Genomic DNA, 144,179 nt, shown 5'->3' on the forward strand with positions numbered 1-144,179 from the left:
ACCATGGAAGTAGCCAACGGGGAAAAGAGGCTGGGCACATTTGGCACTGTTGAAAATATGGGACTCAAATGTCACTTTTATCTCACTTTTGGCTTGTCACAGAGCTCATGTGTGACCTAACAGAAGAGCGCAAACTCAACATTTAGTAATTCTGAATTATTCTCCTCTGCCTTCAACATTTCACACCGGTTTTGTAAGATCCATCACAATACCTGGAGATTCAAAAATAAAAATTATTTGAGCATGAATCAGTGCTGTGGGCTGTGTGTATGAGGAAGCCTCAGACACATAACAGGTTTTTTCATACTCTTGGCATTCTGGGAAGGCAAGTCTACCAGTTCTACTAGGCTTTTCTTAAAGGTCATTTCTTGTCCTTTAAGGACAGGTCAAATGATATTTGAAAAGCATCTTAATGCATCACTAAAGGATATAAATGAAAGTACGTTTCAATTCAGTCTCCCAAAAATAAAGATAAATCTGAATCTCTAGTCATGAACATTGAACACCTCAGTTTATCTGCTCTGAGTGCCAAACTGGTGCTGAAATGAGAGATCCCATTGATAAGACTCAGGGTCCAATCCAGGAAGGGTTTCCAGTTAAATCAGTGGGAGTTAGAAGCACTAAAATCATATGTAACCAGACTCTGATGATTAGTGCTCATTTATCACAGAAAATAATAATAGAAATTCTGAGACAGGGACTGCTGGCTCTAGGCACAATGATTTATGTTGGTGATTTTGTACATGGACCCATCACAAAATGCCCAAAGTTCTCACAAGATGCAGCCACAAAACTAAGAGTAAAATCTGCCTCCATATCCCTTCTGTCTAAATATTTCTTTCCTTTTCTGTTGAAAAAATTATTAGAGGTCGACAAAAGAAATTACAAATGGATCAGCTTCTACACTGGTTTATGTATGCAAGTACCTCACTACTTCCAGAAATTTGTTTAGCATCCTGAGTGATGGAACTTGCCAGTAACTAGGACAGGGAGCTCATAGGCCAATCCCAACTAGCTAGAATAGCAAAAAGTAATAAAAATTAAATGTCTTTTTACACAGATGATTTAGCTTCTGCATTTGGAAGCAGGAGTAGGATAAATCATGACATGTTTTCACCCAAAACGTTTATTAAAGATGATGTGGGCATAGCACACAGATAAACCACATCCTGAAGCAGGGTTAAACTAGGTTTCACATTATAAAGCTGAAGTGCTATTTATCTGGAGTGCTTAGAGGTACCTTCTGTGTTTGTATATGCAGTTTTAGATTGACAAATGACAAAGCCTGTATTTATAAGGGTGTCATTTACTTCACTTTTTATTAAAATTACCAGCTACAAAATAGAAATTTTGCACATGGTACCCCTACATAAGCAACTATAAGAAAATTACATTAGTCCTGAAATGAAACCATCACATTGTGCACCTGGGACATGGTAAGGAGTCAGAAGCAATGGAAAATATATGGAGATTGGATAAGGTACATCACAGTGGTAGATTAACCTATAACTTCAAAGAAATCAGTGCACATGTTGATCAGAGACTTATTTTCTGCAACTATGAAAAAAGTTCCAGTTTACTTTCATTTAAAAATACTATAGCCACTACTGCTACAGAAAGGAACTGTGTCACTTCTGAAAGTGTCACAGTGCCTGGAAACAGAGAAATGCACTAAGAACACGAAGAGAAACAAGACAGTGACACCTTTTTGATAGTGGTGGTGCCACAAAACACCACGGACCAAATTCTTAGCTGGTGAAAGGTGTCATAACTTCTCCATGAATCAAAAAATTGAGTGCTCGCCAAGAATCTGGACCATAAACAAAAATCCTGACACTGTATTCTGTCTTTCCCTTCAAGGTAAAAAAAAGAGAAGGAGAAGGGGTAATGGTCCTGTCTAAGTCAAGATGAAAGAGGAAAGTTGTCCTCTTCATGCAACATTCCTTGTGCAGTCTGCACTGCACCCTGAGTGGCTGGGAGGCAAAAAAAAAAAAGCCTTATGGGCCCTGAATTTAGGCTTTCCAAGATCAGGACAACTGGTATAGCCAGAAGCACACTCCATCAGGAAATGATGGAGTGATTTGTGGGTATTGAAGAGCAACATCCAGGGGCCAAGTTGTGATTATCAACATGGGTTTTGCTTGAAGGCCAGTGGATCACTCTGATAGCACATCACTTCCAGGACACTGTTAAAGACACATGTCAAGGGCTGCAGGTGACCTTGCTCTTAACTACTGCTCTGACAGTGTGACCTCCTTGGTTATCATGACCTGGTGAAGCTTTGCACACCATCATGCTGGAGACTGGAAGTAGGAATTTCCTGCAATGTTGGATCCTAGTACAATGTAGGCAGTGAAAACAGGGAAGCTTTGTTTTTAAAAACAGCTTTCAGGAGGACAGAAAACTTTACAGCAGGAAAGATTCATACTGGTTAGTGCTACCTCAAATATAGAATAAGGAACAAACAGCAAAACATTAACACTGGGTAGATGATGATTACAAGGTGAAAGACATGGCTATTTCCATTAGCTTGCTGCAACAACTTCATCAAAAGAAATACATTTCTATCTTTATAAAATTGATCTTTTTTATGGAATAAAAACAGATGAAAAGTATAGTCTAATTCTTAACACAAAGATAAAGTGCAGAATTTAATTTTGAAACTTAAGATTGACCAAAAACATTCAAACTGTTAATTTCCTAAAATCACAGGAAGATCTTCTCTGGTCACCACTACTTAATTTCAGAGTAAAATTACAAATTATACACTGATAACATAAAATTGAGTCATCTCAAATCTGTAGGAAAATACAAACAATGACAAACAAGTAATTTTGCTATATTATTAATATAAAGTCACCATGCATAAAAAATAGATATCTTCTGGGTAAATATATATTTTTTTTCTCTGTTAAAATTTTAAAGTGCATCTAAAAGCTTCTAAATAAATCTTTACACTTTAAAAATACATGAAGGTGAACAGCAGTTCAGAAATGATAGGCAATTCCTGCTAACAAAGAAGTTCTAAATGTTATTCCAATATTTTCAGCTCTCCTAAAGTGGTGATATTTTGGGTGGGCAACACTGGCAAACACTGACTGGACCAAATGACTGTGTTTCATAGAATCACAAAATCCTGTGGGTTGGAAGGGACCTTAAATGGTCATCTGTTCAACCTTCTCCCAGCAGGGATAATATTGGTTACCTAGGGCTTTGTGTAGGAGGTTCCTCCAAACCTCCCACTGTGATGACTGCACTGAGCCTCATTGTACTGCCTGCCTGTGCTCACAGCAGAAAACCTGAGCAATCCACCTAGTTAGGTGGCCTTGAGGAGCTCATTTCACATAAGTTCACAATTTCCAATCTTATCATGTTAATTACCAAACTATAATATTGACAGAGTAGATAAGAGAACTAACTAGCGTCAATTCATTCGTAATAGCAACTTCAGAGGAATTTTGCCTGCATGTGTAAGTGACCAGTTTGAGCTACACTGTGCACAGGCACCCAGCAAATAGCTGCCTTTCCTGGGACATAGACACCATTTTCAGAAGTGCTCCCTTCTTGAGGAAACACTTCCCAAAACAGCAGCAGTGGTGCTGGAAGCACCAGCCTGCCCCCCAGCCCCCGTCAGCAAACACTCTCCTGTGAAGGGGTGTTCTGCCTGCAAAGTTCTAAACACCAACCTGTAAAACGACAGTTTCCAAACTACACATCAAGCTTTTTACTACCTTTCACAAAACAGCACCAGAATGCTGCTCCCACTCTTTCTCCACAAATATCACACATGAGCAGCACCTGATGCTGAGGAGCTACAGCTACAAGTCCTTAGCAAGAAGCTCGATTTCATCCAGCAGGAAGTCCATGTCCTCCCGGCTAACTTGCGGGCTGATGACCACCTGGCGGAAGAAGTTGACTTTGCCCCGGTGAGGCTGGTACCCAAGCATCATGCTGCCCTTCTTCATCATCCTCTCCTTAATTATAGGAGCAACCTGAAAGTAGAGACGAAAAAAAAAAAAAAAAAAAAGAAAAAAAAAAAAAAAAGGTTTGATGTCACACTCAGAAGTATAGCAAGTTTGGGCTGGAAGTGTATTGTGTGACTTGAAAGGTTTTTCTGAACTGTCTGGGTTTTGCACTCCTTGCCTGTCTGCCCCACTGCCTGCCCCCAAGGAAAGCCAAGCTCAGACCTGCAGGTTTAAAGCACTGAGACCCTTGTGTTCTGTAGTTCCTGAAAGAACTGGAGAAAAACCTAAATCCCACTGCTTGAGGCATTCATCAGTAACATGGGAAAGGCTGGGTTAAGGTCCCTAGTCTTCCTGCTTTAGATCAAAGGTTTGAACTCAGGACAAACATCAGCTGCAGCTGGTTAAAGGCAGGGTTTGTCTCCTTGTGCTCACTAGGCTAAGCGTGACTTTTTGCCCTTGATGACCCTTCTCCACCACATCTGCAAAGCAGCTGTCCCTAGAGGACATTCTGCACTGAACCCCTGTGAGAATCAAGTTGCAAAAAAGTTAGTGTGATGCAATATTAAAGGACAAGGCCTGATCCTGGTGTTTAAGATTTCATCTCGTAGATTTAAAACATGAGCAGCCTTTGGCTACACCAGTCTTGTGCTGCATTGCATGAAACCCCATAACTGTCTTACTGCTGAAAAAAGCCATGAGTGAGACTGGCAGAGTCAGGTCCTTATAGCAGAGGACTTGATCTCATCCCAGCAGAGCTGTTAACTTTGGTCAATTAATCTTATGCATAGCTTAAAGCATGTGAACAGTTCTGCATTGTTATGCTTGAAATAGGTCATAAGCTTAAATGCATTGCTGGACTATTCCTTAGAAGGCAGAACTAAGTGTTTTGACAGGAGTATTAGTTAAAAGGTCTTGCATTTTAACATATTAGTAATAACACCAAGGTATTTCAGAAGAGTGTGTTCCTCTCCTTCTCTTTGTGATGGTTTGACTTTGAACTAAGAAAATAAGTGTGTGACCTAACCTTAGTTTCTGCATTATTTTCAGCTTTAAAATTTTTTCTGCCTGATTTGCAAAAGGAAAATGATGATGCCAAACTTCATTTACACATGACATATTTCAGTAGCCTTTTTTGCTTAGATAGAAACAGACCAGGTTCTCAACGCTAACAGCCTAGCTTTACTGTGTTTCTTTAGTGGCCAAGTCCCCTGAGAACGGGTCACAGCAGCAGAGGAGCAGCTGCCATGCCTCAGAACAACATCCCAACAGCACAGACATGAACTGTAACTAGTTACTTCCAAATGTATTCACCTAGTTTGCTTGTGGGAGTAACATGCAAATTAATAACAAATTAAATTTATTTCTTGAAAAATAAAATAAAATCCTCTTCACTTCAGACCAAACATTCCAAACCGCACCCATACCATCTGTGTCCTGACATTACCTTGACACTATGACATTGTGCCCCAGAGGTGTTGTCCTGGGCACCAGGTACATACAGAAAAGAAAAAATTCCTCCATCTCTGTCCTTGACAGAGCCCCCAGGTGACTTCTACTTATGGAATAAAGACACTACAAGCGCAAGGGGAGAAGAAAATTCTTCTTAATACACTTTCTCAGTCTCTTTAAGATTCAAATCCCTATGGCAGCTTTTAGCCTTTATTGATGTTCCATCACAGTTATTTCATCTTTTGTATCACACTATTGATTCTCTTCATCCCAACACCTGGCGCTCCGTAATCCATCATCCCAAAATGCACAGCAGCACAAACAGAGGCCATGAAAGCAAAAACATTTACAGCTTCAGTAATTTGAGGACTGTAAATATACTGCATTTCAGTAGCTCTTCTCTCATGGAAAGGGAAGGTAAAAAACCCTCACTTTCATGATCTCATTTATTATCTCATTCATCCTCCATGCTAATGAAGCTGTCCTCTTAATCTGAAGTGTGTTCATCCTTTTTTGAAAGCAAAACAAACTCTTCCTACACAAATAAAACAAAATAAAATACTGATTTATAAGTTTTTGACAGGTTTAGTTTTGGAAAAACTTTCCATCACGTATTTTGCATGTTCTTTTTGCTAAAGTGGTGCAGTCAGTGTAACAAAGCTGCCAAGGATCCTATCCATAGAAAACAGTAAGGAACAGAATCTATGTTCAAATGCTTAAGCACATGTCTCACAAAAGAACCATTAAATAATACCTGCATGCTGAGGCTTGGACTTGAGTGGCACAGGGTATGAGAGGAAGGCAGCTACCACTCTGCAGCAGAAAAATTAGACCTATAAGAAACTAATTGCCTAGTGGGGAGTTCAATGAGTTTAATTCTCACTGAAGTCAATGAGAAATGAGGATGCTCAAATACCAGAAAGAGCTGCACAGCCCCACTCAGGATAGGCTCCTTGGAAAGCAATTTAGTGAGAGCGAGATTGCTTCACCAGTCCAATTATTTTCCTATGGAACTTAGTTCAAATTGTAAATCTAATTCTTTATGTGGCCCATCCGTGGAGCAGTCTCAGAATTTTAAGTGTAATATAACCTAAATCTGAAGGTCTCTTCTCTCCTTTTCTCTCTTCACCTCTTCCTTCCCACTGCTAGGCTCCCCTGCCAATCCACCCTGGAGACTATTGTTTCACACCCTCACTACAGCAGCTTAAAAGCTATCAGGTTCTTCCTCCACCTAGGAATGTGGGGAGGAGATGCCATGTGTGCAAGGCCATTCTACACCAGAGTTTTCTAAATTGCTCTGTGTAGCCAGAGCACAGGGAGTTTTTCCTAAGGATTGATGGGTGCATCACAGTCTGCCTGCGCAGAACTACACAGGAAGCTGTAACAGCTCATACTTCCCTAACTACTGATAGCAGAGCTTTTTAAAATAGACCAAAGATTGCAGAGTAGTTTAGCTCCCTCTCTACCTACTTGAGTGACAGGGTAATCTCTTTTCCCACTCCCAGCCACACTACCAACAATAAAAAGTTTTAGCCCTAAACTTTAAGCTGTTTCTATCACGAGTCCAGACCACAGCTGATCCTCATACATATTTACATGAAGATGCCAATGCTTCTTCCCAGCACATGTACACACAGAGCAGTAGGATAAGTAGCTGGGATCAGCTTAGACACTACAGCTGAAGTATCTAGTGCACCAGGGGGATCAGAAGAGCAACATATCTCCTTCTCTATATCTCAAGTATCCTTGAGAAAAGTGATTCTCCAGTCACACCACAGGGCAACTATTCCCTTTAAACCACTGTGTCCTACAAACTGACTCATCAATGACATTTAATCCAAATTTTTCCAATGCTTTAAGAACCTTCATCAGGCTCAGGTTACAACAGCATAACACATTTCAGCGACCACCATTACAGACTGACTCAACAAAAGGATTGAGCACATTCTTACCAGGAGAATCCCATATCCAGTGTCTCCGAGAGTTAGTTCCCAAATTTGGACAATAAAAATCAATTCAGAGGACTTGATGAAACCCATATTTGAGTAAGTTTCTTCTTCCAAATAAATAGCAAGGCCTCCAGAACCATTTTCCCCTTGGTCAAGCTATGCAAGCCTTGTTCATAGGCCAAGAACAACCTTCTAGCATATGGGTTTGTTGTGCAAAGGGAAACCTTCAGAGTAGCTCTGTTAAATAGGTAATGTTCTCACTCCATCAGTCACGGCACAGTATTATACTTTGGAATTCATTCACTATTAGCTGCCTTTAGGTAAACATTACGGACATTTTTCAGAAGAACTAGTTTGTAATTTTTATTCTAATAACAAAACAAAAAAGAAAAACTGCAATAAGAAAACAAAGTGCTTAATTTGTTCAAAGCACATAATCTCACTGACTCCAAAAATACATGCCCTGCTATCACTAGTTTGTAGCTCAAGTTGTACACTTAGTGCAAAACAGTAGATACCTTCAGATGCAAAAGAACAGAGCAGAGAAATCTGGCTCCTTGTTCATACAAGGTAAATGCACTGAGCCCCAAGCCCCAACTGCACTGGTGCTGCTGGATATGGATAGCCAAATAAGTTGTCCTAAAGAGAAGCAGAATTTCCCAAAAAAAAAATACACTGTGTTGTTCTTTTTTGCTGAAATGAAGGAATCGGCACCTGGTATTAATTAACCCCTTACTTTTCAGTGCTAATGCTGTCCCTGACAATTGCAATTAACAGATATGCTGAAAGTGCAAGAAAGCTCAGGCTGGACAGCTTCAGACTGGCTTGCTGATAATGGAGGACCATGTCAACCTTGATTATAAATTTCTTTCTCTAGTACCCTCCTTTAGTCTGTGAGTGATCTGATTTTAGACATAACTGAATATTTTCACACTGTCTCATCACAGAAGATATTCCCTGACCTTTGTAACCTGGATGCCACCTGTACTGCCTTCATTCTCACAGACTCCAGCTGGATTTCTGTAGTCATGCCTGATGTTACATATCACAACAGTTTTTCCAAACGGTAGGCGAGAGGCTATAAGCTTTAAAAGCAACATTATGTTATTTTTTTATTTAAACACGGAGGCAAAAGGAGTGAGTTGCAAAATTGCTAACAATGCTGGGTAAAAATATTCTGCTAAGCAATGAGTTTATGAAAATATATTGCTTCATGGGGGAAAAATATGTGAATTTGAAAAATAGCCTAAGATAGCATCAGCCAGAAAAATAAAGAAACCAGAAAAGACTAAACTTTTTCTAAACTTTGGAAACAAACATATTTTGAGTATTTGTTTCAAATTACTGTTTTCAATTAAAACTTAAATTCAATTGGAAATTGACCCATTTTTATTAAAGCCTGTAGAAAAGGACTGAGAAAATTGACACTATGCAAATTGCTTCATTTTAGCTTGCCTGAAAACAACTTTCTGGTCAAGTAAAACCAAACATTTCTTCCAGTTTCTCAATTCAACGGCCAAACAAAAAAAAATTCATTATTGTACAACCGTAAGTATGTGGTACCAAAAGTGTTTAAATAAAACATCTGTAGAATTTTTGTCCCTCAGAAAAGACAGAAAGTATGAGAGAACTCATGAGAGTGTGCATTCTGTTGGCAAAACCTATCTGGACATCCAATGTGAACAGCTTTGAGAACTGTGGATGAGTCTAAATGTGCTAACCCAGCAAGTACTACAAAGACAGAACACTTACAAAGATTAGTGTTAATATTGGCAACTGCTATAAGAAACATTTTCCCAAATCTTTTGAACAGTTCCCAGGCGGCTGAGCATCTTTGCAACATAAAGCCGAAGAGTTACTCTAGTTTCTGGCAGCAGTAACTCCCAGTCACAGGACCCCATTCTACTTCTCCTGATACTAATTTCCAAATTGCCATGGACTTCAGTGGAAGCAGAATGCAATTATCTAAGTTTCCTGCTTAAGCCTCTGCTTCAGGTGGCAGTTTGCAAACAGCCTTCAGCTTTTACTACAGAAAGCCACATTCACAGTCAATCAATAACCTTTCTAGGGATCCATAAAAGCAGGCTAGACAGCACTGGAAGAACAGGAGAATATTTGCAGCTCAAACTATTTCTCTTCCACAAATACAGCCTTGATTAAATTTTCCAAGGTACAGAATACCACATCAGAAACTGGCTGAAGATTTGGAGCTAAAAGACAAAAAAAGCTGCTCTTTTAACAAAATGGAAAGATCACATTCTCACGATTTCAGAGATATGGGAAACACATTTTGTGTCCTTGTCTAAATTGTTCCTTGCAATGGAAGACAAGTTTATACAGAACAGTCCCTCTCATCTGACCACAAAAATCTATTTTGCTTCCCCCAGAAGGGGCAGATTTTCATTTGGAAGTTCATGATTTTTACTTAAAAGGCAACTACTGACTGTTCAAAGTCTGACAAGTTATTCTTCCTGCTAGAAATAAGCAGTTTGAATCCATGCATATTCATGACAAAACAACTATTGTACAGCAATTGCCGCCAAAAAATAAATAAATAAATAAATAAATAAGTCAATAAACCCCCAATTTATGAAGTATTTGGACACAAACTTGAATTTTTTACATAATGATCTATTAACTTCAGGGATTTTTCACAATACAGTTTCTTATCTTGCTTAAATGATAGAACAATGGTTTGAAGTACTGGATACAGACTCTACAAATAGGATTGGTCGGAAACCCTGCCAGAGGCTATTTGGACAAATTACTACATCTCTTGTGGGTAACATGCTTCTTTTTTCCCTTTATAACCCTTCAGAACAGTGAAGTCTTTATGTGTTCATACATTGGTGAGGGTTGGTCTCTTGTCTCAAGTAACAAGCAATGGGACAAGAGGAAATGGCCTCGAGTTTTACCAGAGGATGTTTGGATAGGATATATTGGAAATTTTTTCACTGAAAGGGTTGTCAGGCACTGGAGGAGTCTGCCCAGGGAAGTGATTGAATCACTGTCCCTGAGTACATTTAAAAGCTGTGTAGATGGTTTAGTGATGGACTTGGCAGCGCTGGGTTAATGGTTGGACTCAATGACCTAAAAGGTCTTTTCCAACCTAAATGAGTCCATGATTCTATGATTCTATCTACTGCAATTGGCCAACCCACGACACCCTGGTACAAGTAGGGAGAGCATCCACAAGGTATGATATATGCATTTTATAACTTTTGCGTTAAGTAGGTCTCACAAACACCTGCCACAACATGCCTGCTGCATTTCCCCATGTGGCTGCAGAAGATAAGCTTGATTTTAATTAGCCACTATCAAGTAAGAACAGTAGCTGACATTTTAATATCCATCACTGGATGCAATACAAATGAACAAAACACTTTCCTTGGGTTGCTGTAATCACAAAACTAGCTAAATACTATAAATATTTGGAAGTAATAGTGCTTTCATCATATTTTAACACCAAGAAAGTATATTCCCCACTGTTAAATATCTTTTCTTGCCTTTTGCTGCAACATTGGTTGCTGGCTTTAAAACAGGCTTTTCCCCTCTTGGTGATAATTAAAAACAAACTCAGACCATTTGTCAGCTGTCACAGCAACCAGGACAATCGAAATACCAAATATTTGCACACCCAATCACAGCTTTGTTCCTGTAGCCAAGGCTCTCTGTAAAACCCAAACATGTTTTTCTTTTGTCTAGAATTTGTTCTGGGCCCACATCCCTAAACCACTAATAAATTACTGCCTTACACTATTGCGCCAGTGTTCCCCTTGTGCCACACCACGCAACAAAAGCAGAAATAAGTGCATTTGTCAAAATAGCAGTAACCACTTCCACGTTCTTTGGGCAACTAACTTATCAAAGAAGAACAGATGCTGCTGTATTTTTGTCTCAGTACCAACATTCTCTGTGCACCTTCAACTCACACACAGGGCTGCACAATACCATATATGGCACATCATCTTCCCATCCACTGCTTTTTGCCAGAGGACATGTTATGAATCCCAGAAATCCCTGAAAATCTCCTGAATAATAGGAGATGGTGGGCTGGCTTCAGATTTTAAGTGTCTTCAATGACTTCTTTAGGCTGGTCATTTATGCAAGAGAAAATAGCCTTTAGACAAAGGCTTTCACACTAATGGTATTGGCCTCTGGAAAGGAGCAGCCACAAAAAACCAGCTCCCAGAACAGAATCAGCACTTGAACAAGTTTGTGTGTGTTTTTACTTACAGCTAAAAAGCACATTGGTGAACAACACGGGTTTACAGGTGCACAGTCTCATGTCTGCACATGTGGTTTTCCAAGACAATTCACATGGAATTCTTAGTATTTTTCTGGTATTTCTGTGTTGCTTTACCAAAATCTTATTAACAAGTCATGTAGAAAGTGCAGGCATTAAGAAAACTCCAGAGGCTAGCACACAACACTATGATTCCAGTGTTCTGACCTGTTCAAAAGAGTTGAGCACTACTGGTTTTATAAAAGTAATTATTTTAAAAGCTTTCACAGCATACACAGGGCTCTTATCCGCACCATTTTATTAAGTTCCCATTTTAGTGACTAGGATTTCCAGTCTTTCAACCCTGCTAAAGCTCCCCTTCTCTATCCAGGATGGAAGAGTAGCATGTCATCTTAAAAGCAAGAATAACAAAAAAATGTTATCCTTTTTGGTTTTCATGCAATGGGCTGAGATTCCATTCTACTCCCTTGAGGGAATAAAGAAATCACAGTGCAATGTGAATGTCTGGGGCTGGGAGGAACAGTTTACAACAGGAGATGGTTTCATTATGTGATGACACAAGTTCAAAAACTCAACATGCTTCTAGTGTAGAAAAAGCAATGTCACTTCAGAAATTTGGAATTACTCCCCACTGTTAAGATCTTATTTACTATCTGCACAAGTCAGCTTCTGGTGTAAGATATCAGCACCTTCTGTATTTGCATTACACTAAGAACTACAGAGCAATGCATGTTCTTTAACCAGATAAAAAGAAAAACGGGTATTTCAACAAAACTAGGTAACTTTCATGCCTTCAAGTCATCATGCTGGCTCTCTCAGAGGCTGCGTACAATTATTTGGGGATCATGAGGGGATGGTGTCTACTATGAGCCAAAATGTTAACACAAAAGCAAGGCCATTGTCTAATTTGATCACTCAATTTAAAAAAAGTAAACTATCCCATTTGCCCCTCCACACAGTGAAATACAAGACAAATAATTGTCAGTAATCAAAATGGGTTTTCTACCTGAGACCCCTTCATATGGCTATGAAACAAAGGCAGTCGAGTCCTATCAAAGTCAACACAACATTTTTCCTGAGTATATCTTGCCCCCAGAGAATGTTCATTCCAGCTCAGCCTTGCTCCTCTCCTCATTCCCAGTGAGCTGTTTTATCTTTTTTTTTAATGTCCAACCTAAATCAAACATATGTTACAAACCTCTGTGGTTAATGCATGGACAACGAGGAAACTGAAAGAACAGAGTAGGATCTCTAGGGCGTCAAAATGTGCAATTCTATTGCAGTTCCGAAAGGGTGAAAAATGAAAGGAAAATAATGATTTGCACCTATGAGTATTTGCAAACTAAAGAGTCAAAATATAGGTAATGATGATTAATAATAGTCTGAGGTAAGTAAATTACACTGCAGTCTATCCCTAGACAATTTAAGGTCAGTTGAAGGGGAACAGCAGACTGGGCACAAAATTTAGAATCCATTTTGCAAGGATTTGTAACCTCAAAGGAATACACAAAATAAAAAATCTGCTTAGCTTGGGTTTAAACCATTAGAGATGCAGATATGGCTCAGTATTCAGGGGCACATATGAAAATTTCTAATCCTGTACACCAAATTGCTCTGAGGACCTTATTCTTTCACCAGTCTGATCAGATATTCCCTACAGACCATGGTTAATGCCACAATTTCCCTTAGTGCCACATCTACCTATAAATCACACACAATTAGAAAGAAAATAAAAGTAGGGTAAAGTACTTGCATGTTTTTGTAAGGGTTCTGCACCAGAACCCTTTTACAGAGAAGGAGAGAGAGCAAGAACAATGTTCTGAGCTTTGAAAGCAATTATGATCTGCTATACAAAACTCATCCACTAAAGTCTGAGAGATTTCACTTCCTTTATTGAAAAAGTTCTGCAGAATTCAATAACTATGAATATTCTTCCTACAAAAATTTATAATTTTTCTGATTGTTTAGTGTGTCTGGAAAAGATTCTCTAGATTAATCAACATCCACCTACAGAACTCTGCCACTGAAGTCACAGGGAGTTTTATGGTTAATTCATCTGTGGTAGAGTTAAAATAGCCCATGCTTCCTTATAAATACTATCTGTTAAATTATCTATTGTTAAATTATCTATTTAATTTGAAAGGAAGGTCTAAATATCTGCTCAATATGAATCTCAAGGATTTGCTACTGCTTTTAGAGGAATGCTTCTCAGATACAATACATTTTTTCAGACTTGTAGATATTTCTGACCATATTGACCCCTTTGGAGAGTAACAAGAAATCCTTCCCTTGTAGGCATGAAAAAGAAATATATTCCATTTCATTCCTCTTGAAACTCTTACAGCTAGAAAGGAATCTGTGCTTAAATATCTGAAGCACAAAATGAAATCCAAAGTCCTAGAAAGAACTTTGTATCTCACTACACATGAAGGAGCAGGATTTCCTCCCACTCATCTCCAAAAACTTTTTTGACACCACTCACAACATCACACAAGTATAATGACTGCTTAATTGCACAGATGATGCAAGCTATACACTTTTACTGAGGCAATAATGATAATTGATTTTTTCTGAATATTTCTGAAATTTTGTATCAAGCAACAGCAAGGAAGGGAAGTTTTATGTGAAGGAAGGACAATTTAGAGCCCAGACCTTTTTTCCTCCTGGAAATACAATACAGTATTTACCTTCAGTTCCTGAAAGAAGTGTTAGTGCTGCTCCCACCTCCTTCTACTGAAGTTGGTGATAGGAAACAGAAGAGTGCTAACGTAATAAGCAGATACTAATTTAAGTGGACACAAGCTTAAGATTTATTGACCTGAGAGCAAGAGGTCAATATGTATTCAGAGAACAATAAATCTTTATACTTCATTCTAACAGATGTTAATCCAATGTATTATTAAATCCATCCCATTAAAGCTAATTAGACTGTGTGTCCTCATGAGCCTTGTTGCCAATAGTCATTACTATTGCCTGGGTCATTATTACTATGCTTTCATAATTAAATCATGTAATATTCAATAAAATTAAATATACGGGGATAAAAATATTTATTTTTCTCTATCATGACTATATTGTCGTGGATTTTATTAGGTTCTTCTCCATGCTGCTATAGACCTTACATTCTTCTGTCAAGACCAGCACAGCTAAGGAATCAAAAGTTCTGTTTAACCCACACCATTTTTTAAACTTTTTCATTTGCCTTAAAAACCTGATGCTCTTAAAGCCACATCCATCTACTTGTCATGCTCTAGGCAGGTAAGAAGGAGAGACACAAAGCAGTAAGTAGCTGCTGTTAGGGAAAAGAAAAAGAGAAAACGAAAAAGAGCCTTACTCCTAAGTAAAAATGAAAAATTCCTTCTATTTTGGAGTTTTACAGTGCTTTCCATCCTCACATTTCAATGTACTTCTTAGATAAGAAGTAATACTATTATCTCCACCTTAATCTCTGAAAGGAACTGAGTCACACAGAAAGGAAATAATGACCGAGATCTTAATCAACACTCTATACCAAAGCTAGACATCACTCAGGTACATTAGTGAGCAGGACAGGGTATTTTCAGTGCAAACTGGCCCTGCAAATACTCTTGCAGATTACAAACAAATTCATCCCATTTGGGTCAAAGAGGTTTCCTTTCTGGAGGAACCTCAGCTGAACAGCAGCAGCAGGATGCAATGCAGAGTACCCCCTTGCAGTGCAGATGCCAGCTCCTCCAGTGGGTAGCATTCCACAGCCCTCACCCAGGGCTGCTGACTGCTGTGAGCTTCACTCTTAGTGAAGGTTTAGTGAGGGATCACATAAAATCAAATCCTGGTCACTCCATCTTCTTTACACCACACTCATCATGAACACAGACTACCATTTCCCAAGTTCCAGCTCTGTATATTGACTTAGACTGATCTTTGACAATATTTCTGCTTCAGGAGCCATGCTGTTTACAGACTGTAGTTGGTTATTTTTTTAAGACATTCTCACATAAAGGGAGCAGCAGCTTGAGAGGAAGTGTTAGGTACATTGAACTGTACAACATGTTACCCAGAGACACAGCCTTCAGCACTGAGGATAAAATGTGGAAGTAGGATTCCCTTCCCATCATTTTGGCAGTCTAAAGGTTAGACATCTAGCCTATGCTAGCTATCTAGGCTTTGCCTTTATTTAAGGGAGAAAAAGAGGCACTGCTAGAGCATGATTCATCTCATCCTAGAAAACAGACCTTAAGAAAGACTGGCTCAGTTTGAAAAATCTCTCCTCCTACATGGGCTTCAGCAGAAGACTTCTGCTTAAGTTTTAGTTGGCTAACGCAAGGTAAGATGAAGTCCATGCAGACAGTTTATCTTGAATCAAAGCTTTCTAAAACCTGTGTTCCTCTGCTGTTTCTAACTGGTGGATTGTCCCAAAAGCTGCACTGGAAGAAATACAGAGGGAGGATATCCAAAGAACAAGAAGATTCAAGTGTGGAAAATGCATTATGTGATGCTTAGGTGAAGAACCAAAGGTGTGGACAGAGAGAGGTCAGGAGGATGGGGGAAGGTGAGGAAAACCCCATGAAGCATTACAGGCTTGGGGCAGAGTGGCTGGAAAATGGCTCAGTGGAAAAGGACTTGAGACTGCTGGTTGACAGTCAGCTGAATATGAGCCAGTGTGTGTCCAAGTGGCCAAGAATGCAAATGGTATCTGGGCCTGCATCAAAAACAGTGTGGCCAGCTGGACCAGAGCAGTGATTGTCCCCCTATGCTCAGCAGGGGTGAAGGCACACGTCAAGTCCTGTGTCCTGTTTTGGGCCCCTCGCTACAAGAAAGATATTGAGGTGTGGAGAGAGCCCAGTGAAGGCAATAGAGCTGGGGAAGGGTCTGGAAAGTCCGATGAGGAGTAGCTGGGGTTGTCTAGTGTGAAGAAAAGGAGGCTCAGAGAGCACTTTCTCACTCTACAGAAGTACCTGAAAGAAGGGCGTAGCCAGGGCACGGGCAGCCTCTTCTCCCAGGCAACCACTGGGAACACAAGAAGAAACGGCCTCAAGCTGCACAAGGGGAGGTTCAGGTTGGACTTCAGGGGGAATTACTTTACAGAAAGAGTTATTAAACACTGGAATGGATTGCCCAGGGAAGTGATGGGTTGACCAGCTACTAGAAAAACTGGAATATGTGTATATTTCAAGACTTCAGTCCTTACCAACCAAAGAGAATATGATTGTTTGTAGATTCCATGTCTGTATGACATGATTTTAGATGTGTTCATGGGGATGCCAGTAAAGATACTGCTTTCTGTGCTGATCTCTGTAGCCAGCTTTGTGTATACCATGTATTTTGTCTGTGTGTGTGTGTGTGCATGCGTACATGTGTGCACATGTGCACCTCCTGGAATTTGTGTACTCACTAGACTTTAGAACAGGGAATCACAGTGGTCTCACACCTATTGGGCTGGAAAAGGAGGAATGTTGCTAGGTCCCAAGCCCAGCCACCTTCTGACATTGTACTGAATTGCTGCTGCTCTGAAGTCTTCTCTGTGGTTGATAACCCAAGCCAACCCTTCTATGATTCTGTGTTTTTTACTGAAATGGTAGGGATCTGTGCTTTGAATAATTTTCTAAGTATAAGAAATCATTTACATTTTATCCCAGGAGCATCCCACTGGACCCACAAAATGTACACTGATCATTAGAAAACTCTGGGGTGGAGCTTCATCTGGCATGAACTTGAAGTGGAACTTCAGACTAGGATTAAATCCACACATGTTTTTACTTCATTATTTATCATACGTTAATTCCCCAAGATCAAAAACTTAAACTGCACAGAATGAGGCAATGTGAGGTTTGCCTTTCTGAGGCTGTTTGAGCAAGAGCCATCTTTAACTAAGAACAGTTGTGAGTGTACGTGCAAACACCATCCTAAGGGTGTGCCTCAGCTCTCTTGACGCTATTTCCCTTCTACGTTTGGAGCCAGTTTTTATAAATTTAGCACATACAAATTCCTTTGGTGCACTGCTGCCAAGCTGGCAATGTGTACATGCAAAGATCAATTTCTCCTGTAAGCACAGATTATTTGCATGCATGTTACATATATGTATACATGCAGCTGTGTAGGACCAATTTAGAATGAAATTCAGGGTTCAGTGGACACCTCCAAAAAACACAAAGACAAAGAACAAGCCAAAGGAAAAGCTCCATCCTGTACCTGGCACAGCTCTCCAACAGGCTACAGAGCAAATGACTCTCAGATCTAGCTTGGCTGTAGGCTACTGCCCTCCTACAAGCTTCAAACTGTTGTTATTTTACTTCACTCAGATGATTCTCATTATAACTGGGATGAGTGCTGAGTTAAAAAGTCAGTGTATGAATCATTTCATCAAGTCAGTTGTCTGGAATTTTGCTTTTCCATGCATTTCCTCGTTGCTACACAGATCACCAGTGTAAAACATGTTGTAGCTGCATCAAATTTCCTTTTGCTCTTTTAACCCTACAGTTGCCTGTGAGCAGATAAGTATTTGCAGCTATCCAGTTTCCTAACCACTGATGATCTGTGCCTTCACTGCCTGCCTCACAGAAGTCACAAAGAGTTACAAATATTTACACTGAGGTGAAATCCAAGGGAGATCTCTTTATCCAGCATCTGGGATAAAGCCTCTACACTGAGTGCCCATGTTCTGGGAAAAAAAAGAAAAGAAAAAAAAAAAAAAAAAAAAAAGAGAGAGACAACCCAGATGTTCAGTTTAAGCCTAATTTAAGCTATGCCATTGCTCCATGCACCATCAGATCTCATCCATCTTTCCATACATGGAGGTGGCTCCAGAGCACTGCATCTTTTTTCCATAGCCATCACCCATGGCACCTCCTCCCACACTGGAGCAGAATTAGGGTTGTTTCCACTAGCTTTTAACCTTGCCAGAGGAAGGATGTATGCATGTGAGTGGCTTTGAGCACTAGTCACAAGAAAGGCTTCTGCTTTCTTACAGACTTACACAGAGAAAAATAAAGAACTTTTCCCTGCTATTAACATTAACTGTTCATGTAACACGCTCCTTCTTTCAGCTGTTTATTTGAACTATATTTACTTGGCCTATAATAGCTATAGTACAGTCCAGTGTGTTTTACATCATCATCTGACAGTGCTGTGTTTTGTACATTTCCTCTTGCTATCTAAAGAGTGATATTTTCTACCAACGATATTTTCTGCCTAGAGTGATATTTTCTACCTACAGTCACTCTGCACAGTACTGTACTAGAGATCCCCTCATCCCAGATCTGTCTAGGTACACATATCAGCCTCCATTCCTGAATATTATACCTTGCTTTTCAGTAAAAGAATATTTTTGACTGATTTCTTCAGTGGAATGCATTTTTTCCAGTTACAGAATCCAAAACACATCTCACAATCTTTCCCCTTGAAGTCAGTAGTAATCTAAAAGAGCAGGCTTTATAATTTCAGGGTGGGCAGTGCAGAAATGGTTTTTCCTTGGTGTTCTTTTTTTTTAATCTTATAAAAAACTGTAATCATGTTTCCAGAGTAATGCTCCCCCTGCTTTTTCATTACTGCCCTGTATTACAAGTAATCAATCTGTACATTCAGAGACTTAAGTTTCAGTCCATCCAATTATTTAGAGAACTAGTATATTTGAATTCCTATATTGTGGAAACAACACTAACCCCAGCTTGAAGTTATGGAATGTTTGATTAATGTTTTAAAATCAGACAGAGAGAAGCATTTCCTACACTTTTATCCAACAACTGATTAAAAAAAAAATCAGTTAGAACAGGAGATATGAATTTAGCAGCACCTCTACCTTAATCTCTAAGATGACTCAACTAAATAGATTAATCATTAATGGACAGTGAGAAAAGTTTAAAAGTTTGGCAGGAAAAACTGTCAGTCTTGTGCTTTCATTTTCCAATGCCAGCTGTGATTTTGGGAAGAAGAGCAAAGAGAACTTGGGCTGCTTTTGATCACCATCTAGTGCATGAATTAAAGAACTGCACGGGTTTAAGGGCTGACTTACTGATTTAAAGCTAAGCAGCAGCAGGATTAACAATTCTTTTCATCATTTATAGAAGACCTCAAATGGACTTAGTGAACTTGAAAAAGCAGGAATTTCCAGATGCCCCTAGCTACCTGATGAAAGTCAGATGTTTCATGAAAATACTGTTTTCTAGCAGTCTTGACTATGACAGTCTAGTGATATAAAGTAAGCAAGACCTGCATAGCAAAATGGTGTCTCTTTTAGTCCAACTTACCTAGTGAGGTGGAGCAACATGGTTTCAAGCAAGGAGTCCTTTCACCAAGTCTCTTCCATGTGTTTAAATGCTACATTAATTTCATTGCTTTCTGATTTTTTTTCAAGTCAGAAACACTATTTGCAAAATTCTTCACTTACAAAAATTAATTGTCTGCGTTGTCATAACTAAAACCCACATTCTGATTTTGCTTCAACATTTACCCATGCAATGGGGACTTCAAGGCTGGTAAATCAGTAGGATAACTGGACAGAGGAAGACTATCAGTACCACTGGGGATAAAAGCCTCTGGCAGCTTTGGGTGCTGACCATTGTGGATGACTCAGGACAACACAGACCATATGTTCCAACAGTACTGGCCAACCAAAGCCAATTCTTGGATAACAGACTTGCTTTTCAGAAATCATACTGTGGCTCCACCCAGAGAAACTCAGTATCTCCACCCTCAGAAACTTACTTTAAAAGACCAAAACAAAACAAAAAATATGTCTTTATTAAAACAGGCTTATACCTTCGATATTAAATATTAATACTGTGAATTTCCATCAAAGATTAGTAGGAGTTTCAGGAGACACTGGGAAGAAGACTTTGCCTGTAGACAGCAGAACAGCCTTCTTTTTAAGGGAAAAAATGCTTCCTTCCTCCCATTTTCTTATGAGGCCAGGTGAAGGAGCAGTCAAAGATGCTTCAACACAACAACTTAACAGTAGCCTATAGTCACTGTTATACAGTATCTACCTATGCTAATAACGTCATACAGCAACAAGCCAGAAATAATATCTATAAGCATCCCCTCATACCTAAAATTCAGATTATCAGCTGAACTCTCACGGAAAAAAAAATAAAAATAACAATTAAAAAAATACCACCTCCTCAAATATTATTGTGTTCAGACTCCATATAGGACACTCAAATGCCTAGGAAGAACTGTAAAATCCTTACAAGTTTTGTATTTTATTAAACACTGATCTCTCTGGGATAATTGTTCAATTCATCTTATTCGAGCTAACTTGCAAATCAGTATATACTTTAAACAAAGGATTGAAAGGGAGAAGAAAAAAAAAAAGAAAATAAAGAAAAAGCTAGTGCTGCCAGGAAAGTAGGAGATAACTCATGCTTGCTAGTTTATTCTTTAACAGCTCATGCCTTCAAAATAGAGCTTGCAGTACTATTGAGGAAATTATGTTGATTTAAGAAGTGGGAGAAATTTCTTGCCCCCCTCAAAAGCGGGGTTTTCTTCCATGCCTGCACCAAGGAGACATTAACAGCCTGAGCGCTAATTAGCAGCTCCAAGGCATTGCTGTCGTTCTGGTGCCCCCCGATGGTCACCTGGCCCTACTACTACCTGCGGCTGCAAATCCTCTTGGAAAAGCTGCGCTCCAGAGGTGACCCCCAGCTGCATGCGTAGCTCTTCAGCCGGCTGGACCCGAGCGCTGAGCCCTGACACAGCCACGGACACAGAGAATTCCCATCCTGGGGATCCAGAGCAGGGCATCCAGGGCAGGTCCTCACCACCACCCCATACCACTTCCAGCAGAGCACTTCGACAGCTTCAGCAGTGAGTCCTCCAGTCAACACACCTCACAACTATTGTTGGTTGTGAAAAACAACCCGATTCACAAGCACAAACGCTACACAGAATAATTTGTGTTGACCTTTCAAGGTCATCTGGTCCAACAACCCTGCAACAAGCAGGGAAACCCTCAAGTGCATCAAGGTTGTTCAAAGCCCCATCCATCCTGACCCTGAATCTTTCCAGGGGTGAGATATCTGTAGGAATCTACATTATATTAATCAAACTGAGGCATCATTCAAGCATCAAGACACCCAGCACTGGATTCCCAGTGCTGGCCTTTTCTCACCTTCCTTCCCCAGTAGTCACCACATCCTTTTATCGTGCATTGACCCATCACATCCCCAGAATGTAATTCATGCAACAATCAGTTTTGCACACCCTGTCCCAACTCACCAGCAGGGCGGTGCAGACCCAGTATGATACATCTTCATTTCCAACCATACCGTGGTCAAAGAAATTACTCTCTGGTCTATAAATCATCACTCCTCCCTGTGAACTCATCACAACCTGACTATACTCAGTGAAGCCTAAGGAAAAGGATGGACACAATCACAAAGACTGTTTTAAAATAATTAATTTCCAAAAAACTTCAGGTGGAAAAGATAGATGAAAGCTTAGAGCTCTTTAAGAAGAGATTAGATGCCAAAAGCTGCAATCTTTCAATCAAGAAAGAAGACAGCTTTATCTAAAAGCCCATCATGATTTATTGGCAAAGAGAAGATAGCAAAGCAATATTTAACAAGTTGAAAGAGGGAAGCAGATCAGATAGCAATCAATACAAATGTGACATGAAGAAAATTTATCAGAAGGAAAAGAAAACCTTGATTGACAGGACTAAGGAAAGAGGAAGCAGTTTAGTATGTACATTAGGGATGACTGAAGCCCTATCCATAGTTAAATCATTAAAAATGCAGGCAAGGCAGAAATGTTCAATAAGCTTTCTTTTTCTGCTGGGAGGGATTCCTACCACAAATCTGATGAGCTTTCCAAGCCATCAGCAGCCATAAGGATGTTAAAGATCTACTAAAGACAAATTGGCCTGGATGATTAAAAACAGCTCACTGAAGCTGTGGGCTATTTTTGAGGATATTGTGGAAATTTCAGAAAACAAGCAGTAGTGTTAGAAGTGGTAAGGAGATAGACCTAGTGAAATAAGGTTGCTTAAGTCAATGGGAACCTAAAGTTAAAAAAGAAAAGCTCATGCTGGATTTACTTTATGAGTTAAAGGGTAAGAATACATAGAAATTCTAAAATTTATAGAAACAGACTCAAAATGCAGTCTTTGTTTTCAGTTATATTTATATCTCTGCCAAGCACCATTTTTTTGGGTCAGCCCACCTTCATTATTTTGCTGATATTCCAAGTTTCTTCATGATTTATTTGCACTTAGAGCATTAATAGGAAAGCCTTACACAAGCCATTTAAATGAAAAATAGCAGGAACAATTCACACAGGAACAGCACAAAAAAATTAGGACCACACAATAGGAATGCAGCAGAACTGAGCAAGATTTGAATAACTAGCATATCTCCCCATGCAAGAAATACAGAGCATCAATCAAACATTGCTGCTAGTGAGGCTCCACAGAGACCAGGATTAACCTTGATGCTGATCCTCACTGTTGGCTTTCTGAAAGTCAATAAATGACAGCTGATACCATTTGCTAGTGAGAGAACTCACACAGGGAGAAAAACGAGGAAGAGAAACCATTGCACAGACCTGAACTGCTCAAACTCACTCAAAAGGTAAGTTATGCAAGCAGAGACAAAACGAGAGACAGCTCAAAATTGATAACTATCCTAAAAACAGTGACTCTGAAAAGACTGTAGCAGTCAACAATAAAACAAAATTCATATGATCTTCCAGGTCACACATCAGAAGCCAAAAATCCTTCCTGGCAAGCAACTGACTTCTCTGCAATTGTTTTCACTCTACACCAAAGCCAAAATCAGCTTTTAAAAGTTCTGTCAAGAGGCAGACTCCAAAGCTTTGTAATTAGGTCATTTATGTGAATGCTTTAAAACAGTTGAGACTGCTCTTAAACAAAGATTCCCACAGCATAGGACCACTGGTTTATCTGGGATGTCAGTTTGTTTTCCATAGGCCAATGGGAAAAATAACCCAAACCACCCAAGATGTCTTGACAATTCATTTTGTTCTCAAATTAGTAATTTATACACACAAGAGACCTTAAAATTTCAGCATTCATATGTATGTATGTACGCATGTATGTACGTATATATTACAGAGCCTCCCAAAGAAATACAGAAGAAAAAATGTAATATGATCCACGATTTTATAAGCACAAGCATTAGGGAGACAATTTTATCTCCACATACAGTAGTGCAAACACAGATGCTGACAAACACAGGTGCTGGCAAGGAATAACATTGTTCACATGTTTGCTGGGCTTCTTTAGAATAATGAAAATTGGGAAGGATTATGATGACAGCCACAGAAATAACTCCATGTCTAATAAAGACCTAAAGATATTAATCTATTTAGTTTATAAATAGAGGAATAACGATGACTTGATGATTACTTATGACCAAAAGGGTAAAACGCATCAGAGAAGGCTATTTTAGTGTGGATAAGCATTTTTTCACCACCATTTTGTACAGGAAGGCTAATTAGCTATTGAAAGCAGGTGCCAGAGAAAGTGTTAGTTTTACCATTCCTTAATGTATTCCAGTCAAGAACAGATGCCTTTCTAGAATATGTGCTTATACAAAAGTCACTGGTTTACCCGGAGAAGAGTCCCCAAAATACAGAGGTGGACAAAGTAGACAAAGACAGTATCCTAAAACAACCTCTGAACAGTTCTTTGATTGAATATTTGTGAAGGATGTTTGAATTATCATCGTAATTCTTTTTTAGAGATGCTGCATTTGTCCAATTGCCCACATCCTTTGAAACTCCACCGACATGAGAGTTCTCCACTTATGCCTAATATACAAAATACAGTGAAATATTTCCCCAGATAGCATAAGCCAGTGTTGAAATTGTCACCCATGTTTTAAACTACAGTGGAAGTTTACCTTTCCTCTGAGGAAAAATAAAGACTTTTTCTGCTCAGCAGCTGCTCTTTTCTGGCTGGTAAAACAGAAAACATATCTTATTTTCCATCAAACACATAGTAACTCATGTTGTAGCAGTCCATTAATTAAGGGTGAAACAAAGATTTTATCTTCCTTCTGTCCAGCTCACTACAAAATGACCAAAAAAAAATCACTATGCTATTTATCTCATGACCACTATTATTGCACTATGGTCAATTCATTGCTGTGATTTATTAAATATGTCAAACCCAACAGAATGCTGGAAGACACTTGTTTCATTCAGAAACCGCAGCAGGTACCAGCTGGCAGGGCTGGTACCCCCACCAATACCATCAGAAAGATTTGGAACCAGAAGGAACTTTACTAAGTAGTGTATAACTGGGCCATTTAAAAAAACACCTCCAACAGACCACAATACTACTCACTGTTCGCTCATCCACCTGCAACATCTGCTATTCAGGGACCTTTATATCTAAAGCACTCAGAGAAGGTCCTTTACCACATCCTCGCAGAGGAAAAGGCAGCACTTAAGAAGGTGCCAAGAAATGGTGCCTTCTATTCCACATGGCAGTTTAACTAGTGCAAAAGCAAGACAAATCATGCATTAACAATAAAACAACTGCTAACAATGATTTTTTGCTTGGCCAAATAAGCTCCTTATTTGCACTCTCAGTGAGATTCATCCTATGCACAGGGGCAAGAGGAGGAATAGCTATTGCTGTTATCCTACACATACCCTTCAGCACTGAAATAACTCAATTATTAGTGAGTTTAATGAATATATATAACCGTCATAAAGGAATATATATAGCCATCATGTGTCAAGCCAGTGGCTCTGGTGGGCAGTTCCCTAGTGCAACCTAAAATGTTCACTGCAAATGCTCACCTAAAAATCACCTCAGTCATCGACCCCATTTAGTTCAAACTCCCACTTTAAAACAGATCCTCTGAGCTGCATGCCAAAATCCTCCCAGGGCCAGGGAGCCACAGCTTGGGCAGCTGCAGGAAGGCAGCTTTAGGAGCAGCTTACAGGCACAAAGTGAAACAATGCAGTGAGAACTTGATGGTCCCTGAGGAGCACCATGAAACACAGTGAGAGGGGACTGACCTGGGCTGCACGGCTGCCTCGCTGCCCCCACCCCGAGGGCTCCAGGTCAGCCAGCACAGCCTGCACCAACCAGTTCTGCCACAGTCACACAATGCAGCCATGGCACACCATCACTGTAACACTCAGTCAAGAAAAGTTCAAGGGTCTCAATCTTGCCAGGATTCCTGCAGTTTCGTTCCAAGCCTTTTTCTCTGTCAGGGTGCTGCAAAAGTCAACCCTCCTTCTACCACATTTAAATAGGAAAAGAATTTATCCCTTGTGCAAACTACAGAGCAGCAAGTCCAAAAAACCCTTCTGTTACTGCTGTTTTTCTGAGACAAAACTATACATCCTCCCCATACCCACACAGAACCACCTGTGCAGCTTCAGGCTTGCAAATTATTGCCTTCCCATCACCAGGAGACCAGTTAGGATCCTTCAGAGAGCCCCTGCGGCTTCTCATATGAAAGGAGTAAATTCAGAGCTGGCAGACAGATGGATCAGCTTCACAGACCCAGAGAACATATTCAGTGCTCCTGAGGGACCATTCTGCAGACACCCAGGACAGAGATGAGATAGCCATGAGTCAAGTGTACTGGAGATACTCTGAAATGCTAATGTCTCTCAAGGACTGTTTTTCTCATTTGCAGAAAATTAGGAGGTGGAAGGGGCAGGAAAGGGAGCTTATTGTTCCCCTGAATGTCAGATAAAATAATTTAAGTCGGTGTGTTAAAATATGATTACAATTTGTTATTAAGAAATAGATGATAGGGCTTTTATTTAGGTAAAAACTTAGCACAGAAGGAAGCTTCTAGGGACCTCAGCACTCCAGTACTTAGACATTCCCAGAATGCTTCAATTATTAAGTTCCCCTGTGATATATACTGGGTTTCATTTTGATCCACAGGCTATTAAACATGATCTATGATACTTTCAGAAAAGCACTAGTTTGGAGTTCAACCTGTAACTTGAACTTTTTTTTCTTCTATCATTGGTTATTAATGTGCATACAGCAGAGAGAGAGAGCAGAATGAAGGGGTGCACAGATATTCAGGAGCACAGTGCTGCTTCAGGAGAACAAAGTTCATAAGTTCAGACAGAACAAAATGTGTTGAGTGTCGTCAAAATCTGCTTTCTTGCTAAAAGCAGTTCTCTTCACAGAGAGGCACAAAAGGCCATTTAAAATATTAGCCAATATGTTCTAACTCCAAAATGAAGCAAAGGAAGTGTAATTAGTCCCATTTAAGCAGAAGAAAATACATGCTGATTGGGCAAACAAGTGCTATGTAGTCAGGAATCTGAATGCAATTTTTCATTGTCAGGGTGACCAAACACCTGCCCAATTATGGAGTGTCTCATCCTTGGAGATATTCAAAAGTCACCTGGACATTGTCCTGGACAACCAACTCTAGGTGTCCCTGCCTAAGCAGGGAGCTCAAAGACCTGTAATGCTCCCTTCAAACATCAGCTGTTCTGGGATTCCTTTTACAAGTTTTTTTACAATGGAGTTACTTGAGTAACACTATATGTCATTCCCTTTCAGTAATGGGTTTTTTTATATAATCTTATATCATTTTTTATCATTTACCCAGGGGGTAAATACACACCCATATTCATGTGTATGTATAGGAATACACATGCATTTACATTGAAACACTGCATATGAAGAGTTCTAAAGAGTGTCACAGTGTTGCATTACAAAATACTATCCCTTTTCATTTCTATAGCAGTAATGAACATAAATGCAATACTGTTCTGTGGGACAACATGACTCCGGGTAAGTATTTATTTTTTCAATGCTATTGGAAAATGATGAAAGGTACGAACAAGGATGAAACTGAAGTGCTCTTAATGCAAACAAACAAACAAACAGAGAGGATAAACTCTTACATTAATTATAAAATCCCTTCTGTTTTCTATACTCAGAAAATAGTGTAACATTTGCTTTTAAAATGTCATATTTGACATACGTTTCAGATTAGATTTTTCAATTCTGCCCAAACACAGAGAAAACAATTTTCTGAGGCATGTTGCCAACTGCCTTCTTAATTTCTATGAATTGCACCACTTTCACATAGTCCCCCCCAAACATTCACCTTTCTGGAAAAGAAATGGGGTTGTTTTACCCTCTTGGTCTTTCCACACTTTAAGAGATGCTTAACAATGGGTGCAAAGCATCTGCTGCTCTGGGTAACAGGTTGTATCTATTTGAAAGCCATACAAATTAAAAGGTACTGTCTTTGTTCACACAGAAATAGCAAGGAGCTCTTAGGCACTGCTTAAGTGCCCTTTAGTCAATTGAGTCAGTGCAATAAAGCAGAGAAGGCAGTTCCACTGAATCCACTGACGCAGTTCCACTGAATCCCCACCACCTTTGCCAACCTATCAGTTACAAAATAAGACTTTCTAGAAGCTTCCTATTTACAAACAGAGAAGTTCATTATATGTAAAGGTTTTAACAATGCAAATATTTGAAAACAGGTTATTTTCTATATCTGAACTGAAAGCTAGAATGACCCTCAGGTCTAAGGATATAGCATGCAAAAATTTCAAAATACTGGACAGGTGGAACCCATGCCTTCCCCGTAAGAAAGGAGCACACCTACACAAAATATGTACCACCGCCTTAGGTGATTTGCTTTGGTCCTGAAAGAACAGTCCTGTCAACTGTTCCTTTTTAACCTGAAGTACCATATTTAGCCTGTTGCCATATGGCTCCTAGTACCTGAGCCACCTGAGATATCATCATAGAGCATTAGATACCATGATGGAAACACACTTTGCAGTCATCTCCCTGGAAGGATTGGTCCTTTACTTTGAATCTGTGGGTCTCCTATGATTTTACTTCCTAACAATATTTCTCTCCACTTTGTCTATCGCCCTCAGCTTCATTTCATGCCATTATGTGTATTACCACATGGAGAAATTATCAGACCCTCCATTATCCTTAAAAGATTTTCAAGCAAAAAATGACTAGTGTGAAACCTACTTCATCTCTGGAGATCTGAGCAATCTTGCTCTGCAGGTGGCTTGGGGAAGATGAAATCCTTGTTCAGCTTGAATGCAACATATGGAGCTGCAGCAGACTCCCTCCCTCCAGCTTTGATCGTTTCAGTAGGCTGAACACCAGGGATCAATAGACTTCAGTCCCCAGCGTGCCTTGAGCACGCACAGCTCAATGTTAAGTCTCTGACAAAAGTTGCCCTGCACTCTCATCTAGTAAAGCATTCGGCATCAAAATCATTGGGGTTTCTTCTCTCTCTCTTTTTTTTTTTTTTTTTTTTTTCTCTCAAGAACTGAGGTGTAGTTTTAGCAGCTGTGCAACAGTACTTTTAAAATAGTGTTGTTTTGCTGCCAGATGTATTATTTAGCAACACTGATTTGCATCGAGACAGGTACCACTGACCCAACACATAGAAAGATTTCTACATGAATGGGACTGCCTTTAACTGGAGCCCAGCTGATACTACACACTCCTGAAAAGTCAGTCTGGAATAAGGGAAGTAGAAAGTAGAAAGTTAGAACAAAAATATCTATGATTGTCATGTCATGAATTACCACAGTATCACTTGTGACTATTACAGAAAGCACAAGCTGGAAGTAGTTCACACCCTTGCCTTGTCTAATAACAAGAAGTAATGCTGTAACCATCATACTAATATATCTCTGTTCTGGCCCCATGCACACACTTGATATGCCAGGTTTGTTCTTTCATATCCCATGAAAGAGCAAGTGTGAGATCAGGTCACTCTCACACACCATTCCACATGGCTGAAAGTTAGGCAGGTGTACAACCTCAGCAATGTAAAATATACACTAAAGTGCCCCTAACACCTGGGCCGAGTGCTCAGGTGAAATGTCAAGTGCATTGAAACATGCATTGATTCCTGCTTCTCCTAACGAAGATTTTACCAGCCAATTCAGCTCTTGGACTAACATCACTACTCCCGTAAACATGAAAGAATAAATGTAAAAGAGAATTAAAACATAAATTCCAGCTATAAGCAGATACACAGTCAGAAACCAAAATATTCTACTTTGAATTAACAATTGGGTATTCTTATAACCCAACTCTGTGGAGGATACATTTAAACCAAAGTAATGTTAAATACCTTGTTTAATTAACAACTACAGTCACTTTTGTACTGATGAATTAAATAAAACTGCAGAAAAAGACACATATTAAAAGGGAAAGTGCAAATTCCTCATTAACAAGGTACTGAAACACTGCTATAATTTTTCTCTGCTATTATATTATACTGTACTGTTTCTTCTCATTTATCAAAGCTTAGATCTTTCTTCTTAACAATAGCAGTCATTTATATGCAGACAAACTACAAAAATTTTATTCATCTGCTGCTGTCTATTATGCAGTATTAGTAGCAAAGATCAATGTTTATTTTATTATTAAACTTCTGAGCATCACCTGCTGCTGAGGAATGGTTACATTACAACATAAGTCCTGATTATTATCATGTTCCTCATTTTGTAGCTTCAGTGTTTGTTGTGCCTCTCTCCCCTAAGGTCCCTGCCTGCAGCCCTGCCTCCATGGGGCCTCCTGATCTCACCTCTCCTGGAATGCTGCATTTCTGCCTCTCTTGAGCACAATACTGAGAATGCAGCTAGGCTCATTCAGTCAGGAGGAGATGTTGCAGCCCTTCTCTCCAGAAGCCTGTGAAACAGAAATCTAAAACAGCACACAGCATGCTGATGATTTAGTGTTAGGTTGTTTTTACCTGTATTTATAAATAATGCAGCCAACCAAGAATCATGGCACCTTTTAGGTTCCCCTTCTGAATAATGGAAGTCTTTTCCAAGGGTGCTTCTGACTGCAGGTTGCCTAAGGCATGATCTGGAAGCTCCCTTTTTTGTTCTCCATATTAAAGATGGCAGAAAACCAGCCAATTCCTCAAGTAGCTTCCTTGGGTAACTGCCTTAAGTTTTATGGGGTGGATCTGAAGCTCCTGTTGACCTTGATTTCCATGACAAATCAAATTTCTTCAAACAGCCCCTTCAGAGGCTGTTATGCTGAAATGACAATCCACCTGCCCCTGGAAGGTCTAAAAGAAAGATTGCCAATGCAATCTCTTCCACCTATAGATTTTTGTTTCTTGAAGTCCACAACAGATTTGAAGGGTGCTTTAAGAGAAAGCAAAGACATTGAGGGGTGGCACTACTGAAGTCTAAATAGACAATATCCACAGCCTTTCCTTCATCACTTAGCTGGTCACCTTGCTGTGGAAGCCAATGATTTGGCCAATCTAACTCCTTTATATTTCTGTGCAAATCTTACAATTTGTTTTCCTGTCATTTGTTGTGGCCCTCCACCAAAACTCTCCAAACTGAGCTAAATGCTAGAGGCAGTAGGCTACTTGCTATCATAAAAGTTACTTATATAAGAAAAGTTCACAGAAGCCTGTCTCTGTCATTACTCTTCAAACACACACATTAAAGTATTGTTTAATTGTTCCCTTGTTCAAGTGAAAGAAAAACATAAAGTGTGGTACACAGGGATGCCAGCAAATCAAATAACATTTTGCACACAAATCCCAAGTAGAAATACACTTGTAGTGACATATTTGGAGTCTTTCTTACACATAAACCTGATTTCACTGTGTTTAATGCTGTGGTTATAACTTATGTAGTTTTCCTCTTGTTCTTCCAAAATGCAGAGAACAAACTTTGTTAATATAATCAACTGGAGGTCTTGTTTTCCCTTCCCATTCAAGTCTTGTACCATAATCAATAGGTATTTTGAATACATAAATACTGCTGAATCTGGTCCTTGATGCATTTTTTTTTTATTTATACAACAAAGACCACAAGATTCAGGGGTTGCCAAGGCAACACCTCTTCAACCTCCCTACATTTATGCTTTGATATGAAATCTCTCATTACGCAAATGTATCACTACACCATTCAGCATGACACGCTATTTTACAAATATGCCTTCAGACAACAGATATATTCTTCTCTTAAATAGGAGGGAAAGGCTGGAATAAGTTTACCTTTTACTGAGGTGAAGAGAGGAGGGGCAAAATAGCATTCCAAGCAATATAGGCTTTAGTAGGACATTACTACTTTAATATAACTTTGCACCCTGAGCTTTCTATTACAGCCAATTAATTCTGTATTACTTGACCAAAAATCCTCAAAAGGAAAGGAAGCAAACAAAACGAAAAAAAATAACCAACTGCACCACACAAGTAGAATCTGAGACTGAGATGCAAGAGTTTTGAGTTACTGAAACTAACAACTGTGTACAAAAGCTTTACTGAACCACTAGAAATCTGAAACTCCAGCATATGTTTTTTAGAACGATGAAGTCGGCAAAGTTCAGTAAATCAAAAAAGATTTACTAGGAAGCAACTGCTGTTTTTTGAACCTAGACTTTGCGATCTAAAGTGGTACTTAGAAATAAATCACTAGCCTTCTTTATTGAGCAGCATTCATCACATAGTACTCTATCTACAGTTATGCTCCAGGACTCTTTGGCAAAGCCAGGCTCCTGCAGAAGGAGGGATCTGTTAAAGGCAATTACTTCAGTGTTATCTTTTAGTCTGCAAGACAGAAGTCTGAGTTTTGGCAGACTACAAACTGATCCAGAATGAGTAAAATGTGGCTGGCTGGGTGGGTTAGCAGTAGCATGGCAATAGAATAGTTCCAAACATAACCTTCCAAACCCTTCCTTTTGCCCTAGCATCCTCTGGGCTGCCAAGAGGCTTTCCAGAGATGCTATCACTAACAATCAGCTAATTTTACATCATCTGCAGGCATTTCAGTATAAGCTGAGAAAACTGACTTTTCTAAAGAGAAAATTGTTACAAGAAAGAATATACACAGATATTTGTAGGTATGGAGAAAATATGAAAATCGAAACGATATATCCTTATGTGTTTTTACTTCTTCCCTTACTCCCATTTCTGGCTTGTGATTTCCAGTTCAGCTTTTCTCACCGTGACCCTGTGACACACCAACCATTCTCAGCAGTAAACAGAATGAATCCCACGGTGTGTCACCAACGGAAAAGGAGCGAAATTCCCACTGGGGGGCGCAGACTGCACTAGCAAAGCCATTGCTACTTCGTCCCGACAATTATGTCAGTGCCAGGTCAGAGACAGCAGCCCCCAGTCTGCAACGGCAAAATAACACCACTTACAGATACTTCTAGTTGGATCTACCAGCAACTCCTCAGTTACCACAGAGGGCCCGTTTGCATGGTTTCTACAAGAAGAAATTTCTCCTCACTTGTGAAGAATGGCACCGGAAAACACCTGGCACAGCCGGATTGTTTATGGGCTACACTGTCTGCTATTGCCTCAGTGCGCTGCTCAGGGCTCAGGGCATGGACTGTCTTGGACCGTCTAACTGCATCCAAAGCCTTGCCGCACTGTTGACAGAACTAGCTTCACTACACAGCCAACTCCTGCTGTAATCCCAAAAGATCAAAGTGGTGTCAAACTGTGGATGTGCACAGAATTCCCAATTTCACGCATAAGAGAGGAATGTACCATTCATACGGCCCTGTACTTCCCCTATCACCGTGTTGTTTTCTCACTCCCTAAATTGTTCAGGTGATGAACCAAACAACCAGTTAGTGTTCCAAAGCCTTCAGGCTTCTATCACATTTCTGTTTTGAATGTAGGAGACTCTGAAGAGTGCAAATTTCTCACCTGAAGTGGAAGGCTCCAGAATTTAAAACAAACAAACAGCCTACCCAAAAAAAAAAAAAAAAAAGTAAGCTTCTGAGAAACGCATGCTATGTAGGACAACAAGAAGGCTGACATCAGAATCAGGTATCACACTACCATCCAGTCAGCTACCATCCAGTCAGTCCTGACACATTTCCACATGAAGTGGGCCATGGAAACTGGAGAAGAGCCAGTACAGCAGAAAACCTCCAGGGTTATTTTGCATAGGACTATGCAAATTCTTCACAAAGCTGAAGACTTTAGATCTGAACAATTTGCTTATCAACTTTCACCAGCACTAAAACTCATATAACTGGCCTTAGAAGACAATATGTTATTCTGAACAATATTGCTGAACAAGTAGTTGAATAAAATCCATTACTTGCCCCAGGGATTTTTAAGACATATGTTTCCTTAATTATTGTCAGTTATGCAGGTCAACAAAAAGGAAGATTGATTTCTGGATAAACAGAATAACTGTGATGTTAAAATGTGGTGTGAAAAGAGAAATTGTGAATGAAAGCATTTTAATGCTCATTTTAGTGATATTATGGGAATATTCAGAAACTGCAATCAAGAAACTGTCACAGCCCCATCTGTCCATCAATGGCACAATGTAACAACCTCTCCAGCCTCAATGCTCTTATCATTTACACCTTGCTGATCAGGATGCATTCCTTCTTGTCCAGCAATATATTTATATTGATTAATGTAATATAATGACCATGCTGGTTGCATCAGCAACGGCAAAATAAATTGACCTTAGCTGAAAGAGTCAAGTCAGCCTTATTTTTCTGACCCAGTGCTGTCATCTCATCTGCTCACTGATACATGTTGTGCCCCAAACTGGTCCTCAGCACCCAAAAAGCAGGGTTACCAAGACCTATCCCTGTAGAGAATCAGGGAGGTGAAATAACATGTTTTCACTGTGAAACAAGCTCACTTCTGTAGTGTCAAACTACTTCCCAGCAGTGTCTAAAATAACACAACAGTCATCATTTTTTGTTTCCTCTAGGAGAGAAATTCGTGCCATTTCCTAGGGAGCTTCAGTCTGTTTTGTGCTAGATTTCTTTTTCAGACTTTCGTGGGGAAGAATGAAATAGTTTATGTCTTAGGATTTGGGATTTCTTAGTTTATCATCAGAGGAGATCTAAGAATCAAGAAAATGTCACCTTGCCCATGAAAAGAGTGGTTGAGATCTGCAGCAGTGGTCAGTTCTTGGAATAAACTGCATGCAAGCTTCTTTCCCTCCAAGTGCTTTCCCAAAAACACTAGCTGGAAAATCTGTATTTCCAGCATCAATCTACCTACATTGGTACACAAAATAAAGGCAGGTATCTATTCCCTACCCTGACTGGAAGCACCACAGAGTAACATAGCAAAGAACCAGTAAGTTACACTCCATAAGCCACTCAAATATACGTGCTCAAAGCCATTTGTTGTGCTTCATCCCTTTCCTCCTTGGTCCCATCTGTAGCCACATAAATCAAACAGTGAGAGTTAAGCATTGTTCTTTCTATGCCTTCCAGTTGCTCCATCCCAAATCCTCACTTCTCCATGAGTACATGACCTGTTTTACAGCTCTATATACATACACAGATATATATATATACACACACATATTCATATATAAGTCTTCTGCTCTAAGGAGAGAATGGGAAGCCCCAAACAAAAGGAACATGACTTTGTGAAAGTATGATAAATGCCAAGCCCTTGCATCCATACTGTGGCTCTGTACTACAAAAGTGGATCTGTACTACAAAGGTGTACTTTCCAAAATAATACAGGTGGGGTTAAGGAAGATCTTTCTCCTAAAGACATCAGCCTCCAGCAAAAATTGAAAGCAGTTCCTGTAAAATCTGCTGGAATGAGAACAGATGTTACAGGAAGAATGTATATAAACTATGTAAGCTTGATTGCTTGTTTACATAGTATGCTGATAATATACTATGTTTCAGTTTAAATTTCTAGTAGCAAACTCTATGAAATAATAAACACAGAACACCAAAGCTCTTCCAGAGATGAGCAAACAATGAATTAAATTCAATATTCACAGAATAGCTTATTCAGTAAAACATAATATCACAATGTCTAGTGGCCTCTTAATTAAGTCTTAATTATTGATTTTCCACTAGTAAATTCAAAATTTTACTGCTGCTCTTTTTTCAAGATGTTCATGATTTTCTATCAGGATGGCAAAGAGTTACCAAAACACTCATCTGTGAAGGTTTTCCCACAGTGTTTTCCTATTATATTCCTTTGGTCATTTATGTTTAACATCAAAAATATATTCTTAAGCATTTCCTTGCTTGCATTATCATAGATTATCACAGACAATGCAAGCCAAGTTCCAAGGACAGCACTAAGTATATGCAACAAGGAATGAATAATCTGTCTAGACAAGAGATGAACCAACACCTTTCCTCTTCTCTCAGTTCTCCCAGCTGCTAACAGCTTGGATAACAAGCTGAATATTTGTTAATGCTTACACCTCTTCCATAAAAAAAAAAAAATTAGATTTGTCTAAACCAAGAAAAAACTTAAATCTTACCAACATCTATTTAAGGATTAAATCTCTGGTCTACTGAAAGGTTATAATGGTGAGCAAAGCCAAGGGATATTTCACATTCTTATCTGTCATACAGATAAACCAGTAAACCTCAGGCAGCATGTGACACTCACCTGGTGCAGCTTTTGCCAAAATTCAGGTCCATCCTCCATTTTTCTTAAGCTGGGTGGAATGTACCAAAAGCAGACGTTTGCATACTCCGGCTAAACAAGAGAACAAGTGACTCCGTGTAAGATGCAATAGATGGGACAGGGATACATATTACAGCTTTTCAAAGAGTTCTGCTTTATCGTGGGGGTTTTTTTGTGTGTGGGAAGGGTGGAGGGTGTGAGTTTATATCCTTTCCTTTAAAGCTTCCTTTTCCAAGCCATCTTTTGTTTCCTTTTTTTTCTTTATTTTTTAAACTAGAAATAATTTTTCCTATCATCCATTCCTGTTCTTGCTGCTAGGGGCTCCTTCTTAATTTCCTCTTCCTATAGCCATCTTTAACTCTGTTTTACTCAGTAAAAAACTTTGGCAAGAAAAAGTATAAGAGAGGCACAGAAAGGTAACTTACAGAATTCACATTTGAAGCAACTTTAAAGAATACATTTTCTTTTTAGTTCTTCGGAGTTTTCAAATGGGAATTTCCAATTATGCCATTTATGCAAAACACAAAAACTCAATTTTTGTGACAATTTAACACTTGCACACCTTGTCACTTTTCTACTGAGCAATGCCAATCTCCTCTCATATCACAGAGCACACTATACAGCGCTGGAGTTAATGCTGAATTTCTCAATTTCCACATTTTATAAGAATCTCAAGACCCCTTGCAGGGTGTGCACCATATCTTGAATGTATCTTGTCTAATATCTAAGCAGGCCTTTTGAGCAAAGACTGAGACTCCACATGTCTGCTTTTCTCCAGGGAAATAGTGCCTTTAAACTCAGTCGAGTTAGCTGCAAGGCTCCCAGCAGAAGTGGCTGTTCACCATGCATTTTAAAATAAGGCATTTTGTGCTTATGAAGTTTCTGTATCATATATGATTAAGAAAATTTTCCCAGCCGGCCGTCCAGGGTCTCTATATATTTCCTGTTAATTTGGAACTCTTTGTTTGTTTGTTTGTTTAATGGCATAGAGAACAATAATATGAGGAATAAATAACACCTTCTGACCGCATCCCACACAATCTTTAAGTCACTAAGTCAATCTTGACCTCCACTATTTGCAGCACAGCATTCAGATGGCAACTAGATTATAATATGGATTATGATAATTTGGATTGTGAACTCACACACCCCACTCCTCTCCCACATGCTATCCTCATTAGTATTAGCTGAAAGAAAAAAAAACAGTGTTAAAAGGGAGCTTGGTAGCTGAGTTACAACATCTCTTTGCCCCATGGTGGATGTGACTGTTATTATAGTCCCAGGCAACCTCCTGAACAAGGAGAGCCCACCAGCTGAGACATGTTCTTCCATGAAAAGCCACTGAGAGCTGCTCATATCATTTTCCGCTTCACTTCAAAGAATGCATTAAATACAATTTAATCATCAAGAAGAATATCATTGTCAGCAGGAACTGAGCTGCTAACCTGCCATGTGCTGCCACTGAATGGATTAAAGATCAGTTCTTAAAGTCCCATTTCTTTCCCCAAAGAGCTTGCTTTGAGTACACATGTAAACACAGACCCTGAAAAGGCAGCGCCTTCCCCATAAGAACAAGCACTAGCTCAGTGTTACAGGGTTTATTGCAAAACTATCTAAAATCAGATGGCAGGAGCAGACAGATGGCATACATTACCATATTGCCATTGCCTATATTGCCTTCTTGATTATCTCAGTTTCCTTTCACACATCAAATACATCATCGCCCTCTGAAAATACCATTCATCCTAGAAAACTACCCCCAGCCATGCTTCACACTCTATTTCTGCTAATCTTGCCACAGGTCTTTTCCAAGCAGGTAAGCAATTATACCACAGAAGAGTTCAAGATGACTCAAGCACAAGCAGCATTTCCAGGCTTTAGAGCAATTCTCATTACAGGCTTTTTCCTCACTGCATGTATCAGAGGATCATCTTCCTAAGATTCTTGTCTGAAGCCCATCTTCCCTTCAGCGAGGCCTTGCACAGCTGGGCCTCGCTGCCTCATAGCAGCTTTTCTTTGAATTCTCATTGCTTATCCCCTTGCACTCGTGAAAACTTTCTTAGCCCTTTCAACTTCTCAATTCATAGGAAAACTCATAGAACAACTCATAGAACTCAAGAAGCTCAACTTCTTTCTCAGAGTCCAGACTACAAAACTCCCTTCAAACCCACTTTAAATCCAGGTGTCCCACTCCCGCAGGAACTACACAACAGCCTCTGCTCTTACCAAGAGTTTTCACATCTACAGCAGATATGGACTCTCTGCTAAGGTCTACAATAAAAAGAAATGGACAGCTTTCAACAGACTTGCCACTTTGCTAACCCCACCCTGTACTGCTGGCCTAAAATTCTTCAACTGATCAGCAGTTTTCAAAGTTAAAGAGAAAAGTTTACATTGTATTAAATATTTTTCATATTTTTTATTTTGTCTAGCCTAACCTGGAATGCTCACAGTGACACTTATTCCATTTCCCATCCTCCTCTATGTACTCTCTTCTTCCTGATCCCACATACAAGCCTGTCTTTCATACAGGTACATTTCCAACAATTCAAAAGGTTTTATAAAAAATGACAGGTCTTTGCAACATCCTCAGACATCAACCTTATTAAAGAGCTGAGGACAGGTGGAAAAACAGTACTTAAGCTCTATTCCCTTCACTCACTCTACCCCAAGCAAGATCACCAAACAGGAAATAAGCTGACAGGTTTAGTAAAATAAGTGAAACACACAACTTTTGGGTAGTTTTTAGGAAGATGGGAGTCAAAATAGAACTAGGGAAAAAAATATGGACTTTAAAAATAAAAAGTCCATTTTTAGGATGAAACTATTTTTCCATCCAGCACAGTTTCATCCGTAGGTCTGGCAAGCACTGTTTTTTTACGGCCAGCCTCTTCACTCTCACAAAAAAGGGCTCCATCTATGCCCCCTGAGGCAATACAGGACCAGAAGCTAGGAAATTAGGTAGAATGATGGTAGGGAACACAGCCCATGTTATGTGTGTTCAGTCATATCTGTGGATCTCCACTATATAATCTTACTAGATTAGATTCTTTAAATACAAATTGGTTATTGACTAAAAAGAACAAAATCAGACAATGGACACTTCCTAACAATAACAACAGTTCAGTTCTCCTTTCACTTACCTCCAAAAGAAGCTGGAATCCCTCTCTTTTTTTAATTTCCTCCACCAGATACCTGTAATTAAAAAATCAGGGGGTTAAAGCACAGAACAAAACAATATTCATAGCAACAGAAAAAAAAGAAAAAAAAAAGTCTTAAACGTATTTTTTTCCTTTTCTTTTTTCCACACTAAGAAAACAACAGAGTTAAACCTCATTTCTACCTGCTGTGAAAATGCAATAGCTATCAGTTCCTAGGAACAAAGAAGGCCACAGCCAGCCAAGGAGCACTGAGGAGAAGCCAAATTCTGTCCTCAGGCACAGATTTTCAGCAGAGCCACATGGCACAAATTGATCCCATTTGCATCAGGTGGTGAACTTTCCCAATGCAAATTAATACCTCCATCCCTTGTTGTCAAGTGCCAGTGCTGGGCTGCCAGGTTATTTCACGGTCACTCTGACACTTCTTGCATTCTACTATCACCAGGATCTCTTAGCTTAGCCCAAAATTTAAAAATTGGAACATACTTCAAGCTCAGCAATTTTCCCAGTACTGCCCACATTCCACACTGTCCACAGTGCAACTCTCCATTCAGTGGGCCCCTGCTTATGTACAACAATCCCTGGACCTCCTATGTCAGCAGTGTATTAAAAAGGGAATTTCTTTTCTTTCTCAACTGTCACATGTGAAAAACATAGAAGCCTTCAATGGAAAGATGGTTTTGAATCAAAATTTTGGATACAAACAGCTACAATTTACAGAAATTCTTAAAACATGACCACAACCTTGCCATGGCACATATCACACAGGAATTCTCAAGCAAGGAGGACACAGATGGGAATTCTCTCTTTCTTCCCCCCAGCCAAAGCATTACAAAAAAAATTTCAACAAAAAATTTCAAAAAATTTACTGCAAAATTCACACTGCTTTTCCATTCCATCAAAATTTTAGTCTTCCACGTGAAGATACTTCTGTCTAACATTAACAAACTCGACACAGTTAAACTACTGATTGTGTACAAATCTGTTCTTCTCTTGCATTCACTATTTGGCATTTTCCTGTCTGAGGCTGCATTACTGGTCATCACACAAGTAATTCTGTTCAGTGAGAAAGAGAAATATTGTGAAAATAAAACCTCCCTTGGTCCTACCCACACACCTGAAACTTGCCCCCAGCAGGGACACCTCTAGCACAAATGTCTCTGCAACGCCCTCTCCTCAGCAGACGTGCTGCAGGAACAGGCTGGCTGGGGAAGCAATAAACAATACCCTAGATGGCACACATTTTTCCAAACAGCTCCTGGGGAGTTGTCACGCTGTTTATCATTAACAAGTGCTGTGCCTGTGACTCACTACCTCCCAGCACACATCCCAGCAAAGCCACAGCTGTGGTGGAGGGCCAGTGCCCACAACACACAGCTCAGGAGTTGCGCCGTGCGCTGCCGAGGTGTTTCCTCTCATTGGAACGAGTCATGGTCATTTCTGCGGTGACCCTTCAGATCCTCCTGTGTGCATTTGTTTGTTATCTGGCTGTTAATGTCCACACTACTGCTTAGGTTGAAAGAGAGACACGATTGTCTGTAGGGCAATTATCTTATGTCAAACAAGCTTGCTGCTTCTCTTCTGTTTATTAAAAGATACTTGTCTGTGCCATAAAACCAACATTCAGCAACATCAGCAGGCTATTCACAGGACAGTGGCCTTCAAATTTTTTTTTCTTTTAATAAATTCCGAAAATGAAACCTCTGCATAATCACTTGCCTTTTTCTCTCTCTTTTCTTTTTTTTTTTTTTTTTAAGGTCTTGAATTGTTAGAGCAATTTTGCCATGATAATACCTTTCCCTCTTCCCTCCAGTGCCTTTATTTTATATCACCTAGGTAAAAAATCTGACGTAGGCTATCTGATGTCAGTCAGGTTCACAACACTGTTAATCATGTTCTTAACTACACTGCCAATAACCTAAGAAGGCAGCCATTAGAAAATCCATTGCCCATGATTTATCTTGCCAGGATCATTTGATGGCAGTGGAGCAATTTACTTTGTGCATCTTTCCACAGTTGACAGTGAAGTTTTATTATCATGTCACAGTTGTAGTATGTTAGAAGGGCTTGAGTCTTAGTGAAGACCAAAGTACACAGAGAAATGTCATTTGCTATGATTAAGCCTTGCAGAAAATGAGAGGTGGAGATCATCTGCCGTGAATGTAGACATATGCCTGCTAACAGTGGGTGTCAGAGGAAACAGGCAGAAAAATTCCAAAGAAGATGAAGCATAAAATGCAGAGGTGCTTATATAGTAACTATAGTTGTATTCTAAAAGCAGTTTACTTCTATTTTCTTTTTATTGTACTTTATAAAGCAACATCCCTACATCAAAAGTAATTGGGGGGAAGAAAATGCACAAAAAAATTTTGAAGTGATCAGCTGGATGCTCTGCTCTACATATTTAAAAAGCAAGCCTTGCTAAATAGATAGCATAACAATGATCCTGGGATATTTTATACCCTGAAAGCATGATTCATCTCCAGAACAAGAAGATGTTACTGGAATAGTCAATAGGCAAAGCTTGCTGCATCAGAAATACATGCCTGCAATTACCCTAAAACCGTTTCAGCTCTGCTTGGCTACCAGGAAAAAATAAAAAGCAATCTTGCCCCTAAATTCTATAGTCAGTGGACTAATTCCAGAATTAATCCAGATCTGTGTTCAGGAACACTGAAATACTACCCTTGCAATTGAAGTAACATCTAATGCAACAAATGAGGAGAAAGGCTGCATAGCTGAGTAATTGGTAAACATGGTGCAGTGCCCATATCCATGCAAACTCAAGATGGCAATGCCACTACTGTGAAGAATCTATTTCATCAGATAATGTCTAAAAATTAAATTTCTTCCTAATGGAAAAACAAACCAAAAACCAGAAGAGACAAGTCAGTCACTCCTCAGAAGTGTTGGCATCTGAATCCTAATGTTAAACAGAAATATCGATCCCAGAAATGTCATTAATCACTACACAGTCAGTCAAATGACCTTGGCCAGTGACCTTGATAAGACTGAATTCTCCTACTGATAGTGGAAAGGATTACTTACTCTGAACAGACAAAGAATGGTACAATGCTTTGCAAAAAAAACAAGGTACAATTTAACCAGAACATATTAAAAAACACATAACCAGCCAAATAACTGAGTGGCTTTAAAGAAACAAAATAGAGAAAAAAAGTCACAGCTTTTTCAGCTTTTCTAGTTATGGTTCTTTCTTTTTATTCCTTTCAAATCCACTCTGGGTTTAGGTCAGGAGCATTTTTATTTTTACTTTAAGAAACTTCATTAGAGTCAGACTATTCCTTTAATTTTGACTGAAGTAAACATTCAATTCTTTTCTACTTGTTATTTCATATAAAAAGTAAATGTCAATACCAATTATTTGACTTAAGGCATTCTGTAGCTAGTTTGGAGTAGTTTTCATTGCTTTTTCTCTTGTATAAATTCTGAACATACATTTTACTTAAAGTGAACTTCTTTTAATAGTCCATTATCTTATTTCAAAATAGTTTCTTCTAAGAGAAGAAAAAAAAGAAAGAAGCTCTTAGAAGAGCTTCTTCTTAGAAGCTCTTCTAAGAAGACCTCTGTCTGGAAGTCTCTTGCCAGAAACCAAGACATCACCATCACTTTATAAACATTTTCTACCAAGAATTTTGCTGAATTTACTTGTGAAACTCAGTTCTGCAAGACCAAAAACTTAATGAAATTGAAGAGGACGGGTGTGGGGAAGAGCACAAGAAAAAGGTGTTTCAGTCAATAACAGAATGTACTATAAGCATTAAGAACTTAACAAACTCGAGAAAAACCACTCAGTGTGTCAGATCAATATTGCTTTCATAAACCTCTGCCTTTCACAAGGAATAATGTGAACAGGAAAATCTGGCTCTTCCCAGACACAGCTTGGATTCTGGCACTTCTTTTACACCAACACCAGAACACACAGTTGAGGTAAAAGAAAGTGTTTTGGTAACTTTGTCCTGTGTCTAGTTCAGATAACATAAATGTTCCACAATACAGTCTTATTTTGACTTCCATGTTTACCAACATTTATGCTTATTGCTTAAAGCAATAATTACTATTAAATACTGTAGCAAATCTAATAACACTAATTATTGTTGTTATTAGTTCCCCCAGTTATACACAAATGAAACAATAGAGGCAAAATGTAACAATGGAGTCTGCTCCTGGATATCAGCAGTGCCAAATTTTTGGCAAACCAAGCAGACTAGACACACTCAAAACTGTGAGGCAGTACCTTGCCAAAGCCAGTGCCCTGTTTACTCTCTCCTCAAGGCCTGTAGTTCCCAATGCTTTCCACATCAGCCAGAATTTGAATGCATCCGGACGCCTGCTGCACTGGACGGACTTGTCACCAGTGTCATAGCTGACATCATAGAACTTGTCCTGCTGGAACAGGTACGCAGCCTCGGCAGAGTAACACTTCTTCAGGAGGCCCTATGAGGAAACACGATGGAGACTTCCATTGGTGATAAGCATTTTCAAACCTCCTCACAAGCCAAGGCCTTTATTTTCCTGTCTGTATCAAATGCTTATTAAAACAGATCTGGATAGGCAGAATACCTTCCAAAGCTTATGGTGTAGTTTAAGAAACCTGGATAAGACTAAAGTCAGTGAATTCACATTGACAACCAGCAAACTCTTTTTTATGATCATTATCTTTATAATGTCATGGAAGAGTGGCAGGCTGAAGAGGAATTTTGACTCAGATCTCAAGAAATCATGGGAGTGGGTACCACAGAAACAGTTGGCCTAAAACATATATGTATGTGAAAGAGAGAAAAAGGAGACACTCATGACCACTGCTCTAGTCTTTAGATCATAGAATCACAGAATATTTTAAGTTGGAAGGGACCCACAAGGATCGAGTCCAATCCAAGTGAACAGCCCTTACAGAGACTGAATCCACAGTCTTGGCACTGTAAGCACCATGATCAAGAATAACCTCAGAGGAACTTCCTACATGTTCACAAACAGCTCAATCTGTTCCTGCCTTGGTTAGTGGCAGGTAGGGAAGATTTTAGCCCAAATAAATTTTTAGCCCTTGCTGTCAAATAGTCACTGTGGGTTCAGCATAGGCTGACTGAGCAGAAAAACCACAAGGAGATTAGTACAACCCAATATTTTCTCTTTCACATTTCAGACAAATGTAGCATTTAAAAATAAACTTAAGAAAATATACTTTCACATATGCTAATCACGATTTCTAAATAAAATTATTTTTATTCAGCAATCTTCAGCCTACAGCTTCTGAGAAGCAACCCGGGCAGAGATGAGCAACACAAAATAGACAAAGATTAATGAGTGATGTGGCAAGTTCCAGCAGAGAACAAGGCTGAGAAACAGAAAGCACTGAGGCTGTTAGAGGTTTAAAGGTACAGGGGAAGAGAAGAGACATAGGCCTGACCATTGGCTGAAGAATGAAATTTCAAAATATATTCTGTAAGACTATGAAGCAGAGAGGAGGGCTGGCAGAAAGCAAGTTTCAAGAACAGAGATCAGGGTGGCCCTGCAAGGGGCCAGGAGACAGAAAACATGGATTTGTTAGTGGTGAGAAGAGCACAACTCATTTTCCAATTCAATATCACTCTTCAATTTGAACAAAACAGGCATTTCTCATTTCACCCCTTTTCTCAGCATCTGCTGCAAGTCTGATTTTGAAATGGCACAGTATCTGATATCACTCTTAATCAAAGTGTCATATTCCCACCACAGAAGTATGATTCTTGATCTACATTCTAATACCCTACTTATGACTTTGGGACTGGCAATAAAACAGAGTAAAAAGGTCAAGACAATAAAAAAAATAAAATTAATGAACTGGCATACACAGAATAACTCTGCCTCTCTCCTAGGCTTTTTAATTCCCTCCACAAAAGCAAAGCAAACAAAAAACCCCACCTGCACACCTATTTGTAGAGCACAGAAGAAGAACACCACCAAGGTTTCTCCACAATTTCCGTAAGGGTTTGACAATCCCATTGTAATATTTGTTTGGTAAAAGTACAGCAAATTTGGTCGGAACTCCTTAGTCACTGGAGAAGCACATTAAGCCTTGTGAAAAGACAGTTTATATGACAGCTTGGGGAAAAAAAAAGGGCTAGTGTCTTCTCTCCCTTTGCAGAGTGATAACGTGCAGCTGCAGCACAGGGTAGCCACAGCTGGAAAGCCAATAATGGATGCAGTGTTTTGCAGCATATAATATTCCAATACCTACTTTCCAATTTTCTCAAATACAGAAAGGCAAGAAGATGGCATTAGAAACTACACAATAGTCAAACACTGAGGCATTCATACGTTTGAGGGGTTTTTACAGCTTTTTTTTCCTCTGGCTAGTGGCTGCACAACAAGAAACAGGAGTCATTCTGTCAAGACATTGTGCTCTATTTATTTAGACCTTCATACCTTTATTTTCAGGAGAATAACAAGTTTACTAGACATGGTGCTTAAAAAAGAAAAAAAAAAGTAAAGAGGCAGCAACATCCATAAATTTAAGCTAATTGCTTTGTCTCTTACTGACTTCAAATGTTGAATGATGTATCTGCAGTGAGTGTGCAGCAGGGTTGGTCAATATGGCACTATCTTCTGCCTCATCAAAATGCAATACAGCTGCACAATAGAGGATGTTACAGAATAATAGTTCCCTTCATGCCTATTATCTAGCAAATAATAACCATTGTTTGTCACAAGAAACCTAAACGCAGTTGGCAATATTACAAAAGACTGAGAAGTTCACTTAAGATCACAGGATGGTTGCAGAGTTACATATTTTTTTAAAAAAAATACTCTAGAGTTAAAACGCAACAAATAGTTGGATGGCCCTGAGTAAGCTTGTATTGTTGATAATGTAGTTCACTAAAAAAACAAAACAAAACAAAACAAAAAAAACCAACCCCACACAGATGCTGTCCTCATCTCCTGGTGCATCTGACAATATATATCTGACAATATCTGGCGAAGCTGACAATATATGTTGGCTTGATGATCCTTTTCCACCTGCTTATCTTACTAAGATACTGATACTATCAATCTCCAGAGGCAACTACAGTGACATCCTCCTGCATGACACTAGAGCAGAGAGGAAAAGAAACAAAAATCATCCTTTGTGAGAAAGAGAGAAATATTCCAGAAGGAAGGTGGAGGAGAAAGAGAAGGGAAAAGAAAGGGAATGAAAAATAAAATAGTCAATTTTTCTAGTCAAATGATGAAAAAGTAGAAAAAAAAAAAAAAAAAAAAAAAAAAAGAAAGGAAAGAAATATGCTTTAAATATGCCTTCTAACTCAGCATTCTCAGTACCAAGAAGCTCCCAACAGTTTTCCACACAGTAACTGAGCTGCTACATCTGCCCATAAGAATTGCAAAAGTTTTATTAGAACTGGCCCTTTGGACAGCTTTGAGTTTCTGTCTTCAGCATCTTTTATCTTTCTATCCTTTTAATGCAAGTTAAATCTCAGCCTTACAGTCAGTCTGTTAAAGTTTAGGAAGTGGAAATACTATTTTCATAGAGGGCCCAGTCCACCATGAAGTTTCAAAGAGCTTTTGAATTTGATGAAGTCTATGCATAGTTTTTGTGTGTACTAATTAATGGTAAAATGATGAAAAAATATGGATACTGAAAGCAAGAGCTCCAGTTTCATAATTCAATATATTTTTCTCATTGAACAGACTTACCTACAGCAAGTCTTCTGATCTCTTTCCATTTCAATTTCATTAATAAAATATCTTTTTCCCCAAAACAAGCCTCTCCGTGACTTGCCTTTTCTGAGGCAATAAGGACAATCTTTTGAACAGCATACTTGAAAATTGTCAAAAGCAGTGCAGTGTGAAAGGACACTATAGCAATTCATTTCAAGAGGTGAGAAGGAGTTCTCAGTCGTATTAAACCCAAGCAAAAGCAATGAGAATAGAGCATTTCCTGTAGCTGTCCCAGAGGGGAACCAGGGAGGCATATATCTCTATGATATTGCTGATGATGAGGAAGAGATTACATGTGGATGGCTACCATCACCACCTTAATCAATTATATTCTGTACTAAAATGAGATTTCATTAGCTACATTGAGACTTTATTCTTAACTTATAAGTAAAAATTCTGCTTATTACCTAGAACTGATTCTTAATTACCGAAATTAGTGCTTTACCCTCACGAGTCACAGAACTTTGGCACTGGTGATAAACAGTAGTTCTCTGTTTATATGTAGATAATATTCACACAGATATGGAAGACAGCAGGAACGAATTGGAGTAGCTCTGTGGTTTTAAGAGAGTATGTACAACCCAACATCAATTCCTAGCATTTTAAGAACATATAAGACCAAAATTGACTTCACCGATATTTTGAGATTATTGGTCCATCTACCTTTGTGTTCAACTGCAATTCATGACTCAGAAATTTTTTTGAGTAAGACTATCTTGTTGGAGAAGTGATGAAAGTTACTGAGGGCATGGCAGTAAAAAAGGAATAGCTGAGCACTTCTTGAGTCCTTTAAGCACTGAGGAACTACAGTCATTGATCTGAGCTTTTACAAAGGATTAACCAATCTTTCTTTCCCTTGGGTGAAATTGCTTCTCACTTCTAATCAAGTTAAACAAGTATGTCTCTCTTCTATCTCTACCTTCCTTGGAAATATTCCAATTTTGTTTCACTAAGGCTGGAAGATATTCTTTTATCAATGTTTCCTTGCAATCAATCTTTTTTTTTTTTTTTTTAATCTGCACAGGAAAATATTTAATTACAATGTTTCATTCTAACAGGCCAGTTGCAGTGCCTTAAATATATTAACACTGCTAAAACCCATTGAAGTAGTAATACAAAAGAAAAAAAAAGCCACTATTACTTTTGTTAATGGGAAATTACAGTGCTAGCAGTACAACTGAAATGTGATGACATCTTCTAAAGATTATCTTTCATACAAAAAGTATGAAAGAGAAAAAGAGAAACTGACAGGGATTAGTTTGCTCACTTATAATCAGCTGAGCCTAATTCTGAAGCATTCCACAATTTCCAAATGGATCTCAAAGCAAATGGGAAGACGGACTAACAAAGCTTCCTTAATCAGTCTTTCAATGGGAGATCTGGTAATTCATAAATTGGACTTAACATTCATGATTAACATTTTGCTGCTTTGATTTCTTGTAGAATTGAGAACTTCAGAATCCACCTGAGGTTCTTTGAACATTCACTAATAGAGCAATGTGTGCCAGACTCTTCCAGTTCACATCTCAGCATCCAGCTCCCACTGATGCATCCAAACTATGGTGTGAAAGAATTGTGTTCACACATAAACGTGTGCTTCATCTTAGCCATAGGTATTTATGTGCTTTAGGAGAAGTGGAACATGCTCCCAAGTTAGAAACTGATACATGTACTTTTCCTTTCTCTTTCTGGTGCAAAAATAGCACTTTTAATGAGAAACTGGATTTAGCTGCCTGTTCTGGTATGGAATGGATCAAAGTAAAGCAACACTTTTCTGTCATAGTGTCTTAAATATGCATTTGATCTTTTTTTTCTTAAGGATTTATATTCCAGCTAGTTAATAAGAAAGTACTCAAATCTGTATGTGTCTGTTTGCATATAAAGACTTCACTGGCACATACACAGAATGAGTAAGAGCTGATTTTCTAGGAGTTAGACAGAGTAAAACATCCTTCCTTCCCAATGCAGACAAATCTGCAGTCCAGAACATGTCTCACTGTACAACAGGATCTGATGCTGTGATCCATAATACTTCTGTTTTCACCCCTCAAAGACATAAGATTCAGCTTGACAAGTATTTCTAACACAATATTGCCTAGCTGTGGTTTAAAAGTGGAATTGGATCACTCTACCAGACCTTGCACTGCACAGAAGGGAACCACAAAAAGGCTAAAGTTGGAACAGTATTCATAAAGTGATTTGAAAAGCTAGATGAGCTAGAACAATCCTCTACATTTCTTTCCTTTTTCTTCCTGAGAAATTTCCACTATTCAGTCCAAGTAGCCTAATCATTACCTGGGGCAGTCTCTATGTACTGGGCCTAATTAGTTAAAAATACAGCACTGAAATCTTCCTAAGTCTGCAATTAAGACACCATATTAATCTCAGTCAACAGCTTTATTATGTTTGTTTTTCAGCTCAGAATAAAGATAATGTGATGGATGGTAACCCTGAAATCTAATCCTCTACAATCACCCATGGTGTAACCTAAGGAAATGAGGTGGCACACTTCTCCTAGCTGTCCTGCCATATCTCACCCCTGACCTAGAGCAATCAGCTCCAAGAGAGTGCTGATTTGCAACTGTGCTCTTTGGTCCTCATCAGTTCTTACTAACAGGAGTTAGTAACAAATTACATGGATAGGTAACCCCAGCAGCTGAATAGAAAATATCAGTTGTTTTGACAGAGATTTATAAAAGCAATTTATAAACCATGGCCACAAAATAGTGATGCAAACCTTAGGGGCTCAATATCTTTGTGATGCTCAGTCACTCATAACCAATGGAGTATAAGCTAAAACTCACCCATAATGGTGGGCAGTTGGCATAGGTTTTAGCAGGTTTGATTTTTAAATGAAGCTTCTTACTGTTTGGTTTATTTTTTTCCTTTAAAATAAAAGAATGCTACAAAGACACAAGAAGGGATTTTTGCTACATTGCAGATTCATCTTGAGACCAGAGGTCTGTTGTTTTCTTGCTAGGCCTTTAAATTAGTCATGGCTTTTGGGAAGTCTAAATCACCCTGCTGATGAGCAAGAACTGGTAGAGCATGAAGAGAAGGCTCAGCACCTTTACCTGCATGTGCTCTGACTCCCATCCCTCTCCCACTCTGGTGCTCCCTCCCATACAAGGGGATGTGAAGATGAGCTCTGCCTGCTTTGAAAGGACACAGCACTGCTGCAGTCCCGATGGATGACAGCTATTCTGAAAGCTTTGATAAGCTTGGTGTCAGACTGTGCCAGGCCCAGGTGACAAATACTCCATTCCAAATGCAAACCATGTGCAGAAGTTAACAAGCAAGGGCACTAGCTGCAAAATTTGACCACTTGTGAGTACAGTGATTTGGGTCATTTTCCCCTTGCTCTTTTATTCACCCTTTATTAATTGATTAAGTGGCGAAATTCAAAATAATATAATTCAGCCTTTGTACTGCAGTATAGTAAAACTGACTTTCGGCTGTTTTCTAATTATTTCCACTTTCATATTACAGCAATGACAGCCTATTAGAATTAAAAAAAAAAAAAAAAAAAAAAGAGAGAGAGAGAAAATGAAAATTTTATAAAAGGTCAGGAGGGCTTACAGAGTTGTCTTTCACCAGAAGAGCACAGCACTGGATTCCTGCCAACAGCATTTTATGGGGATTCCAGGCAACAGAATCAGCCCTGCAAAAATCATAAATGGAGAAAGGGAGGTGAAAATTGCACCTATAATCATGGGTACTTAAGAATCAAAAAAGAGCACACACAATCCAAGCAGACAAAGCAGATTTCCCATATACCCACCCCCACCACAGGTTCAGAAATCTCTCCAACTACTTTTAAAAATGCAGCATTTCTGGAAGCCAACAGGCCACAAAACTTCCACCTCAATCCCCAGTAAGTGAGCTTACTAGGATTTATATGGACTAAATTGACTTACCTGTGGATACCATGAAGAAGTCTGCGATGCTTCCTTGATATCAAAGCTGAGCCACCCCAAGAAGCCTGTTGGGACATTTATAGAGCCATGAAAATGCTATTTGTATAAAGTTATTTTGATAATACTTCAACTAATACTTTCTAAAGACATCTTATCTCATTTAAAACTTCATTTACTACACAGTTAGTGGGCTAAATTTTGTCTTTAGTTTCATCTCCTGAAAAAAAGATGACAGCCTGGGGGTATGCCTGAAACAGAGGAGGTTGTGGTCTGTGCCACTACATGAGCCACAAATCACAGTGACCCTTCTGTGTGAGCAAGGGCAATGAACTGAAATATCCTTGCATAACCAGACTCATTTGTGATACCAAATAGAGTTGCTTCCTTTTCCCCAGCCTTAAACTATCAGTGACAGCAGAAAGCCCCACACCTTCTTCCTGCTAGTCAATTCCCTCCTGAGAATTTCACAGGGGAAACAGTGGACAGCAAAAATCTCTGGCAAGTGCAAAGGCCAGGCTCAGGTTTTGCACAGATATTCATATATGTCATTCAAGCAAGGTCTGTCAGCTGGCAGTAGCAGTATTTCTGTCACTAGCAACCCAACTGACCTTAAAATGACTTAAGACTCCCTCAGCTCACCTAAGAACTACGTGTGTGCTCTAAGAGCCACTTAGACCTTCTCTGTAGTGAGGAGCTCCTTACTGAAACTGCTTATTTAGTTCCATCTGCTGCAGACACCCAGCTTTGGGTGATAGTCATACTCATCTGGCAGATGAGTCTTTCCAGGGACTATAGAAGGAACCAAGACAACAAGTTTTTATTACATAAGTTTAATTTCTGGACAACTTCAATCAGGAAATGTGATTCTTTTTCATTAATTCTGCAAGGATCATCAGATGCTGTGAACCTTCAACTCCCAAACAGCATTTATCCACAGTGGAAAGGCGAGGAGATAATGTAAACACTAGACATGTCACACAGTGCATTTGACAAGTTACTGCTAAATAAATAAATATATAAAATAACCTTCAATATTCATGCAGGCAGAATGCACTTAAGCAAACTACCTGTGAAGCTAGCAAACCTCTTCAGAGACACACAAAAGACATCAGTCCACAAAACATTTGGACTCAGTTTATTAAAAAAAAATTGTAAAGAAAAAGAAAATCACTGATGTAAAGGTTCCTGACCTAAGCATAGAAAACATTGGTTGTTTAGTTTTTGTTCCTTTTTTCTTTCCTTGAAATGAAAATAAGTGATAGCTGATGTATGAATTTATCATCGGTATTATGAATTCATATATATATATAAAAGATATATGAATTTATCAGCCTGCTTCACAGGCCACACATTAGGAACAAGATCTGTTGTCTCTGGGAGACAGGAAGGCAAAGGCTCACAAGGGAGATGAAAGTTATTAACTTGTCTTAAAAAGTCATTCTCATTAGTGCCACACACATTAATAGATTGCATAATATTTTACATTGTCATGCTCACAACATCCTTGCTGAGACAAGTGCTGCTGCACACACTACAGGTGGGACCTAAGGTAGGAAATTTTTTTGCCTCAAACTTCATGGTAATCCTGCAGAACCATGACTTGCAACTTCTTTTCTCCAGCTAGTCCAAATTTGCCATGCTGTGGGATGACAATCAAACTGAACTTCCTATTCAGAGACAAATTTTACTCCTCTCATTCTATGATTCAATAAAGCAGTCACTAAGTTATTTCCTGATTTTCAGAATTTATAAAAGACCTATTAAAATATAATAAATTTTTACAGAATTTGCATCCAAAATTTCTGTGTTTGAACATTTCTGTGTTTTACATTCTCACACTGTTTGCAAAAATAAAAACAGGACTAGAAAGGCATTTGAGAGGTCATCTCCCATATAGTGCGTCACCCCCAAAGGCAAGATTAGCCATACTCCTCTCATTTCTTTCAATCACATCTTTTCTACAGATTATTAATCAACAGATCAATGACACCTGTAATTAGCATTGAATTGAAAAATAAAATGCGGAAACAGACCAGCAATTGCTGCCCCCCCAGCATTATTTGCCCTACTTCCTGCCTTTTTTAAAAAAACTACTACTGGAGACCTAGATGAGAGAAATGATATTACTCTCCTTGAGCCATCATAATACAAGATGAATCTGTGATCCATGCTTCTTTACCCAATTCAAAGAGCAAGTGCTTAAGGATCCAGGGCTGGAAAGAAACCCAACAAAAAACCCAAACAAACAACCCAACAAAAGTAACAAAAATAACCACAAAAACAACCAAAACAAAAAACCAAAACAAAAAACCAAAACACCATGAATGAGAAAGCATTTAAGAAGACTGAGAATCACTGGCTTTATCTGGTGTTAAAAGCCTCTCTAATGATGGAGGCTGCACAACTTAACCACTTAATTTGTGTGTAACTGCAATATCACCTTTTTAATTTAAAGTGCCAGTCCTAAACAATGTTACCATTTGTCACACCTACAATGGTCAAGGGAACAGATTAGTCCTTTTCTTTTAGCAGCATCTTTTAAAGTTTCTGTAGCCTGTTATGTTCTGTTCGTCTCTTCTGGTTTAAATAATATCAGTGTTTTCCATCTTTCCTCATTGGTCATAATTTCTAGATATGATTCTGTTTGTCTACATTGCTTTCCCATTTTCTAATCTTTCTCCTGTAGGGCCTTCTTGAACTGTATCTTTTTATTTGGACAAATTTTCAATAAAGCAGATGGCGTGTGAAGCAGAAAGAAAGAATTATTTTATGTACCTCCTTTATTCAGTTCTGAAAGGTATTTAACTCTATTTGAAAATATCAGTGATTTGTGAACTAGAAAAATATCTAGGCTTTACAGTAAAGATCTGCTATCTAGCCAACAATCCCCAGCCTGTGTTTGTGTACTTGATTACTGCAGCTTAGAATTCTATCTTTATTGAACTGCAGCCTAGTTTTTCCTTTTTTTTCTCCAAATTGTCAAAATCCCTTTGATTTCTAATCCTGTCCTCCCACTGCCTTTTTCAGAAGTCTTATGTCATTTTCAAATTTGTCAGCATATTCTTTTTCATCCAAGTTATTTAAGTAAAATACCAGATAATTTCTACCCTTTGAGGAATCCTGCTCCAATTTTTTTTCCCCTGTCAGGGAACCACTGGTATGATGTTTCTGTGGGAATGGTTTTCCAGCCAGGTCCTCACTCACTACTGGAGCTGCAGCTTGGCACGTTCCTCTGGCTTTTTGATGAGATATTGCAAAGACAGAGTAAAGCTGACTGCTTCTCCTCCATCCACGAGACTACAGAAGGAGGGCAGATTGATCAAACTACAAAAACACACTTTAAGACAAATCCAGCTGAGAGCATCAAAGGATAGGTCAAAACACAACTATTATCAACCTGTGTCCCACACAACATAATTGGTAACAAGGTATGAGGAAATTACTGTTTCATATGCAGTAAATCACTTACAACTGAATGATGGGACTCACAGTGTGCACTGCCTGATTAAGTTAATTACCTAAGCATGGGCTAATAGGTCAAGCCTGATTTTCTCTACTGGCCTAATAATAGGAGGAAAAAAAAATAGTCAAAGTCAGGACCATCAGGGAAGAAACACTCATACATGGCATTTAAAGCTATGTGAAGACAATACATAATATATACGAATGCTAAGAGGGCATATTAATGATACAAAAAAAGTTATTAAGAAAGGCATCAGAGATGGAGGTTAAAATACAATAAGCAACTGGAATGCTGTAATGTGAACAAAATAAGCTTGGTATAGCCTCTGCTCTTAGGCTTGACTGAACAGCTTGACTACCAGGGCAGTTTGGACCTACTGGTATTATCTTCTTAAAACATTTTCCTTAACTCACTTTTCCTCTCCAGCTTGTCTTTGTGTCAGAGCTTATCTACTATTTCTGACTTTATTGAAATTTATCTTCCTAAAGCTTACTGAATTTCTGTTGACATTCTCCCTTTTGACCTTCCTAAGAATCACAAGCTTTATCATTTCATATTTAATGAAAAGAGTCTCCCTAAGGCAAACACATCAAATTTTGGGATCAGAAAATATTCTGAAATGAGATAAATCAGTGTAAATCTGGAAACAACACCACTGACATTCATCTAAGATATTCTTAGTAACAGTTTGTGAGAGCACTTACAGTGGAAAATCCTGATGCCTATCAATGATACAAGAAAAGTCCTAAATTAGACAGAACTTTACCTGGGTTTTACTCCTTGTTTTAATTGTACTGTACTTTTTTTCCTTCAAAGTTACAGCAGGCCTAAACAGCAGTACACATTTGTTAGACTGCATGATATGTAAATCATTCAACAAGAAGCCAGGCCTTTCAGCAGATTGTAGATTTCTCAGAGATTTCAAAAATATTACATTCCATCCTATAGTGATAGGAGGTATGCTTGCTTAAAAAAATAAAAGAAAGAAAAACATCCAACTTTCCTCTGTGTTTCTTACAGTGTTTCTGAATGGCAGAGACCCAGTCTCACTGTACCTGCTCATATACAATTTCAGTAAATCTATTTCTAGTGGTGCTGTGTGAGAAAAAATGTCACACTAAGAATCACAGTCTGCTCATTTTACCACAGCACACTTGTGCACATGTGTGCCTGATGTCACTTCTGTGGAAAGCTTTCAGTCTTTTCCCATATCTTGTTCTCTTATAAATACTGCTAGGAACTTCTAATGAAAAAACAGAGAAACAGCCATCCACTCAACCCTTCACAGAGTGTGAAAGATTGAAAAAATACTGATAGAACTTCTGAGAACCATTGAGAGACTCATAATATGAATCACATATTAAGAGAACAGTTGGTCTTCCGGACTGTAAACCCAATTTACTACCAGATGTTTGTTCTTCTACTGGAAAACAATTAACATCTGACAACTACAGTCATTTCGAAACAGAAAATAACTTAAAGATATTCCTGTACATTTTTACCTTAGTTTAACATGAGGCAAAATTAGAAGAATAAAGTTAGTTCTTTTCCAAACACTAACAACTTGCTAAGGTTCAGGACAGGACCCAGGCTTGTCCCACCATATTTGAGTTCAGCTACAGGGACACTACTCACTGCTCTCCTACAGCCCCTGGAGATGGCTCCAGCCATGTCTGTTTGACCCAACTAAGGCCAACACAGATTCCAACTACACTTCTCTTTCCTCCAGCTATACACAGACACACAAGAGAGATGTGAAACAAGAGTGCTGCACTTCTGGAAATCTGATGAGTCCTCAGCAGCACACAGCAAGGAGCCTTGGCAGACATTTTAAATAGTAGGCCTAAATTCTGGTTTTTTATTTTTAAGACTGTAAGAAAACTCTTTTGACTAACACATACAGTGACCTTATTTATTAATGTCTGTGAGACATTTATTTGAAACATGTATCACTGCCTATGTGATCTTTTTTTAGATACTCAACACTAAGCAAACACTTCAGAAATTTGGAGCAGGTCTGGAAATCTCCACAAATATTGCTCCAGATTCTCTTATTACTCCATGATTTTTAATCTAGTCATTCTGAATTTGTGGCATTGCAATTTAAAGGAGAATGTAACTTTAGAAAATATAAAGTTGCCTATCTTTTAAAAAAAAACATTCACAGCTAACTCTTTCAAGTCATAAAAAGGCACATTATTGTAATTATTCCAAAAAGATCCATGAATGGATTTTATTATCCAAACCTAAAATTACAAAGAAAAAAAAAAAAAAAAAAAAAAAAAAAGGCAATATTTCTGAATCATTTAAGAAAATGTAAGGACATATACCAGAAATTCAAATCTGTAAATATGAAACAGAAAGGTTTATGACTGGTTGAGCCAGAAACATACTTTATTTTAATCTATACCAAACTCACACTACAATTCTAATGTGTCTATTCCCCAAGAGAGCATAGGGAGAATCAAAATTTATGTTAGTATATAATCACTCTTGAAGCATTTTTAGTAGGTAGCAAGAAGAAGAAATTGATAATAAAATAATTTTGAAATAAAACCTGACAATAAAAAAATAGTTTTGGCTGCTTGTCAGAACCAAGTTATTTTCTGTTTTGCAGCATATGTAAGAGTCAAATCAGAACATATTCCTGGTCCTTATACAAGGAAAAAGAGCCTAACTCCTAAGAATAAATATCAACAGTCAAAGTAAAATAGCAATTATAAAAAAAGGAGTGCCAAACAAAACCACACAGTAGACAAACTCACATCAACATGAAGCCAGAGGCCATGATTTTCACAGATATCAGCAATTTTATCCAGAGGATCAAATGCTCCCAGTACAGTTGTGCCTGCTGTAGCACAGACAAGAAATGGTGCTGACCCCTGCAATAGGATTCAAAACAAACAAACAAACAAAAAATTATCATTTGCACTGCTCATCTCTTCCTTGTATACTTATAGAGCTGAAGTATAAAAAGATCTAGGAATGTAGGACAAGGATGTGACAATTTACATTTTAGTTTCCCAGCAGAAGGTACTGTATTTAATAGTGTTGAATATCTTTTTTTTTTTTTTTTTTTTTTTTTTTTTTAATTAAAAAAAAAATAGGCATTTTGCATTTCTAGTTAACACCATCCCAGGGCAGACTTCTGAAGCTTCAGACTGTTTTGACAGATGCTAGTTTTGTTAAAATCAAAACATACCAGATATTTGACATCTCTCTTTATACACTGATTTCATTTCTGAGTCTTCCACATTTCACTACCATATTTGCTGTCATTCTGACTGATAAAATAAAGCTATTAGCTCTGCCAGCAGACTACCCATGCAAGGAAAGGGCTCATCCCCTTAGGGTTTCCACCTGCACTGTCTCTACAACACCCGTGCTCTCTGCCTGCTGAAGAGGAAACTTCAGCTGGGGAACATGATTTGCCTTCAGCCACATTGGTGCATACCACAACAGGGACCTGTCTGATCCCCCACCTGACCTACAGCTCAGTGCCATTCCCTTGCTCCAGATCCTGTCTAGGAAAGAAGAAGGGCTGAAGAAGATGGCAACTGAACATTAGGAGAGGGACCACTGGAAATCTCAGATGGCGTTAAGGTAGGATAAGGAAAACTTTTTTCAGGTTGTTGTCTCAGACAGCCACTAACAGCCATCCACTTTTGCTTCCCTTTAGCTAGTAGCAGACCAGCTCACCTACACCTGCAGATCTATGCGACCAGTCTACTTAGGAGCAGAAACCGCAGCAATGAAAAGAATTGGTGGAGTCTCTAACAACCCCATGAAATGGAGGGTATGGGCCCTAGCAATGACTGTGCAGTCCCACTTGCTGGTAAATGCACACTGAAGGAACTGCTCTGCATGGGTCAGCATCTGGCCTACAGAATGACAAAATGCTTGCTGAAGAGGCACTGAAGTTGTTATTAAATTGTACAAGCTGGGATCACTGAAGTTCATTTGCAGTGAATTAGATCTCTCAGATGATTAAGTGTGTCTGTGGAGGTAACTCCATGGAGCCTTAGTGAAATCAGGCATCGGCTGAAAAATCAAACACCACACAAGCCTTCCATGTATCTTCACCTAGCTGAAATCCATTTTTTTTTTAAATGTTGCTACTTTAAGCATCTACGAAGACAGATGGGCTTGATTCACGTTTACACTCAGACAGTTTTATACTTCTTTACAGTGTAGAGGACTGTTAGAATGGTACATAATTATGATTTATTTGTATTTTAGATTTTCTTTACAAATGGTTAAAACAGTGAAAAGTAACATCGGAATGAACTTAAATTAACCCCATACATTCACAAAGACTTACCAGCCTTTAATTCCCTTCTTAGTCATTTATTCTGAGTACAGGCTACCACAATAGATAATCAAACTTACAAATCAGCCTGAAGCTTGAGTACAGAACATTTGCAAGTAAGGCGAAGATGTATCCAATGCATCTATTTTCTGTTAGTGTTCTTCCCAGCAATTTTCTCCCACAGCTACATCAAAGTCAAAGGTTCTCAAGCAGCCAATTGGTAGCAAAACTGAATAAGGGACAAGTCTCAAATCTCTACAAATTCCAATAATTACTACCATTATACTTTTCTCACAAAGAAGGGAATTAAATTATTACTCTTGACAATATAATTAAACTAATCTTCCTGCCTAAATTCTCTAAAAAGAGAAGACTCTTGCCATTCATATTCAGTGATCATTTTGTGCTTCAATCACTAGCAAATACATCCTCTGTTGTCTAGAGTCATTAGAATATTTACTGTAATTCACTGAATTGTCCTTCTGTAAAAGTTGTAAAGTAGCACTTTGTCAAGGACAGACACGCTGAAGCTCTGATGAAACGAAAACCTTTCCAATACACCTGTGACTTCCTTTAAAATGCAAGTAAAATCATGTTTTCCTGTAAGCAGAGCATTTGAATATAGAACATTCGTTTTTAAATTGGGGACTACCATACTGAGGTTGATCCTTTTAAAAAATCACAAATGCCAGATGATTTCTTTCAAATGACCATTACATGTATTGTTACAAGAACAAACAAGAATACTGTTTTTGCAAAAGCAAAGAGTTGATTCTCCTGCAAGCCTGCTTCCTCTTGCTTTATTTTATTTCAGTTCCCTTTTTCCCCCAGCTAGCTCAAATGACTAAAGTACAAGATGTCTTCCTCAGAAAATGCAAAGTGCAGAAAGAGGCAAGCAAGTGAGTTTTCTAGATCATCAGGGCCCTCATGTATCAATAGCTATGCCATCCGGCATAAATCTCAAATTTATGGTTGTTTATTTTTTCATCAGATGCTTGTTTGGCTGAAAATGTATCCAAATCCAAACTTATTGAAAGTTGCTGTGGCCATACCAGTTTAGGACAGGACAGGACTGCCTTGGCTTTTCTATCAGCCACAAAGGCAGATTCCCAAGAAAGGATTCCACGTAAGGTATCATCCATGCCATGGGCATTGCACTAGTTGCTTTGTATTTACTCATGGACTAAACGCTGAGCTCTGAATTCTACTGCTCTGATGCACAAACTGGAAGTGAGAAATAGGGTGAGCTAACCAAGACAAAAGAAGAGCTTCTTGGAAGTCACATTTAGTCACTCAAGCTCTCTAAAATAAATTATGCTGGCTATAGGTAATGGCTGTCTTACAGATTGTGGGAATGTATGTTAATGTTGTCCAAATACACAAATCAGTGCCTTTCCAAATTCTTGCCTTCGACTTTCTACTTGGCAAAGTCCCTAGGGGAAAAGAGGCACATCTCTGCACTCTCAATGAAATAACAGAAAGGACGGAATTCAGCATTTGAAGCTTCTAAGATAGTTTTAGAGAATAAGACACATGTTACAGTTCTTGCTCACTGCAGAGGCAGTAGAGCAATAGCTGCTGTAATTAACTGAAAAACAGTTTTAGGAAAACATACTGCATCCATTTAAAAAAGGATCAAGGGCAAAAGAAATCCTATAAGAAATGTGCTAAATACTTCAGAGCAGCATTGTACTAGGGACTTTCATTAGCAGTAAACACCCTGTGGAATTTTCCTCCCTTCTAGGAGTGTAGAACCCATAAGCCTTGGCTTGTTCCACAAGTTTGTGGCAAACAGATTGCACCTGTTAGAAAGACATTGTTACATTAACTGCCCTATTTTTAAGATTTTGGTCACTCTTAGTTTTTCTTCCTTTCACTCAGACACAAGCACACAGTCTGCATACACTCCTCTCTCCTTCACACTCTCTCTCCCCCTCTCACCTCTTTCCTGGCCCGCTGGACTTGTTTCTCCAGTTCCTCAGGTATCATCTTACCTCTAAGGGACACAGATTTAAAACTTTTTCAGTTACATTCAAATAGGTTAGTTATGTACAGCACTACTGCATTTTAAAAAGGCTCAGAGATCAGAGTCATGGCATTTGCTTTCTTACTTTTCATCTGTTTTGATGAAGTACACGTTCTCTGTACCAATACCCAGGAAGGAGGCTGCCTTCTTCATGGAGTAATGGCACTGTGAGTGAGAGAGGCACCACAAAAAAAAAAGGTACACACACAATTAAATGAGAGAAACAAATTCCTTAACACAGGGAACAGTGACAAGTACAACAGCACCTAACAGCCATGACAACAGCATATTCTAACACAAAAAGCAAACTGATAAGGTACATATCACAAAGCCCATCTGGTACTTAAAACACACAGAAAAATGGTGAAAACCAGATTAAAAATGTTATGCACCATGTTTAAAATGCAATCTTAAGGAAAAAAATTAGAAGCTCAATTTCATAGATTTTTTTTTTTAGAGCTGGTTCTGCACTAGCATGAAAAGTAGAAGCTTTGAAGTGTCATAAGGGAAGAATTAATTGTTTCAAAATGTTTTAATAGAACTGAGTCAAAAGTATCAATGAGTGTAAGAGTTAGGAAATGCATGAAGAAAATGGTCTAAAGGCTGTTTAACTCAACAGCCTGAAAGCAATTAATTAGGTCTGAAAGTCTAAAAGCACCACTCCATGGAAATTGGAACCTTAGTTAGGATGTATATTTGAAGCCTCTACTTTTGCTTGTAACAATTCTGTATGCTTTCTCTAATCCTCAGCTGCTGGCCACTGCCAGAGACAAGAAAATCCAGAGACAGGATACTCTACTAAGCTGACCTATGGCTTAATTCAGCAACCCATGTTCACAAGATCAAGGAACTCAAGCACCAAGACCTACCAAAACTTTAGATGTGGTAAAATGGGGGTTTGCAAGGCTTTCAATTTCCTATCTCTGCAAAAGGATCTGGAAATCATGGTGGTGTGAAGATAGTTCACATGAACGTGAACCTTAGGCACTACTATGAAAGCAGGCAGACTTTAGATAGGACACAGACCTACTGTGGATTTTGTAAAGGGTTCCAATGTGGACTAGTCTGAATTTTTCAGAAAATTAAGTTACTATTTTAGCAAAGAATTTTAGCTAGGTCTCATCACAGAGAGATATCTGAATGAGTACACAGACACATGCAGCCCACTTCACATTTTGCACTGATTAAAGGGCATCAGTCTATGAAGCCTGTGAAGTGACTGTGAAAGAGAATTTGAGAAATAGATGTTTATTTAATCAGAATGTGGGAAAAAATGACTTAGGTGAGAACGCTATTCAAGCCCACAAACAACGATATACTTTTCACAACCTTTTTTCTTTTCAACGAATATTAATGGTTTATCTAACCATATTTCCAACATTCACATTTATAAGGAGCTCTCTACTGCAGATACTGTTATTCCATCACAAGAACACTTATCTTATTCCAGAAAAAGAGTACACTGATTTCTGCTTAATTTGTCAAGATCAGCCTGGGAATTCAAGATACAGTAACTTTCTTAACCCAAAGATATTTAGGTGCCAAAACTACCCAATTAGAGCAGCAGAGTCACTTTTGAGAGTACACCACACCCCATAGGACTAGAGAGTTCTTCTCAGAACCAAGACCATCCAACCCTTGGATTATCACTGCCCTTCTCACAAAATAAAATTGTCCCTTTTACACATTTTTACTGAAGGGTTAAAATAATGCATACTCCAGCAAATGCAAAGATGCCTAGAATTGTTACTTTTCATACAGGAGGTGAAGCCAGGTGGTTAATTAATTCCATTTTCTTCCTGAGAGTTCACACAAATGCAGCTACTGCAGAACATAATTATGAAAAACGTACAACATTTTAACGTGTGGGCATGAATATATTAAGGGTATTAAAGCCTGTCACGCTTATTTTGATGAGATGGATGATCTCAGAGGGCTCTTTTTCTTTTTGAGAAGAGGTTTCCCCCACCATCACCCACTTTTTAAACAAAGGCATACAAACACACTACCTGATGCTATTGAGCAGTTTTAAGAAAGCTTAATTTGTAACATGACACATCTGCAAGGCCTTCAGGACTCAGTCATTTAGACTGTTACAAGAATAATAAAATACATAGGTGGATAATTAGTCTTACATTGCATCAAATTACATCAATAAAGGTAATAATTATTGTAAGTGGCTGTGTGTTGTTCAGCATAAGTTCGGAGATTTTTTGACTGACTAGTGAATCACTTAAAGTACAACTTGCCTCCATCACTGATTTCTAGCCATTACCTTAAAATGAAAGGTATGAATCACCAAGAATCATCAGATTACTCCAAACTGAGTAAGCAGCAGACCTGAAAATTCAGTATACTAGTAAGCAGACCATCAGTAAAGTATAAACAATAGTATGAGAGACTGGCAGGAAGATAAAAGAGGCTTGAGTACCTGAGAGATTATACCAAAAAGCAGAGGAAAAAAGAAGCACAAAGGGAATACAAAAACAAACAGGCTGCAAGATACATAATTTTTTCTCTAGAAGTACTTTTGCACTTTTTGGAAAATTCTATCCTTTCTGTAGGACAAAAAAAAAGAACAAGACTCATAATACTACATAGACTTGGAATATGCTTCCTTTGATGAAAAAAGAGGTATTTCAGTTGCATTGATTGAAAACAAGTAAGAATTTCTTCTCCCCTCCTCATTACTAGAAGCCATTATGCTAAATTGTATTGCAGCATTTTAAGAAAAAAATATACCAAAGAACATTTAGCAGCTACAGTGACAAGAGTGCCAACTAATTCACTTTCCATAGTTTCCCTTTCCAAAAGAAATATCCAGATTAAAATTATTATTTTAAATACTGTGAGTTCAGATTACTCTTGTCACATCTTTCACAGTTTAGTTTGTTTGGACAAATTACCATCTTGTGCTCAAAGATGGTAATTTCTTACTACAAATGGCTAAATCTGTAGCCATTTGTAGTAAGAAATTACCATCTTTGAGCACAAGATCGACCTGGAACACTGGTGCATTTAAGATGTGCTGCTGTACTATTATTTTATCTAGACATAGTTTTCATTTCCTAATAATGTTTGTAAAGACAAGGTACTTTCTACCAGTGCTCATTAAAACAGAAGAAAACTTGTACTTTCTTGATTTTAAAAAGTTTCCTAGAAACATGATTGCATAAAGCAATTACATTATTAGGAGATTGTTTTATTACCCATTTTTGTCTGTTGTAATTTCAACAGGGGACAACAGGATAAGTTAATGTTGTGTTCTCTCACTTTATTACTTCCATGATCAAGTCATACTGGGGAAGAATTTAGTTTCACTTCATCTAAAAAAAACTGCTCATATCAGCATGTACATTTCAATTGTTTACATATCCTCTTCTACCCTTACTTACCTCAAACATATCAGGTTTCTACCTTTCAGATCAATGTAACACATACTTGTGCCACAATAAAGTTTACACAGGACTCAAATAACAAAAAGGAATACAAGGTGGGCTGATATCTATAACTAGAACCGTATTTATCTCCTACAGAGCCACAAATCATGCCTCCAGAAAGTGGGATATAACAATTACCCTTCTGCTGCCATAGTCAAGAGGAACCACTAACAGTCCAGCAAAAGTATTAGAGAGTAGCAGCATAAACTGTGTTCAGTGCGTATCACCGCAGTTTTAAATATCTAAGCATTTACTTGCAGGAACAAAGAGCCTTTTAACTCCTGAAGGCCAAGCAGAATATGTGAGGACCTTGGGTGGGCCATGCATTAAATATACACCTTTGTGTTATCTGAGAACTTACAAAAAACACATAGCCCTGGATCACATAAGTCATTGAAAGTCTGTTCATTGCCCTGCTCTGCAGCAGGGCAACTCTTTCAACCTGACAAGTGCCAAACTGAAACTTAGTGACTTAGCAAATCAAGGCAAAAATTATTTTATTTCAGCACAGCCCTGCAGTCAAGCCCTAAAATGGCACAAGAGCCTTGACTCCTTATCAATACTCTTCATTGTAGCCCCTAGTCTCCTCCATGCCAATGCTCTTGCAAGATGCATGCCAATTCATACTGCCATGATGAAGATAAACCCAGGCTGTTAACTTCTTCACATTTTGTTTTACTTTTTGTTTGTTTGTTTGTTTTGTTGGGGGGGTTGACAATTCTTAGGTTCCTCTTCAGTTAAAACAAAACCAAAAAAAATTTTTTTTCAACAAAAATAAAGGATGTTTGGATGAGGAGATTGAGTGTACCCTCAGGAAGCTCACAGATAACACCAAGCTGGGTGGGAGATTGATCTGCTGGAGGGTAGGAAGGATTTGCAGAGGAATCTGAACAGGCTGGATTGATGAGCAAGGCCAAGGGTGTGACATTCAACAAGTCAAAGTGCCCAGTCCTGCCCTTGGGTCACAACAACCCCAGGGAGCTCTACAGGTGTGGGGAAGAATTGCTGTAAAGTGACCCAGTGGATAAGGACCTGGGGGTGCTGTTTGACATCCAGCTGAAGATGATCCAGCATGTGTCCAGGTGGGCAAGCAGGCCCATGGCATCCTGGCCTGTGTCAGCAACAGTGTGACCAGCAGGACCAGGGCAGTGATTGTCCCCCTGTGCTGGGCACTGGTGAGACTACACCTCAAATCCTGTGTTAGTTTTGGGGCCCTCACTGCAGGAAAGACATTCAGGGGCTGGAGTGGGTCCGGAGAAGGACAGCAGAGCTGGTGAAGGATCTAGACAGTGAGTCCTATGAGGAGTGGGTGAGGGAGCTGGGGGTGTTTAGCCCAGAGAAAAGGAGGCTCAGAGGGGACTGACCTAACTGCTCTCCATGACTGCCTGAAAGGAGGGTACAGCCAGGTGGGAGTCAGACTCTTCTCCCAGGCACCAACTGACAGGATGAAAAGGACACGGCTGTGTCAAGCTGTGCCAGAGATGGTTCAAGCCGGACAATAAGAATTTCATCACAGGAAAGGTTAAGCATAGGAAGTTTGCCCAGGGAGGTGGTGGAGTCACCATCCCTGGAGGTGTTCAAGAAAGAACCAGATGTGGCATTTAGTCCCATGGTCTTGTTGACAAGGTGGTAGGTAATCAGTCAAAGGTTGAACCTTATGATCTTAGAGGTCTTGCCCAACCTAAATGATTCCTTGGTTCTGTGATTCAAAGGTGCAAAATGTTAAGTAAGACTCAAAATATAAACAATAATAAAAAAACTAAGATTGTATGACACCAGCACTTCTGTACTTTGTCTCAAGGGTGGACTACTGATTACATATATTCTCAATATGGCAAGTCTGAACAAGAGTTTCCAAAAGGTCGTGTAGCTTGGACTCAGTACAGGTGGATCTAAATAAATATAAATTAATATACCCATTCTCTCCCTCTTAACACTAAATAAACACTAGTGATCTTAGAAAATAGTCACATTATCTATCTACCAAAAGTATAAGTTTTACAGTAAATGATTACTGAGTACTAAAACACTACACAGTTGTGTGAAGCAAACAAATTATTAGAGTTCAAAGGCATGGCCTTACAAATAATTTACATTTATTTTTCCTGATCAGCACTATGTTTTATGGTTTGGGTCTCCCTGGTGAAGCAAAGACATAAAAATAAATTTATTCTGACAGCCAATCAAAATTTCTTTTGACATTAAATTAATTGTTTGCTTATTGCAGAGTAAGAAAATATGTTGCAGTTAAACCATGCAATGAAATAAAATGTTACTTCATGGTAGAAGTTTCATGGGCTTCACTTCAAAAGCATTTATGGAACTTGCTTCAAACTCATTTTTTCCTCCTTAACGATTTTGAAGATCTAACATGATGGGATTAAGTGTGAACTGGAATGTCATTTCATACACACACTTTTCAGAAAAAAAAAAAAAAAACAAACAGGAAAATATATTTTGTTGGGGAAAAAAAAAACAACAAAAAACAAACAAACAAACAAAAAAAAACAACAAACCTTTATTTAGGACACATGGGCTCAATTCCAAAAGACATGTGTTATCTCGAAAAACTTATACAATGCCTTCATCCCTCAGGCTTCTTCAAAATAAGCCTCTCATCTATTTACACTGCAAACTGTTTGGAGCATAAACATCTGAGCTAAAATTACCATAGTAAGTTTATATTTTCTAATACAGCAAGGTTCCGTGCAGGCTTCCACTGGGGCCTTTATACAGTAGAGTCAGAATTAATAACAGCTCTGCACTAATCAAATGATAAACTCTTAACACTGAAGGGACAGGAAAGAGAAAAAAGCCTCCAAAAACTACCTTCAGAATAAATGTGTGAATGTAACTCAATGTCCCACAGGCATTTTGGACTGATATTATTCAAAAAACTTTAAAAACTAGCCACATATTTTCAATTATTTAATGAAAAAAATGTCTAAAGGTCCAGCATTTTTGCCCCCCCCCGCCTTTTTTTTTTTTTTTGAGAGGCATATGGTGGGCTTGACTCTGTACCACAACCAATCTGTATTCAGAAATAGGGCAAAATGGGAGCTGCAGAGAGCCATCTCACAGGTCCACAAGTACTCAGCTTAGTACAAATTAAACATGCAGAAGAAAACCTTTGACATCCAAAAACTACCTACAGTTCCTGCTAGACTTTATGTTGTGGGAAATCAAATGCTGCAGATGTCCATAATACAGCACAGGCATTCTGCTTCAGGTTTGCCCCATGTACAACCTATTCTTATATCAGCAGTTTTCAAAGCAGGAACATCTGTGTTTGTTTTCTGAAGGCAAGAAAGCTTCTGCAGGGAAATTTACCATCAGAATTCTCCACTTAGCTCCGATATTCCCCATCATACACTGATGTCAGAATTATTGTACCAGTGCCCCATCAGGTATGCAAATGATATAATTTTGCAGTTACTGAAAAAATAAAGTTCAAAAAGCTTTTTTTTTGTTTTCATTTTACCTCTTCTGAAGCGAACAGAACCAGTCTTGGCAGACCTGAAAGCCCTTTCTCCTTTATCTCAGGGCAAAATTTGTACCTTGCTAAGTTCATAGCATACATATTAGAAACAGAGCCACCTGCAAAAAGAGACATACAAATATTGTATTAGCCACAGCATAAATACCTTTCCTGCATCTGAGTGCTTGACCCATGAAGGGAAAAATAAGCCCCACAGGCATCCTAGTGATGCATCCATCACAGTTTATTTCCTCCCCTGAAGGCTACATGCATAAAATGAACCTTGAGCTCTGCAGCAGGCACAGAAACAGAGCCAGTTGGGATGCTCTTTGGGGATATTTCCTGAGGAATAGGAGCTGTGCCCATGCAGTCTTTCCCAATAGAGAAAATCCTGCCACAGCACCTTCCCCTCTACACTGAAGCAGAGCAAGCTCAGCTGCCTGCACCAAGCTCAGAGCCTTGGAGATCTCTTGGGAAACCAGGTCTCAGAGGTCCGTGGGAGGAAAAAGTCTTTGGAAAAAAAATCGCAAAAACAAACCCAGTGAGTGGGAACTGAAAGATCTGCAAGGTAAAATCTGGACAAGCTTTATTCACTCAAGACAGGTTTTATTCACCCAGAAGGACAAAATCAAAGCAGTAAGAAAAACCCTTCTGTAAAACTAGAACCAAAAAAGAAAAAGGACAATTAATTTATTATCTCTCAGTAGATCACTAAGTTTTAAGCCAGAAATTCTTCTGTAAAAGTAAGGCTTCTAACAAAAAAGACACATCAAATTTGATTAAAAAAAAATCCATACCAGTAATATATTAAAAATATAGGGATTTTTAGCTTATTTATTTTTTTACTATTCGTGTAGGCTAGAATTACTGACTTTACTTCAGTTCAGGGGGGGAGTTTAACTCATGTATTCATTTAATTTCTCTTCTCACCCCCAAAATAGATATAAAAGCTTCACATCTAGCCCAATTACTTGTTATCTGAATAATATGTGAAATACCACCTTTATGCTTCATTATTTCAGGGCAGTGAGCTGAAACACTGGCTTACAGAACATTTGAAAAACATGGTTTATCAAGCAGTTTGAGAAATACTTGCTTTGCTTGCCTTATCAAAACATTTAATAAAATTATAAAAATTCAAAGGAGTTAAGATCATGTATACTCTTGCTCCCACAGCTCATAGGCAGGATACACAGATCTATGCCCTTAGGCACCATGGGTTGGCATCCAGCTCATAAATCAGCTCCCTATGTGTCAGCTAAGTTGACTCCTTCCAATGAGGCTGTTGATATTGTTAATAAGGTCAGGAAGAGCATCAGCTACAAACAAATAATTTCAAATAATTCCATATAATTATTTAACATAGAAGTGTTTTCATTCATTCACTGGTCAGAATCACCAAATTATTACTAGAAACACATAAGATAAGCCTAGATTAAATAGTTTTGTGTATCACTACATTTTTGCATGCATTTTCAAATATTCTACATTGCTCCAATGTCGATAGAATTAATGGTAATAGGCAGTTTATAATGACTCAGCTTGAGGTCTGAACTATTCCTACCTGGATTAAATATACCATCCCCTTCTTCCCAACCTATGAATTCAATCATTTTCTTGATTACTGCTTCTTCCACCAACAGAAACACAGGGGACACTTCATATGTATATCTAAAGAAAAATAATAGCATAATAATTGGTATTAAAACTACAGAACTCATGGCACAGAGCATGGCTAAATAAAGGCTTCTTGCACCTTTCTCTAATTTATCAGCAGCTGATCACCACCAGCAGTAGGACTCTAAACTAAAAACATTATGGATCTGATCCAGTAGAGCAATTGCTTAGTTTCTGGCAGCATCTCATTGACACTTCCACTCTCAAAGTAATAAACCAGAGTTTGCTCTTAATGTAGGTCACATGCTTAAATTTCAGCCTTACATTTGCAAGTAAACAGTAGACAGGTAACCATTTGCATTTAACTCTGTGCAGAATGCTTCAAAGCAATGAGCAACTAAGTTAAGCCTGATTAGTTCATTTTTTATATAACAAGTAAGGGAAAAGTCTAGGTTTAATAGCATTAAAAAAAAATCTCTCCTCTTAAACCCCATCTTCAGCCAATCAGAATCAGCCTGTGTTCTCTCCCAGAGCCTTGCTTAATTCTTGCCTCTTGTGTTACACTGAAAACAGAAATCAGAAGCAAAGTAGCAAAAAAAGCTGGTCTTCCCAAAACCATGTTAAATTCATCATCAAGAGGACAAAGAACCACACTTACACACTGGGGTTCAGTGCTTCTGTAATGAAACGGGCCACTAATGAGTAATAATCCATTCCAGCATACAGCTGATTGAAAAATCTCGGATGATCTGAAAATGCAGATGAAAAGCAAGTGACAGGATATACCAGAAAAGGGAATACATCACACTCCCTCTCAGCTGAATGCTGATCATTGTAAACCACAATTGACTCCATTCTCTCAGTAATCTCTGGATTTGCTGTCCTTTCCTAAAGTTAGACACTCCTTTCAAAGTAAATTTAATAAGAACTTCTAAACCTCAAAATAAGTCTTGAGAAATGCAAGTGGTGCACAGAATAAATCTGAATTGCTCACAAGTTTTATAAATCAAAAAAAAAGGGATTGACAATTGAGTATACAGAGTGGCTTCAAACAGGGGGTTTCAGAGGCCACAGTCGATGCTCAGCCATATTTTGCTAAGCAGTAGAACATAGGAACCTGTTCCCAAGCAGCTGTGCTTTTTCTCCCATCTCAACACAGAGAGAGAGGCAGACTAAAAACTTGGAAAAAATTTGCTGCATACTTAAAATCAATGAGAAGTTAAGAGAATTTGTTTACCTGCCCTGAAACACTGAGCTATAACTAATTTTGACAAAATTCTATACTACTGCTGCCTATAAAAACAACTCAGTTCAACAGTGGGGTCATCGTCTAAATTTTAATCCATAGCACAGCATTTTTACATGCAAAACCAGGTAACAGTATACCTCAATTTTCATTATATCTGGGGCTTCAATAAATGTCTATACTCAAAGACTACTTGCACAGCATGTATTTATATGTGACGTCCTTTCTAAGGTGACATAGTGTAACAAATTATAATCAAAAGGCAATTTGCAGAAGTGAGATTAACAGAACATCTTCCACTAACTCAGTAATTATATCTGCATATTATTAGTATACTACCCCTGCGGATGAGTATCACTAATCTTTATGGTTTTCAAAGGCATAAATTCCCTCTCAAAATTATTTTACAGTTTTACTCTGCAGCAACAGTGACTACAGCAGGGAATGCAGCCCAGAAATGCACAACTAACTATATCAAATGTCTTTCTTACTTATCAAAATACAGCCTAAGCCGTACAACATCTGAAATCCTGAGCTACTGATTCACAGTGCTGTTTCCTGAACAGATGTTGTTCATCTCTTTTCACCAAGATTGAATTACCCTGCACATGCTGCAGAAAGGTTAGCTGTAGAGAACTAATCCTGCAGAGCTGTGGCATACTGTCTCCAAAACACTGCAGGCTCTCTTCTCATGGTGTCTGGAACAGGAATTACTGCCTATCAGTGAAGTAACATCCTACAAGACTATTGGTCAAATAGAATAATCATAAATGGAGGGTAATCATCACTAAGAACATATGAGGGCAATGATGGTGACTCCAAATCTTATCACTCAGACAGCAGGAAATCACATAAAAAGGTCCTTCTCCTGCCTATTTTGCTAGATTGTTATATCATTTGTCTAGGTGATTCTCTCAAGACCTCAAAATGACAGAATCTACTATTAATGCAAATGGCATTACGTCAATTGTTTTTTGATTAATTTGCCATTGTTACATATTGTAGCCAAACCTATGGTGACCAGAATTCAATCAAATTGTTTGCACACTTATATAGGCAGGAGGGAAACAAACATTTACACTCCCAGTTCCCTGAAAGGTGACAGAGCTTTGTAAACATTATCCTGTCTAAGCTAGCATGCAGAGCAACTGTGCTTAAAATTGCATTCCTACTGGTTTTGACGCTGTATTTTATAACGTCACGGCAGAGCTGCAGGATCTTCTGATGACATTCTCCAGTGTCCCTCATTTCCAGGTCAAAAATCTGCTTAAGCTTTTCAGGGGCTTGCCATTCACAGACCTAGTGATGGGGGAGCAAGGCAGACACCATCAGTGAACAGCACAGCCAGGAGCAAGAGGTTATAGAGGTACAAAGTAATCACCCCGTTTAGCACTGCTTTCACAAAACCTCCCACGGCAGGACAGCGTGCAACCAGAAAATATATCCAGTGAACTGGCCTCACAGGATGTTGGTTTTATCATGTCTCAGGTGACACTCAAGCATAAACTTTAGAGTGGCAAATGCTGAAAAACAGAAAAGAAAGAGGCCTGCAGCTCAAATTCTGTCCTTAGCTAAGGATTTGTAATCACAGCACTTTCAGATGCTGTTCTGCCAAGGGCTGGGAGCAAGCAGTGCATGCCCAAAGGCAAGCATAGTTTACTTGCAGGACCTCTTTCCACAGAACCTCTTAAGCAGGTTCTGCAGAACCCACAGCAATCTTATCAGGTTGTCCTTTCATGGTGGTACCACTTTCCTCCTGCTTCAACATCGGGGATCCAGAGGAGCAGACAAATAACTCAACCCCGCTCCAAACATGAAAAACATTACAGCCATTAGTGATCTCAAAGAAAATGACCTCTGTATTCTGAGATAAAAAAAATACTGTCATTTTCTGGCAGATATGTGTGCTAAATATGTTATTGGAAGGTTTTATAATACATTCTTTATTAATTTGTAAGGCTGTATTTTATTTTGGAGCTAAACACAGACTAGAAGCAATTTTGAGGCTACTTAGAGTGCAATAAAATAACAGCTTATAAAAAATTGATCTATTGTTCATTACCTTCACTACAAAGTCTCAACAACACTCTATGGCTTTACCTTTTCTGTAACATCATCTGCTTTCTGGACAATTTCTTCCATTATAATCTTACAGGCCTCTTCCACAAACTTCTCTCCTGCTTTTGAATCCATTATTGGACCATTTAGGATGACCCCATCCACCAAAACAGCACTCTTCTTCTGGAGCATCTCCTGCTTGCCAGCATCAACTGTAAGAGAAATTACTCATCATAAAAGCAAGAATAAATAAATAATAAACTAAAAAATATTGTTTCACTGCTGAAGACTTAGTCAACTTATGAAAAAACTCACATGGACTTTTTACCTGTACAAAAATCCTAGAATGGTGGAAGAATCTTTACAGATAAAAAAACTGCATTGCTTCAAACATAGACTGTTATCCTGTAGGCAATAATAGCCTACTTGTATTGTATCCACTGCTTTCTATAACATACAAAAGCATGCAAGGGACCTTCCTAACACAGAGGAAAATACAGTTCTGGCTTAGAACATGTTACAGCTGTATAAATGGAAATACAAGAAGAGATAATGGGAATTTTTCTTAGCTGAAAATGTTTCCCTCCATAAGCCATCCCTCTGCTCCCACTTTTTCATTAAATAACTTTCAGCTTTGTTTCCTGTATCTTTATGCTGCTCCTTCCCACAAGCCTTGCTCAGTCTTCTGCATTCTTTGCAGAGTGCTTTACTGGCCCACACGCCATGAAAATAAAACCTTTTGATGTTACATACCTGTACTATCTGCTCTTGTTCTATTAAGTGGCCTCAGTCACTAATTACAACAATCCGCTGGGCAAATTAGCTTGTTTATTCCTTTCTCCAGTGATGATCCCTTTCCCCTCCCTCACCTTTACCCAGGAGACATAGTCTCCTGCTGTGTTCCATGAACACATCTTTACTTCCTGCTCCAAGATGCTTGTAAGACACAGGCCAATAGTGGCAACAACGTATCTCTTTCATGTATTGATTTCATATGGCAAGATCAGGACTCCAGGTTTCATCAGCATGAGGATGAAGATGAAATTGAGACATTTGGAGATATCAAGGGAATAGATATTTGAAACAGTATCATGCTGAAAGGAGAAGCGGTAACTACTGTAGCCAAATTATCTGGGTTACAGGCAGTGTCTGTTCACTGATCCTGCTTTAGAATAGCTAAGACCTATACAGCCAGGCAGCACTGCCACCATCGGTTGTCTTCATTTACAGTGAGGATGATGCAAGGCTGGGGTGTATGGAGAAAGTTCTATGCCCAAAACCAGCTTTATCTAATTGGAGCTTTTTGCTCCATTTACAAAGTAGAGAAGACCAGTGGCTCTTTCACAGGTCTAAACAACTGAATTTCCAGAGGACTGCCAGGCACTGCAGTCTGACACATTCATCATGCTTATCACGGTTACAGCACCTCATGCACAGGAGGACATAGAAGAACAACAATGCTGCTTAGAAATGTGCATCGCTTCAAGGTCCATTGATTGAAAGAAACCCTGATAATCCCATGAGCTTTTATTTTCTGGTGACTCAGAGAAGCCATTCAGTTCACTTTGACTTCTCAGGAGACATATGACAAACAAGATGAAATTCTTGCATGAGATGGGACCTCACACTTCTCATAATGCTGCCAACAAAAATTACACCCCACTCCCCTCTCCTCCATGCATTTCTGAAATTACTTCTATTTTTAATCCAAATGGGCAGCATACTAAACTTTTTCTGAACAGAGCAGCCTTCAGCCCATTGTTATAGGAAAAGCATTCATGTTCTTACTGGAAAGATGGAGAACAAGCAGACAAACAGTATTAAATCTTCCACAGGCAAAGAGGGAAAATCACAGACATCAAAAATATCAATTCTCATCATGCTTTCCAGCACACCACAGCAGAGGCACTGTAAAGAAACTGCAGCTTTGAAAAAGTCTTAGATGCTTATCTCTAGAAACACAAGCTAGTAAGTCAGCTTCACAAGATTTAAAACCTTGGGTATCACCAGGAAATGGAAGGCATCAGGGCTTTGGGCAGAGAGAACAGAAACTAATTTTGTGTTGAGACTTAGTTATTTGATGCATAAATAGCGGCCTTAAGTATTATTCAGAATTCAACATAAACACAAAAAAGAATTTCAACCTTACCATCACCCGGAGAGTCTATGATCTCTATGTATGCCAAAGGTGTTTTATTTCTATGAAAAAGAGGACAGGATCTAAAAAAATCTGTGTGGGAGATTAATATCTATTGCAGACCACAGATATTGCTACTTCCTTTGGTTACAAGCAGAATAGACTGCAGAGCAAGAGAACTCACTAACTCTTAAACTCCCTTTTTTTGTTTGTTTGGGGAATTTTTGTTGTTGTTGCTTGGTGGATTGGTTGGGGGCTTTTTGTTCTCTTTCAAACTCTCAGGTGTCTGCTAGAAGCAGAGTAGAGAAAAAGGTTTCTATTGGTAGGTCCCTTAACCCTATTCCTGTCACTTTTGCACAGAGATAAGATTCTAGTATATCCATGACTTTACAATGATCTATTTACAGGAATTCTGCAAAAGCAGAACTTTACATTACTTCTTCTACCAGTTCTTTAGGGAATTGAGTCATAGGTCTGAGACCTTCCTGTTTGAAGCAGATCTGTTCACCTCTACACACAGTTTTACAGTCTCCCTAAGATGCTTTGTGGATCCTGAGGAAGAAGATATGATCTGGAAAACAGGTGATGGTTTACCCCTGGTCTACCCCATCTGTTTTGGGGCTTGAGCACAGTCTATGAAAGAAAGGCAAAGCAGAGAGGTTAGAAGGAAGGGATGGAAGACGGATTTCATTTCAACAGCATTTTACCTCCTGTGCAAAGCTCCAGCAAAGAGTTCCATAACTTTGCCCACATTTTATTTCATGGAATAATACTCCTTGCAATTATTTACCATTTCCTCAAAATTTTTTTTGTTATTACCTACAATTTCAATCTGAATTTGTTGCAAATTCTGCCCTGGAATGTATCATAGACCATTACTTGAAATTAACTGAAACAGTTATTTCACAATCCAGTGCTAAATCATGCCCTAAGCACACACATTTTTCTGAGGTAGTCTTCAGGTTTTGGAAACCACTACCATAGACTCTTTCATCCCTCATGATCTTTCTGCAACTGATGATACTTAATCTTCTACTTGTAATTGTCTGACTTCAGGAGTTCTCATGACATGACCAAACTCCTCTATGAAAACCTTAATATGTTTCCACTTGGTTGCAGTAAAACACTGAAGAGGAAAACTAAGATTATAAACCTCTGTAATTCTACACCATTTTTCCTTTTTATCACATTTTTGAAAGAGGCAAATGACCAACTTATTGTACTTTAGAGGTGAACCTCCAGAAAGATTCCAGGTTCACTTTCTATGTCACAGTTAAATAGATGCCTTTAGCACATTCCCAGAGCTCAGCACCCAAGCTAAGAAGCACACACAATGCTGATGATACATGTTGTCTCTTATAAAAAGAATAAAATCATTCATGAAATTCTCACAACATTATTTTACAAAAATTTGGGGCCTTTTATGTATCTGTCTCAAACACACCTGATTACAGTAAAGGAACACCTCTTTCTTTCTTATCACAGTTAGAGGAGTAGGAAAGCCCCCTTCATAGAAACAGCATCTTGTCACATGTACCTCTTTTGTTTTCAGACATGATAGAGAAACCATCTAGAGATGTGACTTTAATAAATACGTTCTTTCCTATTTGAGAATACAAAAACACACTCTAAAGCAGACTCAGAAAACAGACATCCAGAAAATACGTCAAATACAAATTCAGCCAAATGGCTCCAGGCTTGAAACAGAACTAAAAATTTAGCAAATGGAAGTGCTTTAACACAGAGATTAAGAATTACTGACTGTTTTAGATATCCTTCTGCAAAAGAGAAGACTCAATTCTGCTTTAGTTGAAGGCAATTGGGCATTCAGCCATAGGCTTCAGCAGCAGCAAAATCAAGTACATAATTCTCATATTTCATCCTGGAAGAAATATTCTATTACAGAAGCCTAATATTTCCAACCAGCATTTCATTTTTATGATCAATATTATTTTCCCAGCAGCAAACATAAATTAATTGGAGTTGGAATAATGTACAGAAAAAAAAATAACCATTTTTTCAGATGTTTCTATATCTTTGTGTAAGTACTACCATATATTTTAAAAGCTTCATCTGTGTTTCCATATTCAACTGCTAAATCCTTGCACTACAAAAAGAAACTGAAGCATTGTGCTTGGCCCAAACTAACAATATTTGGGAGAGCAGCATGACCAGAAAGATTTACTGCTTGCAATGCAAATGAGGAAACAGAAGGGGGTTCTTGTGAAAGAGTAGCTTGTGCTTGAATGCCAGAGCCAAATCCTGTTCAGTTTATACTGTATTAGCACCACTGCCTATTCAAGGGAATGCAAAAAGCTGGCTTTGACTGAAGGCATATTTCTGCTTTGTAGCAAATGCAGTAGTAATCGCCAGCATTAATCAGAAAAAGAAAAAAATTAAATTTCTCATTCTGTATGATTTAGTCATGGGTTGTCTTTCACTGTGTCCAGCAAAAGAAAATACATGTCTTCAGTGTCACGACTCCCCACCACCACGTTTAATGAATTACTGCGGTGCCATACCATGTGTCAAAGCACTAAAACACGTAGTTGCCCACACTGTGAAGATATTTGAGTGCCTTGGTATACATAGTCTTTAAAGTCACTTCTGTTTCTTTAATCACTTTCTGTACATATGAATAAAGTAAAGCCACTCCAGTCTTAAGGCAAAAATACATTGCTTCTTCATAAACTGATTTCCCAGGCTTGTCACCAAGTAAAGGAAACCCAGTTTTCTTAAAATCCAGTATATAAAGTTACTTGTTGTCCTGGAAAAGCCATCCATATGAAAAAAAAAGTAGGCATGGGTATGGTAGGGCTTATGCAATTCCCCCTATATTACATACTCTTGTGTTGCAGTTTTATGGACCAGGCCTGTGGATAGAGAACAAGTTGGGTGCTTCCCCTCAGAAGGTCTGGAACAGCCACCCCCACACAGGAATTCTCTGACTGCAAAAAGGCAAATGTGACCTTTATAGAGAAGGACCCAATGAAAACAAAAGTCCTTGTGTCCGGGCTCCAAAATCCCTGAATAGACTCATTGAGCACACTGCTAGCACTGAACAGTAGCAGCACAACAAATGGGTCCTATTCTCCATCCCACACCTGAATTTCCCTTTCCTAAAGGAAGGTTTGGGAGAATGAAATGAGGACAGGAGACCCAGTGATAAATATCTGACAGGGAATGCAAGGACCACTCTAGGACAGAAGTCCTGCTTTCAGAGGTACTTTCTGAGTTCTAAGGTTCTGAGGGGGCACTCTTTCTAGCTGAATGCTCACAACATGTCATGTTGGCAGAATTTGCATTTAAAAAAAAAAAAAAAAAAGGTAAGAAAAAAAAGTAAGAAAAAAAAGGCAGGTAAATGCCAAAAAATAAGACTCAGACATTCTTATTGCAGCCAGTCCTGAGGAGCTGATGTAAATTTTTCCCAACAACTCTGCAATGCCCTAACCAAGTAATGTGCAGGAATTATTTGTGCCGTAACATTTCCAATCAGGAAGAAAGGCTGTGGAGAATCAGAATTCACCTTGATGCAAAACTGAAAAATGGCAAATGTCAACTATGAAATGGAAATCCCAACTCCCTGACCACAGTGAGGTTCTTTCTTGGATGTTCTAATTCTTAACACCTGCTAACAGTGTAAGAAGTATCTGAGAAACAAAATTATTTTCATTTTAATTAACAGTATTGAAGATGAACATCTAATGAACGTTCCTTTTTCAGTGGGAAAGTGACTGAATTGGCAACATTCAAATCAATCAAAGCACTGTGCATGGGATAGCAAAGTTAACTTCAGGAGGCCGAGTTCAAACAGGAATGATGAATATAAGTGTGACCCACATCGAACCTACAGAGTCCTTGAGAATTTTTTTCTGGTTCCCAGTGGAAAAAAAGATTAAATGAGAACACAAATATTTTTTCTCCCAAATGGGAGTTCTACAAATTGCTTTAAAAGGTTTTCTGACAGGCTGCCACTTCATGCAAGAACTAAATTTTTAATCATAATATAAAATCAAATTTTAGCTCTAGTCTTTCAAAAATCAAGTAAGCAGGCAGTAATTTACTAAAACTGAGCTTTATGGGATCCAATAGAAGTTAAAATGCAGAAATACATGAAAAGTCTAAGTTTCATTTTAGGAGGTTTTACCTGCACATTCAAGTTATAATCAAAACAAGTCTTTTCCTCACACTTTTTTCATATCATAAACACTTCCGTATTTTCTGCTTCCTACAAAGGATTTCCAGTTGCTGTTCAATAACTCATGTCCACAACATAACTCTGAGCTATGCCCTTATTTACTAGCAGGGGGAAGCTATTGCATAGCTTGTCAGGATGTAACTTTACAGATCACTAGGTTCCCTGAACTAGTTCCTACACAGATATTCACAGTTTATTAACCTACCAGTTCAATGTAAAAGTAGTTTAAAGTAGCTCAATGCACTTTCAAAATGGAGCAAGTTGCCTTGCCCAGGCTATTGCAGTGCTGCTGGTCACATCAGCAGAGATCAGTCACACAGATGAGGGACCCAGCGGGGCTCTGGACACACCATTTCAAGTTGTGCCCGCCATGGGTTTACTACCTGATTTTGGGAAACTACTCCTGAGCTGCAAGAGGCCAGGCGGCTGCGTGACACTGGTAGGTGCCAGCAGAAGACACTAGCTGTCCTTTTCTAGAGCATCAGTCTGGATGGTGCCTGGTGGAAGCACAGATCTGATCCTATTGTGCATGCTAAGGCTCAGCAATGGCAAGCTGAAAGAGACCCAAAGAGAGCCACCAGACTGCCTGTAGTGTGACTGCACCCAGGTCCTCCAATTTCCTCTATCAAAGGCAGAAAATGGACACCTTAGTTTGTTTGGGGTTTGTTTGTTCGGACCATGCCAAAACTTAAATCCATCATTTGACTTCAGCATTAGCACTGCAACCGAATACCAGGTACATACAGCATTTGTCACTTGCTCTTTCCCCTTCAGGCTGGAGCCAGAGCTTTTTGACATGATATATTGGCCCCAAAGAGGGCTCCATAATCCCTGAACAATGGAGTAGGGCTGCTCGCAGAAAGTTTAAGCAGCTCAATGAGACCCTGCAAGCTGTCCTGCAGTGCAACCAGCAGAGGGATGCCAAGTCACTTAAAGACAATCTTTCTTGTTGAAACCCTGACATTTGCCAATGGAAAAGATCATATTTATATGGCTTTTCAGCATACATAAGATGAGATGTGACAAAGGGCAGACATAGCCAAGCTTTCAAGACACAAGCTTTTCCAAATGATGTAGATTTAATCAACTACTTCATGGAGTCATTGCTACTTTGCTGACAAAAAACTGTGGTCACTAAGAATCACTTTTTGCACGACATTCATGGTACTGAAAAGCTTCTGGTCCAGTGGCTTTTACTTTGAAAGACAATTCTATTTGCTGACACTTGACAAGTTTCTCATTTAAAAAAATAAAGATCGCATCTATTCAAGAAATGTTAACAGAGATGGACATACATACATTTGAATCAGATCAAAGATTTATTACTCTTAGATGAACCCTGGCAATAATTATCAACAGAAACAACCACTACTGACACACTACAAAGCAACAACGATTTGCCTTTTCAATTTATTATTCCCTCATTGTACATGTACAAACCCCAGTAATGCTAAAATAAGATCACTTGTGTGCACAGATGGAAGAACAAAAGGAGGGAAACAGCCCGAATTTAGGCACGTCCTGCTGAGTATCCTAGACTTATCAATGCTTTACCAACAACTACCTCCTGCTACCTCTGCAGTTTGTGACACAGGACAAAGGAAAAAAGGCCATAAGAAGTTTAATTTCTGATTTTTGCAAAGCTTGAAGAGGTAGTTTCCATAAACACCTGGGATGAACATAAAAAACTATCTCAAACTGGACCACAAAGGAGGGGGATGTCAGAAATACAAAGACATGTACTTCAGTCTGTCCATATTTTCTGACTTGAATACGTAATAAATGTTTATGCAAATATAAATGATCTTTAAAGAAGCAGGCAGCTTAAAATAGTCAAGTGCAGGGAAATTAAGGCACACGAAATCTAAACTGTTTAATAGGCAATAATAGCTGAATCAGTATGCAACAAGATCTCATAATGCATTAAAAAGTGACAATCCTTGGCTTTGTAAGTGACAGTTAAAAAGATGCCTTAATCAAGAAAAAGAAATTATTTATTGAACTTCTCACCTGTCAAATTAAGCTTCTTCACCAAATGTTCATTAACTGCCAAGAAAATTCTTATTAATTTTAAAGCACCATGAATGCGCTCATGCGGAATGGCTTTATTTGATGCAAGATTTGTTTCCTGCAAAATGATGTCTCCCTTCCTCTGATGAAGTGATATTAGAAAAGATCTGAGTACCTCTTTTATCAGATCAGATTTTAAGACACAGGAGAGATCCAATCCCCCTGCTTTGACTAAAATACTAACCTGAGTGTCACATTACCAGTGCCCAAAAGTCTCCCTAACTTCCAGGGTGCTTTGGCATGCTTCACATTACAGCTGTTTGAGACAGCAACATGACAACACCTCACACAAAATGTTTGCCAGCTCATCTCAATCTGCTGGTGCCATAAAAACACACAACTTCCCATTCATACTAAATACACACAGAACCACCAGCAATTTGGAAGTTTAAAAGCAGCTTACTGCACAAATGCTGGCTGCTCCCTTCCTCTTGTGATTGCCAGCTCTGGTTCTGTTGATGAGCTAGCAGCCTGCTTGAAACTCTGCTTAACGCACTCAGATTTACATCACACAGAAAACAGCTCACCTATTTTTTTTTCTCCAAATACAGAATTTTCCAAGCTTTCTTCATGCCAAATCAACCTTGGAAAACTACCATGATGCCAAATGACTGAAATAATATGCAGTGAAGATCCATTTCTGCAGCTAGGAGTAGGAATTTACAACTTGGCCCTCTCACTCATGAGACTTTGCTGTCTTTTGTGTGAATGGAAGCATAGCTAAAAAAAAAAAAAAAAAAAAACAAAAAACAAAAAACATACTCTTACTCATCCCTGCATAGTCATTAAGGCTTCCCTTGTGGACAACGGTGATATCTGAAAGAAATGAGGCTCAACTAGGAATCAACAATATGAAATTCAAGTGATCACTTTCAGATATATTGAGGGGGGGTTAAAAAAGAAAAGAAAAAAAAAAAAAAAGGAAAAGAAAAAGAAAGAAAACAAGGAAAAGAACCCAGAGCATCACCCCTCAGAGTGCTCCCACTATGCTCACCACAGGAGCTACTGCAAGTGTTAACTCTGTGCAGTAGCTTTAAGTCTCCACTCTGCCAGCTGCTCCAGCTGTGCAAAGCAAACACAATGCTAGTGCTGCAACAGGCAGGTGCCCTCAGTCTCTCTCCCAGATGCTTTCCAATAGGACTTTAAAAGATAAGTACCCAAAGAATTTGTACTGAAACGAGAACTGCACTGATCTGCCCAGAAGGTCTAGTTTTAACAATGAACTTACACTTGCTTATAAAAAACCCTAAATATTTCAGCAGGCAGCAAAGTTGTACAACCTCAAGAACCAAAGAGCCAAATTTCTACAATAACTTGACCTTATAGAGAAAGCTACAATGTAGCCTAACGTCAATCACCATCCCACTTAAGAGAAGCTTATTCACCAGATAGAACCTGGCAGCAAACCCAGCAAATCACCAAAGAAAAAGGAAAGAGAGGTCTGTGAGAGTAAAGAATTCCTCATGAGAGGGAAAGTGCAAAGAAATAACAGATGCTACTCATGAACAAGGTAGAGAGACTGGAAAACCTGCAGCAACAAGGACAGAGATCACATTAAAATTAGACACATTCTGTCTTACCAGCACAAGCCGATGCTTTTGGAAGGAAATTAGGACTTTTTGTAGATTACAACAGGTGATATTTGAAGAACATTGCTACCCAGCTAAACCACCAGGACCTCAGTCTCAGTGACTGCTGGCAGCATACCTTTGGTGTTGTTTTGGAGGGGATGTAAATATAAGCTCCGTCTGAAGCAAATGACTTGGGGAGCTGCTGTCACTCATACAGTACTGCCCCTGCCACTCACGTAATACAGCTGTCCTTACAGTACAGCCTGCATCTACTACGGGCACCAGAACATATCTACTACACACCAGAGCTGTCATGTCATTTTACAATGCTCATTCAATCTACATTAAATAAAGAAAAAGGGATCCAGCATTTTCTGCAGTTTTCCTTCAAATATATGATTTTGTTCAGAGATTCTTTAACCAATATAGTGCTAATGATTTGGATCACTCACAAGGATATTAAAAGGAGACTTCTGAACCTGGGAATAAAAGCTTTTTCACAGTTTCATCCACATTTAGGGTAAAATATAAAAGAAACTTTTTAGGCCTCAAGTCTTTTTTGATGGTTTTCATAAGACAGTCACAATTTAAGATAAGTGAAGAAATTGTTATCAAGAATATTGATCTTGTGGGAGAGGGGGAGAGACATCTGCAAGCACTTTTACTATTTTCTGACTTAGCAATCAGCTTCCATTCACAACACTAAGGACTTCCTCATTTCTTAACCTTGCAAATTTATTCTCTGCATTTTCTAAGCTCCTTCAGCAGTGTCATTATTGTATTAGCCATAGTTCATCCACAGTCCCAACTTTCATAAACATATGGTCAACTTGCACTTTTCATTAATGATGCAAGGCCTTCTTCTTCATGCGGGTAAAGAACTTGATAACACCTTTATAAAACAGGATTAACTTCTCCCTTAACTGAGACCTTTTGTTCCAAAGCAAATCACCATATTGCTATATAGCACTATGTTATTCTGGTGACTGACAAAAAAAAAAAAAAAAATTTAAATTAAAGGCACCCCTCTTTTTAAATTAAAGGCACCCCTCTTTAAAGATCACTTATTTCAACGAAAACTACTGCTCGGCAATGTTTGTATTACAACTGTTGCAAAGTCTGTACCCTATGAAACCATGCTGGCTGCGCTACTGCTGCTCTGTAACAAAAGGAGGTTACAGGTAGATCCCCAGCAGGCAGCCCTACACCTGCGCTGCGAACCGGCGCTGCCCCTTGCCCCGAGGCCCTCTCCTCGCCAAGGCCGGGGCTGTACCCGCGGTGGGGAGGCTGCTGGAGCCCCGCAGGGCGAGGGAAGCGATAAAAGCCCCGAGCGGGGCAGAGAGCGAGCCGCCTCCCCGCCCCCGGCCCGTCCCGAGCCCCTCCGCGGCGGGCGGGAAGCGGACACGGCGGCCGTGCCCTCAGCGTTTACCCTCCATCTCCGCGTCGCGCCGGCTCCGGAGAGGAGCGGGGCCGCTCCCGCTGCGCCCTGACGACGGCCGCCGCCGCAGCCTCCGCGCCGCCGGGGCGGCCGGGCCCGCTATAAATACCCTCGGCACCGCCGGGCCGCCGCCGCCCCTCCCGCGGGGCAGGGCCACACGGCACGGCCGGGGGCTGGCACGGCCCGGGGGCTGGCACGGCTGCCCGCCGGGGCCCGGGCCCTCGGCCATGGCCGGGGGTGCCTTCGCTGCCGAGCCCGGGGGCTGTGGCAGCAATCGCTGCCAGTGATAACGGGCTCGTTTCGCTGCCCCCGAAGCCTGACCCGGTGCCGGGGCTGCGCGGCTGCCCTGCGGCAGGCGGCCCTGAGCACGGCTCGTCCCCGCCATCAGCCCGGCCGGCCACCGCCGCCCGCCGAGGGCAGCTCTCGCAGAGCCGCAGAGGAGGCTGAGTCGGAAGGGATCCGCAAGGATCATCAAGTCCAACTCTTACCGCTGCAAAGGACATCCCCAAGAATCACACCATGTGCCCAGGAGCACTGTCCGAAACGCTTCTTGAGCCCTGTGAGGCTGGTGGTGTGACCAGTTCCCTGCTGAGCCTGTTCCAGTGCCCAACCACCCACTGGGTGAAGGAATTTTTTTCTAATATCGAACCTAAGCCTCCCCTGACAGCTTCTGGCCATTCCCTCGGGTTCTGTCACTGAACACCACAGAGTAAAGATCAGTGTCTTCCCCTCTGTAGACTGCAATGAGGTCCGCTCTCATTCTGCTTCTCCAAACGGAACAGACCAAGTTCTAAGGGCCCTGGATGAGTTGTGGCTGACATCCTTGTTGCAGTTCATTCCAGGACATGGAATGAATATATGATGCCTCGTTCTGAGCAACATAGGCCTTAATCCTCATCCCTTGATTTCCTCCTAATAACTACCTCTTAAAATAAATTTCCTCCTAATTACCACCTTTTAAAAGAAAAAGGTAAACAAGCTTTGTTTTTGAATGCTGTTGTTGCACAAAGGTTTGTAAATGTCCAAAAATTAACTACCGATGCCCCTAAAATTTTATGTTTCCCCTTAAAATTCCATCTTGATTAAAACCTGATGACAGAGATGTTTGGAAGTATTGAAACATTCACATGTGAACTAAACATCTATTCACAGTAGTATCCTAATTCTTCTTATTTGCAGGGAAACAAATGTAGTCCTCCTGTAGCTTAACAGCAGATTCTACCAAGCCAATATAACTTGTACAATTGGAGAAGGTAATTTTGTAGCCCAACAGATACCCTATGCTGTAAGAGGGAAGTATTCGAACCCCATTTTGATAGATAAAAGGGATTGGTATCACTAAACTAAGAGTTTGTAGTTGCCTGGAAACAAGCAATTGTGGCCTGATTGTATTCATCATGGGCAAATGAAAGACGGCCCCAATCACAACTATGCATTTCTACTGCTTCTAAGAGCTAATTTCCCCAAACTGAGAAAAATAGTAGGGACAGCTGACAAGGAAAAACATATTTAGTGTGAACATCAAAAGAGGGGCTCTCATAAAGCTTCGATTTAATGGCCAAAAGACTGTGACTTTGCAATCACAGAGAGCAGTAACTTTATCATAAAAATCTCAAAGGTGGCAGTCAGAAAGCAAATGGAAAACAAAGAGAAATTATATCAATTACAGTTGCTATAAATTGCAAGTAACAATATCAGAAATCAATAATTTAATAGGGAAGAAAAAATGCCCATGGTTGTGATATCTAAGGACAAACAAGACATTTAAAGTGTGCTAGGAGCAAAAAAAAACACAGTGATGATACTGCCCCGTGTAGTAAATGTAGTTCATAAGTTGTTTTCTGCTGATGTGTAAAATGCAAACATCTTCTATAAGTACTTCTGTGCTATAGAAACGAGTAGAGGTATCTTAAAGGGATTATGAACTACTCCAACCTGCTAGTAATTAAGAAAGATAAGAATCATGATTTGCAAAATTCCAAAGGGCTGTTAATCTTATACCAGTCAACAAAAAATGAGCAAGTGCAGTGAGAAGAAAATACAGGCCAACACTGGCACCCTAAATAATAAAGGGAGAAATGTTTAATTTAAAAAATGTTTGAAAGTGGTTAATAGAAATAATTCCAGTCTTTTTAATGAAGAAAAGGTCTAATCAAACTTCAATAAATTCATTTCTCAATGAGATTGCTTGTTTGGTAACATGCATACTGAGGGTTCAGATTTTAAATCTGAAAGAACACATGGCACCCCATGATATCATTAAAGCAGATGTTAAATTGGCTAGGCCTTGCCTAAATGACTGATGACAAAAAGCAACAAAAAGTAAAGGAACTTTCTTTGAATGGATATGTTTCCCTGAAAATGACCCCAAAAGGAGAAAAATGGCAAAGGTACCAAGCAACCAAGTGAAGTAGTCTGAATTGAGTGGCAAACTGGACCTTGTCAAACAAAATACATCTGCTATAGCTAAATCCCTGTAATAAGCTTGAAGGATTGTAGGTGTTGTGTACTGAGCAGGTGATGGCACTCGCTGGAAGCGATTTAGCAGCTGCAGTCACCAACTCATCCTAAACACTGACTGTGATGTTGCTGAAAGGAAGGATTAACCTGCATCAGGGGAGTAGGAAATAGGGAACATAGCTTTCTCTCTGGATATATCACTGATGATACCAATCTTGCATACTTTGTTCTTGCCCATGTTTTGAAAAAAAAAAAAAAAGTTGAAAAATAGTAGAGGGGGCAGACTAAGAGCTGAAAATGTGATTTGAGAGTTGAAGAAAAATGCTAAGTGAGACGTAAAGAGCACAATCTGTTTATCGTATCAAAAAGATTGACTTGATTACAGCATATAAGTACCTTGATGCAGAAAAAATACTGGATTCTGAAGGGCTCTTTAATCTAGTGGAGAATGGCATAGCAAAACCCTGTGGTAGAAACTGAAGTCAGACAAATTCAAGTGTAGCACAAAATTTTTCTTTTTAAGGTGACAGCACGTCACTGGAGCAGCTAATAAAAACACTAAGAAATTTTTAATGGTTTTATGTCCCTCAACCAGGACAAGATGCCTTTCTGGAAGACAGGTTTTGGCCAAATGCAGGCTACTGCTACTGCTCTCACTGCTTGTACACGTGTGAAATTTAATGACACAGGATACAGAAGAGATCAGACCATATCACTAAATGGTCCTCTGTGTCTTATTTTTTTTTTTTCTTCTTATGCTAAGTAATTATAAGAAGGGCTGGCTACTGGTGAGCATCTGCTCAAGATGATTTCTTTGTCAACTGACAGCAATCAGTCTGAAAAAAATTACTACCCTGAGTGTGTAGGATTCTAAATGATCACAGTACATAAGAAATACTCTTGGCAAGCAGCATATGAAATACCAAAAGACAATCAACATTAGTCACCTATTTTCATTTGTCAGGGCACTAAGCTGACAAGATTTCAATTAGTTTGTGTCAAAAAGGAGCTCAGAAGAGCTTAAGGTGAAGCTGAAAGAAAGGGTAGCAGTATGAATCCATTAAAAATACTGGCCATCAGACTTAGGTAACGTGATAATTAAACACAAACTTTGAAATGCTGGCAGGCAAACCAGACAACTAATTCAATATGCAATATTACACTGGTAAATATACATCATTTTTAAATATTTATGAATTTCTTGCCCAGTTTGTGCATAAATGAATCAAGTTACCTCACCTGAAGCTATGATCCCCCATAATGAGCTGTGTTATGCAGTGAAGACTAAAAGGTTTGACATGACGAGTAATGCCTACCTCTCTGAAAGCAGCCAGGACCACATAACTGAATTGTGTTGCACATAAACTATTGAGAACTGCATTAAAATATTAATCAACTAACATTCTTCTTAAATTGTTGTATTTGCCAGGATGTGAACTTGCATCTTCTCTTTGCTGCTCACCAAACTGATATGGCAAAGTTACAACAATACACTTGCTGATACTACAAAGCTGAATGGTCTCTTTCTGAGCTTGTTACCAGTCCCCCTGCCTGAAGTTTCTTCTCTGAGCGCAAAACCTTTTCCACAAGTCAGGAACCTCCTCTAAACTATGCAGAACACCAGTGCTGTAAGCAAATAGTTAACACAGAAGATTAGAATAACAAGTCATTCTTTACTGAAGGAAAAAAGATTTGTGTTGAAGAGGGAAAGTTCATTTTAGAGATAAGATGTAATTTTTTTTTTTCAAATCCACCACTCGAAAATTCAGAACAAGGGTGTTTTCCAAACAAAAAACTTAATTTTATCCAAAAGAGGCTCTAGGATTTGGTAATATCTAATACTGGTATGCAAACTCTACTACTATGTGATTGGTTCTGAGTTTTAGGAATTATTTAGAAAAACACCAGGGCCCTTAGATGTCTTAAAGATGGAAGATTTTAAAATTACTGTATACAAATCTAACCTGGAAGGTACATAAATTAGGGTCTCAGATATTCCTCTGTCTTTTCTCTGGAAGAAGCTGTGGGTTCCACTTTTAGAACGAAAAAGAATTCACAACTACAAATGGATTAAAAAAAAAGGAAGCTACAGGATCCCTGAGCTTGTGAAAATCAGATCCAGATCCTGGAGCATAAATAATTGAAGTGTCATGGTTACCTCCATTGGTGTCAACATCACCTATGAAACTCAAACATTAGTAGTCTGGTGCAGGTAACTGAGACAGGGAAGAAAAAGCATTAAGGAGTTGAAGGGCATTCATTACCTTTTTGATGCCTAGAGGAATAATGTTGCTGTGCTAGTGGAGGCCAACCAAAGGTGAAGGCTGATCATTCTACACAGTAAAGTGAAGAAGTAGTTAGGTTCTCCAGTTGCAGCATCTGATGCTTCAAAGGAACAATATGGCATTAGATGGCTGGCAAAACACATTGTTCAGAACATCAAAGCAACAAAACATCAGCTGCCAAGGTCTGGACCCTCAAAGCTTCAGCAAAGACAACAGAGCCAGCAGGAATTTGCGAATACTGAATTTAAGCTGCAGTACAGGACACTTTCTGGAGATGATATTTTGCAAATTGGAGATGAACAAATGTCATTCCCTTGACACACAAACAGGCCACATGTTCTTTTGGACAGCACACATGCAGCTGCCCAGAGGTCACATATATAATAAAGACTGGGTGGAGGAAAGACGGGGAGCAGTTCACAAACAGCAAAGTCTCCTGGATCTTTACAAGGCAGTGCAAGGACATGACAAATGTCAGGACTCAATGCTGTCCCTGATGGTGGTGCCAAGGGCAGGATGAGCAGGAAACATCAGCTGGAAGGACTTCTCAGCATTCCACTGCAGGCTTTGGCTGGACATCCAGCTCAGGCCTGTGGCAAACTGATGCTGCTAGTTTTATACCCACTTGCTGCTCAAATGGAAACTTACTCCATTTCCTGGCAAGTCTTTTGTGGTTTCACAGACCCAGCTTGGATACTCATGTCATATATTTAAATCTGTTAAATTACATCTGTGTTTTCTTGGGGTAAAAAAAAAAAAAAAAAAAAGGGTAATCCAAATAGGTTTTTTTATAACCTTTCAAGACTGACTGTTGTTCATTCAAGTCAATAATGAGAATTACAGATCTAACTGTTATTATTCTCTTGTTTAATAAAAGCAGCCATGCAAGATACATTATTAAACAGTAGACTGCCTAAGGTGCCTGATCTCACAATTGTAATACTATTTTTGAGTAACTAGTATGTCTTGTATATCGTCCTTTAACCAATGCTAGCAAACCAGGAAAACCAGGTCATGTTATATCCCTCCTCTAATGCTGATTTTGGTCGGATGTGAAAGAATTTAAAATCTCATAGGAGGAGGAACCTCTCAAGATTTGAGTATCAGCATACTGTTTCACCCATTATGTTTTAATCAAACATTTTTCTGGTAAAGATGTGTGTTCTAGGAAATATCCTCATGGTGAAATAATGCTTAACAATTCTCATTACTCAGGTTTATGGAGTTGCTTGCCCCTTTTGTAATTCAGAAGGATTAAATCACTCCTGCAAATTAAAAATAGGATGAGCAACCGATGAGAGTAAAGGCTTCTGTTTGCCATTTGATTCAGACAAAGAGAGAACAGGCATAATAAGGAAATCATGTTCAAAAATTGCAATGAAAATGAGGATATTTAAAATTTAAGACCCTAATTTTATCTCAAGATCTCACTGATTACAAAGAAGAAATCTAGACAAGCTTTATTGCTATGGTTTACAATATTACCAAAATCTTTTCATAGATATATAACCCATATTTGTCGATTTCACCATGTTTTAGACACAGAAGCTTAGGGGAAAATGGCTATAAAAGGTGAGGTGTTTTCACCCTCATTATGTGTCTGTATTTGATTTATTTTAACAAACAAAAATACACAGACATGCACATAGCTTTTGTCTTTCTATTTTTAATGCAAGAATCCTAACCTATTTTAAGCCAAGGGAATCACAGAGAGGGATGGAAAAAACGAGAGAAACAGTAGATACCACTCTACTGTGGTCACTGTGGCTAGTGTGGGTATGTATGAGTTATCTGTAAATTGGCAGGGTTAGATATTGCTAAAGAAGTACCAAAAGCAAGACAGTGCTCAGGGAAAGATGCACACTCTTGCCCAAGGCTTGGTATTTGGCCCACTTAGAGCCACATGCTGCTGAAACTGGAGTGCTGCCTTGCACAGGAAGGTAGCAAATGATCCTATGTGCTGGCTGAACAGATCTAAGATCAGTCCTTAGGTTATCTTGGAAGTTAGAAGATAAAATCCATATAGGAATAATACAAAAGTTGAAGATTAAATTAGTAAAAGACAGGGTTTCTTTCCTCGATAAGCTATAAGGTTCTCCCACAATGTCTCTTTTCCTGAAATTTTATAGATCTCGTTGAATCAGGTTTCACTAGATATTCCTGAGATAATAAACTCTGAAGGGCACAAGATGAAGCAGAGAATGAGTAACATCTCCATTTTGACATTTTGAAGTGTCAAGAATCTTAAGAAAACCCTATATACCTAGTTTTTCACATAAAGTAACTTACATATTTATTCCACACCTAACAAAAATCAATCTTTTGTGGTTTCCCAGAAAAATAAAACTGGGAAATTTTAAGCAGGCTAAGTGCACGCCACCCTGAAATACCTTTGCAGCAAAGTCTGTAATTTTCACATTAGGAAGCCATAAAAGGAAAGGCATGAGTATTGTTTCTAGAATCAAGATTTATGTCCTTTGTTACATGCAGCCCCCAGAAGGAAACACGAGTCCAAGAAATGCACTCAAACAGGTCTAGCACTCCATCCAGTGCAGTTCATTGTGTGGAACCATTTGGACGCAGATAGAGACTGTAAGTGAAAGAAATCTCCATTTTCTTCCAGGGCATGTACCCATGCTAAGGAGGGCTAATGCTTCAGCTTCCCATCTGTAAACTTCAGGAAAGAAGGAAGTCTGTATCAATTGAAGATAGATTTTACATGAATTCTTCCCTGTTGCAAAACAAGAGTCACGGACCACATAACATTTAAAAAGGATGCAAAGCAGCAGGCGATTTCAGAACCACACTGAGCAATGTTATTTAGCAAAAAACTAGCCTGTGGGTTCTGCAAATGAAATTACTCCCAACGCTCACTTCCATGGAAAATGTAGATTTTTGCGTACAAAACAACGTACACCAAGCAGCATGAAACTGCATTTGAGGACAGAAAAAAAGCTTCTTTGAGCCAGCTTCAAACCTGATTTGACCTTCGACAATTTCACTGCAATGAGCACAATTTCTTCTCTTTGTGTGAACACCTGTTATGGATAAAAAAGTCTGAGGTAAAATGGGATTGCTGCATGCAGGGATTATAACAGTTGATGTCGTGGCTGGGATGCAAAGACTAGGAACAGACAAGAAGCAAACAGCTGTCAGCATCCCACACCCAGAACAAAGAGGTTTTTTAGTGGTAGCATGTTTAGGTAATGTAAATGCTGCATGTAGATTAGTGAGCCGGTTTCAGTTAAGTGAAATTCACTACTTTTCAGTCTTCCAGGAGAAATGGAGCAGCAAAAGGGAAAGGCATAATTTCAGCATAGTATTAGCTATGTGAAACCAAAAGGCACTTTTGGCTATGCCTGCTCTCTCATGCTAGCACAGGCAGAAATTAACTATTTCAGCAGCTCCTTTTCATGTGAGTATAAACTTTGTTAAAAAGCACAGCTACACAAATACTGTGATTGTGATAACTAAGAGTGGTTCTGATATCCAAGTCCTCATGCAGAAAGGGAAGTGACCACTTCTTTCCAGTGGACACACGTTCAACTGCGATTCCAGTCTATCCTGCTGCATCTGGTTTTCAAACAGCTTTCACCACACTGAGCTGTATCTCTGGTGCAAACAGGCAGCATATGCAACAAGCTGACCTTACAAAATCAAGCTTAAGACCAGGAAGGAAATGACTGGAAGCTGGACACTGTACAGTACATATCAGTAATATTTGCAAATCTTCTTTTTTTCTTTCGGTTGTTATTTCTCCAGCAGCCTTTTTCTAGCAAAGAAAGCATCTTTACTTTGGTGACAAAGCATCTTTTCTGAGATCAAAGGAGATAAACAAGAAATAAAAGCAACTCCCAGGCCAAGAATTATGCTAAGCAGCTAACTCCTCTTAGTATCTTAAGCTCTTACATAAGTTTAAAAGTCCCCTTTGTTAGATTAAAGAAAACAGCCTTGCATGCAGCCAATATAAGGGAGAGAAAGGTCAAAGCAACAGCAATGTGTCGCTGAAAGTTAACCACTGTACTCCTGAGAGGTCAAGGATCTGAACTCCCATCTCCTGCATCCCTGCACGCAGAGCACATTTCACACTTTGAGCTTGGGAATGAGCCAGTGAATTTAAATTATGACAGGGCAAAAAAGGAGTGGAAGTCCCAGCCCGTAACTAGGAGAAAAGCCAAATTCTTGTTGCTGAAACACTATAATCCCTCTTTCTGCTTCTCAAGGACTCAGAAGACCACTTCCTCCAAAGAAAACACTGTGAAAAGTGCCAGGTGTTTCTGCTGATGGAGCTGAGGCAAACCTAGGACAGGTTTACCTGAGGAAGGAGCTGATACAAGATGATTTGGCACTTAATGAGTATAGCACAACTTTATTCTTAGACTCTATCCTTCTACCTCTGGAGATCTTTTGTAATATGACCATTATACAAATAAAAAAGAAACCAGAGTTTCTAGGTAGCAATGGCAGTATGTAAACATGAGAAAAGAGAAAAAAAATTTAATAAAAAGTTGTTTTCACTGTTTTCAGCTACATTTTCAATTTGGCAAAGACATGGCTGGAGGGCTGAACTGGAGCCTGTGTGCTGTTATTTCTTTCACCATCAAATGCTTTTGGAGCACTATTAGATATTAGGATTGTGTGAATTGGTCTCCTGAAAACAGCAATTCACACAGTGGTTTTAAGAAATTTTAGGGAGAAAAATAGATAAAAACTTAGCTGAAAACCAACAATTGCAACTTAGGGGAAGTGCTTTAAAACTCTGGATCTTTCAGTTATGTAGACTCCTTCATGGGGTGTGCTGGTATTGGTCTGCTCAGGCAGGAAAGAGGAATCATTATTCCCAATACTATTTTTTTAATTTAATCATTTAGAACTCATTTTCCCCTGAGACATCATCCATTCCAACTTCAATTGCATTTTTTGCCAAGACATCTTTTCTCTTGGCGTCCCTCTGGATTGCACAGGTAAAGAAATGCCAACTGTGACTGCTCAGTCAACCGGTTGTACTAAAAATGGTAGAGATGACAACACTGCACAGTCTTCTCTACTTGACAAAATGGAAGAATACAAAGACTTACTCGACGAGTGCATCAGAAGGAATGGAGCCAAATGAGTCATAAAATACAAGGCTTGTCAGCAATGAAATGGAAAGAAAGTAAAATGAACTTCCACCTTGTTTTAGAGAAGACCCTGGTAATATTTTACAAATAAACTGAACTATAGGCAATATCTGACAAATATATAAACCAAGATGTACGAACACACATACTATTAAGAATTAAATAAAGAGAAAATGCATCACTTTAACATCTTCTTTCAGTGCCTACCTACATAAAGCAGTACGGAGAAGTATATAACACATTTAGAAAGATGTCATTAAATGATATACTTCACAGCCAACTGTAATACATTAAACCCAGTTGCATTCCCTTCTGAATGATAACTGTCCTCAAACATTTAATGCCAAGAGCAACTTAAAACCAAAATACGTAATTTTACATCCTCTGTGCTGGATCCTGCACATAAGCAACCCATTTTGAAAGGTTTATCTAGATTCACTTCTGGTATCAGTATAGCAGTTCAGACATAGAAAAACCAGCACAACCACTGAAACAGATTCTCTTGCCACTGTTAGTTAAAAGTGTTAAATCACTAGATTAGACCAGCACATTGCCTTTTGAAATAGAGCTATATATATTGATGCAGATAATTCTTCTTAATCGTGTAGATATTTGATTTCACTTCAAAGGTCCATCCCTATAGTTTAGAACTTCTCAATAAATACTATAGCTCCCTAATATGGACTTACTGTAGCAAAATTAGGTATCTCAGATTGCCTCCTCTTTTACAAGATGACTCTTTAAGGCTATTTGCTTTTTATTACACTGTTTGGCCATCATAAGACAACACTGCTACTATTTTTTGACCTCCCTCTGTAAATGCATGAATATCCTCTTTTATCCTAGCCTCTTGTAACTCACTTCATGTACAGGGGCAGAGTGACAATAAGGGCTTTTGTTACATTATGGATGCCTTGGTTTCTTTACAGATGTCAAACAAATTCCTGAGTATTCTTAGTACTAGAATGGATGTAGTGACTGTGTCATTCGAGTTTTCAAGAAAAACTTCTCTTGACAGCAAACAGGACTTTTTGCTGGATAATCCCAGCCCTGAGTATCTTGCACACTTTATTGCTCTCATTTTCTCAGAGGCTAATTTTAAGAACTAAGAGAAATATCCCAAAGAGTACTCTCTTTTCCTTTCCAAAGCATATTTAAGTTTGCTGGAAGAAATGCCTAATTGTCTGACCCAGTCCAGAATCATTAGGAAAACCCCATATTTATAATTTTGTTACTCTAAGGCTTTTTTCAGTATTCTAATTCTCACAACAATAAAAAATAGACACTAATTAGTTTCAGAATTAGGCAAGCTCTCAAAGATGGAGAGAGTTAATTAGTTTTTCTCCCTTACCAATCCAAGAAAAAATTCTATTCAATAAATATGTTGCAGCAAAATGATAAATAACAGAACTCCATTCAGGGACTTTCCAGATTCTAGTCAGCACTAAAAGGAACAGGGAACTTTTGGTATATTAAGGCCTTATAAACCAAATCTTTCCCACCTGTTAGGAACTATGCAAGAAATTTTTCAAAGGTTTGCAACTCAGAGTTCAGTTTGTCTGTTTGGGAACTACCTACTATTTGTGTACTGCAGTGCCATTTTCTGTCTAAGGACAGCATAACTACTAGTGTCTCTTTCACAGTCCCCTCTTCTCTGAGTCCTGCTCCAGAGTGCAATATGCAGCCTCTTGGTATAAAGAATGTGCTGAAGCTTTCACTCGATTTCTTGTTTATAATGTCAACACTTCTGCTTTCTTCTCTTTTGTTTAAAGGCTAGAAGCATATGGCCCTTAGTGGCCTTAAAACCCCAAAGGATCATTTTGACAGACATTGTGTATGATGGAGACTCTAAAAGTTAACCTAGTTTGACAGCAGCCCCACCTGAAGGAGTTTAATTTATAAAAAATGTATAGGAAAGGACAGATTTTCCATCTGATCTGTGCTACTATAGACAACAACAGAGAAAAATAAGATAGACACACAGAGTGACAACATAGAAAACAAGCCTACGAGACTCATGTGCTAGTCTCTAATGAGCTCCTTCTCCCTCACCCTGCAGAAAGGTCTAACAGAAAAACAAGTAAACATTAAAAAAAAAAAAAAGTTTTTACAGAATATTGTTTTTACAAGGTTTGACACAATCTCTCTAACACTGGGTTAACAGTCAACATAAGAGGCCTCTGAAAGTCTGTGTCCAGTTTCCTGTGTGTCTCACTATCCCTATATCTGGGATCATCAGTTCTAACACAGAATCTAATTAGCTGTCTCAGAAGGTAGAAGTCAGTAAAAACTAGAATGGACGTGGAGGATGAACAATTGTCCAAATCAAGATGCATCTTGCTCAGGCACCAAGGATTAAGCTGGTCCCCAGGAATGAAGCCAAAATATCCTTCCAAACTAGATTGGAAGCAAAGACTTGGAAGCTTTTGGTGTCTATCAGTGACATGATGGATTGTTTATTTTGCAGGACCCCCTAGACTTCTTTAAAGGACAATTCTCCTGGTACTTGAGTGTGGGGGTGACTGAGAGTCTGAACACACTGGTATTGCCCCAGTCTCTTCTGCTTTTATCCTGTCATGTGGTGTGCTTTTGTGTTTCTGTCTTTTGTATTATGGCCTTTTGTTATTACAAGTTTGGGGGAAGTTCTGTAGCTCCCAGGATTTACACAGACTAGCATTTCCATTGACTTACCTGTATTAAACATTTATCACAGGGCTGCCTGCTACTGCAAAGGACTATATCTGATGGCCGAGGTGATTCCTTCAAGATTCTTCTTCCTTCGAGGTGGTCTTTACAGAATATGCATTAGGCAACTTAATGTGCAGGTCAAAAGGAGCATGCTCCAAACCCGCCCTGCTCAGTCAGCAAAAAGAAAGCTAGACAGTCTCCAGAGCCATCAACACAACATAAACTCAATATTGCTCTTAAAATGAACAGCAAAAGCAGAGATTTCTCGGTCTGACTGCAGCTGTTGCTGCTTCCACCATGTCCTTTCTTACCCCTGGGCACCAAACTTTGCACTGAAGATATTTCCACAATACGTCCTCCGGCTGGCCACCAGGTATGTTAGCACCAGGCTCACATGAATGAGCCTCCATCTACCATTTTCTTTGGGTGATTGCAACCAATCACCAACCCTTTGGTTGCAGATTTTAATCCCTTCCCTCCTGAAACTTGACATTGTATTTCAGAGTTTTTTTAACCTTAAACTGTCATTGTCACATACACAATTCCAGAGCCAGTAGTAATGAGCAGTGCTGAGGGCAGACAGCATAATCAATGTGCTACCTAGGTCCTACCCTCAACCTGTTTAGGAATTACAAGGAGAAATGCTGTCCCCATATGAGTCAAGAAAATGAATTACCACTAACTCTAACAGAGTCAGATTTTTCAGCATTGGTTGCTGAAACTCCAAGTAAAGCACTTTATACTGAAAGCTTCCCCTGTGGCTGCCGCCAGTGGACCTGAATCAATTAGCAACGTATTTGTAGGAAAATATGAAGGCAAAAGCAGATCCACATTCATACACACCCTCCTTCATCCATTCTCCACCTCCAAACCATCAATATACCTGACCCACTTTCTAGCTCCCCGTTGTTGCAGATGTTGCTGATGCAAAGCCTGCTTCAGCTTATTGGGAAGATACATTCATCAGAGAAATAATGCAGTGCAGCAGTGTCTTCTTTTGTCAGGAGCAGCTGGAATTATTGCTTACTTGGTGTCACCCCAAGGCATTCATAATTAGGAGCAGAAGATGTGTGTGCCAAGATAAGCTGTAAAAGACACATTTTATGCCAAAAGCAGGTTGGGAATGTCTTTGTAAGTATGGCAAATGGTATCATTTATACCTTAATGAAGGCAGTTTTCTTGGATTTCATTTTTGCCATTTGCATAGAAGAACTTGATCTGCTGCAATAAAGATTCAAGTAGCATGCATCTATGATGGTGAAGTACCAAAATCCATTCTTTCAGTCTGCAACAAATTCGTAATTCCATGATAAAGGAAAAAAAAAACTCCGCAACTGCTTACATTTCTGAGTATTTAGATATGAATGTGATAATTTAATTTCACAATGAAAGAGCATTATTTTACATGATTTTCAATTAATTTAAAATTAATTTCAGCATGAAGTGTGTAAGTTTCAACCCTACTCAAAAAGTTTAAAACAAAACCCCGTGATGTCCCAAGGCACCTGATAGCTGGCAATACCAAAGGATGTGTGTTTCCACCAAGATGATAGAATGTGGATGGAAATGGCAGAGGCATGGGTACACATTTCTTTTTGCCAGGTTTCCCACTGCAGTGGTAACTGCTGGCAGAGTAGCAGTCAGCAAGGAGACTGTAAGATCTTAAACCTATGCAGCTGTTTTCTTAGCAGCCAACTTAGCCCTAACTGCAAACACATAGTTCTATCAGCCTCACCAAATGGGTGATAAGCTGTTATCCCTTGTCACATTCCTTGCTTGGCCTGGTCCGAGTAGAGGTATCCATGACAAAAGGTTGCATGCAGCTCAGGTTCACCACCAGCACTGTGCTGTGTAGTTTCCCAGAGGGATACCTTCCTGTCCTCTTCTCTCCTGGGGACAGGCTGAATAAACCAATTCATCAGTCTCTGAACAAGCCTGTCAGGAGCCTCCCCACTGTCAGAAGGAATTATTACTACTTATTACTAAACAAGTCCTGCCAAACCTCTATGCAGGACTATCCCCATGCATCTGACAACACCAGCCATCCCTGTGAGCAACTCAGCTGAGAATATTGTGTTACAAAAGTCTTCAGTGTGACATATTGCAGACTACTGACTACCAAGCTTTTAAGTTCAAGCCTCACTCCAGTGACCCTTTTTGCCACTAGTCATAGCTAGGAGCTTTTTGGCATAATGGGTTGGTGGAGGGCTCTGCAGAACACTAGGTGAGCATCTCTGCATCATCGGCATGTGTGAGTGCAGACCAGTGATAGCCCAGAGGTCCAAGAGTTGAGTTTCATTACTTAATACACAAACATCCCCCATGACCTCAAGTGCCTCTGTACAGTACTCAGATAAATCCCTCTGCCAAGATCAGGTTGCAGGGGCCAGAGACAATCGCACAGTACATGATGCCATAATAAGCTCTTTTCTCATACCTCGTCCTGGAGAAATAAAACTTGACCTCCAAATGATAAAATATTTTTAAAAATTCAGAATAAAGCAAACAAACAAACAAAAAAATCCTATATATTTCAAACATATTATCAATTTCATGCTTTATCAGAAAGCCTTTTAACTGGAATTTTCCAGAAAAAAATATGAGCTGGGATTCCTAGATGATTTTATATTTTAACCCAACTGAGTGGATGACCATTATTCTTCTAAAAGCAGAAAAATAAATTAACAGTCACAACACAGAGGAAGAGAACACTGATACATTTTGACACTTATGACTTGCAGATCAGAGACCTATGAAAACAGTACAGTCTTGTCAAGATTTAAAAACCGAACTGGATGAAAATCAGCTACAGAATTCTAATTAGGCCTATGCTTCTCTCTTCATCCCTGACATGCCATGTGTTGAGCTTCTGCTTCTTCCCTCTGCAAATGAAAGTCAAAGAGTGAAAGGTATGACATTTGTTGCTGGGCTGCACTGACCATTAAACAAATAAATGAGGTGATGGGACATATCTTTGTTGGGTCACCATTTAAAAGAGATGAAACCCATGCATTTTTAGGGATGAAAAGGAGAGCATGTACTGAAGCACAGGATTATAACTACATGATCAGAATTGTACAGGACAGAGTACGTCAAGACAAAAGCCTGAAAGGACTTGGCTCAAAACAGTGATGAGTAAATGCAGAGCTTCCATGGGAATAAACTATTTTGGTCCAAAAAGAAGCTACTTGGAATTCAAAGTGGGGCAATACTTCTAAGGCAAAAGGGCCACGTGGTCATAGTTTTTTCTCCCTTGAAGGAATAAATGGTTTACAATCTTACTCCACTTACACAAATTTAGGGACTCAATATGTAACCCTTTCAAAGACAATGGGCTTTGTAAGTGAACTAAGTATTCACACTTTCACAAAGTTACTATTGCTGGAAATTGTTATGCAGTAATAGCAAATGTTCTTTTCCTTGTTGGTCAGTTTTGTTGCTAATTTGCCTCATTATGGCACTACCATTGCAGTGATCATCATTACCGTGTGTTGTAGTGGAACATAAAACACTCAAGAAGTTCAATCATAATAGCTAAATACTGCAATATATATATAGAAGAAAGTCTTTACTTTTGAAGCTGGTGTGGCACAGGACACATTGCCCAGAGAAGCTGTGGATGCCTCATCCCTGGAAATGTTCAAGGCCAGGTTGGATGGGGCATTGAGCAAACTGGTCTAGTGACATCGGCAGTGTCCCTGCTGATGGCAAGGCATTGGAACAAGACAGTTTTTAAGGTCCCTTCCAACCCAAGCCATCTGATGATTCTGTGATTCTATGAAATAAGCATGGCTGTGTACTGCCCTGAGCTCTGGACTGTGATCATTGATGCCATATAGGGTGTTGGATGCTCCCAGCCCAGTTCTTACCCATCCAGACTCCCACTTTCCCATTTTGGGCTCCATTCTGGGGTGGAAGAGTATTTGCATGTTCTTACAAAGACATTTGGGGTCAGTCACCATGTTCAAAGATGGAAAGAGAATATAGCCTTGTGAAAATGAGCTAAGCTACAGTAGCTGGCCCCAGCTTTGTCTAGCTTTAGACAACTCCCCTACACAACATTCACAGTACTATGCAGCAGAGGCCCATCTTAAGGCCAAATTGCTGAACTAATTGCCACCTGGAAAGCCCTTTACCTTTGTTGGTGTTGAACACAATGACAGCCAGAGAGGGAAGCTGACCTCAGATGCATCTTTTGCAGTACACTTACAGGTGTGCTTATCTACCAGAAAAAGGGCTCTGATCTCACTCTGAGCTCACTGAGTCTCCTCAGTGAGGCTGAAGCAATTTTAATCATTGACATGTGGCCAAGAGGGGCTATTTTTATAAAAAAGTCCTCTGAAATAGAATAGGTATATATTTAGGTGTAATAAAACTAGAACATTTTTCCAACAATAGAAGTAATTTGACACTACTCAGAAAATCTGTGAAACTTTCACTGGAAGATTTCAGATCATCAAAGTTTAGTCACCAAATCATTTTTTTTTTCTTTTTTATTTTTTTTTTCCCCCAGGAGGAAGAGAAATAACAAGAGCTGCTGCATTTTGGAATCATTAATGATCTCATGTGAATTTTTTTCAGTGTTTACTCTGACAAGGACAATTTCAGCTCCAGCAGTCTATGCACAAGTGCAATGGATGCGAATATATAGTGGTTTTAGAAACAATAAGACAGTATCTCACTATCTTGTTTTGATTCCTCTTCAGGAGATGATATTTTCATAATGTTACAACTGAATCGAGGACCTCCCAGACATTTTGAATTGTTTCAATATCATCAAGTAGACAAAATGGTGTGAAGTGGGCAAAGTGTGAAGTTGCTTGAGATATTAAATTGAGGCCAAGAGAAAAAGGAAGATGCTGAGTACTTGGGAAAGGAAATGGAAAAAAAACTTCAAGACCCAAATTTCTCAGAGATCCCATTCCCTGCAATATCAGTGACCTGTGCAGATCACAACCAGGTCAGAGTCCCTACAAAACTAGACAAAAGATAAGAAACTTACAGAACTCTCACAGGTTGTTGAGCTAAAGGCAAGTCTCAGGAAAGAAGAACATACCCTTACAAAGGCTAAAGGCCAAAATAAAGCAGAGGGACAGCTTCAGGTCTCTCTGCCAAGAATCTAAAAGAGCAAATTCCAAGTCCCAGAAATATTAGACAGCAATCCCTAAACAGAGATACCAGTTCAGAGCATATAAGGACATAGGGTATGTGCACACAGATGGAGAGGCCAAGACTGTGAAGCTCAGAATCAAATTTCCAGAATTCAGTGTTTAGGGTATCAGTGCTCAGGTATAATAGGAAAGAGACATGGTCATGAATCAAAGAGCCTGGATTTAATTTCCGGCAGAGAACTGGAGGAACTCAGGGCCTCAGCACTACAGGCTCTGGACCTGAAAAAAAATTTTTTTGAACTTTCATATGTCAGAGAAGTCTGTACAAGGTCAATCTGCAGGATGGAAATATAAACTATATTCTCTACAACAGAGATAATTAGCAGGGATCTGTACAAAGGAGATCAGGGAAAGATCGTGGCAAAAGGCTCCTGAATACTGGATCTGATGAAAGGGCATATCTGTGCTCCATCTAGTACTGTGGCCTTGCCCCTCTACCAACCCACCCATCAGGTGCCACAACAGGCTCACTGCAGGTCACACTGGTCATGCACATCTCCATCATCAGCCTCCACAAAGCAGGAGAAGGAACAGGGTGTTTTTAGTGGATGGCTAAGGCAAAGGAAAATCAGGTGAGAAAAATAAGATGCAGGAGCAGGCAGGAGCCTTTGAACAATTGCGAAATTTGGCTGGTCTGTGATTTCCTTAATCCAAAAAAAAAAGAACATGTTATCCTTTTAGGAGTAATAAAGCTTGGGGCCATTTATCGTACTAACAATCATACTAATAAGATCCTAAGAATAATCCTAATAACAACCCACAATAACTGAAAGGTCAAAGGATTGCTGCTAGGTTTAGCTAGGGAAATTCACTTGTGGTTTTAATTAATCATATCCAGCTGGCTTAAAAACTGTTATCTGTGCTCTTTGGAGCATGTATCACAACATGTTCACTGAGCCTCCCTATCCTAAACTGTAGGGAAGGAATTTATGATTGTCACTGATGAGCTAAAAGTACAAACACCAACATAATGAGTTTGCCTGAGCTCCCTAAACTTGACTGTACCCCTCATGTATGTGCAGCTATGGATATTGTGGGGGCTAGTTCTCAGTTTCTCAGACCATTTGCCAGGCAGGAGATAGTCTCAATGAAGCATACAAAGAGGAGAAACCAGGACAAGAGGCTTCCTTGATGGAAAATATCTGATCAGATTTCTCCAGTATCAAAAGCATATAAACAGATCTTTCCGTATTCATCTTGTCAATAATTTACAATTAAATTAGCATATACTTAAAATCGCCTACACACAGATGGACTGGAAAACTTCCATGAAGCGTTACACAATCAAGAGGACAAGTGGATGCTAGATTCAAGAGAGCAGGGATCAAAAGCAGGAAGCTGCAGCCAGTACAGACAGAAGGGTCTAATAAGAGACTCACACTAACATTGACAAGAAGCTTCAGCTCGCAGCTGAAGAGAGCAGCATGAAGCCACCATTGGATGGAGCTTGCTTTCTGATGTTCAGCTAAGAACAGAGACAGCTGACAGGACTGAAATGGGCTCTGTCACAGTTAAGGGACCAACTTTATTCTCCCACTGGTGCTATAAATATTCCCTTGGTTTAACTGTTTTCCAGGAGTAAGTGCACAGACATGTCGAGAGAGATACTACTTTTTTTTTTTTAGCAGGATTTCAAAATTGCAGTCTCAGTGACTCGCTTTTAGGGGGGCACATAAGTGCCAATCCAGATTGGAAAATCATGTTTCTAAATTGCCTCCTTTGAAGCCCCACACTCAAAAGTAGCACATCTTGACAAGCAGAAGCGAATTATGGTATTTACCAATGTGTAAAAACTCACAGTTGCTAGAAATATGTATACCAACATTTTTGCTTTATAGTGTATGGATAGAAAGTGAAAAATACTAGGCAGTGCTCAGTTAGCCTTCTGCACTGTGAAATGCACTGTGGTCTGCTCTGTTTTCTTGTGCATAGCAGGGTAACAGCTCCCCAGGCAAAGCACAGGGATGTTCAGTGCTGCTTCTGACATTCTCACCTACCTTGTACATTTGAGCACGCATTGTACTGACCCTGCTACAACTACTCAAGATTACGGTAAAGGTCATGTAGATTTCTATAGTGACAAATTCAGAAATAAAACTGATGTAAGAATCGTGTGAAGAAAAAAAAAAGTCAAATGTGAATTTTTCTGGCCTGCAACAAAATGGGTTCCAACATCCAAAGCACTGTGCATGAGCTGGAGTTGTCTGAGGAAGTGCTGCTGGATATTTCAGCAACTTCACTATATCATCAAAACTTGCATCCCATTAAAAAAAAACACCTTTCTCAATGCAATCCAGCATGTTTTCAAGTACTCCACTGTTACAATCTGGAATCCTACTAATTAAGCCTTGCAGGTGAAAAAAATAATCCCCTGCAGAAATCATTCAGATTTTCTAAACTTTCTAAACTTTCCTCTGACTAGTTTTCTTTGTGTAACTTGTACAGCTGGCACCAAACATATATTACTGTGGTTTTCTTGGCATCAGGCTGCAATGGCAGAAGGCCATGTTGTTCAAGTGAAATAGATACTAAGTACCAGATGCACAGAAGGGCTGGGGCATATACATTTCACTTCTCTCCTCTCTGTATTTACCACCCTACCCTGAAGCTTGGATACATAAAACTGCTGGCTGTCTCCTTCCCCTCTTGGCATATAAACCCTGAATTCCCTCAAGGGATTCAAGCGTAAATGTGAGTGTTCCTTGAGCCTCTGGAATACTTCTGGCCATGCCCACAGATACTTAACATCACTTGGCAGTGAAGTGCCAAGCCCTGCTGTGTTCCACCAGTTGTTGTTCCATCTGAGGGGTGATCCAGCTGATGGACTATCAGCACGTCTAAAGGAGGAGTGTTATTCCTGCCTTTGGAAGCTCAGCTAGCAAACCACTGCTCCCCTTTTTGTACCACAATCTAGTGGTAAATTCAGTGAGTGAAAACATACCTTTACAGCCATCTTCTGCCTGATGGGATTCAACTGGCCCCCCAAAAAACTTCTCTTGCCACAAGTGGTTGCTGGTTTTATGGATCAGAAGCCCTTACAACCTCTCTGGCTGAGTTAGCTTCAATTTGCATGAAAAATTAAAAGCTCTTTGAGTGAAGGAAAGTAACTTAACTCTGTCACCTAGTGGTCAGGATTCTCTCCATGGAGTTTGCAGTCCCAGGTCAACATGAGTGATTACAAATTTTGCAATGAAAAGTTACAATAAACGATCAACATTGGTGAAGGGATGTGAAGGGATGATTTCACATGGAGGAATCACCAAATACAAGGCATATCTTTTAAATCTTCCATTATCTAAAACAAGAACAAAAATAACAAAGGAGGAAGTGTAAAAGAACCAGCCCTTATCCTCAGACAAGGGCGGTTTCAGTGAGAAAGATGGATTAAATTCCGCTCATAAGAGCAGAACAAAGTGTCCCAGTGTCTCTGTGTGCTGGTTATTGCCTCTGAGCTGTTCTGCTGCTGTTTCACTGCTGTTTCATTCTTTAAACACAAAGGACCAGCACAAACCTAGGCTTAAGAAAAAATGCATCCTGCAAGCTGAAGAGTGGCTGAAACACAGCAAATCTCACACTCTCACAATGTATGAATTTGTATCCTAGCATTTGTACCCAGGGACACTGGGAGCCTCTGAGCTTGGTTAGTTTGCCATCCAGCAACCATTTTACAATTGCAAAGACACCTGGAGAGTCACTGTGCTGTTCTGTTTAGGCAATCATCTTCTGCTTGTTTTCTTCCACACAGAGAAATCTCTGAGTCATCAGCATCATTACTGCCTCCTTTTTGCTTACCTAGCCTCATTAAAAGGATTAGACAGATCAGCAAGGGGCAGCAATTTAACCAGTACATACTTTACAAACAAAGCTACACCAATTTCTTCCACCTCCTCTGATATTTTTGCCACATGAAGAAACACTGTGGTCTGATTTTCCCTATGCAGGACTTCTGTTCTTGGAGAGGCAGTGCTTTTTATCTGATGTCTCAGATACAAAATGCCCACGTATTTTAATTCTTCCCATCAGTCTAACATCTCTATCTATAGTAATTTGAAGATGCTTATCATTCTATTGACCAGGCGATTACCCCATACATGGCAGAGAACATTAAATGTTCCTTAAATCCCATTACAGCCACAGGAAGATGAGTCACGAGATAGCAACTAAAATAACCATGTCATTGAAGGTGTTTTCACTGACTGTTGCACTAAGACTATGAAAAAAGTCAGGAGGAGTGACATCAACAGTGTACTGCCTCTTTTCAAAATAAGATAATAACAGTGGTTGAGATTAATGCCTTAAAGACCACAAAGTATATATATGTTCACACCTAAATACACAGCAAATATCCAAAATGCAGGGAAAGCCAACTTTGCAAAGCTGTCATAGAGTACAGAGCAGTGTTAGGGTACACGAGTCAAGTCTTATACAGCTGAAGGATAGATTTGGCCAGGGAGCACTAAAGGTGGGGCTTGTTCCGTCTCAACAATAAAACCAATCTAACAGCTTTGGGGAACGACAGCCCTTCCCTTCAGTAGGGAATTCAGTCTGATTCTCTTTCTTACTCAGCTAGGGCAGCGTTTGGTGCTGACCAGGAAGGGGGAGTATCACCTACTGCCCTTAAAAGCACTGTTCCATTTCAGATGAAAATTATTTTCTTGCCAGTTTGCTGTATGAGCAGGCACCCTGCCTGTACTGCCAATCTACCTATAAGCAGCTTGTAAGCCTGATGTGATACCAGTATTTTATTGTCGAGAATAGGAGCAGAAAAATCTTTATCTATGGGTTCTGACTAAGCTGATACTTGCTACTCTCAAGTGAATGCTGAAGTCCTTATTCCTCTCGTCTCAATGGGATTTCTGCCAGTGAGGTATCAAGGCATAAGGATGCAGTTCTTGGGGTTTCTGCTGTTCTCAGCTGCATCTTAAAATTCTACAGCTATTGTTAAAGAAATCCAATGAATAAGACTTGGCACAAAGTAACAGGGCAAGCTTTAGATCTTCTGTTTATTGCATTTCATTTAGTGAACTTTCTTGCATGGGATTAAAGATTCAGCTTTCTACAGCAGCAGCAAATATTTTGATTTCTAATAAAAAACCCATGTTGATTATTCAGGCCAATGGATCCACAGCAACCGTGACATTACTTGTGACAAGTGATGGGAACAGTGGATATTTTTTGCTAGAGATAGTAAATTGGAAGACAGCTGAAAAATGGAACCAGCACTGGAAGAGATTAATGAGGAACTAAATGATTTACAAGTACCATGTCCTCATTTGACTGGGAATTAGATAAATTAACCAAAAAAAATCTATGCGTTAATGAAGCTGAAGGGCAACTCCACAAATATATTACAAACAGACTTGGAGACAAAGAAGGGGAAAAGAGAGGAGGGAAAAAGCAAGCAAAGAAAAAAATGACAGCCTACATGTAAAATGTGCTTAGCAACCCAATGGAAATGGTAACAATTCAAGCAGAAACCCTTAGTGTTGTTTCCTGAGGGTGACAGGCAGGGAAGGAGAAGCTGGTTTAAGATAGTTGATACATCTGTTAATAAGAGGGTACCTTATATGTGGGAAAATCTTATAAAACTGGGTCATGCTACCAAAACTATAGAAGTTTAATTTTAAACATAACAAATTGGATATGGTGTTGTAAATGCCAGAGGTAAAGGGAAATTTAGCCTATACTAAGGAACACACTTTCAAAGATCTTCCAGGACACATTCCTCTGGCAACAACAAAAAAAAAAAAATGCAAAAGCCATGTAACTTGTCCTACTTCAGCAAACTTCCATAGCCACAAGATGAAAAAATATTGATTCTGCACCAAAAATAAGTCCTATATGAAAAGGAATATTTCTTGGGAATCTGAAAAAACGTTACCATATAGCAGGACTGTTGCAAAGGAAACAGCAATGCTGTTTTTCAATAATTATCATCACCAGTTCCATTTCTTGGCCACTGAATTCAATCTTATCCTTGAAAAACCAGAAAAGCAGCTCCAGCTCAATAGAGAATGATCAGTTATTTACATATTAATGGTCATCCCTCCAGCCTGTTGGTCAGTAACACAATTTTCAGTGACTCTTGAGCTGCGGGCTGCACATACTTCATTAGCTTAAGCATTTTAACAAGCCTACTTATTGGTTTGTTTCCAGTATTCGAGGTCCTGGAAACTGGGAAAGGATTCACAGAGAATTTTTACAGGCCAGGTTACCCTGCAATTCATTAAGGTGATTCAGCTATATCTTGTTAATAAAACATCTGTAAGATTTTACATCAGTTTTACCTTTGGTGGGAGTTGGCAACTGCAACAGCCACGTTTGCTTAATATAGTCTATACTGTTTGACCTGCTTAAAGCTTCCTGCTCTAACACTTAACAGTGCACATAATAATTAATATGTACATTACTAAAAGTATATTCTTTTGATGCTTTTCCCAGTTATAAATAAAACTGAAAGAAAATCTATTATTTCTGGTTCAGTCACTTAACCAAGAAATGGAAAAATATTTTAACACTCACTTATTTGTTTTCAATCTGAATATTATCTTTAGCATAGACCATATCCAAATATTTGCTTGACCAGAGAGGGACAGTGAAAATCACTCTGGATGCCTTCAGGCCTTTTGTAAAAGGAAGCTGTCTGGCCTGTCTCATCTGCTGCAATAAATGCTTATGTATTACACGCAATAAAAATATTATGTTGGGAAGAGTTAATACACACCATCCTAGAGATGGATAACAAGTTCTGTTCCAAGATGTGAGAACCACTGTTGTAATTTGAGTTGAGCCTAGATTTAACACTTCCTCATGCAAAGTCCAAGCAAGAACCACTGGATTTTGGGCTATTAATGGAGAATGGGATGATACATCCCCTTTCTTTGTTGTTGTAAGTTCCCTTCTGAATGAAATTTCTGATTAATGGTTGGGCTTGATGATCTTGGAAGTTTTCTTCAGTCTTAATGATTCTTTGATTCTAATCCTGAAAATACTCATGTTTGGAAAATATTAGAACTATTCTTGTCAACATTTCCATCCTCTTGTTGTTATTGTTGTTGTTGTTGCAGCCAACAGAATTTGCTGGATTAATCTCAAATTCAAATATTTTTGTGGCCAACCAAATACAACCTGTTTATTATTGAAGGTAGGAAGCAGGCAGGATGCAATTCTGCTTTGGGTAAAGATATTTTATAGGTTGTGTACGTGTAAAAAAAAGTTAAGGATGGGGACCATGAGATGAGCTGTCCTTTTAGTGTGACATATAGCAAATTTTAACAGCATCCTTAGAACTACTGGAGAATGAAATTCATCTCTGTGTAGAAAATTGCACTTAAGCCTTCAAAACAAGGCTATAAGTGAGAGATAATGGTCATATATACCTTCTTCTGGCGCATGAATGGAGCTGAATTTCCTCCCAAGGGTTTAGGATAAATGTGAATACTTTATACTCTTCTGAAAAACTACCTGAAATGCCACAGGTAAGAAAAAAAAAAAAAAAAAAGAAGTTGTTTTCATGAAGGTTCTTAGTGAAACAGAAACAGAAAGGTGTTGTGAATTCCTGCACTCTTGCAGAAGTGCCCTTAGTGTACTTCCTAGTAAGTGTGTTCATGCTGTGCTACTTCATTGCTTGGTAGGCACATCCATAAAAGCCACGTGGATTTTCTAGTATTTACTCCTGAGGATTTTCTTTTTTATTCCATTTCACTGCTTAGGTGGAATGGAACAGAAACACACTCACCAAAAGTATCATGTGTTACTGGTGTTATTTAAAAAAAAAAAAGAAAAACAAACAGGGCAGTTAAAACAGATTCCTCACTTGGTTAAAAAGTTATGTTAATTTTGCTGGACATATAATCAGTGCTTTCAGGGGGCATTCTTAAAAGATTCATGGGTCCTCTAAAAGCAAGATCCAGTTTTTGATCCAATCAGCATGCAAGCACATTTTTTTCAAGGATTTGAACATCAAAATAATGTTGTCATGGAGCAGCCCAAAAGAATATTTTCCCACTGACATCAAGTACCCATTAAAATCCAGTTTTGCAAGGCAATGAGTAATTTGATGAGAGCCTAAGTTGCCTCTGTGGTTTGCATAAAGGTTCTCAGACTGCAGCAGCAGGATCAAATGGAAGGAAAAACAATACAAAGGTGATAAGAAGAAAAGAAGAAATACATTACCCTTCTGTTCTGCCTAAAGATATTTGCTATCAATGTTGATAATGTTGCAATGAAATTAAATCTATTCTACGACGTTGTATTCTCAAAACAAATATGTTTCTCAAAACAAACACATATTTATTTATTCTCTTTATATAAATAGTCATGTCTATCTGGAAGAATTAGAGTTGTAAAGGAGTAACTTCCAAAGCACAGGCAACTTGTTATGTTCTTCCCACATCTCCCTGAAAGTACATAATAACCTCAACTGTTGGTCTCTGCAGGCAGGCAGTGAAGGAGCACTAAAGTCACTGCTCCTTTGGTAAGGAAATTACTGATCTCTGTGTGCAAGGACAGCAGTGCTTCCTCACCTCCCTCTGAAGAAGGAGCTCCACCTGCCAGGACACACCGGGCAGTGAGCAAACGCCTCTGACTCAAACCACCACCAGGTGGGCACTTACTGCATGTAAGGCATCTGTGGGAGTGCTGGAGAGATGAAACAACAGCAAGAAAACACAAGTGCATGTGGAAAGGAGACAGGAGGAGGAAGAGGAGAAAGGACAAGATCATCTGGCAGGTCAGAGGTGCAAGTGAAGAGATATTTGTAGCTTCACTTGGAATACCTTTCTGGTTCTTCCCAGCAAAACCAGCAGGACCAAAATGTTTCCTAGTGTTTTTAGAGATAAATTCGAATAAATTGGAAGCTGTGAGAAAAACCTCAACACGAAATCACTCTGATAGACCATTGAGCTGTACAAGGAGGAAAATCATGTTCTGAATGAGTGAAAAGCTCCAGCTGACCTGCCATCAATACGCTAAATGAGCCATCCTTACTCTCCACTGGCCCTGGGACAAATGACAGACATGCTGGCAGATTCAGAGTGCCAGCCACACATAACATACACTCGTGATTCCCTATCCTGTGGAGAACTTGGGATTAATCTCTGCACTACTGGGTGACACTGCTGAAACTTCATAAACCATTCCACAACAGGACAAAGTTTTTTTTTTTACACAAAAACAGAGATCAAGAGGAGGAGATCCTGAGGACAAATTATTTGAAGTATTTCAGCACCCCACTGTATTCATACTCTTATGAAGATGACACAAAATATCTGATGGAGCAACCAGAAGTGCCAAAGTGTAAAACATCCACTTCATTATTAAATTCTAAAGCTTTAATTTTAAAAAATGTGTACTCAACTCTAACTGGCACCTTTACCTTTATGGTAATGAGAACAAAAACAACAGAACTTGAGAGAATGAACTACTCTTTCATTTCTTTGGATAAAGTCAAAGGCATAAATCTTGTAATTAAGAGAGAGTTTGAACTGCCAGTGTTTGAGCCAGACAAACTAGATCTGTTTGCACGTAAGCAGGGGCTTATAACCTTGGTATAATAGTTAGGACACACACATCAATGTCTGTCTAGAGCTATGAGTATTCCTTTACACATCTGTGCCTTTCATTCTCCATTCACAGGCTTTTAAACTAGCTTTTTTTGGCTTGCCACCTGCCTTCTCATCTATTCAGGAAACCAGCTCACTTTGTGGACTCAATGCCAACTTCATGCTGAGGGCTGGCACATGGTCTGTGGACTCTTTGAAGCAGGAAGAGAGCTCAGATCATAGAGTCCTTGTACTATTTCTCCAAACACACACAACATCTATCCCTTGTAAGTACACCTGAGGAAACACTAAGAAATGTTCCATGCAGGTGGAGCTCAGGAATGTAGTAGCAGCTGATGGCAGGTGTGTCCAGAGGTCCTTCCTGCTGGAATCCTCTCTGCCAGGGGACAGAACTGTATGTTTAAGGAGGACAAAAAGAACAGAGTTAACATGTAGAGAAGCCATCCAAAAGTGGATGGAAACCATTAGCACTATACATCTTCCTGAACTATTGATGATGTATCTTTTTTAGTCCATGCATTTGTCCTGTCACTTTTGAAACCTGCACAGACTTGTCAGGTACAGAATTACACTTTGCCTGGGCAAGCCCTATTTTTACCTAAATGTTTCTGTCTTGAATATCTGTTCTAGGCCATTTTCGACAGTTTCTCTATTAGCTAGGAGAAGCAGGGTTTTCAGAGGGAAATTCCACTCATCATAAGATTAATTATTGCAGACGCTGGGGATGAGTTACCTCATGGAGATGTTCATTCCTCCATTAATTTAGAAGGGAGCCTAATGAAGGCCTCACTTCTGACAGGTATAGCTAGGTGACACAGTTGCATTACCAAAAGAATGCTTCTGGAAAGCAGACACCTTTGCTCTAAATGGGTGATCCAAGGAACATAGGAAATATAATTAAAAGAGATCTTGAGAGGGTCCCTTTAACTATACAGAGATTCTCTCAGCGTATCAACTGAGTGATGCCATTGCTCTTTAGGATGGAGCTAGTTACTGGAATGACCTACTAACAGTATGTGTTTTCTTAATAAAGTCCAGGGCTCTGACACAAAGAAAACTGAAATTAGTACAATATTTGACAACACACTTGACATTTCCAAGAGAATGCACTATATAACAATAACAAAAACAACAATAAAATGGTTCAGAAAAGCTGAGTCTGATTATGCAGTGAACTGCTAAACAGGAACCTGAACAGAATCTTTAAAGGGGCAAGATAATTAGGCAAATGTTCAAGAGACAGAGCCTCATAAGAATGTCAAATGTCACAATTATCCATTTACTTGATAAAACAAGTGCTCTGTTGATTAAATTTTATTGCTCTCACTGCTTCCTGCTTTAAAGATTAAAATATCAGAATCAATTCTAAGACACCACATTTTTAGGACGGGAGAGAGGATGCCTTTGTCAGTAGAGGTCCTCAGACAAACTCTGGGCCACTCCTGAGGGCCTGTAACATCTGCTGCCAATCACAATCACAAAACCCTGAGTTTCGTGGCCTGTGCTGGTGGGAGGGAGGGGAGGGATCACAGTTTTGGTTTCATCAGACCTTCTTTTATGAGATCTAATCCACCCAGCAACACCAACCATTAAATGTAGCAGTCCCCACCAGCCCTAAAAGCTGGCCACCACAGGAAGCTAGGTGAAGGACATGGCACTTGCACTCTGCTTTTCTGGAGAACCAGCAATCACCTGGCTTTAGGCAAACATGAAAAAGTCACAACCATTTGTGCTCCAGTCTGGTTCACCATGGTATTTCCATCCCAGTGTAATTTTATGCATCAGCACAAACCTGGAGTGACACAGAAGTTGTTTTGAGCCCTGGCTATTTAAAGTTTCACAGAGATGAGCTGTTACAGTAGGTCTGTTTACATGAGAAGAGGGACATTGTGATGTACAGCTCATGACAGAATTTGGAAAGGCCAGCTGCTTTCACTCTGTATTACACTATCGTTGGCTCTAGCATGAACCTGACCCATCAGTTTTGGAAATCCCTCTGTTTCTAGATGAGGCTATTTTCACATCTTGCTAGTCATGTGTAGCAACAACAGCTACTGCCTCTGCCACCAAATCCAGATGCATCAACTCCAGCCTTCTCTCCTGCTTATTCAGTGTTGTCACTGAACTATGCCCTGCATGGTGTGGAGCAGTGCTGCCCTACTACATTGTCTCTGAGCTTCTTGGCTCAAGCTTTCAGTGGAATAGAAGCAACTTTAAGCTTATCAAGAGTCTTCTTTCTCCATCTCTACGGCAGAAAAGAAGAATGGGAACAGCACAGCAATCGCATCCAAGCAGCAGCAGCTGCAATCATAATACCTGTGGGGATTCCTGGAGAGATAAACAAGTATAAGAAAGGGGAGGGAGAAAGTTTCTTCAATCAAATCATCTTTTGATACACTCAGATGTACAGGAGCTAAACCATTACAAAGCATCTGCCAAAGGACAGTGAACATCATTATCTCTGTTGTGCTACGTTTTGTCCTTAGCAGCACAATCATAAACTCCCAAAGACTTAGGCCAGTTTACAGAAATAGAAACCCGAAGTTAGAGCTGCATTTAGACACCGGCATCAAATGGTGAATGACGGCTGTTGCAGGTTCAGAAGTTTTCACAGTTAACCCGCCCATGTCTCAACATAAACTTAGCTGCTCAGGTCTGTGCTTCTATTCCTAAAATCCTTGTGTGGTGGACCCACTTTCACCACACCCCAAATCCCAGCCCTGCCTGCTCATTAGGTTCTGATTCAGCAACTTGCCAACTAGCCTCGTGTTCAGATGAGCTACACACAATTCCATCAGAGCCTGCTATCACCTCTCACTGTGATTTCAACTGCTGAGCAGATTAACATTCAGAGGACACAAACAATAAACATTTTGCTTCATTACTTCTAACAAATAAATAAAATGGATTCAAGAAGTTCTCCCAATCTCTTCCTCATTCTTTATTATTTTTCATATACTAAGCCACAGTGTCCCAAGCATGGCATATTTCTCTTACATTCCGCTTACTTCACCGTGAAATGACTCAATTCAGCCAAGAGGATTTGAAATACACACCAAAAGCAGTGTCAAACAGCACCCTTACCAAGTGTGGAAAAAGAAATATAGTTCATAAACAGAGTAGAAAGCATATTTAAAACAACTTCTAATGAACTCCAGAGGTAGCAGAGCTTGAACCAGACAACATACTCCTGACATCAGCATCGGCTTTCAAAAAAATCACATTGTCCACGGGTCATATATTTCACTGCATCTCTGAAGAAATGCTAAATCAATAAAATAGCTAAAGGTTGCCGATGAATCAGGCAGTGTTCTATAAAAAGCCAAGCATTATTGCTGCGGGGCAACTTAAGAGCTGAAGAAATATTTGCAAGGAAAAGGCCATCCCTCCCACTGGAGCCCATTCATATTCAGTCGTTTGACACATTCCAGCGGACACCAGCGAGCAGCACCAGGAGCTGGAATCGTGTTGGCCTGCTTGCTCTGCTACAGCAGCTTTTCTTGATGATGTGGGGTTTCTTACACACTGTCAGTTTGATTTCTTGAGTGCTCGTCCTCCCTGAGCCTGGATTTTAGCACCCCTATGAACACTCAAGCTTGAGTTGGCAACACATTCACCAATTAATGTCTGTGTTGCCTCAGCACTCATATACCCAGACTGCACATTCCATACTCAGCCTTCAAAAGGCCACAGAATTATCCATACCTGGATAAAAAAAAACCCATAAACCAGAAGACCTTTGGTTTAGTTGTTTCTGTATATACCAAAGGATGCCATCTTCTTGCTGAGGGCAACATAGAGAGGAGAATAAAATAATAGGTGAAAGCAACTTTGATATTCTAATGCAAACCTAGAAACTTAGCTTACTGGTGTCATAGAATGCTTTTGGGGTTTTTTTTCTTCATATGCTGACATCCATCTTACTGAGTGGAGTCCTTAGAAAATCAGACTATCATACTCATCTGACTCAGTTTTCACAGAAGTAAAAATAAAAGTGGGTGTCTATTTCCTGAACTCCAGCAGAACACTTTGATCTTTTTAGGCTACCAATTTTAAAAGAGGGAAAAGCAGTCTAAAAGCCAATTCAGTGTTGTTGGGTATGCTAAGAGCTACTAGAATTAAGATTATTTTAATTTCATGCAAAAGCTGGGACTAGAACTTTTGTCTCCAAATGTAAACATTCTAAAAAGTGCTCCCTTTTCAGTCATGGGAACATACAATTTCTGCAGTAGTTTCAGAAAATAATAATCTGCTCCAGAAGTATATAGTACATATATCTTGGCAACACAGTTCACTATTCTGCTTTCCTGTGCTAAAAATACAGATTTTTCACAACCATACTTTCAATATGCATTTAATATTTACATAAAGGCTGTTTTTGACAAACAGGGCTTTTGGATAAGCTTCAATGAGCACTGTGTTCAGCTCCATTATCTACAGTATCATGGCCCTCTGAAGATACATCCTCCCACTGTTACCAATAGCACTGACACAAAAAAGGGGTCTTATTCTCCTCACAGTCCCTCTCCTGCAAGCTGCACAGTTGGGAAAAGCCAATCTCACCTACATTTCATTACTCACCTCAAAGAAATTGAAAGTGCAGGGCAATGTCAGAGAGAATTTAGGCCTTATACATGACTTACTTATAAATGCTGTTTAAGTTTGCTCCTACATCTATACCTCCCTTCCTCTACACACTTCCATGCTAGATTCACTTCTCACAGTCACTTAGCAATGGCAAAGACAACATTTTCAAACAGATGACTTTGTGGGTGACCAAATGCTCACCAGCTAAACATACATCAAAATTGTTTTCCTTATTTTTTAGGACGGCAGCCCAGAAAGACTTATGGATTCCAAATTGTTTACCACCATGTGTATTTCAACATTGTGCTTGCTGGCAGATGGTGATTAAAAACTTGTTTTCAGCTACCAGTTCTGTGGAACATTTACCTGCAATGCATCAGTTTTTTTCCATCTCCTGTGGTAGACCCACTGGACCCTCACAATGTATGGATTAGAAATCTTTTCCATTTCTTCATACCTTTCTGATGTTAGACTCTGAGATACTGGGCAATGAGAAGCAATGTCAGACAGTATACGGCTAATTAGTCTCCTTGTAAATTCATCAGGCATTTCCATTTAGCATTGCTGTGATTTTTATCCCCTTGAAATTATCCTTTTGATTCCAATTGCATTCTACAATTTTCCCAACCGGAGCATTTATCTTGTAATAATTTTAAACATGTTTCTGCAAAGGAGTCGTCCTTTTAGCCCTAATATTTAAAAATAAATAAATAAATCCTCTGCTGCACAGTATTTTTTGTCATTATGCTGTATGCCTTTTGTACAACACTCATTTCTTTTTCATATTCAAACCTGACACAAGTGGCATAAGTGGGTGGGATGATGAGCGAAATTCAGTCCATGTATCTTCAAGCTCAGAAAGATTAAACCAAAAATTAATTAAGCCCAAGTATGTAAAGCTCTACTGCAGGAATGACAAAGCAGAGCATCTCAAGTGTTGAATGTGTTTCTTACAAGTGAACATTTACAGATGCAGAGGGTACAGGTACAGAAGATCTTTCCTTTTTTTTTTTTTCCCGACAAATTCTGAATCTCAGAATGTCGTTAACAACACCAACTCACAAAGTTTAACAAAGATAGGTGTTCTTGTAACATTCTCATCAAATATAACATTTACATCCTTCACCCATACAAGTCTTTAGTATTAACACAATAGCTATCCCCACAAAATAACTGCAGATTAGTTTGCATTGTTCAACATTTATCGGTCTCTGAAACAAGCACAGAGCATACCTGGAGTGAGAGGTTTACCCCTCCAAATTTTTGTGGAGTGCATCTTGTGGGTTTTATTGTGATGGAAGGAGAAATCTATGGGGAGCTCCTTAAATGTGGTATTTTAGATGAGCAATATATATATGTACAAGCTCCTAACATCAGTGTGGATCTTGCCACTGATTTCCACTGTTAGGCAAACCCTAAAAAGCGCATTGAACATATTCCCATTTCTTCCTCATGAGTGCAAACAGCATGACTCCTCCTGCTTGGGTGTTAAATGGAGGCTGGAAAAAGCAGATGGCTTTTTGTTACTGAGATGCTGAGGGTACTACAGGGAAAAGACATCTAAGGATCTAACTAAATCAACATTTCTGCAGTAAAAAAAATGAGCCAGTGGTACAATGTGTGCAAGTTTTTTAGCATTATTTGTGTTTCTTTAGGCTTGGGATATGGTATTGTAGTGGTATCATCTCTCTGCCTGAAGTGTGTCAAATATAAAGTGTACAGGTTCTGAAAGAAACAGACTGTTTAAAAAGATATATGAATGGTAAAATCTTTAAACAGTTGATGACTGTGCCTACAAGACCTTTACAGATGATATATTATGGTATGTATCTCCATCTTTTTCTCCCCACACTATTCAAAATGTTAAAACTGTCTCTGATTATGATTTGTGTCTGAGCTAAGGATACAGAAGCTGATCAGCTACAGCTGCTTTATCATACTTCTCAGTAGGTGTAAACTGAAATCTTCTGTGTTTTTCAGGTTGAGGTTTGCTCTTTTCACCTCCAGCTGGTTTTGCTATTGGCGACTTGGAAACCTGCTCTGGCATCAGGATCAAGGAAAACAGTTCACAATTGCCAATCACCAAGGACTGTCAAACTTTGGACCCTACTCCAAGAATGAACTGCCCAAGCTCGCACACTGCACTAGTGGACAGGCCACTGAAGGGCTTGGCTACCACTGGACTCTCCCATTAGGTCCTTCTGATGGGAGCATAAATAATTAAGGGCTCCAGCACGTTCAGTCAAGCAAGGTCAGAAAGAAGAAAATTAATGTCATGTTACGTTTGATCTGGTGTCAGTGAGGTTCATTTTCAATAGAGGTTGTGTCAGTAGGGCTCAGGTCATTGAACTCTTCCAGCCACTCTTCTTGTCTGATTAATTTTGCTTTTTATTTTATACCTTTCAGGTGTGGTGGAGTTTGCTAAAATCCTCTGGCCACTGTGGAGTAGAATAATGCACTGTAATTTTGCCATTTATTTTAAATCTCAGCTGAAAAACAGCTGTTCCTCAAGTCTATAATTTGCTGTGACTGACTACTCCTTTTACTGTTATTTATCCAGGTAGCTATATTATTTAACTCTGTGAAGCACACTGGAATACAGTCTACCTGGAGAACAATACTAAGTGGAGAATGAAATGAGACTCTTAAAGCAGATTTCACTGATGGCTTTGAAGAGCTTCTAAAAATTCTCACCTGGTGCTTCCCAGTACAGTCACTCTTTATACATCTGTTCCATAATATGACATGAAAGGAATTTTCAGCTTCAGTCCTTCTACTTTCTGACTCCAGCAGCTCCTGAAAATCTTTCAGATCAAAGAACCAATGGCAGTTTGTCATCTTTGTAATGATGCATTTTTAAAAGGTATAGCTGGTGCAAGAAGTTACATGTACCTTTTCTGCATCAGTGCATTTTTCCAATTAAGTAAGATACCCTGTTTCTGCAGGCTCGACTGGTCAGATAATGGACTGCAGTGAGACATGTCCTGAGCTGAATGCTGCAACAGGGACAAAATTAATGCTGGGAGAAAAATTACATGAAAAGTAAAATTAAGTGGAATGATTGCAGTGCAACTATATAATTCACTTTTAAATTGTAAGAAAAATTACAAAACTGTTAATCTTTTAGCATTTAATGGGCCAAATTAATCCCCAGTTTTTATAGTCCATTAGAATCTAATAGAAAAGTGGAAAAAATGTTGTGAAGAACCTTTAAGCAAGCTGCAGAACTTGGTTGAAAATTACGTCCTTACTACACAACCCAACAGTATTTTTTATTCTTACAGTATAAAAAAAGGATATATTTTATAATGACATTCTGTCATTAATGTCATTCTGTCATATAATGTTGTTGCAAGGCTTTCCATGTTTAGGGAATTCTAGCCAACCCTTTCCTGCCTTGTGGAGATGGGATCTTTATTTGGATCCTGCCTGCTGGGTAACATACAACTAATTCTGCTGCTGTCTGCAATGTTTTCCTTTCTATCCTTTAGATACCTGGTCAATTCAAATTGAAAATGAGCCCAAGACATTCACTTACTGTAAGTATTTACAGTAACAAGGCAAGTGTTGTGCTCATTGCAACTTGTTCTGTAGTTAATTTTGAGGAGGGGAAAAAAAAAGATAAATGTGAAAAACTGTCTTTGGTTGCCTTTTACTTCAGCAGTGTGTGTTCATGATGAGTAAATTGACTGAGGAGTAGGTCTTGGGCAAAGAGATGCAGAGTAACCAGCTGACATAATATCCCACAAGTGTGCTACGGAAAGGCAGGCTGCCCAAAAATCCTGGTCAGCTTTCAAGTTGGATTTCAAATTGCTGTACATGCCCATGATACCAGATCTTCTAATCAACCATGGGGATCAGTAGCTTCTGAGATATGTAGCTAGACACAGATTTAAAGACCTTATGAGGTGCAAAGAGTCTTACTTAAATATTCTTTGTGGGAAGGAAAAATGCAAATGAATGAGTCATGGCTTCAATTAACATCAAGTGCACTCTAATGGCCAGCTTCATTTTGTCTGGTTCGTGATGTAAAGCTACATGTACCCCTGCAAAATGTATAACTAGGGGTTTACTAGTGCAGTCACTCAGCTTGCAGAGTTCCTCTGCTGGTTCAGGACATGGAAGTACTCTAAGCCCATGACTGCACTGACATACCAAGATTCAGGGTCTATAGTTACACAGATCAGCACTGCATCCCCAAAAAAGTCCTGTCCAAAAAGATGCGGTTATGATGGATAACTGATAAAAGAATTCTTACTTTGAGAAAATAAGCCTCTTCTCAAGAGTCATACAGCAGTGAAATGCTATAAATAGAACATAATCTACATAGAGAAAGGTTCTAATTTAAAAAACTGTATAGAATTAATCAATATATCTCTAATCCTGTTATCCCCTTTTAGTAAGGTTTTGGCATTGAGAGGCAAGGATCGTACTCTGACACTGTTATTAGACTATCTCCTCTTAACAATAAACTGATTATTTTGGATTAATGATTAATGAACTTCAAAATATTAAAAGCCATAAGAGTTCCATTTACTAATTCCTGCATCAAGACCAATGATTGTGTGCAATTGAAAATGAATAAATCTTTTGAAAGAAAATGTTGAATTCTGATGTTCTACATTATAAATTTTCAAGAACCCAACAGTATTGTCCATTAATGATTTCCAGTGATTAATTATCCACCCTGTTAGAAAGGTGTACCTTATTTCTCTGAGTCCCAGTATTTACTTTCTTGGATAAGTACTACAAAATTATCTTTTTTTGGATCCTTCCAGGAGCAAAAATAATGCTAGAGCAGGAAAAACAACTGACACTAAGTACTGGATAAAACAGATACTCACACAGCTTATAACTAGTATTTATACCTAATGTCTGAACTGAACATGTGAAATCAATTGCTGCAATCTTTTTCTTTCAAGAAGGAAGATGTTCTTCTGCTCTAAGGAGCAAAACATAGTGACTCAAAACCTCAGGTTTGATTTCATTTTTAAGCAACAATTACTCACAAAATGGGACAAAGCTGAACAAAACATTTGAGTACCAAGGAAGGGCTAACAAGTAAAAATGTACAGATCCTTCACAAAGAGAAGGCCTGATTCAAGTGATGGGGACAGTTGTGAATGGATTTTGAGTATCCTATTTTTGAAGAATGCTCTTATGATCCAAAACATAACACTAAGAAACAATGTACATGGGTATATTATATCACATTGCAACAATTTGCAGATTGTTGCAAACCAAATAATCTGTCAATTTTAATTTCCAGCATAGACTGCAGCAAAGATATGCAAGCTTCCACCAGTCAATGTCATAGCCCATCTTCTAGTACCAAACAGAAATGAAAATGTTTTCAGGTACTGCATTAACACTGAAAATTACCATCCTACCTTTCACCAGACTTAAAATTCTTGACCATTATTTGCCTTTCTATTTTAAAATCTGAAAAATCAAAAAGTGTTCCTTAGAAATAAAAGTTATCCATGAAGAAAGATCAGATCTGAGAAAGGGAAAGCTCAATGATGAGCCAAAAACTTTCCTGGTCATCCTTGGCTGACACTGTAGTGATAGGGAACATTGAACGTGTTGGAAAACTGCAAGGTTCAGTTCCCCTTTGCTGAACCTCTTTTCACTCAATGGCCAGCTAAAGCGATACTGTTATTCCTTCATTAACACTGCTGACAATCAGCCTCTGCTTTGGATCAGAGAGGCACAAGCTTGTGCTAAGGAAAAGAAAAAAAAAAAAAAAAAAAAAAAAAGACATTTGGATCAGGTTTCCAAATCAGGAAAATTATAAAAATCACTTATTTTATCCCAGGCAGACATAGTATTAATAAACTCCAACACTCATATTTATTCATCCTGTCTCCTCACGGACTTCTCAAGCATTCACATGATAGGAAATCAGCAAGATGTCACAATGAAATTTACTTTTAAACCAAGGATTATTTCTCCTCGGCTCCTACCCACTTATCAGCATTTTTAACCTGCTCAGATACTCAGAATTCAGAGCAATCTGTTTTAAAAACAAGATTCTTTCCTTTATTTCACATTAGAAAAAGACAAGTTGTCAAGCACAATCAAAATTGTCTTCATTTTCCAAGAACAATAAAGCCAGGCTACTTAGGTTTGCATTGTTTTACTTGTGTGAGAGCCAGAGGGGCTGTGTTCCACCTTTGGAATGGAAATTCCAATGCATCCTAAATTTTATTAACAAGTGAGACACCAAGACATTGTTTGTGGCTAAATTCTGCTAAGATCTCTGCTGCTAGGCAACCTGCCTTAAGCACAGTGTGAATAAGGTCAGTCAAGTTTCTAGCAGGAGCAGGATTTATTTTCTGTGAGTAAAATTTGGTGGCAGACTTGATCTCACTCTTGAATCCCAGTTATCCCTTACTCTGCGTCTCTCCCTGTCTTGCATTTGGCCAGCTCTTTATCAGCTTTGAAATACTGCAAGTAAGAGGCACCTCCTCACACAGACTGGTGCTCTGACTGACATGGGCATCATGGGGGAGGCCGGTTATTGCAATGCACTTTAGCCTGGAAACCTGTTGAATGTTCTGCCATGCTGAAAACACACATTGCAGACCCTGGGCAGATGCTGGGACAGCGATTTAGTAAAAATCTGCTAATAGTGCAAATAGAATGATTGCAACTGCTATGAGATTACACCTCTCGCGGCAGGTCACATCTGAGGACAGGCTGGACCCACTCCAAGACAACAAAAATCCTCTCTGCTTTTTCTCCAGCTCCCCAGAGCCACAGAGACTGCAGGAGTCTGTAACTCAGTGCAAGGAATATGTGCAGTGCCACTGCCACAACAGAGACACAGTGGCAACAGAGAAATTAAGGTTTTAGTGATAGAGGGTCAAGGGTCAAGGACCAAATGACTTCATGTTATGGGCCCAGATTCACCACAGCTGGCTTCAGGTCCTGCACTGAGGCATCCAATCCCCAGGCTTCCTCTGTACCTGCCCTTCAGTGAGCAGCTCATGTGACGTCTGCAGGTAAGTTTGTTGTTTTAGCCCACGTGCTTCAGCTGAGCATCTCTGATGAAATGGGGTGAACAAGGAGCACGGACCCCTTTCTTAATAACTGGTCAACTGCAGGGGTTGCACTACAGCTCACTACAGCCTCATTCAGTGGTGACATGATGTCCCCTAACTCCAGCTAGCAATAGCTGTAGGTCTAAATTGCTGGAATAGGTAAGGACCATGTCCCGCACCATATTAGAAAAAAATCCAAACAACACTTTCCAGTTTATATGTCATATTTAAACACAATCATATCAAAACACAAGTCATCCTGAAGATATGGATGGTTAACAACATGCCAAAATCACTCAACTTTTTCTTTGTTTTGACACTAGATCTAGACAAATATTAAGTAATGAATACATGGCATATGAATATATATGGTTGAATATTAATCCTTGCTACTGTGTGGCAAAATTGATCAAGGAGGGTTTTGATCTAACTTTAAAATAGTGAAAGCAGTGAACTCTGACTATGCATTTTAAATAGCCTGAATGCATAATAGAGTAATTTTTTTTCATTATTTCTTACATGAAATACAAGTGAGTTCAACACACTAGTAATACATATGGGGTGGGGAGTTTTGCCTCATGTCATATTATGCTATGAATAATATGTCTGAAGTTTTATTGAGATTTTTTGCCACTTTAAACAAAATTATCATATTCATGTTTAAAATAAGTTTGGCCGTTAAATCTTCAAAGAGAAGCAAAAAATTAGCCATCCTTACTATAAAGCTGCACCTGGTAGACTATCGTATGAGAAGTGCTTCCTGAAAGACAATGGACCAAATGGAGATGGCAATTAAAGTATTTTGCAAAACAAGAACAAAAAGTAACATGCATAAAATCCCCCTGTTTTGATGGCCAAAACAGTCACTGTTAGAGTGAGGGTACCTGAGATCTTTATGCAGTCAAACAAAACACTACAAGCCAGTGACTATCTCCTGTCTAAATGACATCGTTCCAGGGCAGAGGGGTTTTTTAACTACCAGATGGTTGTTGCTCTGGTTGTGGTATCCTTGATATGTGCTGACATCTAGTGGGCCTTTAGAGAATAAATACAGCCCAAATGCTTATTAATTAGCAATAAAGAATAATAATCTCAGATTCAAAAACGTATTTTCTTCCTTTCCCCCCACAGCGCATGTAATAGTGTTCTAGATAACTGAATTTTAGTGATTATTGTGCTTTTCGATATTTGTTCAAGTTGATATTTTCTAAAGCACTGTTGCCTTTGATACCATGCTGAGTCCTTTGGGAAAATCCACCTGGAGGCATTTCTTGACTGACAATCACCATGTGTTTAAGCAGAGACTGTAAAATTGAAAAAGAAATAGATGGGAGTGCAGTTCTGCATGTCTGGAGCCACAGTAGGATCTGTATTACACCAGATTTGATCAGAGACTCCTTAAGCTATTCTTACTAAATTTAGATCAAAATTTGTCTTTAAACAGTTGTTTACCTATTATTGTAAGTAAACGGCTACAAATAGCCTTTAAATGATAATTTAGTTTACTACTATCTTGAAAACACCTTCCTGTATTGTAGACACCAATGAATATTTATGAGATAACAGCCAAAACTCTACTTAGAAACCCACTTTCCATAGTATTTACTCCATCTTCATTTAGCATATATTTCTGTTCATTTGCAAAACCATGCATGCAATGCACTCCCTACTCAGGATAACTAAACTGGGGAGAAACTACTAGAACCTTAACCACTTGATTTTGAAGTAAGCTGAAAGAGGAAACATGACCAGAAAATCAACTGCCTTTAGGAAGAACTGATTTAGGAGACCAAAACCTCCTACTTAGGTTTCAGCTGATTTTAGAGTCCCTGCCAATGAGAAAGACTTTTATTATCTGAGAAATAAGACAACTGGAGGTTTTACAGCTATGTATATGGTCACAGAACCCAAATCAAATTCAAACCCTAAAAAGAGGACCAAGGGGTCCCTGAGGCCATCTTTTAACCAGCTTTGATTTCCAGGACACAGTCTTTTAGACCAAAGGAACAGGCAGTTGTAGAAGACTCCAGGTCACAGAAAGGGAGAGGAATGATATGCTGAACTAGCACTGAAGAGATTTATTCTGAAGGAAGAAAATGGAAAACAACCTCATAGCTGGCATGTACATGCTGTCACAGTTTCACACAATCACCAGCATCACTGACATGTATCCACCAGCGTCCCTAATAACCCAGTGTGCTCAGCTCCTCATGAACAGGTCATTACTTACCACTTGCATCACATTCATTTTGGGGGTATTACAATTCAAGTGGCTGCTCAGCTGGTACCCAATAAAGAGTCTTGCCACATAATGTTATTTTTCATTTTTTGCCTCAGTGCAAGACCCGCTCGTGATTTATCGGCTGTAGCAAAGCACAAAGCCATAATTTTCTTTTATTGAACTCACTCTGGGTAGCCATCACTCTGCAGAAATGCAGATGGTCATCTTATTCTTATTCGTAGCAATGGGATGAATGCCACAACTCTGCTGACAAAGACAGCAAAGCAGCCATTTATAATAGTAAGAGAAGCATTCAATTTAGTATCTGTATTAGCTGCACATAGTTAGGCTTTTTGGACACAGTTGTTATAGGATCCTGCTCTGCGAATACTTCAGGACCTAACAGCATTTAGGCAAATTTGCATAGCATGTGTACTGGCATCCAGGTGCAATTTCTGTGCTTATGGCAAATGAAACTGAACTATACCCTACTACATATATAGTTGGCCTCCAATTGAACTCTAATCATTATCAGGCTTTATGATGTGTATTTTAGATAGTGCAGTTTAGTAATTTGTCTACCTCTTCCCTTCAATTTTCAGGGGCATCCAGAGAGTGTAAATGAAATTCTGGTTCTGGATCAGAACCGATGATCTTGAGTGAATGAATGTATTTAACCATTTCATTGTCAATAGAATTAAGGAGATGACTTGCAGCTACCCTTCCATTTCAGAACATTCGGATTTAGGGAATTTCTGGTGCCAGTATGATACACAAAACACAGTTTCTCTGTTCTAGGGTGAGAAGAGTGGCAGTGAATCATTCACAGAAACTAGTGGAGTGCCCAGAGACTTGCCCTGTGATAACCGGCGAGTTTGTGGAGAACAAAAATATGGTGTTGAATATTAAACAGAAAGGGGCAGGTGTTTTCTAATAAGCACCCTGCTGGATCCTGCCAAAGGGCCCCCATACAGACCTTAACAGCTGAATCTGGAATGTGCTTCATTTCATCACAGAACTGGCTATTGCCACAGCAACGACTCTTGACTAATAATTCAAAGAAACAAAACAGAGATGCAAGTCAAATCTAGAAATTAGAGTATTTAATCGTTTAGAATAAGGGGAGCTTTACCTAGCATTTTCAGTGAATGGATTCAGAGCAAAAATTCATCCAACATCTGCTAATGCCACATTTTAGTATTGCCTCTTCAATCAGAGTAAATTATATAGCTTAAGTGTTCATATCACCAATTAATCTCTTCTGAATCAGATCTGCATATTAGTTGCTTGAAATAAGCTTAATATAGCCATAATTGTACAAAACATGAATACCATTTTTCATAATAATTAGGTAGTCACTTTGCCCTTTCTCTCAATTTGTCTAAATGTTCATATTTACATTAGAAGTTAGCAGTTAATTTTATCCATACAACCTTTCTCAATTACTCCATTGGTCTGTCAGTAGAACCTTCAGCTTAAGGCACCCAACCTGTGCAAAGTACAAGTACTCAATGTTCACTGTATCAATTTCCTAAGAGGCCCATTTGAGAGAATTGGAACTCTGCTCCAACAAGCACATGACAGGGAAGCAAATAAGATATTTCCCTCTTTGGAAAAGGCTCAGCAAGAGGAACCAGGCACACTGACCATCAGATCCTTTCCTCCCAAGAGCAGGCCAGGAGCTTGCTGTGAGAGGGCCACAGGAGCCTTGCAGAGCAACTGCCTTGTGCCAAAACTACCCAAGCATTACCATTCTCTTCCATGGCACAGTCTGAGGGCTTCGTTTGCTACAAAGACCTCAAAAGTGACTAGGAGATAATTATTCTGACCTCTGCTTGTTGGACGTTGATAGAGAGAGAGTTGATAGCAGCATCATGAACTGTCCTCATGTTTCATTTCTTGATGTGCTGTAAACCTTTGACTTGCTGCCAAAATTTAAGGGTGCCTTATGAGATGATCCCAGCTAAGAAGTTCAGTTTCTATGCATCTTCCTCCCCTTCTGCTGGAGACAGGGGCATGATGTAGTTAGCTAAGAAAAGAAACACGAAGGCTTAAGGGCTGTGAATAATGATCTCGAATTAGTTCTTGCATTTGCAAAACAGAGATAATACTATTTACCCTCATATTAAATTTATAAAATACTTCTCCCCTGCTGGAGTCTCTAAATCCCTTATTAGACCACCAAGAATTCTCTTATACATTACCTGCTGTTTTTAATTGCCTACTCCCAATTTCAAGGGTATTTTCCTAAAAAAAGAAACAAAACAAAACCAAACAAACAGAAATTGTGCATTTCAGAAACAAACACTTACAGCAGCACTCAGGAAGAGCATGAGACTTGGCTTGCAATAATAATTTAAAAGATACTGTAAATTCTTTATTAATCCATGGTGTTGACAGCTTGGAATGCCAAATTATCTGTGTTGCACTGAGCCATGAAACTATCCCATGAGATACCAAAGTCCACCTTGAGACAGCATTGAAGCCAAAGCTTTGATCCTCAAGGCTGACTTGAGTAAATCATTATTTTTAAACTCTTTAATCCCTCCTGCATCTGTAGCACATAATTTTAGTAATGCATTTGACTTAAAGTTCTTATTACTGCAGAATTCAGTCCAACTTCTACTGCAAATAAAGTCAGAGCTCCCAGGGGCTCCAGAGAGAAGAATTACTCCTGCTCTACTGCAATTCTCCATTGAACTGATGAGACAACAGAAACAGTGTCATCAGGAACCATAATTTCACCCTCTTTTGATGCTTTTTTCTCTTTTACTGTATTGCAGTGCAGCATTTTCTGGAGAGGAGGAGCACAAAAATTGGAAATCCAGAGGTCTTTAATTTCAGTTCTTGCTCCCACACAGGATCATGAGATGACTGCTAGAAAATAACGACAGATATCACACTTAGTAGCAAACAGCACCTTACATCAGCTCAGATACATCAAGCTAAGGTTTGGGACCTTACCCACACAGCTAAATAAAGTTCAAGCTGTGTGGCGTTTCCTCATCCCTCTGCGTAATGTTTGGTCAAGGGTTTTCCTTTGGTCCCCTGTGGTTGCCTCACAGTCTGATTGCATAAACACTATTTAATTGTGTATTATTCTCAGTCCAGAGCATTTTAAATAGCACTATGGCAGTGTCACAACTCATCAAAACAACATTTTATCAGTACAAAATGCAGGCTATAGGTTGCATTATCTGAGGTTTAACAGAAGCCTTGAAGGTGAAAACATCTTGGGCTATCATTAGGGAGAGGGCAAAACAAAACTGGTTCTGACAACACAAAACAGTGCCAGACTGCAAAACAAGCATTAGCAGCCCCAAGGGTTCATTCCCTGTCCCTAGTCTCTCCTGCAGTAGAGACACAGCCATGGATCCCTGCACACTCCAGCTGCCCTGGTCCGTACCGCAGGATCTACCCTGCACAGGGCTGCCTCAGGGTGCCCTCCCTGTAGGTACACGCGTTGTGCACCCAAATGCAAACTCGGTTTCTGCCTGTAATGCAATGATAATAACATTTACCCAATTACTCTCCATAAAGTTCGCCTTATCAATGCCAATATACTGTTCATTGTATTGAAAAAAATATATCTTCTTTGTGAATACATATCTTCAATAAAGAGAGTAAACAGAGAGATGTTTTATATCGCTGCAATTGCAAACTGTACCTGTGATTTAGGCAGTCATTTGCCGAGCGCTGTAAAACACACCCACTTCTGAAACTGCCCTATCCATTAACTGTCAGTTCAAAATCAAAGGCCAAAACGAGCTCCTGCTGGCAAAAATAATTAGTGCCCGAATATTGCCACAGCATCCTGCTCTCTCTGCAGCTCCTGGAAGGACTAGAAGATTGGAGAGGGAACATGGGGGGGCTCAGCTGCAGGATAACCCCTCAAACAGAAGCTGCCTATGGAAAGTATCACCAGCAAAGCTGAGAGGAGCTGTATGTGCATGACCAGAAATCCTGCACACTTACTGCTCGGCTGATCAATGTGTCTGTTAATTTTCATGGTGATGCTGTAACTCAGACATCATTCCGGCTGAAGGAAGCTTATTTTGTACAATATGCAGTGTCCTGAAATAAAGCCTGTCACTGCTGTCTCAAGCTTACATTGCTACCAGGAGTCAGTGAATCTCAGTGAACTTGACAACGTCTTTGGAAAACAAATTTCTTACTTCTCAGAAAAACATCACGTGCTGAGTGTGAAAGGGGTGGATAATACAATCCCTTGCTTTGCCTGCTCTGCTCTTTTCAACTCTATAAGTCTTCAAAAACCTCCTTGCTGGGAAAAATGAGCTGAAATGTGGATGACCTGGTTCTGTTTACCAGAAGTATATATTGCATATATGTGTCAATGAACTGGATTTCTAGATAGCATTTTTAAAATCACAATCAGCTAAATGTTTCACATTTTTGCTCTTGCTTCCAGGGGACAAAAAAGAAAGATTTATGCAAGGAAAAATAATTTTAAAATAATCAAACTTGACTAGCTTAAAGCACCATTATTATTCAATGAACACTGTTTTCATCTAGTACTGCACACATGGCAAGGTTTACAAATCCACTTAGCCCACAAGCAAGGGAAAGTAGACTTTCACCTGCCATCCTGAAAAAGAGATGATGCTTATCCTCTGGGTTATGTCCAGCAGACATTATCCCCTTAAAACGAACTTGTTTATATAAGCTGCAGAAAATTACAGTTCTTCTATCACCACCATCACATGGTGGTGAAAAAAACGACCCTCAATAGAAAGAGAGAGCAGAGACCCTACCACGCCCTAAGTTCTCAGTGAGCAGTTTGGTGTGGTTGCTTATAAGGTGCTTGAGATGCTGTATGTCTCCCTGTTTACTTGAGAAGGACCTCATTTCTACCATAAGAGGCACTTCAGTCTAATAAAATGTTTTTCATAGACTGCCTCTCAGTTGCTCCTTCTGTCACTAACTTCTCCTGCATAAAATGCAGAAATCAATGCTAACAAAAATTCTGACATCATTTCAATACATAGCAGACCTCCCTGCTTAGACATGTGCAGCTTAGCAGCACCTTTCAGTCTAGCTTTGCAATAGCAGATTAAAAATATGTCTTCTGAATCCCATTTGGTTGGCTAACAGAGTGAGGGCTAAAAGAGAGACAAAAAATCAGAGCTCTCCAAAAGTTTGATATGCTGAATTTCCATATTGGCGGTATTGAAAAGATAGAAATAGGAAGGTAAAGAAAATGTAGTGCAGCTGTCCTCTCATAGCTAAAATGAGCCATAAAATAATTGCTAATGAAGAAATTCACTTCCTATGAATACAGAATTAGCAACTGTAATTCTTATTAGAGAATCAATTAAGATCAGCATAATGGTAGTAATATATAAGTTTATATGACAAAAGAATTATCTTCAACAGTTCATTAATATTAAAAAGTGTCATTAATATTACTTTAGAAAACATTCTTGACATGTTTGTAGCTATACATTTTTTATGTTTTCTGTGTATTTATAAGTCCTTATTACTATAGAATTTGAGCACCTTACAACTTTCAAAGGAAGTCCATTGTTTTTTACTTACTTTTCTTCAAGGCTGGGAGAGTATAAAGACCATGAAGAACAGTCAAAATGCTCTACATTTTGTCTATAGCTTTACATATTCACTGTAAACACAGTCCTAGTATTCCTAGTGTAATAATGTCAATCAAAAGCTTTGTTATTTCACAAAAAGAAATCCACAACCAACAACGGTTGTAGCCAACTGAGAGAAATAAATGTAGTTCTGGATTCTATTTCCACCTATAAACTCTGCCACTGACACGGCAAGGAGAAAGCTGAACATGATGCAGAAATGATCATGCTATTTGTACAAGGAGGTGCTTACCAGTTAACACACAGCAGAAGCTACATGCTCTGCATTCTACGCAGCAGGGGAATGCTGCAGCCTGCCATTCAGAACAGTCCTTGGGACTGCAAGCAGCAGTGAGACTTGGGGGAAACAGTGAGGTTGTATAAGCCAGTTTATTATCAAAGGCAAAGAGTCTGTGCAATTATAACCTTCAGACAAACTATGTGTTCACAGCTGTATGAGGCCCAATTGCAGCCACAAGCTGAATGGAGAGAACTGAAGGCTGGCGAGACATTTAATCTGCTGTTGGAAAAAGTCAGTGACTATCCAAGAGGCCTGAAGGAACAGGACTGAATATCAACCAGAACAGGTAGATTCCACCCCAGGAAGAGTAAGATAGAAAGAAGTGGTAAAAGTTCATAATGAAAAGGTGTGAACATGGGCAGTAGGGAAAGAGATCTTATAGAATTTCTCTTATTTTCTTTATCATCTCCATCATCCCTACCTCCCTCACAGTTTTGCTTATTTGAAATACCCTCTCCTTCCAGTCACTGTCCTTCACCATTCTCTTAAAAATGCTTCAATCTTTTAAAGTTCACAGAATCCAACCTGAGCTAGGTTATTAAATATATGCATCTTGAAGATGAAAGGACAAGTGAGAAGCCAGAGACAGAATAATTCAGATAATGGGGAAAATTCTGGCCATGAAATCAAAAGGTGTGAGAGCTTATCCCAATCCTAAAAATTCATGCACTTTACCAATATCGTCTTTAATTCAGATTGCCTCTTATGTCTGCTCTGTCCATGTCATCACTCCCATGAACCCTCTCAAATCTTCCAGCTTCTGCATTCTTTGTAGAATGCTGCTTAGAAAACAGATGTGCTAAATCATGTTAGTTGGGAGATCTGAAAGATAGGGTGAATAGGGACATTCTTCACATTAACACTTCGTCAGCTGAAACTAAGAAAAGTACATGCAGAAATGCAAAAAAAAATTCTTGAAACACTGACTTGTGAATTTTAAATCATTACAGGAAGGAATGTGGGACTGTATATTTTCTCCACTGACTTGGATATGTAGATACATAAATCACACTGCTCTTTCAGAACTACCCCATAAATAAATGCAAGCTCAGACTCACGTATGCATCAACGTGCCTAATTCAGAGTCAGTAAGTTATTTAGTAATAGCACATTCTAAGGTGTGTGAACTCTACAATAGGCAATATACAAAAAAGGGGTAATATCTTTCTAAGCAGTCCACGAGCTCTTTAACAACCTCCATTTCTGTTCTGTGTCCAGAAGGCTCATGAGAGCAGTTGCATACAAAAGGAATTAGCCTTCACCTGCTCGTGTATGATTAATAGATGCATTTATTGGTTATTACTATAATTATCCATATAGGCATGAAACTGTTCTGTTTGTGCAAGTCCTTATCAGGATAAAAAGACAGTTATATCATGCTAATATAGAAGAATATAGCTAGTATGATTACTAATACATGCTAAACTTATTCAATTTAATTATATTATAAAATTACATTATTTATAGAATTGTATTATAAACATATATTATATTGTAAGTATGCATATAAATAGAATATCACCAGTTCCAGACACAGTGTTTGCTTCGAGCTGCTCATGTTAGCTTGGAAAGGATGTTCCTGAGACTGCTTTAAACTACAATCTCAAGATTTTGGCTCTTGCTCTTTGGACTCCTCACAGGCCTTGAATCTCGAGCAGACCACAGGATTCCATAATCTGAGAAGATTTACCATTATAGTTAAAAGGCACCTCAAGTTAAACTGGACTTTCTGCTTAATTATAGTGCAGTATGGAATAATGCTGCACACCATGCAAGTACAGACAAGTACAGTGAAATATGTTGTCGTCTTTTAACTACAAAAAAAAATATATATATAATGGAGGATGGTCATGTCTCTAGTTCTTTTTTAGATGGATGGAAATAAAGTAAGTCATTTTTTGACACACAGGAGAAACACATCCTGCAGGGCACTGTGTAGGTATTCTGTAGTTTGCACTAGAAATGCATTGATATAACATGAGTAAATGTGAGAATTGTGCTCGGACAGCATTTAGGTGAGTAAATAGAGAAGAAAAGAAAAGTTGGGGCTTTAATGGTGTTTGTGGTATCTTGGAACCCCATTCTGTGAATTGTGTATTTGAACTTGAACTTCCAAAGCTTTATTAGCAAACTTCTAGTCTCAAAGCAAGGGGTGACCTGTAACAAACAACATTCAGAAGACATTTACACACCCACTTGCAACATGCACAGATAAAGCTGATATAAATATAATACAGTTTTTAAGAATGTAATACAAACATATCTCAAAACTGAGTGCTGTAGAAAAGAGACATATGGGTAAGAGCATAACTTCTTTCAAATGACATAAATTCTTATATTGGAATGAAAACATGGCATGCTGTCTGTGCTAGATACTAAATTCATTCTAATTTTTATATACACAAACATTTCATAACTTTGCTAATTTAAAAGGTTTTTACCTTTTCACGTTTTCCACTTATTAAAGTAAATCAATTACTTATGGAAGGTTATGCATTGCCAAGACTGTACACATGGGACCTAGGACTGAGTTCTTTATTTTATTAAGCATCAACATTTTTTATGTGGTCTTGAGTGGCCTGAAAATAGAATGACTGGGGCTAGATCTGAGTTAGAGAACCTCCTCACAAGCCAGGATGTCTCTGTGGTGCATCCTGGCAGTAAGTTTGAAGTATAGATGGAGGTCAGACATAGTTTATCCTCTCTTTTCCCTACAGAAGTAGTGGGTGCAGTATAGATTCTAGCCATGAGCTGGTACAGATGTTTGACCAGCAGAGTAAAATATGCTGCCCCAACAGCTATTTCACACCTCATCCAAGGAAGAATTGGCTAGCCTCATGGAAATATCTCACAACCTCCACAAATCCAACACTCCACAAATCCAACAGCACTATAATGCAGGTTTTGGACTTTGGAAGCACCAAAATACATGAGAAATTTTAAGCCTGTGAACTAATGAGACCTATGCATAGTTCTCTTCTGGGTGAAACATCAGAAAGATACTTACAGGGTATCAAAAAATCCCAAATCTTCTCATGAACACGCTGAAACTTTGGAGACAATAACATAAGAGAATTATTCAACTTCCAGCTATACTCAACTTTCAGCTGCTTTGTTTATAGTTTTTACAAAACTCATAGTTTTATTAGTACTTCTTTTTTATTAGTAATTTGACTGATAGCATACCAGTCACCACCAGCTATCAAAAAGTCACAGGCTCTATTCCTACTGACTGGCAGGAGTCACCCTTTAACTGGCTTTCATATGAATGTCTCAGGTTATTCTGTGCAATAGCAAACACACAAAGCATGTCTTCATTAGACACCAAATTGTTCACCAAAGATGCATCTGGAGTCACAGAATAAACTGCAGGTGCTTCAGAAAGAAAAGATACATTGCCATGGTAGGAATCACAATACAGACAATGCTGAAAGAAGGAGAAAAAGAAGCCTGTAGGGTTAAATTAAAAGTTCAGTCCAAACGCTGCTTAGCAGGGTGAATACAATTGTCTGTCAGACAAAGAGCATAATTTCCAACACTGTCAGTCATTTACCACAGAAAACTACAAAGTTGCATTTTGAACTGGTCAGAGCCCAGGAGACTTCACATGAAATGAGAAGCGGAATGAAGAAATGCCAAGGAGGCAGTGAACTGTTTAGATCTTTCTGTTTAAAGAAAGAGAAAGAAAAAAAAGGCAGATTGAGAGATATTTTAAGCTAAAAATAAGAAAGAATCAGAAAATAAATAAAATTTTAAATAATTTCTTATGTGCAAACATTCCAAGTGGCCTTGAGCACACAGTAATCTCATAAGTGCTGTCAAACCATGCTCACTAGTCAAAGCACTTTCCCAAGTTTTATTGCAATTCCTTAAATTTTATAGAGGCAGTTAAAAGGGATGTGAAGCAAAGGCAGCATTCTCTTAGCCTTTTATGACAGACCTCACAGATTGCTTTATTCTAAGGAAATAGCTATACCTATTTTCTACTGTACACAATAATGGTGCTTAGGAAATATTTACTTGAGTGAAATCAATTGTAAACTAGTATTCTTTTTATTTTATATCTGAATTCAACTCCAAAGATACTGCCAGCACTAAATCCTCAAAATTTCTTGGCCATGTCAAAAATTAGTAATGGGTAGGAGTATCATGCTGCTTTACTTCTAGAATTACTACAAAAGACTTAGTAAGACTGGGAAACAAAAATAAATTCTAAGGGGGGAAAAAAGCGATTTAATAAAGAAATAAAATAAGAGATATGGCTCAGGGTTTAGAGGAATGATTTAAGATTTAGTCTTTCTTTATATTTATTAATTAGAAAGAAAAATACTTCTGGAATATCTTTACAGAGCATAAAATCAAAGCACAGGTGAACAGCAAATCCAAACAAAAGGAGGAAGTGTTTGCTATTCAGATCTGCATCTCTGTGAGGAAGAGGCACGCACTATTCCAGGATGTGTGTGTCAGATGAATGTTAATCTGCCTTGTTAAGATACCTGGCCAGGTTTTCTTACATGTGACCCAAATAATACGACTCTAATTCGCAGACACAGCACCATGCACAGGCATTCAAGCAAGGATTTCTAGAAGGTCAGACAAAAAGTTGCCAACTTCTGCGGAGCCTCAGCAAGGGGATGCCTAACTCATCCAGATGCCTTGGCAGATCCAGACCGGGACAGAGGCAACCCTGAATGCTGATGCTTCAGCTGTACATGGCAACAAAATACCTGAAAGGGCACATTTGAAAAAAAAAAAAAAATTAGCCTTTTAAAGTTTTGCCTTTATTTCTCCTACAATCAACAATTCTACAAACAGCTATCTAATTTGCTATTAAAAAAATGCATCTGTCCTCATGAATGTATTTTTTTTAGAAAATTGAATTTTTTATCTAGATAGAACTTTTCATCTCAGAAAATTTTCATCCCTAGATAGAACTCTTCATCTCAGTAAATTCTTCATTTCTAGCAGTGATATGGATTCCAGGACACAGGAATGGAAAGAACAGCTGTACCACGCTGGATCTTTGCCACATCATCAACTCTGCCACTGGCCAGTACCATTCTGCATAGAGCAGGGTTATAAGAAAATAAACATTTACCCGCAATACTGCCCCAGCTTCCTGCAGTTTATTGAGGCAGATGTAAGAATTTTCTTTAGGCAGTCTTGCTTAAATTTTCTGTCATGAATCTGTCAACTGCTCTATAAAACCTGAACATTTTTCAGCATCTTGTGTTGAAAAGTTTCTTGGCTGAATTACCCATTATATTCAGAAGTGCTTCTTTTTGCTGTGAACCTTCTAATTTCATTTCAGGTCCCTCTGTTTTGCACTAGAAAGGATAATGAACTCTACTCACGTTCTTTATGTCAAGCTTTAGGGACTTCTATCTTGTTGTCCCTTAGCCAGCTTTTCTCCAGACTAAACAGTGTTAGCATACTTAACTTCACATTATGGAAATTTTTCAATACCCATGATTATCTTTGTTATTCATCTCACTAACTTTTTAAGCTATTTTACATTTTATTTGAGATAGGGGAACCAGAATTGTTTAAAGCATTCAAGATCCAAGCCTAATGCGGATTTATACAGTGGTATAATAACATTTCCTTAAAATTGTGAAGACAGCTTGCTTTCATCATATAAAAATATAGAGATAAAGCATCAGAACTTAGAATTTGGTATCTGTAAATAGGTTTAGACAATATTCTTAAATATCCTTACTTTCCTTAAGGCAATCTTATTTTCATATATATATATATCCAAGAGAACCTACAAATCACTCCAATCCAATAACTAACAGAGACTGACCTGCATTACTTCCTGTTTTTTCATAAGGCAAGAATCCCAGTCCTTCTGCCAACATCCACATGATAGTTGCTACTAATTCTGTCAAATTATTAAGTGATGAGATAAAGCAATGATCATCAACACATTAGAATAACCCAGATAAAATCAGGCAGAAGACAGTAATTACTCAACTTGTTCTTCACCCTGCCAGTGCTGAGGTCAGACATGGGACTGGCATGGAACAAATGCTTCTCCTGTCAAGAGAAGTCAATCAAGCTGATCAAAGACTGTAAGGTCGACCAGTAAATTTCCCTTGCAAAGCACTGCACCCAACAGGTGGGAAAAAAATGTGTTTAAGTTCTCGTTTTAGTTCTTTCAGATATTTGCATAACAGGAACAAATGTTATAGGACTGTTCTAGGCCTGGGCTCTGTAGCAGCTCCTGGCAAATGGCAGAGCAGGTAATGCTCCACACTGAGGTGCTCTGGCTGTGACATTGCCCGTGACAAACCCGATGAAAGTTGCTATATCTGCTCTATCAAGCCTGGCAGCAGCAGACTACATCTTCCACTTTGAATGTTGTAAAAGTGTTATTAAGTTGAATGGAATATTTCATTCCATAAGCAAAAGATGTATGAGGTAACACACTGAATCATAATGCAGCTTCTCTTACCTGCATCCCTTCCTCACAGCAAACTGCTGGGTTGTGTGTTGACAGGTCTCTTCAGACTGAAACTTTAACGTCATCCTTCAGTTATCAAGCCCTCAGCAAATCACAGAAGGAATAATCAAAGGCCTTAAGGCTTTGTGCTGGAGGCAGAAGACGAGAGAGCTGCACTAAAATACACATACAGATGGTGTTCACATATTTGTAACACATCCAAACTGAGGTTGTCAACTGGTCTGCAAGACGTAACACCAGACCATGATGTTCCAGGTTGCAAGGTCAGCCAACAAATACCCGGGGAACTGTTCCTCAACACTGGAGAAAATCAACGGGAAAAATATCCAGCATTTCTCAGTTTCTGTGAGCTGCTGAAAATTGTTTTATGGAGGGACATACATCATTTCTTCTTGTAAAGAATATCTGTGGTACCAATTTCCTACCAACATGATACAAACTGAGACAAGAAGCAAATATCTGGAACTAGATATATATTATTTGGCTGAGCAGACTAAATGCAATAAAACTGAACTGAATCCCAAGAGTATTTTAGTTATTGTGTATAGCACCTTTAACCACTTCTCAGTCTTTCTTCCAATAATTTAATATAAGTTTGAAGATTTGTGGGTCTTAAAAGAAAAGTTAAAATTAAACCTAACACTTTGAGAATGTTTTCTAGAGAAAGAATTGTAAGGATATCTATCAGGATGTTCTTACTCAGATGTCTAACAAATAAGGATTTATTTTTGGATGCAGCCCTGCACTGGAACTGAGGATGCTTACATTTAATCTGCAGCACTGCCATCAGCTTCTTGCATGACCCAGGGCAAGTCAGTAAATTACTCTTTTATTCAACCCTTGTCAGTGAAGACAATAATAGTTAATTTTTCCTACCTGTGTTTATTTAGCAAGCCATTTGAAGCAGAGACCCTTTCCACCCTCATGTATAAAAAACACCTATTGCAAAAGAACTCAGATCATTTGTGCTGCTGTAATAGGAGCGATTGTACATATTACTTCCTCCAGGTATTCCCCTTTTCTTTGAAAGTAAACTCCTTGATCTACAGGATCCCTCTATAGTCACCAGTAGAGGCAGGATAAAACTGTGTGCAAAGAAAGAAACCCTGAGGTAATATGAGTATTAAGTAACATTCACGGTGTGTATGACTGAAGCACATCTTGGCAAGATATTCCAGTTCATTTAAGCACAGAATTAGCCTTGATTAACTGTCAACTTTTGCTATCAAATATCACCTATTAAATTAAGTTATCCTGTAAATTATCCATAATAAGAACTGTTGTGGCTTAGATACAAGATGTAGCAGCTGTAGAGAAAGACTTATACTAGTGACTGTAGTTACAAAGCTTGACATGTGAAGATACCACAGTTACACAGTGGGCTTTATATTATTTTTATGCATTAAAAAAGAAAGCTGGTCCTAAAATTTACCCACTGTTCAAGTTGTAGTTCTTGACCTATAGTATTTCCTTTTTCTAAAGTATAGTCAAGCAATGCCTTCGAGGGGTTTTTTTAGATCCTAAACAAAATTTAAGAAAATGTTATTCTGAATGGTAACTACAACAAAATATACTCTTAACAGTCAACACAACAGAGCAGTGAAAATGTTTAAGAAACTGACCTATCACTGTCTTCTCTATCTAGAAAATGGAATAAATGTGACCAAGTGTCTTAGACAAAAGACTGAGAAGTAAAGGAAAAAGGATTCTTAAAATGTATCAGTATAATTCTGACTCAGTTGCCTTTAACATTTTTCCCCCTCTGTGTAAGGAAAATCCCCTTCAAATCTCAGAAAAGTCAGGTGGTCAAGTAGTTTAAAATCCTGTCATCTATATTTAGAGTGTTCAAAAATTTCCTGTATAGACTTTCTGTTGTCATCAGCATAAACATGCACTCTGGGATGTTTCTGCATTGTCAGTCAAAATTAAAAGAGGAACAAGAAAAGTGAAGTAAAAAGAAAAAAAAAAAAAAAAAACCTAAAAATTATTTTTCAAACTTTGTAAAATATGGTGTGATTTCATATTATCAACAGTTTGCAAGAGTTTCATGAGCATTTTTACTTTGATTCATAAAGAAAAAGTATTTCGGTTAACACAAAGGACTGAAATTAAAATAACAGCTGATAGGACATCAGCGATTTCATGTTTGTCAAATATAGGATATATTATCAAGAACTGACCTTTTGTATTTATATTTTAATGATCTGTAGTTCTGCTGATTTATTTCAGAATCCTAGAAAACTGCACTTGGAGAAAATCTTTTTCCTTGGGAATTATCGCTAGCTGATACCAAAACCTGTACCCCAAGAGTTTTGTTCCATTGCCTCACTGGATTTTCAACCTCTGTTTGTGATTGACTCTTTTGCCAGAATTTATGTAAGCTTCAAATTGTATCTAAAAAGTGTGATATCACACCATATTTTCTGAAACTATTCCTAAAATAAGCCTTCACTAGGATATTCTATGTGATGTGCGTTTATGATATTATTTTAGATTGTAAGTCGTGAAATGAACTTCAGCGTTCAAGCATTGCCTCTATATCCTATAAAGGGCATGTTTGGAATATGAACAAAATTATGGTCTGTCCACTACAAATGACATTGTGTTATCAAGTAATATCTGGCAGGATGAAAACAGTTGGATGAGGATCTAAACACTTTTGATATTCATCCAAAGTGAAGAAAATCGTATCTGTTCTGACTGGTTGAAAATTGTTTTGAGCAATTTATCAGACCATCAGTGTCAAAGTTAGGGTTGTGAAGTACAGATTGAGACAGTAATTTTGGTCTCAAAGACAAACTTTAATCCCAGCATTAAGAAAATATAATATTAACACACATTGTTGTAATTTAGACAGCTGTCAAATTAGTTGTGCCATGAAATGAGCTTTGAGAGCTATAAACATGCAAAGATACATTGTTAATTACATCAGTGGTAGATGATGCACTGACTATGCCTACCAATGAAAGCATCTTAATGGAAAGCTGTAACATGTAAGCTAATGCTGTTTGTTTCATCTGAATGGCCTTCTCACTGGAAATAGCTGACATATAAAATCGAAATTGGCCATCAGGAAAGTTGCTTTAGCTGCTACTTATCCAGCTCATCACTGGCCCTTTTCAGGACATTGAACTCTGGTATTTTTATATTGTGTTTATACAAGAAAGTAGAGCAATAATATATGGGCAAGCCAGATTTTGGTACAAGTGGTGACCCAATATCAAACAGAACAAAAGAATTGCCCAACCCCAAAGGATTAATGATAGTAACCCTAAAAGATGCCAATTTTTACAATTTTCCCTAGATCTGTCATAGCTATATACAAACTGAAATAGGCTTTAATCAGAAGATTTAGTATTACATGCTTGGTAGAAAAAATGAACTGTAGCTCATGTGATGATCACAATCACAGAATATTTCACATATTCTATGTAGCTATGTTTTCTATGAGCTCCTTTGGCAATTTACCAGGCTTTTCCTTGGTGCTACTGAATTAAATTCTCTGCTTGGCTCTCCGGTTGTGCTCACCACCTCTTGCGAGTTCCTCAGACACAGTCCTATTCTGCAACTAGTTGAAATTTTATAATTTGCAGCCTGTTTAAGGTTGCTTTGCCTGCCTGTATCATGGTTTTCATTATACCATCCTTTAAAGTTTCTTTTCATTTAATGTACTTCTGTGCATTCAGAAATATCCTGTACTTCAGGATTTTTTTTCATGTTTGTCCTTCCCTGTGAAGCCACAATTTCTGGGACATTTGTCCTAATGGTTCTCTAAACTTCCTCATGCCCAGAATGTTAAATCCCTTCTATCATGTCAAAGGGCACCATTTGTTCTTCCTAATCCCATTGCAAATATCCCTTCTACTGCCACCATCTACCCATTTCATCTGCTGTTTTCTCTCTGCACCACTTAAAATAACATTCACATATAGAAGACAAGAAAACTAAAATAATGTCTCAAAATTAACAAGATTTGTTCATTCACCTGCATGATTTTTTTACTTTTATATTCCACCCCACAAAGATGTGTTTTATTACCTCTTTCTGTTCTGCCACACATAGAGACAAAATTCAACCAGAATTCCTCTGTCACCACTAGTAGCTCACTTTTCACATACTAATTCACACTGCAAACTCATTGAAGCAAGGATTGTTCTATTCAAATACCTTTTAAAGGCCTTTGGGGCTTAATTCCTCTCTGCTCTGCCCTGAATCTGTACCATAATGTCAGCCACAGCACTGTTTCTACCATTGTCTCCCTCTTCCTTCTCAGAAGCAATGAAAACATGTTTGTTCATTCCATGAGTGAAGGTGAAAGAGGATGTCTGTCTACAATCAGGGTCAGGAAAAAAAGATTTTAAAACTGAAAGATCAAAAGCGTAGGCCTCTCATTTAAAAGTGAGGGCTCATTTCAAAGCAATATAGGTCTCAGTTATAGCCCTGTAAGAGTTTTTAATTGATAGGGACATAAGGAGCTGGAGAAGAAATCCCTCCCATTTCAGAGAAATTGAAGAATCTAAACGTGCTTGCTTATTTGTGTAATCCACCCAGTAGGAAGGAAGCCAAGCACTACAACATAAAGCAGATGCAGTATTAGAATTATATAAACAATTACAATGCTCCACTAAGTTATTTGTGACCCAAAGATTAAAAAATATGTACAGAGTCACACACACACTCCTGCACAAAGCTGGTCAGATTTGTGAGGTTAGATTGGTCTATTGGAACCAGCTATATAGTTCAAGGCTCTCTGGGATGAAATTCTGGCCAACTTAAATGTGCAAATTTTCATCAGAGTTAGAGATTGGCTTCAATTTGTATCATTAATGAACAATGAGATGAAGTGAAATAGATTTAAACTCATCTCACACTGAATGAGGTGTTCCCATTCTTGTGTTTTTCCCTTCACACTTGCACAGGAAACAAATAGCAAATTATCAGCTATAGATAAATGATAATTACATACACAGGAAAAACAAATAGAACAGGGCCAGTATACGGAGAAATGTACTGCACTCACTATCTCCTATTTTTGAGTTATATTTTTAAGTTCAATATCTTATATCCACCAGTGCATTCTTTATCTCATAAATGGAGTGAGAACCAGTTCTATGTCTGAATAAATTTCTTAGAAATTATTTTGAAGCATAAATTCATATTTATGAAAACAAAAAAGCACACCTTTTCTTCAGATTAGCCCACTATGTCTTCTAATTTTGATCAAAATGAAACAGTACCAAATAAAGTTTATTCAACCTGGAAGAAAACTGAACTCCATAAGGTCTGATGAGCATATGAAGTCTACAACCTTTACGTGTTCTAATCTCAGTTTCTGATCTATAAAATATTGGACTCATGAATTCCTATTGATTGCTAACAATGCTTTTTTTCAAAGGAGTTTATTTTCAGCATACCTTTAATGGCAGTGTTCATACAATGCAAGGACATTGAGCACTCTGAAATCCCCAATTGCTTTTTTCTTTCTAGGCCAGTCCTGTAGTGATGTTCTCCAGAAAAGCTGAAGAGTGGTTTAAAAGCGAGAACACTTTCCTCTGTTGTTCAGGCTTTGATTTTTGTCTGCTCAGTAGAATCACTAATACGCCTTGTTTCACGCATGTTTCGAGGAGCTGAACATCAGAGTTCAGATTTCTGAGCACAAAAGATTAACACAGACCACTTCTATTAAACTCTTTCTGTGGGCACCAGGCACAGCAGGACATTTTGTTCTCAACAGTTCTCAGAGCCTGTTTAGAGACATTTGTCTATAGATGGATTTCAAAATATCTAGTGCTTTTAGATGTTTTACTAACCTCCCATTTCTTGGGGGACTACCCTTTTTCCCCAGAATGAGAAAAAAGCCCCAGCATAATATTTTATAAGAATATTTTTATGTATAAGAACTTACTGCAAGAGGTAGCAGGGTCTTGCATGAGAATTTAACTGAATTAATCTTCAGTCTTTTACCTCATGTCTCTAATTGTCCTGTGTGCTGTGCACGACTTACACAAAGGGATGCCAAGGGACAGCAGATGAACCATCACCAGAGCTAGAGGATCTGGTAATTCATGTATTCTTCTGCTCTGTTTGTAGAGTGTGCAGAAGTGACTTCACTTCTCAAACTGGAGAAGATTTATAGAGTATTGCCTCAAAATAAAACAGGGAATTAATTTGCTTCCTCTCCTGCCCACTATGTGGCCTGATATTTAACATTGGATTAAACCCAAAACTTTGAAATAGACAGCTACTTTTAGCAAAAGCGAGTGCTCAGATCACTACATGCAGAGTAGATTACCAACTAGCAATCCAAGATTAAAATTTAAAAAACAATAAAATAACTTATTACTCTGTACTACTTTCCAATTTAAATCTGCAATCTCATACAGCTAATTCATCAGAGCATACAGTGCTGTGACAGATGAGGCAAAATGCCATCAGCTACAGACTTTGTTGACAGACTCATAGCTAGGAATTCTTAGAAAAATAACATCTGAGAAGCAGGAGAAAAATCAAGCAGTGGCAATTGGATTTCTTTTTCATAGGAGAGATGCTGAGGAGAAGTGTCATGGGAGAAACAGGAGATTACAAACCACATACTCTGCATAACAAAGTCCTCTTTTTCCCTGGAGTAAGGATGCCAGTCAAAGCTCATTCACCAATGACATATGGTAAGTCAACTGTATGACTTTATTTCTTCTGTCAATAGAGGAAATATAGGTAAGAAAGAGAAAGTTATAGAGAAATATACCACAGGATATCTCCTCTGAGCAAAATCACGAGAAGGAAATGTAGATGTATTACCAAAATATGATGTGAGAGGAATCATTCTCAGTTTGTAAAACCTCCCTTCCATCTCCCACACCTGCAAAGTTCTGGGGC

At 38.9% G+C, this 144,179-nt stretch overlaps 1 protein-coding gene across 1 annotated transcript; it reads right to left on the reverse strand.

Moving 5' to 3' along the window:
• Window positions 1-2,129: 2,129 nt before the first annotated feature.
• Window positions 2,130-72,666, reverse strand: GADL1 (glutamate decarboxylase like 1). The gene is made up of 14 exons (XM_066320249.1): window positions 72,418-72,666; window positions 71,490-71,616; window positions 69,730-69,820; window positions 69,019-69,125; window positions 67,458-67,573; window positions 60,622-60,701; window positions 60,452-60,506; window positions 56,967-57,083; window positions 50,739-50,803; window positions 50,401-50,482; window positions 43,364-43,563; window positions 39,091-39,142; window positions 35,930-36,019; window positions 2,130-3,992 (listed from the first exon to the last, which is right to left on the reverse strand). Exons 1-14 carry the CDS (start codon window positions 72,565-72,567, stop codon window positions 3,819-3,821), a joined length of 1,506 nt encoding a protein of 501 aa, XP_066176346.1. The 5' UTR covers window positions 72,568-72,666; the 3' UTR covers window positions 2,130-3,818.
• Window positions 72,667-144,179: the final 71,513 nt, after the last annotated feature.

This window comes from Sylvia atricapilla, chromosome 1 (genome assembly GCF_009819655.1).
Source record: "Sylvia atricapilla isolate bSylAtr1 chromosome 1, bSylAtr1.pri, whole genome shotgun sequence".
Classification (NCBI taxonomy): domain Eukaryota; kingdom Metazoa; phylum Chordata; class Aves; order Passeriformes; family Sylviidae; genus Sylvia; species Sylvia atricapilla.

What these genes read in the sequence shown, in the direction of transcription:
- GADL1 (XM_066320249.1), bottom strand. Translation starts at nt 72,567, where the DNA reads ATGCTCCAGAAGAAGAGTGCTGTTTTGGTGGATGGGGTCATCCTAAAT. An exon ending in AAAATACAGCGTCAAAACCA is followed by an intron (nt 69,821 to 71,489) that starts GTAGGAATGCAA and finishes CTGCATTTTCAG; the next exon opens with ATCATCCGAGATTTTTCAAT. An exon ending in GATTCCAGCTTCTTTTGGAG is followed by an intron (nt 36,020 to 39,090) that starts GTAAGTGAAAGG and finishes TCTCTTGTTTAG; the next exon opens with CCGGAGTATGCAAACGTCTG.